This window comes from Carcharodon carcharias, chromosome 16 (genome assembly GCF_017639515.1).
Source record: "Carcharodon carcharias isolate sCarCar2 chromosome 16, sCarCar2.pri, whole genome shotgun sequence".
In the NCBI taxonomy this organism is placed as follows: Eukaryota; Metazoa; Chordata; class Chondrichthyes; order Lamniformes; family Lamnidae; genus Carcharodon; species Carcharodon carcharias.
Genome location: NC_054482.1, coordinates 89,190,832 through 89,308,682, shown reverse-complemented (window position 1 = coordinate 89,308,682; position 117,851 = coordinate 89,190,832). Strand labels below are relative to the sequence as shown.

Below are 117,851 nucleotides of genomic sequence, written 5' to 3'. Positions count from 1 at the left end.
TACCCTGCACCCCTCTCACGTACACACTGTTGAAGGCCAACCAAGGCATCAGCGGTGGAGTTGAGCACACGCAGCAATGCAGGAGCGATGCCTGGATCAAGGTCTCCATGCCGGCTGCCATCCTACCAGTGTTGCCCTCAGTGTGTTGGCATGCCATCACTATCACCTCAGCCTGAAGGCAAATGGAGTCCTCCATCATGCCTTGCAAACTGAGTAGTGCAATGGACATCCCTTCCTGATGTTCCCGATCTTGCCTTTTTAGCTCCAGCAACTGTGACATGACTGAGTCCAGAGGCTCATCATCTGACTCGGAATCAGCAAATTTCTGGCCTCCAGCAGTCCTCTGAGTGCCAGACACTGGGAAGTCCCTGTGGCCGCCTGCTGTGGATCAGAGAGTGCGATGTGCTCACCAGATTGTGATCCAGAGGCTACTGTAGAGCTAGCTCCCACCGAGGTGTGCGTCTCTGTGCCGGTGGAGGGCGTGAGTGAGTGCTATGATGGGACTTCAAGGGTGCCTCCAGAATCCTCTTCAGAATTTTCTTCGGGACTTGATTGGAGACCCTGGGTCATGGACTCTGTCGACTCTTTCCCAGATGTGCCTGTGGAAGCAATGAGAGGTAATTAGTGCATGGCAGTGGCCAGTGAAACAGGACACATCATTCACAGCATGGCTGTCTGATGGATCCTCACTTGGTAGAGCACTGCTGACCTCACCATCAGCACAGGACTGGTCCAGATCCTCGCCAGCCAGCTGAATGGCTCTGTTTTCAAAGTCTGTGAGGACCTTGATTTCAGGCATTCCTCCAGCAGTCTGCACCTCTCCCTGTTGCTGTGTGCCAGCTTGTCCTACATGCATAGAGATGGAGAGAGTGTGAAGAGGATCCCTGCCAGGCCAGATGATAAGTTTGCCTGGCATGTGTGGGTGGTGAGTGGTCCCATGGACAGGATGAGGACAATGGAGGTGTGAGATGTCCCTTGAACCGGCAATGAGTGAGGGCCCTGTGGATGTGTGATGGGTTTGCAAGTTGAGAGTGAAGAGAAGAGTGACTTATCCTGGCGGAACGGAGATCATTCATCCTCTAATGGCACTGGGTGGCTGTCCTCTTTTGAAGGCGGCACGGACCTCCGCTGGCACCAACTCCCAAGCCAGATTAGTGATGTTGCTGCCCATCCTTTGGCCAGAGAGGGGGTAGAGGACATCATGGTGAGTCTCCACTGTGTCCAAAAGGCACTCGAGAGATGTGCCATTGAACTTGGGGGCTGCAGTCTTCTTGCCTTTCAGGGCCATGTCTTCTTTGCAGCAGTTGTGGGCTGGAAGCACTGAGACGTGTGCCCGCAGACGGAATTTAAATATGGTGCCCAGTCTGCTGAAGTGGCAAGGTGATGGTGTGGTGGGCGAATGAGAGCCACCCGCCATGGAACCAGCTTGTTTCCCGAGAATGCATAATTAACCCGGTGGGTTCGGGATGATACGGTGTGAAAAGCCACCAAAGTGGCCGGCAGGCAAAGTGTCATTTTATCCGCTCGCTAGCACACTTAGTGCAAAAAGCTTCATCTGGTAGATTCCATTGTAATGAATGGACAAACTAACTGAGTTTTATTGCAATTTTCTAATATTAAAAGCAATAAAAAATTAATATATTTTATTTCAGAAATAAGTTAATTTATTTTCTCAAAGGTGATAAAAGCAAACTGATAGCACCACTGATTTTGATTACTGCAAGGCTGTTGAGAAGAAGAGTTTCCCACTTGGAAATAGGTAAATCATTAGGTGGCTTTTTGTCATTATTGGCAGGAATCAGCGACCGGATTGCCTTCTGGATATCTGAGGTAAAAATTGTATGATTTAAAGCTACAATTCAAAAGGAATCATAGATTAGGGGGTTTAAGTAGTAAAAATGGAAAATCCTAGAAATACAAGTCTGGCAGTATCTATGGAAAGAGAAACAGAATTAATGGGTTGAATTTTCCGGTCCTGCCAGCAGCGGGAATTGTGGCGGGTGAGCGGGGTTGGGGGGGGTTGGGTGGGAGTTGCAAAATTGGACGTGAGGCCAAAAGGCAAATATTCACTGGCAGGGAAATAAATTTCCTCTCTGGACTTGCACGGCAGCCTAATGGCAGGTCGACTTTCCTGCTGATCCATGTTGGGAACTACATTTGCAAGCATCAGCATGTCATGAATACTCACTAAAACCACAACTCATTGGAATTGCTTTCTCCCTCCCAGTTAAGTGGCACATCAGCAGCAGACCGCTCTGGTACACAACCATAAGTGGCGTGCACGTGCCCTCCTTCACTTTAGTCGTGACCTTGAGGTGTGTACAACATTTAAAACCCACCTGCAATGGCCCTGCTGCCATCTCTCACCGCTGCTTCGACTCCTGGCTATTGGCCAAGCTGCTCTCTCAGGCGAGAAACTGTTGAGATTTGCAGGTAGAGCTGCACTCTGGTGTCCTAAACTGTTGGGTTTGTATCGGCAGGCAGCGCTGCAGTGTCTCAGGTGAAAGTGTTGGGGTGTGCAGGCAGCACTGCACTCTACCAGGCTAGATCAGACTGAGGCAGGGAGAAGAAACAGACAAAGTCATGCCGGGTGGGGGAAGGTGGGTATGGGTTTGGAGGAGGGAGGGAGGAATGGCAGCCACAGGATTGATTGGGGGCAGCCGGGGTTTGGAGGAATAAGAGAGGGCTGATTCAAGGGGCACCAAAGTTCTTTGGAATTGAACACATGGAGATCAAAGCTCAGCTAAGAAGTGTTACGAAGAGTCAAATATAATTTTAAAAACAAAAAAACTGCGGATGCTGGAAATCCAAAACAAAAACAAAAACAGAATTACCTGGAAAAACTCAGCAGGTCTGGCAGCATCGGCGGAGAAGAAAAGAGTTGACCTTTCGAGTCCTCATGACCCCTCAATTCTGTCGAAGGGTCATGAGGACTCGAAACGTCAACTCAAATATAATTTTGCTGATTTGGGCACCCTAACTCATGGTGTACTTTCTTACAATAAGGGTTTGTGGCAACATGTGAGTAGCTCTGATGGACCATATAACCATCAAAAAGGAACTTGAAAAGGGAAGAAAGATCAAAAGATTGATGGAGCACAGTTGCCTGCTTGGAATGGGTATGAGCTCCTCAGCCTCTGGGTCTTCCTGGGGCCCCCCTGGAACATGTACCTCAGGCCAAGGCTCTTCTCTAAGTCCTGCCAGATGGCGATGGGCTCTTCTTCTGCAGGACTATGCTCCAGGGAGGCCAGCAGATAGCTTTTGGGATCTAATTGGCTGACAGGGCACAAGGCTTTCATTCATTAAGTTGGTGCAAGGCAGGGCTGTGCTCATATCGAAAGGGGTCAGCCTGACAGTGCTGGAATAAGGCTGATCACACATGGCTGCACTCACCTCTTTCCAAGCCTCTTGCTGAATTTCCTGTCATGCTAGTGGGGGGATGCTCAGACATCTGTGATTCTTCAGGATGTGCCTCATCTGCAAGGGCACAACTGGGAATGGTATGTGTGGCATGAGCGCAGTCCAAGGGCTTTACACTGGCTTCCTAGCTTGGTGATGGAGGATTTTTATTGCAGGGAAAGCTGCATTCACGTGTCTGATCTATTTGTCCGCAGGAGCAAGAGGGAGTGCAGAATGGAGGCTGCAGGCAACACTGCCTTCATGATGGCTTTCATGCAACTTAGGAGGAGAAAAATGGCCCATCGCTATCTGGCAGGGCTTAAAGAAAAGCCTTGGCCTGAGGTGCATGGTCTAGGGGTGCCCCAGGAAGACCCAGAGGCTGAGGATCTCATACCCAATCTAAGTGGGCAACTGACATGACCAAGGGTGTACGAAAGACACCTTTCATTTTTGGTGATGAGCGAAAGAGAGTGTCACAAACATCTTCATTTGTAAAAGGATGTGCTGGGTCACATCTGCCACATTCTTTGGAAGGATCTGACACCATGTGGATTGGGAGGCCGTCCCTTGCCAGTGGTTGTAAAGCTGACTGCTGCGCTGAACTTCTTTGCAAGTGGTTTGTTCCAGGGGTCTACTGGGGACCTATGCAGCATCTCTTAGTCCTCAAAGCATAACTGTATAAGGGAAGTTACAGATGCTTTTTACAGTAAGGCAAATCAGTACATTCAGTTCACACAGGATGAAGCCAGCCAGTCCGCTAAATTTCTGGGATTTGCAGCGATCTCTGGCTTCCCACACATGTAGGCTGCCATAGATTGTATGCATGTCACATTAAGAGCTCCTTAGCAGCAGCCACTGGTCTTCATCGACAGAAAAGGGTTCCACTCCCTCAACGTGCAGCTGGTCTGTGATCATCAGAAGGAGATAAGAAGATAATCCATGTTTGTACCAAGTTCCCTGGGAGTTGACATCCTGAGTCACTCCCAGGTGCCTCAGATCTTCAAGGGCCCATGGCACTTACAACGTGCTGCTGGGTGATAAAGGGTACCCACTGAAGACTTGGATTATGACAGCTCTGCGTCGTCCTTAGAGTTTCTTGGAGGAGAGATATAATGTGGCGCTTTCTGTGACAAGGTCCATCATAGAGCAGACCATTGGTATTTTGAAGATGCGCTCCTGATGTTTGGACTGTTCTGGTGGAGCTTTACAGTACTCTCCACAGAGGGTGTCTCACAACATTGTAATCTGCTGTGCATTGCACAACCTGGTGCTTCAAAGGGGAGATCGCTTGCCAGAGCGAGACATGGAGGAGGTGGAGATTTCCTTGGATGAGGAGGAGTTGGAAGGGCCAGAACTTGAAGGGGCCCAGGATGGAGATGTTCCATGTGAGGATGCCATCGCAGTGGCACAATGTGGAAGACGTGCCTGTGACACGCTGATTGCCACTAGGTTCCAGCAGGAGTAAGGTCCAAACAAGGTGACAAGTGCGCATTTCTGTCTCTTAGAGACAGAAAAGTGATCAGGAAGGCCTTCCCAATCATCAACATCTCCATCAAGCTCATCATTCAGCCTTGGACCAGTAATCCCCAAGGATAACGAGGGGATCAGCTTTGGAAAGATCAGCATCAAATGCTGCATGTGGCACCTGTGCGATGTGAAAGGCAGCACACCAGTGGGCAACCTGAGTTAACTGCACATTGTGCAATCATTGCCATCAACACATGATATTTTCAACAGCCGCTGAAATGTGGATTTGGTTGCAGTGGACATAATTAATCGAGGACATGTGCTTTCACACTCACAAGCATCACAGTTAGTGCTGATGCCACCATGTTAGATATCACCCTCAAGACACAGGAGCACACATAATTCAATCCTGTGTTGGTAGACTTACAAGAACATTTTTCTATCTAAATGCACTTTCTTGACATATCTCCCTTCGATGACTCAAAGGGTGAGTGATTAACATGACTTTGCTAAATACAACATGAATCTGAGGGACACGAGGGCAGGCCACTGAGGATTGGGAGTGTAGGTCACCCTTGAAATAATACAGCATAATGAATCATATGCAAGAGGCATTCACATCCTGAGTCACTGGGTCATGAAATAAAACTCTATTGACAAAGGTTCATTTAGATAAAGAGAATGAGCACCAGTGTGCAATCATAATTTTACGCACTCTATAACGATGTCTAGGTGCAATTCTGACATCCACAGCAGAGGTGGAGGCAGCCTGCTGACTGCTATGCGGTGTTGTCTGAGATTACATCAGCAGGCATCCTCTGGAGGCCCGGGGCTTTGAGGTCCACAGTCTGCTTTGAATGTCCTGCTGTGGGGCAGTTGTATCCTCTTGGCCTGAGCAGCTGGAGCTGATGGGGTCATGTGCAGAGCGGATTGGAAATGGCTGGACACCCTTGGAGTGTTCTGGGTGGAAGCCCCCAGGGTGTCTGCAGGTGCTCCACTTCCCTTTGGGTGCCTGAGGGCCTCTCCCTAACTGCCTGAGGAGAAGGGGCACCTGGAGGGAGGTCAAGGTGCCCCTTCCCCCTTTGACTGAGGCACTGATGTTTCCCACCTATGCCTAGAGCAACGGAGTGAAGATCCAAGTGCAAATACAAACATATGAAATAGGAGCAGAGTAGGCCATTCGGCCCCTCAAGCCTGCTCTGCTATTCAATAAGATCATGACTGATCAGTTTGTGTTTCAAGTTCTACATTCCCATCTACTCCTGATAACCTTTCATTCCCTTGCCTAACAAGAATCGATCTACCTCTACCTTAAAAATATTGTGACCTCGCTTCCACTGCCTTCTGAAGCATTGAGTTCCAAAGTCACACAATCCTCTGACAGCAAAAATTTCTCTGCATCTCTGTCTATAAGTGCGACGTCTAATTTTAAAACAATGCCTCCTAGTTCTGGACTCACCCACAAGAGGAAATATCCTTTCCATGTCCACCTTGTCAAGACCATTCAGGATCTTATATACTTCATACAAATCGCCTCTCACTCTTCTAAACTCCAGTGGAAACAAGCCCAGTCTGTCCAACCTTTCCTCATAAGACAACCCACTCATCCCAGGTGTTAATCTAATAAACCTCCTCTGAACCGCCTCCAATGCATGTACACACTTCCTAAATAAGGAAGCCAAAACTGTACACAGTATTCGAGGTGCAATCTCACCAACGCCCTGTATAACTGAAACATGACATCCTTACTTTTATAACAAAAACAGAATTACCTGGAAAAACTCAGCAGGTCTGGCAGCATCGGCGGAGAAGAACAGTTCTGTTGAAGGGTCATGAGGACTCGAAACATCAACTCTCCTTCTCCGCCGATGCTGCCAGACCTGCTGAGTTTTTCCAGGTAATTCTGTTTTTGTTTTGGATTTCCAGCATCCGCAGTTTTTTGTTTTTAATCCTTACTTTTATGTTGAATTCCTTTCGTAATAAAGGATAGCATTCTGTTAGTCTTCTTGATTACATGCTGTATCTGTATACTAACTATTTGTGACTCATGCATGTGAACACCTAGATCTCACTGCACCTTGGAATTCTGTAGTCATTCTCTGTTTAAGTAATACTCTATTTTTTATTCTTCCTGCCAAAATGAACCACTTCACATTTTCCCGCATTATACTCCATCTACCAGATTTCTGCCCACTCACTCAACCTATCTATATCCGTCTGCAAACTCCTTATGTCTTCTTCACAACATATTTCCCCACCTATCTTTGTGTCATCTGCAAATTTACCTACCACACCTTTGCTCCCCTCAACTTAGTCATTGATGAAAACTGTAAAAAGTTGTGGGCTCATCACAGACCCCTGCAGGACTCCATCCCGCCAATCAGACAAAGACCCATTTATGCATACTCTCTGTTTTCTGCCAGCCAGCCAATCTTCTATCCAGGCTAGCATATACCCCCTAAGCTTTTATTTTCCACAATAACCTTTGATGTGGCACCTTATCAAATGCCTTCTGGAAATCCAAGTACAGTATATCTACAGGCTTCCCTTTATCCACAGTGCACGTTACTCCTTCAAAGAACTCTAATAAATTGGTTAAACAAGATTTCCCTTTCACAAAACCATGCCGACTCTTCCCAATTACCTTGTGTTTAACTAAGTGCCCAGTTATAACCTCTTTAATGATCGACTCTAACACCTTCCCCATGATAGACTTAAAGCTAACTGACCTATATATAGTTTCCTGTCTTCTGCCTCCCTCCCTTCTTGAATAGAAGGGTTATATTTGCTATTCTCCAGTCTGATGGAACCTTTCCAGAGTCTAGGAAATTTTGGAAAATTAGCGTCAACATGTCTACTGACTCATTAGCCACCTCTTTTAAGACCCCAGGATGAAGTCCATCAGGACCTGGAGACTTGTCAACCCGCAGCTCCATCAGTTTGCTCAGTACCGCTTCCTTCGTGATTGTAATTTCGCTAAGTTCCTCTCTCCCCGCCACCTCCTGATATACAGCTATTACTGGAATAGTATTTGTATCCTCTGTAATGAAGACAGAAGCAAAATATTTGTTCATTTCTGGGATATTCTGAAATATCCCTTAAATGTCTGTCACTGCTTCTCCATTGATCTATCCCCTAGCCTAGTATCTCAGTTAACTTCAATCCGGCGGAAACTACTGGACTGTGGTCTCCAGGGCGGCAGCCACCCTTTCCATGGTGACCTCGAGGCACTCACATGCCAGGACCACGAGATCAGAAAGAACACGAATGGACTCCTCCATCCTTTGTTCTAGTATGGTGACTGCTTCTGACAACTCAGCTTCTGACAACTCCCTGCCTACCTTTGCACCTCCAGCATGCAATGGCCAATTGCAGAAGCTCATCATCAGACTCGATTTCAGCAGGGGCCTGATCTCTAGCATTCCTCCGAGTGCTAAAGACCTGGGCTGTCACTGCCTCTGACTGCTGGGGAGACGTGTCAGCAAGGTTTTCTCCAGATTGTGACCCCAAGCCTAATATAGATCTATGACCCACCGAGATGTGTGTCTCTGCTCTGGTGGAGTGTGCAGGTGAACGCAGTGACAGCTCGACATCTAGTGGATCCTCAGCATCATCACCCGAGGTGGACTGGGGGCTGGGGCTGGCTGAAGGATTATCCCAGCTTGCCCGTGCTGGTGCCTGGAAGTGAAGAAAGATAAAATTAATTACTGAGTCGCCATTCAACAGTACAGATAACCCACTGTGAAGGTCATGATGTTTTCAACTAATGAAGGCTTCATCTGTACTGGGTTGCTGGGGGAGACTGATCTTGCCTTCAGCACAGGAGTGATCTCCCTCCTCCCCTGCCCACTCAGCTGCCTCCTCCTTGAAGGCAGTCAGCTTCTGAACCTTGAGGATTCCTCCACTAGTCTGGGATCTCTCCGTCTTGTGGGCTAGCTTTGCCTGCATGAAGCCAGATGAAATGTGATGGGAACAGACGGAAGAGAAGTTGGGAAGCATGCATGGTTGCTGTGTGTGCTGTGCCCTCCCCAGTAAGGGCAGAAGATGTTGATTGTGCAGGATGATACTTGAGATGGTGCTGATGTTGAAGTGTGTGTGAGACATTCAGTGCAAATGTCCTTTCTGCTATTGGTATGTGAAATCCCTGTGGAATATAACCCTTAGATTGCCTGATGCCTTTTCGCAAGTCTAGAGTGAGTAGAAGGCAGACTTACCCTGGCAGAGCGGATGAGGTCATTCATCCTGTTTCTGCACTGCAGTGTGTTTCTTTTTTGTGTGCCACGGGCACATACCTCTATGGTAACCTCCTCCCATGCCGCCAAAGTCAGGTTGGTTGCCTCCCTGCTGCCATCTATCGGGAAGAGGACATGTCGGTGTTCTCAGATAGCCTGGAGGAGAATCACCAGGAAGTCGTGGCTTGCTTCTCTGGGAGGACATTTCTTTACCACCACACAGCGGTCCTGAAGAGAGCAAATGTGTTTTTGGGTGCTGCTTCAATATGACGCCAGAAACTTCGAACCCATGAGGTAATGATTAGCGGATGAATCAGTGCCCGTCCTGCCATATGATTCAGTGAGCAGCTCCCTGATACATATTTAATGAGCTTTCAAGTGGACAATTGGCAGGAGACCCAGCTCTACCAATCAGCGAGAAACATGCTGACTATCCCGCCCGTCGCTGCACTAAGTCTGCAAAAAGGAAAGTTCCGCCTAACGTTTCAGACTGAGACTAGCATCCACAGTATTTTGCTTATGGAGTTTAAGTGTTAGTTATTGGGGAAACAATATTGTAAACTTCATAAATCAGTCTGTGCCACTCACATTTAATAAAAAGTTGCATAATTAATGTCAGAAGATAATTTCCTGTACTGGCAATGTTAGCTAGTCCTCATTTCCAATTCTCTTTAGCTCTGAAGAAGTCATACGGACGCAAAATGTTAGCTCTGTTCCTCTCCACAGATGCTGTCAGAACTGTCGAGTTTTTCCAGCATCATCCGTTTTATTTTAGCTAGTCCTAGTGAGTTGCTTTGTCGCTGTTGAGACCTACAATGACTCAAAGTATGCAGCTACTTTAATTATGAATTACAGTTATTATTTTAAAGCTCCACATTAGCGGACAGTTCCATTTATTTGCTTAATTGAAAATTAGGTGAAGGCAATGCATTTCATATTTTCAGAAATTAGATTCTCAGATGAACCAACCTGAGTAAGTGGTTATAAATGAAGATGAAGATGCAGCCAATTGGAAAAGGAGTGAGGGCTAACCACATTGATCAGGGGACTTAGAGCTAAGGACTGTTACAGTCTCTAATTTCAGCGGCATGGGTTACAAATCTATTGGAATAAACAGAACCAGGGGATTATTAAGTTTTTCTTTACAATGAGACACAATGAGGTCCCCACTGTTGTCTGGTATAGCTGACCTTAACAATATGGCGTTGAAGAACGGTCCATTCTGCTTACTTACCTTCCCAACATGGCGGCGCTACGGTGGCCATCAGGCGCTGTTCAGTTAGTCCGGTTTGGAATTTCGGAAAGCGAATAACGACCCGGGGTGGGGGGGAAGATGGCGGAAGCTGTGAAAGCGGAGCTTAGTCCTTACGGCCGGAGTTTCAAGGTAAGGACAAAACGGAGTTACGAGTCTCCTGCCTGGCCTGTTAAATGGGAAAGCTGTAGGTTTGCTGTGTGTGTGTGTGTGAGGGCTGAGAGGCTGTGTTTGCGCGGGGAGCCGCGGCCACCGCTCGCCAACTTTCTCTCAGCGACGCACGAAGCCCAGACAAGACTTTAAATTATGTTATGGGAAACTTTTTTAAAAAAAAATATTTCTTTCCTAAGCCGTGTTGATCCGTGCGATTTAATTGTTGCTTCTCCTCTTCTTGCCTTGACCGGTTTTGGTCAATGTTGACAAGTTTTTCTATACGTGACTGCGAACGGGGAGAGCTTAGTGCCCCTGAAGGATAGAAGACTACAGCTCACATACAGCCAGGTAAACTGGGGGTGGGAGGGGCAACTCACCAGGGCCTCTGATTTGCAAATGCATTCTCCACCCCCCGGTGGAAGAGGTAAAGCCCCATTCTCAGCACTGACTGATGTCTTTAGAGCTGGAGCTGAGGTCGGCTCTACTCTATCCTTTCACATCTGTTTCCTACTCGTTAAAAGAAACGTACCCAATCTAGAAGAAAGTGATGCCCTCAGTGTAGGGAACCTTGTAAGGAAGCGGTTAAAATTTCAGATCAAACTGGGAAATCAATGGATTGTTGCAACTAATCCCTCCCGAGTGATGCAACTCACTGGGACAGTTTCAACACTCAATGAGGGCACTTGGTCACGGTGGAACTGGCATTTCCTCATCAAAGTTATGATCGGCAGTTTTCACTCGGAATGCAGCTTTTCAAATTTTATCCAAGGAGTGGCTTTGCAATAAAGCTGCCAGTGACTATAATCTAGTTTTCAAGGTACGCATTGTCATATTTTAATTGGTTTGTTTAAAACCTATTTCAATTCAGCACTGGATCTGCCGGTGAATAGCTCCAAGGCGTGTGAAACTTTGTGTCGCACCCACGGGGTAAGTGGTTTGTAAATGATGTTTCGAGGACGTAAGTTCTGTTCAGCAAAACAAATAATACGGTTTTTGAGGTCTGGAGCTTGAATTGAATTTACTTAATGTGAAATCAACTGTCAGGACACGGATCAAATATGTAATCGAACGAAAAGTAAATTTAGATTTAAAAGTAGCTTAATTCAAATTCCAATAAAATGCCTTGATCAATCTCTTAAGCGATGTAGTCGAGATGAAGAATTCGGGGATGGTCAAAACATCCAAGATTTATTTATACTACAACGCGACTGGGAGCTGCAGTTCAAGTTTCAGCCAGACAATATGCTTGTATTAATAAAAACAAAAAAACTGCGGATGCTGGAAATCCAAAACAAAAACAGAATTATCTGTCGAAGGGTCATGAGGACTCGAAACGTCAACTCTTTTCTTCTCCGCCGATGCTGCCAGACCTGCTGAGCTTTTCCAGGTAAATATGCTTGTATTACTTGGCTTCTGCTTGAACTCGTATCATCCTGCCCGTGAAAGCACGGACACACGATTATGCAGAGGTTTCTTTTAAAGGTTAACTATCTAAGTATTCAGTCAAAAACAAAACTTGCTGAAAAAACTCATTCTGATGAAGAGTCAAATGGACTGGAAACGTTAACTCTGTCTTCCTCTCCACAGATGCTGTCAGATCTGCTGAGTTTTTCCAGCAATCTTTGTTTTTGTTTCAGATTTCCTGCACCGCAGTATTTTGCTTTTATCTTAAATATTCATAAATATTAAATATTCACAAATATGTTGGTTTAAAATGTATCCAGGGTGTTCACTCGGCGCTTTTGTAAACTAAGTTTCACAACACACTATTTATGCTGCAGCGCCAAATCCAACGCTATGACACTTCCTGGGAGTCTGACGCCATTTAGTCCCAGCATCAGGCTGAGCCTTTACTCCTGATCAACATTAAGTTTAGCGTCCCTGCAAGGTACAAATCACTTCACATAGACACCAAGCTTATAATGTATAAAGGATGTATGTGGGTGGGGGTGAGCTTCATTGAGTAGAATGCCATTTTCTTGTTCCTCAGTTTCAAGGTATTGAGATTTTTGTGCCCTACACCTTGTACAATGCATGCAAATCTGCATTTTATTGCCCAGTTAGAAATTGAAAGGTGTCATGTGTCTTGTTTTCTTCATTGCTAATAAAATTCTAGGACATATGTCAAATATATGAAAAATGATGTGTATTTATATGGACATTGGAACTCTTGTGCTTTGGTTAAATGATTATTCCAGTGGGACTCTGTTTTCCCCCTTCTACATGCTCTCAATCAGCAGTGGGACTATGCCATGGGAATTTCCGCTTGGAAATCCAGCATGCAAGTTGGACTTTCTTTCAGGCTCTTAGAGTTTGCAACCCTGACTGCTGTTCGTATTTCTGAGTGATCTTTTAAATCAATAGTAGTACTGATGTTAACGCAGGTGACTCCAGGGAGTACTTGTGAAATGGCATATTTTCAGGGATGGGAAATTTTTCTGACCTCCACCTCCCCCTCTCTGTAATCTAGGGGTTCCCAAACACTTTGGAACTCAGTCTCATAAGCTGCCATTCACCTGCTGCTTGCACTAGTGAGACACAGTTGTGCCTATTAGCAGCAAACGCAGGAGCATTAGAACCTGTGAATGGAGGAGCATTGGGAGGTAAGTGGTGGTGCCTGAGCCTGAGCACCAGCATGTGTGGGAGCAGCAGCTGCTGCTGGCTGAAACATTGGCCAAGTGGGAGAGGTAGTTGGGAAGAAGAACTGTTGAGTGAGTGAGTGAGCAGGGTGATGGGGTTGGGAAGAGGGGCTGTCGAGTCAGTGAGTGAGCGGGGTGGTACAGGGCTGGGAAGAGGGGCTGTTGAGTGAGTGGGGGAAAGGGGTTCGTTAGAGGGGCCGCTGAGTGAGTGGGGCTCTATGGTGTTGGGAAGAGGACCTGTTGAGTGAGTGAGTGGGGGAAAGGAGTTGGGAAGAGGGGCTACTGAGTGAGCGACTGGGGAGGACAGGATTGGGAAGAAAGCTGCTGAGTGAGTGAGTGGGGGGCGGGATTGAGAAGAAGGGGTGCTGTGTGAGTAATACTGTAATGGAAGGGGGTTCACTGATATTGACTAGCAATTGTTTCACAACATACTGATAAATTTTGTAATTAGCTGCTTCATTGCATTGTCAAAAAATGTAGCTAGATTAATTAAATTATTTTCAAATGTACCAATGAAAGAGCAACAAATGTAGAAAAAAATTACATGCAATGTTTTTATCCAATTATCATACAACATGGTGTCAAACTGTTTACCTCTATTGTAACTTTTCCTGTTGTCACTTTTCCAAAACATGTCATTAGAGGGGTAGTTAAATAAACAGCCTGTAGGGGTACACAAAAAGCTGGTAAATCTGAACAAACATACATGACCAAAAAGGTTTGGGAACCACAGTTTTACATAAAATGTAATCGTGATGTGACTGTTTCTGTGTACTCTTCCATTCTTAAGCAAAGTGGTTTTGATGCCTTTCTCCTCCATTTCTGATTGGTGTTTGAGAGACCCTGAACAGACATCCTGTTAGATTTTATCTTGATGATCATGTAATCCTCATCATGGGAGCAAGACTGAATGATCCCAGCTACTATATTGTAATGATCTGAGGTCAGGACTTGGAGTTAAAACTTAGTTGACAAACAACAAGCAGAGATATGTAGGTTTGTTTTTGGGTGGAGGGTTTGGTTTCCCATGTGTAATAGCTCTACCATAGGTACTGGTGTTACAGGCAGTTTCTTATAGAATTATGTGTGACTTCCTCTGTCTTCAGACATTAGACAGTATAGTATGTAGGCATTAGTAGAATTTAACTGCTGATGTATTGCAACAGTCATGCTCTGATGGATCAAAACTACAATTTACTGTTCATCTAATTCTGAATATTAAACCATGTAGCAATACAGTTGTGTGGCTGTGTTAAGAGCATCAGGGTTTAAACATGTGCCCATAGGTTCAAATTACCCGCTTCTAGAATCAAGCCTGTCTGAAATGTGTTACATGTCTGAAAATTATACTAGATGATACATGTGCAGGAATGAGGGGGACATTTTCTCCCATCAATTTTCTTCCCTCTTGGCTCTTGGTGTTTGGTGCACTGCTCAGGTGACAACTATTTGTGAGCCTCGATGGTGAGTGCAGGTGGGCTATTTGATGTTGGAGAGCCATAGCTGAGCCTGATGCCAACCTCATCTGTCAGCAGGGGTTATTGGAGTCCAACCAAGAATGAGAATGAGAATCTTTGTTGAGTATATTTTTCCCCTGACTGACATCAGTTAACTCAACACAGAGCGAGGATCAATTATAGGGCACCACTCCCTGTATTCAGCCACTCCCCTGTATGGAGCTCTTGAGGGCAGCTGAGGGCATGTTTTGGTAATGGAAGGCTGGCATCAAGCTGAAGGAGAAGGCTTTCACATTGTGAATTTGTGAAGATGTAAGTTCACTGGTATTGTTGAGCCTCACAGTGGACAACAATCTGATTTAATTCTTTCATCTCCAGCCATTAACTTCTCTACCTGATCTTCTGATTCTGTCTAATCCTATGAATGAGTACAGTGTGTGAAAATGTGTCACAAAATGAATAAAGGGTGAGTTTCTCTTGTGAGTCAGTATTTTGTTCTCTCCTGCTTGCTTTTTAAAATTCGTTCATGGGATGCGGGCATGCGCGTTTAAAAAGATGTTACTGTTAAAGGATTATGAACGCTTCTCAATGTTATATGAGGCAAACTCCCTGCCTTATTTTTCATTTGGGTGTATTATTTTGTACTGCAAAGGGTGAAAAATAACAGTTTCACAAGAGTGCAACAAGTTGAACTTTTTGTATAGCCCAAAAAGCCAAAGTGGAGCGGATGGATGCTCAGGAGGGCAGAGTTGGAAGAACAGGTGTGTGCTGAGTAATAGGATTAAGGAAGCTGAATTTCTAAAGCCTTTTCAAGTTATGAAGCATGTTGTGACTGAAGTCGTTACAGCAATGTTCCAGCAAGAGAAAAAACCTTTTAAGAAGATAAAATATTTTGCCACATTTGTTATAATATAACAATCAGGATTGCGATAAATTTAAGACAGGAGCTTGATCATTAGGTTCAGGTAACAATTCTACAAACCTTGTAATGTTTATCTGATTGGATTTTTAATCAGTTAGATTAGTTTAATGATTTCTTTGCTCTCTATCTTTTATAAACCATCAAAACATCTGTTCAGGATAAAAATGTCACTATGTATCCATTATTATTCTCTACATAGCAGTTTGAAGCCCCTCAGTAGAATTAATGCTGATAATTCCCTAACAGATGCCACTACCCTATTACATAATTCAAACTTGGTTATTTGCTCTGTGTAGCTATTGGTGACTTGGGAAATATCAGTAGTTATAACACAAGATCACAGAGAGTATTGGGGATATATATTAATGTTCATTGTGTAGCTGATTTAATATGTTTAAAGCACTTTGGAGGAAGGGGTAAGGAAGGAAATTAAGAATATCCTTGTTGAAATGTTAACTATCATTGAAGGCCTGCGTCTGGGGAATATACAGAGAATCAGGGCTTCTTGCTTAGGCTGTGAATAATGGTCTGCTGCAACCATATATTCAGTAGGGTTGTTTCTTTTTTTGATTAGTTCCTCTAAAATGCACTAATTTTACTTTGTCACTCAGTTGGCAGATATGGTGAGGCAGAGCAAGATAACAGAACTGACAAACTTTCAATGCTCCCTTAAGGTAAGCATTACAAAGGCAAATATTAACTTTTTTTTAACAGAAACAGCAACTAGGGGTGTAATATTCAGAAGATTCATGCTACTGCCTCAGAATCATGGAGTTACTGAAATTGTTGTGTCTGATATTTTGTGTAATTTGGAAGAAGTTGATCCAACTGAGTGCTGTAGAGAGGAAGACGATTAGGTAAAAGCAAAAAACTGCGGATGCTGGAAATCCAAAACAAAAAAAAACCTGGAAAAACTCAGCAGGTCTGGCAGCATCTGCAGAGAGGAACACAGTTAACGTTTCGAGTCCGGATGACCCTTCAACAGAGCTAAGTAAAAATAGAAGAGAGGTGAAATATAAGCTGGTTTAAGGGAGGGGTGGGGGGGTGGTGTGGAAGTATAGCTGGATAGAGGGCCAGTGGTAGGTGGAGATAACCAAAAGATGTCACAGACAAAAGGACAAAGGGGTGTTAAAGATGGTGATATTATCTAAGGAATGTGCTAATTAAGGGTAGAAAGCAGGACAAGCAAGGTACAGACAGCCCTAGTGGGGGTGGGGTGGGGTGAAGGAATCGAAAAAGGTTAAAAGGTAGAGATAAAACAATGGATGGAAATACATTTAAAAATAATGGAAAATAGATGGGAAAAGAAAAATCTATATAAATTATTGGAAAAAAATGGGGGGATCGGAAAGGGGGTGGGGATGGAGGAGAGAGTTCATGATCTAAAATTGTTGAACTCAATATTCAGTCCGGAAGGCTGTTAAGTGCCTAGTCGGAAGATGAGGTGCTGTTCCTCCAGTTTGTGTTGAGCTTCTCTGGAACAATGCAGCAGGCAAAGGACGGACATGTGGGCATGAGAGCAGGGTGGAGTGTTGAAATGGCAAGCGACAGGGAGGTCTGGGTAATGCTTGCGGACAGACTGAAGGTGTTCTGCAAAGCGGTCACCCAGTCTGCATTTGGCCTCTCCAATGTAGAGGAAACCACATTGGGAGCAACGAATGCAGTAGACTAAATTGAGGGAATTGCATGTGAAATGCTGCTTCACTTGAAAGGAGTGTTTGGGCCCTTGGACGGTGAGGAGAGGGGAAGTAAAGGGGTAGGTATTGCACCTTCAGCGGTTGCATGGGAAGGTACCGTGGGAGGGGGTTGAGGTGTAGGGGGTGATGGAGGAATGGACCAGGGTGTCCCGGAGGGAACGATCTCTGTGGAATGCCGCCAGGGGGTGGGGGGGGTGGTGAAGGGAAAATATGTTTGGTGGTGGCATCATGCTGGAGTTGGCGGAAATGGTGGAGGATGATCCTTTGAATGCGGAGGCTGGTGGGGTGATAAGTGAGGACAAGGGGCACCCTATCATGTTTCTGGGAGGGAGAGGAAGGTGTGAGGGTGGATGCGCAGGAGATGGGCCGGACACGATTGAGGGCCCTGTCAACCACCGTTAAACCTCGGTTAAGGAAGAAGGAAGACATGTCAGAGGAACTGTTTTTGAATGTTCCATGGGGCAGGAACAGGCTGGCACGATCGGTCTGCCAGGACAGTCCTGTTTGTGGATTTTGGGTAGGAGGTAGAAGCGGGCCGTTGACAGGGCCCTCAACCGTGTTCGGCCCATCTCCCGCAGTTCTGCCCTCACACCTTCCTCTCCCTCCCAGAAACGTGATAGGGTCCCCCTTGCCCTCACTTATCACCCCACCAGCCTCCGCATTCAAAGGATCATTCTTCGCCATTTCCGCCAACTCCAGCATGATGTCACCACCAAACACATCTTCCCTTCACCCCCACTGGCGGCATTCCTCAGAGATCGTTCCCTCTGGGACACCCTGGTCCACTCCTCCATCACCCCCTACTCCTCAACCCCCTCCCATGACACCTTCCCATGCAACTGCAGAAGGTGCAACACCTTTACTCCCCCTCTCCTCACCGTCCAAGGACCCAAACACTCCTTTCAAGTGAAGCAGCATTTCACTTGCACGTCCCTCAATTTAGTCTACTGCATTCGTTGCTCCCAATGCGGTTTCCTCTACATTGGAGAGACCAAACGCAGACTGGGTGACCGCTTTGCAGAACACCTTCGGTCTGTCTGCAAGCATTACCCAGACCTCCCTGTCGCTTGCCATTTCAACACTCCACCCTGGTCTCATGCCCACATGCCCATCCTTGGCCTGCTGCATTGTTCTAGTGAAGCTGAACGCAAACTGGAGGAACAGCACCTCATCTTCCGACTAGGCACTTTACAACCTTCCGGACTGAATATTGAGTTCAACAATTTTAGATCATGAACTCTCTCCTCCATCCCCGCCCCCTTTCTGATCCCCCCCTTTTTTTTTTCCAATAATTTATATAGATTTTTCTTTTCCCACCTATTTCCATTATTTTTAAATGTATTTCCATCCATTGCTTTATCTCTACCTTTTAGCCTTTATTGATTCCTTCACCCCACGCCACCCCCACTAGGGCTGTCTGTACCTTGCTTGTCCTGCTTTCTACCCTTAATTAGCACATTCCTTAGATAATATCACCACCTTCAATACCTCTTTGTCCTTTTTTCTGTGACATCTTTTGGTTATCTCCACCTATCACTGGCCCTCTATCCAGCTCTACTTGTCCCACCCACCCCTTAAACCAGCTTATATTTCATCTCTCTTCTATTTTTACTTAGTTCTGTTAAAGGGTCATTCGGACTCGAAATGTGTACTGTGTTCCTCTCTGCAGATGCTGCCAGACCTGCTGAGTTTTTCCAGGTATTTTTGTTTTTGTGAATGTGATTAGGTACATGCCCTGAATGTAGGGGTATATTGTTAGGTGTGTGAAGTTTGTGATTTTATAGTATGTGGAATTGTTTTATTTTTGTTTATGCCTGAACTAAACAAATAAAAGGAACCAGAGAGAAACGTGGGGAAACAATTAGATTTAAATACTGTATAAATTTCAATAGTGTTTGACACGTACAATTCTGATTGTTTTTAAGTCAATTAGGCAACATTACCTAACATGAAAAGGCTTGCCCAGTGCTCATTTCACCATGGACAATTCCCACCACTATGTGAGCCTTTTGAAAGTTGCAAACTGCAAAACAGTCATGGTACTTAACAATAACTGCGAAAGTGATATAATAGTACAGGACTTTGTCTGTTCTTTGACTGGGAAAAGGCTTCGAATAAACATACTGGAGAAATTGTATGCCTGCTTTTTAAACCAGAATGAAAACTGCTGGAAAATTAATTTTTCAGGTAAGCATGCACTTTCAATGTAATAAGTGCAGGATGCTTCATCTTCAAATTCTGAGAAACAATTTCTTGTTTTTACTGCTATTGTAATCTTAATATACGAGTATAAAATGGAGAGTAAAATGATTCAGTATCTCAAAGGCAATCTAACTGAAGAATGTAGAGGTTTAGAAATCCTGGTGAATAGTGAAAGCACTAACTGCTGGATTTAATTCTTATAAATCTACTTTGTTTTAAAGGCAATGAGTTTTCCTTACCCCTATGGTTAATTTCCTTAATGTGGCTTACACTTTGAAAGGAATTCATTTTTTCCCTAGTCAGGGTCAGTGGTTGTAAGATGGAAAAGTTCAAGAGGAAGCTTTCTCCAGCTTGTTGAGAATCCTATCACAAAGATGGCACATGCCAAAACCTATATAACATTACTGAAAAAAAAAGAGACATGTCTAAGCTTTTCAGCTTGTACTCATTAGGTCACTTCATAACAATACCAATATAAGGAGAAAACAACAATTTATACTGTATGTGAAGAGAATGCTTATAGGTTGGCAAGTGGACTCTGATTGATAGAGGTATTGCCATGGGCAACGAACCAGTGATGGTGACTGACAATTAACTGTCAAGCATTGTTTGAAATTTAAACCAGGCAGCTTGATCCTGATTAGTCCAGGCATTGCCCTGAGGAATGAGTCAGTGAATGGCTGTCACTTATTTTGCTTAGCTGAAACAGGCGCAAGTTGTGTACATGTTCCTTCTGTCTGCAAAGAACAGGGCCCTGTGTACTAATGTAAGTAGCTTCCTGTACATGCAAATGCATCACATCGCGAGCCCGACTGACAATCTTAAATTGGTTATCAGCATAATTCTTAGCACACAGGATTATTTAGCAAATGTTGTCCAATCGAGGAATTACATCCAATGTTGGACACTGTTTTGAGTTTTGCAGGCACAGGCTGGTTGGACAAGGTCTATACCTTGCCAGTTGTGAGCAGTGGCAGGGACCTGCTGTTTGATACGATCTGCCAGACAGTGGGACATACAGCCTACATACCTAGCATCACACTGGCACTGAAATTCATACACCATATTGCTTATTTGTGTGATAGGCAGAATGTCTTTTTGGCTTGGTGGCAGCATCCTGTTAGTGGCAAATACCACTTGTGTTGCTACTGCATAGCAGCAACGTGAAACAGCTAACTTCACCTGTTGCTCAAATTTTTGAGATACCTTGCTCTTCCAGGGTAATCTGAGGTAGACTGGGCACTTTTCAGGGCTGTAGGGTGCCTTTGATGATCATTTTGTGCTGTATATCATGTAAACTCATGAACAGGTGACTTGCAAAACTCTTGACAAACCAGGGCCAAGCTGCCTGGTTTAAATTTCAAACAATGCTTGACAGTTAATTGTCAGGCACCATCACTGGTGCATTCTCCATGGCAATGCCTCCAACAATCAGAGTCCGCTTGCCAACCAATCAGCAGTCTCTTCACATACGGTATAAATTGTTGTTTTCCCCTTATATTGGTATTCTTGCAAAGTGTCCTGATGAGTGCAAGGTGAAAAGCTTCAACATGTCTCTTTATTTCTTGCATTTTGCAAGTTCTGTACTACCAAATGGCTATCGAAATAAGATATATCTTTGCCTGAAGGGAAATCAAGAAGTCTTTTCATCTATTTTTTTAAAAAAAGCACAGGACTGAAGGTCCACTGTGAAACTGTAACTTCCTGATGACTGTATAACTCTTGAGGCACTGAAGTGATTAAATTAGCATAGATTGTTTCATCATAACACAAACCAATGAACAAAAAAGGATGTAGTGAAAACAGTGGGGTTGACACAGCAATTAAAGCAGACTTAATAAATTGGGTTCCAATTCAAAGGAGGTAGTCAGTCCTATCTGCATGCACCAAGTCAATTTGACTGAGTTTAAGGATTTGCTGCTGGACAGTAGAGATACAGTGGCAGCCTTCCATCTTGTAAGATGATGGTTTGTCCTGTGGTGGTCAGCCCTTTTGTTGAGCATCACCTGTGTGGTTCAGGAGTCCCACTCTGACATAGCAGCCTCTGTTGCATTAATTTCCGAGGAAGACGCTGGGCTGAAAAGGTGTATGATTGTGTCGATCGTGTCAGCCTGTTCCTGCCCCACGGAACTAATTTCTTGCTATCTTGACTCCATTCTCTCTCCCCTTGTCCAGTCCCTTCCCACCTACATCCATGATTCTTCTGACACTGTACATCATATCAACAACTTCCAGTTCCCTAGCCCCAACCGCCTACTCTTCACCATGGACGTCCAGTCCCTCTACACCTCCATCCCCCACCAGGATGGTCTGATGGCTCTCCGCTTCTTCCTCGAGCAGAGACCCAAACAATCCCTATCCACCACTACTCTCCTCCGTCTGGCTGAACTTGTTCTCACACTGAACAATTTCTCCTTAAACTCCTCTCATTTCCTCCAAATAAAAGGTGTGGCAATGGGTACCCGCATGGGCCCCAGTTATGCCTGTCTCTTTATGGCTTTGTGGAACATTCCTTGTTGCAGTCCTACTCCGTCTCCCCCCCCCCCCCCCCCCCCCCCCCCACCAAACACACACACACACACACACACACACACAGCTCATTCTCTATTACATCGATGATTACTTCGGTGCTGCTTCATGCTCTTGTCTGGACCTGGAAAAATTTATTAATTTTGCTTCCAATTTCCACCCCTCCATCATTTTCACATGGTCCATCTCTGACACTACCCTTCCCTTCCTTGACCTCTCTGTCTCAATTTCTGGTGATAGACTGTCCACCAACATTCATTACAAACCTACCGACTCCCACAGCTACCTTGACTACAGCTCCTCACGCTCCGCTTCCTGTAAGGACTCTGTCTCATTCTCTCAATTCCTTTGCTTCTGTTGCATCTGTTCTGATGATGCCACTTTCAAAAACAGTTCCTCTGACATGTCTTCCTTCTTCCTTAACCGAGGTTTTCCCACCCACGGTGGTTGACAGGGCCACCGTTTCAACCGTGTCCGGCCCATCTCCCGCGCTTCCGCCCTCACACCTTCCTCTCCCTCCTAGAAACATGATAGGGTCCCCCTTGTCCTCACTTATCAACCCACCAGCCTCCGCATTCAAAGGATCATCCTCCGCCATTTCCGCCAACTCCAGCATGATGCCACCATCAAACACATCTTCCCTTCAGCGCCCCTGGCGGAATTCGGCAGGGACCCTTCCCTCCGGGACACCCTGGTCCATTCCTCCATCACCCCCTACACCTCAACCCCCTCCCATGGCACCTTCCCATGCAACCACAGAAGGTGCAACACCTACCCCTTTACTTCCCCTCTCCTCACCGTCCAAGGGCCCTAACACTCCTTTCAAGTGAAGCAGCATTTCACTTGCACTTCCCTCAATTTAGTCTATTGCATTCGTTGCTCCCAATGCGGTTTTCTCTACATTGGAGAGACCAAACGCAGACTGGGTGACCGCTTTGCGGAAGACCTTTGGTCTGTCTGCAAGCATGACCCAGATCTCCCTGTTGCTTGCCATTTCAACACTCCACCCTGCTCTCATGCCCACATGTCCGTCCTTGGCCTGCTGCATTGTCCCAGTGAAGCTCAACGCAAACTGGAGGAACAGCACCTCATCTTCCGACTAGGCACTTTACAGCCTTCCGGACTGAATATTGAGTTCAACAATTTGGGATCATGAACTCTCCCCTCCATCCCTACCTCCTTTCTGATCCCCCCCTTCTTTCCAATAATTTATATAGATTTTTCTTTTCGCACTATTTCCATTATTTTTAAATGTATTTCCATCCATTGTTTTACTCTACCTTTTAGCCTATTTCGATCCCTTCACCCCACCCCACCCCCACTAGGGCTATCTGTACCTTGCTTGTCCTGCTTTCTACCCTTAATTAGCACATTCCTTAGATAATATCACCACCTTCAACACCCCCTTTGTCCTTTTGTCTGTGACATCTTTTGGTTATCTCCACCTATCACTGGCCCTCTATCCAGGTCTCTCCCCCCACCCTTAAACCAGCTTATATTTCACCTCTTTTCTATTTTTACTTAGTTCTGTTGAAGAGTCATATGGACTCGAAACGTTAACTGTGTTCCTCTCTGCAGTTGCTGCCAGACCTGCTGAGTTTTTCCAGGTATTTTTATTTTTGTTTTGGATTTCCAGCATCCGCAGTTTTTTGCTTTTATCAAGGTGTATGATTTGCTGGACTCTGTTTTCTCCTGGCCCTCTTCTCGGCCACCTGAGCTTTTTGTTTCTGCTTGCCTCTTCCAAAGCCCTTCCAGGCTGCCTCCAGAGGCCACGCTGTTAGTGACTGTCTCCCAGTTGTCAGTTTCAGTGCCTGTCATCTTCATATCTTGTTTGGAAGTGTGCTTGTAGTGGAGGTATGGATGCCCAGGAGATGGTGACCCAGTGACCAATCATTGGTCTTTGGGTATATGGCTATCATCCATCCAATGCATGTGGCCATGTCGGCGCAGACACTGTTGGCTTAGAAATGAGTGTCGCTGATGGAATTAGCAAGCTCCAAGACCTCCGAGTTAGTGACCTGTCGTGCCAAGAGATGTTGAGGATAAGTCTGAGACAGCGAAGGTGGAAACTGTTCAGCTTTTTCTCCTGCCTGGCATATGCTGTGCAGGCCTCACCACTGTAGTGAAGTGCATTGAGGATGCAGGCTTGATAGATTTGCAGTTTGGTACTCTTGGGCAGGTAGCTGTTGCTCCACACTTTCTTATTCAGTTTGGACATAACAGCTGCAACGTTTACGATGCATGTATTGATTTCAGCGTCAAGTGACAGATCGCTGGTGATTGTGGATCCTATATATGTGAAGCTTTCAACAGCTTCCAGCATCTCATTGTCAGTGCCAAAAAATAGTGGTATGGCAACATCCTTGTCTTCCTGATGCTGATGGTGAAACTAAATTCTTTACAGGTGCGTGAAAGAAAAGAGGAAATCACACTGAGCAGCTTCGACAGGTAGCCAGCTTTCTCCATAGCATAAATAGAGGGTCTCTGCTCAATCAGTGAAATGTCTTGGTGGGATTGACGTTTGTTCATGGTATTTCTCCTGCAGCTGCCAGACCGAGATCATGTCAATTGTAGATCTTCCAGTTCTGAAACCACACTGGGATTCAGGGTGGATGCGTTCAGCCAGGAACTGCAATCTGACAAGGACAACATGGGCAAATACTTTTCCCATGATTCTCAGCAGGAAGATGCCTCGATAGTTTTGCAATTGTTGCCGTCGTCCTTGTCACCGGGTCACAGGGTCATAATCTTTGCATCATGCATACCCTGGGGCACCTCATCCTCCAGTAGAGACTGAGAGGTTTGTGCAGATGCTGCAGGAGTGCTGATTTCCCGTGTTTGATGTGCTCAGATGGTATAGCATCAGCGCCTGGAGCTTTGCCCTAGGCAAGCAGCTCAATAGCTTTGATAAGCTCCTCCACTGTGGGTTCAATATTCAGCTCTTCTGTTAAGGGCAGGCCTTCAATAGTGTTTAGAGCTTCCTTGGTGACAGTATTCTCCCTAGAATACAACTAGTACAAGTTCATTGCCCACCTCACCAACTGTTGACTGCAGTCGATGATGACCTACCCTGCCTTTGCTGTCAGTGGAGCCATTTTCTTGCTGATGAACCTGTTACCGTTTTGATCCCTTGACATAAAGGCTGCATTTGACCAAGTGGGGCATCAAGGAGCCCTAGCAAAATTTGAGACAATGGGAATCGGGAAAAACTCCGCTGGTTGGAGTCATACCTAGCACACACGAGTATGGTTGTGATTGTTGGAGGTCAATTATCTCAGTCCCAGGACATCACCGCAGGATTTCCTCAGGATAGTGTCCTAGGCCCAGCCATCTCCACCTGCTTCATCAATGACCTCCCTTCCATCATAAAGGTCAGAAGTGCGAATGCGCAAACATCAGCAAACAATGTTTAGCACCATTTGCGACTCCTCAGATACTGAAGCAGTTCATGTCCAAATGCAGCAAGACATGGACAGTATCCAGGCTTGGGCTGACATTCACGCCAGGCAATGACCATCTCCAACAAGAGAAAATCTAACCATCGCCCCTTGATGTTCAATGGCATTACCATTGCTGAATCTCCCACTATCAATATCCTGGGGGTTACCATTGACCAGAAACTGAACTGGGCTAGCCATATAAATACTGTGGCTACAAGAGCAGGTCAGAGACTAGGAATCCTGTGACGAGTAACTCACCACCTGACTCCCCAAAGCCTGTCCACCATCTACAAGGCACAAGTCAAGAGTGTGATGGAATACTGTCCACTTGCCTGGGTGACTGCGGCTCCAACAACACTCAAGAAGCTTGACGCTATCCAGGACAAAGCAACTCGCTTGATTGGCACCCCTTGCACAAACATTCACTCCCTCCACCACCGACGCACAGTAGCAGTGTGTACCATCTATAAGATGCACTGCAGAAACTTACCAAGGCTCCTTGGACAGCACTTTCCAAACCCATGACCGCAGCCACCTGGAAGGACAAGGGCAGCAGACACATAGGAACACCATTACCTGGAAGTTTCCCTCCAAGCCACTCACCATCCTAACTTGGAAATATATCGCTGTTCCTTCATTGTTGCTGAGTCAACATCCTGGATCTCCCTCCCTAACAGCACTGTGGGTGTACCTATACCACAGGGACTGCAGTGGATTAAGAAGATAGCTCACTACCACTTTCTTAAGGACATTTAGAGTTAGGAAATAAATCCTGGCCTAGCCAGCAGCATCCACATCCTGTAAATGAGTAAAATAAATAAATAATTTTCCCTGAGTTGGAGGACATCTGGACTGGAAACTCTGTCAAAGTTTTAACCAGTAGTCATTGGCACACTGCCTGCAGTCTTTTGGACTTTAGTTCAAGTATCTCTTAGTGCATTCAGACTCTTCTTGCTCAGGTCTCTCTTGTAACTAATGAAAGTGGACCGCTTTCCTAAAATGACCGGCTCTTTCACAGTGATGCTTGCTTAAACCAGTCAGCATTTTTCTGATCTTGCTTCCCATATGTTGAGATTATGACATTGTAGATGGTGTCTCAAAGTATTTTCCATTTTGCTTCTGCCAGAGAGTGCCTGTTCAGACAATTCAAAGAACTGTTGTTTTGTATCTGGGTAAGCAGTATTGCTGACATTGATACGAGGACAGCATTTCTGCTTTGAATGAAAAAGCTTCCAGGGCTGCATCCTCACCCTGGTGCACACTAGGGAGTCACCTGCATTACAGTCAGTGCTGTGGTAGTTGCATATGTTGAGAATGCTGTTCAGAAAGTCATGACTGGTGGTGATCAGATCAAGCTGGTGCCAGTGCCCTGATCCAGATGCCTCTAGGATGCCTTGTGGCTTGGCTTGTTCTGAAAGAAGGTGTTAGGTACGCAAAGCTTGTGGTAGCAGCAGAATTCAGGTAGTCGCTCTCTGTTCTCATTTATCTTTTCTAGGACATGATGTCTTGGGCAGGAGGTCTGTGTCCGCTCCTGCGTTGAAATCCCCCCGTAGGTAAAGATGTTCTGACTTGGGGATTCTGCTGATGGCAGTGTCAAGCCCCTCATAGAACTGGTCTTTCACCTGTGGAGTGGAGCAAAGTGTTGGAGCATAGCTACTCGGGACATTAATTGGCTCAGTTTAAGTTGAGGGGCAAATGGACACAAAATGTTCTGAACCATTTGTGGCGGGTCTATCATTGAGAGTAGCCAGTTCTCTGAACTTTTTCCCTGCCAGATGAACGTGCAATGTATTTCGTTCAGTGATCTGCTCTCGGCGATCCTGGTCCCTTGTACAGATGCTATGTTGATGTTTACCCTAACAAGTTCCATGACAATCACAGCTGTTTGTGCATGTGATTGACCAGCTGCAAGTTGTTTGTCAGTCTCGTGCACATGGTCCTGACGTTCCAGCTTGCCAATTGAATAGTTGACAATTTCTTTCTGTTCATTTGTTTTGTTTATTTACCTGGTGTGATGGATTCTGCCTACTGTTTGAGCAGAGACTCTAAACTCCAAGCACCCATTGAAGCACATGGACCATGGCGGGTCAGCATCTTATTCGTCGGAGGTTGCCTGGCTTGAGGTGGGTGGTGGCTGACCAGTGGGACACAATAGCCCCTTCCACCATTGGAGACAACCCCTAGCATCCATTCTCTATTTCATTTAAGTTGGGCTTATCGCTCGTAACTGTTGTCTCCCATGTTGTGTTAATGCTCTGCAGAAAACTGGAGTATCCTCTCCAGGGTGCAAATCTAGGCAAAATTTATGGAGACTCTAGACTGCCCAACTATCAGGGTTTCCCCTCTCAACCTCCTTGGTTGAGTCCAAAGGAATGTAAAGCATTATATTTGGTGCCAGCTTGGTTGCATGTGTTGCTAGAAAGATTTATTTAGGCATCAGTCCACCTTTGGGCTCCACTCCAGTTTTATTGTCAGGGTTTACTCCCTTAGCCTTCAGATCTTTCACGGTATCCACAAGATAGTGGAGCTGTTTGCCCATAGCTAGGAGTTTGGTCCATGAGTGCCACAGTGTGTCCATATGTCAGTGGGTACTGCATGTTGGGGGGGCCAAATCTCCTCTGAGTTCCTCTGAAGCTATAGCCCGGCGCTGCGAGAAACTTTGTTTCCATGTGTCGCCATGAGGAAGCACAACTGAGGACTTGCCAGTGGAAAGGCTGTGTACTGATGGGAAAGACCTTAATATTTGGCTTTCTTTATCCCATTGCTGCTAGCCAGTGGTGCAGGCTGAAACTGATAAACAAACTATCAAACAAAAGCAGAAAGCATGCTAACTCTATTCACCCACACACTAGACACGTCACATCGCCCTGTTGGGCACACAGTGGAGTATAGGAGCTGGGATGGCATCTGTGTAGAATGTTGGGTTTTTTGCATGATAATCGGAATCAATCCACACTGGAGTGAAAGTGTCTTCCCTAACCTAACATTGATTTCACTTGGGAGAGTTAGAGATGCAGTTTTTTCTTTGCAGAACGTATACTATATGTGTGGGTATTCTAGTTGGTGACAGATCTGGGACTAATTTTGAGTGGAAATACACTTTCCTGCCATTTGTAGGTAGCATCTATTTGTCTAGCGCTTTCCAGCATCTTAGTTTTTCTGTCCCTTCCTGGAATACTCATCTCCTATTTTGTCTGCACTGCATCTCCAAAGTTTGTTTTGCTCTCCACCTCTCTCCAGTTTAGATTCCTCCCAGTGAAGGCTTGTATTGCTTGACAAAACCCCATCATCCCATTGATGTGAAAGGAATTGCAATTGCTTGAAAGCCCTGTGTAACCCATCAATGTGCAAACAAAAAGTGAACTTCTTGAGTTTGAAAAGGAAACCTCAATAAATTAAGATAACCCTGAAAGAAGACTTTACGAATGGAACTAATGATTAAAAAAGATATATGCCGGACTTCACTCACTGTTTCCTGTGGTGCATCTTCAGTAATTACTCAGCCTTCTGTAAATGAATTGCATGGTTGCTTCACTTGGAGAAACAAGATTGTTTGCAGACCTTCAGAATGTATATTGTAAATGCTGCATTAACTGAGATAGAGGAGAAGAATTGGTTTGAAAGCAGAGGGTGGAGTTGTAGACGTTGGTTGGTGTCAGGTGATGTCAAATCATTGGACCCAGATATTTAATACTGTCAATACCAAATAGATCACGGTAAGATCCAGTTGCAGGAAATAAGGGAATGATGGAAGTACAAAAATAAATAAATCAGCCTGTACTGACATTCTAAAACTAAAATATAAAGGTGTCTCTTTCCCTTTGCCTCCTTCCCCACACTGCCAAATAGATGCTACATACAAGTAGCGGGAATGTGTATTTCAACTCGAAATTAGTCCCAGACCTGTCACCAAGGCACATTTTACTAAAATACTATTGAAGTCTACTAGAATATCAGCACATATGGTATATGTCCTGCAAAGAAAAGGTATTCTCTAATTCTCCCAGGTGAAATCAAAGTTAGGTTAGGGAAGGCACTTTCACTCCAGTTTGGATTGATTCCGACTATCATGCAAAAAAACCCAACATTCTACACAGACGCCATCCCAGCTCCCATACTCCACTGTGTGTCTAACAGCTCAATGTGATGTGTCTAGTGTGTGGGTGAATAGAGTTAGCATGCTTTCTGCTTTTGCATGCTAGTTCGTTTCTCAGTTCAGCCTACACCACTGGCTAGCAGCAGTGCGAAAAAGAGACCCTGGGTAAATGGGAGATTTAGTACACAGCCTAAGCAATCTTCAGCATTAATCTAATTGAGGCAGTGTTATTGGCTCAAATTATTATTGTGGCTTTTGGGATAAGGCTGGGGAAATTGGCATAGATTCCCATGACTGACTTTTCCAGAGACTGCGACTGAAAGCATGCTCTGTAAATGTTGGGCACGGACCAGATTGGCCTGGTTGTGATGTTTCCATGGTCAGTTAGCCTTCTATCATGTGCTATGCAAGGTCAAATGTATAGCTACAGTGCGTGTAGAACTATACTCCAAAAGGCTGAGGCATTTGGGAGAGAAGTAAAGGGCAAAAAGAAGGAATGGATACAGTTGACTTTGACAGGAAATGATTTGTTGTTTTAAAGTGACTAAAGTTACAGATATCCACTTTATAGAAAGGGGACTTTCTCAAGTTTTCATTCCTGTCCAGACCTATAGCATTCAATTCCATCGCAGGGTGATGAATGTTGTTTTGGAGATTGCATGTGGAAATAGGACTTCCCCATTTTTAACAGTTTAAACTGAATTTGTGTTGGTCTGTTTAGCTCAGTGAACCTCATCAGTGAACAGCAGAGCCATAAATATGAGAATTTTGTTCTCAATCTCTGTCTATTTGGAGATGGCTAGGACATTATTCAGAGCAGTGCAACCGGCATCAATGCATGTGAGATAGGGAAGGGAAAACTGGCCAGTGACCCTGCTCCTGATTGCTCCCTGGTGAATTTTGCTAGCAAGGGTGTGTGTAGACACAGGTGAGAGCAGGATTGGGGTCTGTTGCAATGTCCTCACAATCGAATGGCCTACTAACTCTGCTCGGCAGACATGCCTGAATATTGGCCACTTGGGCAAGTGACCTGTCACCAATTGTTGCAGATGGAACCATATCCAGAAAGGAATGATTGCCTGAGGGAAGGAGGATAAAAAATGAGCAGAGAAAAATAATTTCAGAAAGCTGCTATACAACAATTGATGAGCATCTTCAATTGTGAATGAAGTGATGAGCGCATGGAATAGAAGAGCTTTTCCAGTGATTTTGAAGGAATATATAAAACATATCCTGTATAACTCTGTGTAGCCATAAACAGTTGAGAGAGAGAGAAGCAGAAGATGGCCAACTCTAATATTAAACTCCTCTGGGAAATGGTTTTGTCTGCAGTTTCCCACTTGGTGGGTTTCTGATTTTTAGCTGTATTATTACAAAGATGGTGAATTGAGCATTTCCATACAAAGGATGAAAAGGAAAGAGTCAAACAGGTGAGCCAGCATGAATTTCATTTTATGGATGATTGATTAAATAGTATTGATGCAAAGGACTGAGGAATTAGCTATCTCATTGCTACCTGGATGGGCTATCAAGGAGCTTACATTGAGGGAAAGAAAGCAGTGTTTGAATGGAAAACCTTGTGCTAAAGTTATTTTTTCCCCTTAGATATTACTGGGCTTGGAAACCTCTTTGGTTCTGTAAGAAGGGACATTTGAGCTGAACTCCCATTTAAGCCAATGTGATTTGGACAGTGAATCAATTTAGGCAGTTCATTCACTTCCCCAATGTTACAGTTCACTGAACAGCATTATTGAAATTACTGACTGTGCTCTTTGGCAGAATGAGAACTATGGTGAACAGGGATTTTAGAATACAAGGCTAAAATGTTTAAAATGAGAGGGGCAGAGAATTCTCTCTCCCCACCTCCCCATAAAAAAAACTCCTCAGTCACAGCCTTTTGTTGCCTGAGATAATACTCTGGCATTACAGTTAAATACTTTTTTTGTACTAAATTAATTGATTGCTGCTTACAGTTGCAGAGCACTCGACTCTCCCCAGTCCCTGTAAGTGATTTGAACAGCAGCAGCTCTATTCACTCAGCGACCAACTATCCTGAAGAAATTACTCAGAAATCACAAACAAGACCAGGTATCAAATATATTTTCCTTTTAGACAACCATTTCAATACTTGAACAAAAACTGGATATCTGAAATAAAACTAGAAAATGCTGGAAACAGCAGACCAGGCAGCATTTGTGGAGAGAAAAAAACAAGAGTTAATGTTTCATCAGAAGTGTATTTCTATACTTAATATTCTCTACATGTCTGTGTTGGTTATTTCAATATCTTACTATTGATTCAAAATATTACCTTGAGCCAAAAGAAACTTGTAAAGGTGAAAAGCGTAACCACCTAGCGTTATTTGCTTTTTCAAATGCTTAACCAACCTGCTATGTGTTCCTATAAAGAATGTATTTGTAAGTATGTGTACCAGCATTTGCTACTTTTTTGATTTTTTATATATTCTTGATGTTCTTAAGTGTGCTTGGGGCTTTTCAACATTCTGTAATGGTAATGCATGCAGTACTTTAATTTTCACCATCTCACGCACATGCTTGTATAGTGGACCTGCCATCGCATGCACCTTACTGCCCAGTTACTATGCCATACATGCAGCTCTCTGCACATCACATTGCCATCACTATATCCCATGAAGCCCTCGTGACTACATGGGACCCTGCTATCTTTCTGACTGCATCTTAAACCGTGCACTCTTGCTGAGTATTGATGAAACTTGTCCATGTAAAGTGGCTTGGATTGAGATGCAGATTATGCATGGGGGGGATGGTGGTGCGGTCACACTATCCCATGGTTATCAGGTGGCCATTTATCATTTGTTCTGCAGTGCTAATTCCATCGACAAACATTCACTCCCTCCACCCCACTGAACAGCGGCAGCAGTGTTACCATCTACAAGATGCACTGCAGGAACTCACCAAGGCTCCTTAGACAGCACCTTCCAAACAGGCAACCTCTCCACCTGGATGGACAAGGGCAGCAGACACTGCCTGGAATACCACTGCCTGGAAGTTGCCCTCCAAGCCACTCTCAATCTTGACTTGGAAATATATCACTGTTGCTGGGTCAAAATCCTGGAACTCCCTCCCTAACAGCACTGTGGGTGTACCTACAGCATTTGGACTGTAGTAGTTCAAGCAGGCAGCTTACCACCACCTTCTCAAGGGCAGTTAGGGATGGAAATAAATGCTGGCCTAGCCAGCAATGCCCACATCCCATGGATGAATTTAAAAAAAAAACAAAATTTGACACCAGGTCACATAAGGAAGTATTAGGCCAAAATCTTGGTCCAAGAGGTAGGCTTTAAGGAGTGCCTTAAAGGCGGAGACAGGTGAGAAGTGGAAAGGTTTAAGAAGAGAATCCCAAAGGGGGAGATCATCCTGCTTTTCTTACGCCTCTTCTAGTTGATTCTATCTTTGCTCTTATTTCCTTCTGTCGCCGGAGAGTAGTGTGACTTTATCTGATTTGTGAGTTCTTGTTCAAGTTGCTAAAATATACAATGAGATGAAATCTTCTGATGAACACTCCACTTGCTGATATGGTGAGTTGAAAGGCTAAAAACACAATTACAAATGGCAAAAACTAGACTGGGCAGCCCTTGTTTTACTTAGCAGTTATAGGTTGTTATGGATAAGTGAGCTTATTATCTGCTAGCATTTAAATAAAAAGGATGAAAATAAGAACTTTTTGAAATTGTGTTGTATATGGGAGGGGCTATGATCTATTTTAGTGATCTGATTTTTATTGGCATTATGAACTTCTTGCTGGAAAATTGGAACTTCTGGCACAAAGCATTTCACGAGAGAAAGAGAAACAAGACAGTTGAAATTGTTTTAATTAAAACAAGGTGGAAAAATAATTCCTTTGGTTAACTACTATAAAAAAAACTCCATTTTCTTCAGAATCTAAGATGAAGGGCCAAGGTATGTTGTGCAGCATAGCACCAAGGTTGAAAAGAAGAAAATTTGGAGAGATGAGGATTTGAAGTCCAAAGGGGGAAACAAAGGATTTAAAGTAGGATATTGTACAATGAGTCTTCATTTCAACACAGGGAAAGTGAGATTAGGAGTAACAGGAGGAGAGAATTCAGTGTGAATGCTGAGTGACAAATGGTGGTCTGTAAGTTCCACCTCCACGGCTTGTAGGTCATAAAAATGCACATTAAAGTACGACACAGAATAAATGGGGTTCAACTGAATAGTCTGCAAAAATGGGCATGGAGAATCATGATGTCGGTTAACTTACACTTGTCCAGTGTAATGCAGACAGCAAGCCAACTTTGTGCAGCTATGCTAACTGTGCTGTTCGTGCATCAGCAGGGACCTCAAAGCCAGAACTTGCTAGCACCAGTTAAAGCTAGTCTGCATCTTTTAAAGAGGATAAAAGCAAAATACTTCGGATGCTGGAACTCTGAAACAAAAACAAAAATTGCTGGAAAAACTCAGCAGGTCTGACAGCATCTGTAGAGAGATGCAGTTCACAGATGCTGTCAGACCTGCTGTGTTTCTCTTAAAGAGGAGGTGCATTGTGGCTGGAGCAGGTGCTGGCAGTCATTTAGAAAGTAAACCTGACCTGGGAAACAGTGAATAATGGCACAACATAGGAGAGAGTGAGCTCCAATGTTTTCGAACACTGCACTGGAACCTTTATTGGAGGAGGTGGAAAGCGGAAGACAAGTCCTGTATCTGCAGTAGACCATCCAGACATGCTCAAAAGCCAGAGAGACCAGATGACCATGGGAATCAGTGCCAGTAGAAAAGTCCCGAAGAGCTGGTTGCAGTGCCACAAGAAGATGAGCTTCACCTCACCCTCACACTCTTAACACTTGCAAGTCTCACACCCACATCTCACAGCTTGTGCACACTGCCAGTTATTCAACCTTATGAGTCATATCAGCTCAACACATTGCATAACATTCACTGACACATTTCCATCTCTTGCAGAACAAAATGTGCATAACCAGAGGAGGGGCAGGCACACCTACATATCTTAACCATCATGGTGGAGATGGTGCTGGCCATTATTGGGTTGCCCTTTTATGTGGTTGGGGCTGAAACCATGAAAGGTGACGTTACCTGCATAGCAAATCCGCTGTCACGCACCCCACTTTTGCCTCATCCTACACTCAATTCTGATTTACAAGCTATAGACAGTGTAAGCATTGACCTGCTAATGCCCAGCTCCCAACCCGTCACTGCAGCATTAGCATACCCTTGTGACTTTCTCTTTTCAGATACTCGATATGCACCTGGCCAGGGAATGGAAGAACACCCCGAAGAGAGTGATGATGAAGATACAGCACCACCACTTGATTTCACACTGACCTCAGTGTGGGGGTGACAGAGGTGTAGTGGTAATGTCGCTGGACTCGTGACCTAGGCTAATGCTCTGGGGACATTTCAAACAGATCTAGCAACTCAAGACTGGTCAACCATAAAGCGCTGTGGGGCCATCAGCAGCAGCAGCAGAATTGTACTCAATCACAATCTGTAACCTCATGGCCTGGCATACCCCCCACTCTACCATCACCATCAAGCCAGAAGATCAACCCTGGTTCAATGAAAAGTGCAAGAAGGCATACCAGGAGCAGCGCCAGGCATAGCTAAAAATGAGGTATCAACTTGGTGAAGCTACAACACAGAATTACTTGCATGCCAAGCAACATAAACAGCAAGTGATAAACAGAGCTCAGCGATTTCACAACCAACGGATCAGATCTTAGTTCTTTTAAGTTCTGCAGTCCTGCCATAACCAGATGTGAATGGTGGTGGACAATCAAACAACTCACTGGAGGAGGAGGCTCCTCAAATATCCCCATCCTCAATAACGGAGGAGCCCAACACATCAGTACAAAAGCTAAGGCTGAAGCATTTGCTACGATCTTCAGCCAGAAGTGCTGAGTGGATGATCCATCTCGGCTTCCTCCGGAGGTCCCCAGCATCATAGATGCCAGTCTTCAGCCAATTCTATTCATTCCATGTGATATCAAGAAATAGTTGAAAGCACTAGATACTGCAAAGGCTATGGACCCTGATAACATTCCAGCAATAGTACTGAAGAATTGTGCTCCAGAATTTGCCATGCCCCTAGCCAAACTGTTCCAGTACAGCTACAACACTGGCATCTACCCAGCTATATGGAAAATTGTCCATGTATGTACTATACAGAAAAAGCGGGATAAATCCAGCCCGGCTTCTCAATCATCAGCAAGGTGATGGAAGGGGTCATCAACAGTGCTATCAAGCACCACTTGCTTAGCAATAACCTGTTCACTGACACTTAGTTTGGGTTCTGCCAGGGCCACTCAGTTCCTGACCTCAGTACAGCTTTGGTTCAAACATGGACAAAAGAGCTGAACTCCAGAGGTGAGATGAGGAGAGAGTGACTGTCCTTGACCCCAAGGCAGCATTTAATCAAGTGTGGCATCAAGGGACCCTAGCAAAACTGGAGTCAATGGGAATCACGGGAAAACTTTCCACTGTTTGAAGTCATACCTAGCACAGAGGAAGGTGGTTGTGGTTGTTAGAGATCAGTCATCTCAGCTCCAGGAAATCACTCCAGGAGTTCCTCAGGGTAGTGTCCTAGGCCCAGCTATCTTCAGTTGATTCATCAATGACTTTCCTTCCATAAGGTCAGAAGTGGGGATATTCGCTGATGATTGCACCATGTTCAGCAGCATTCGAGACCCCTCAGATATTGAAGTAGTCCATGTCCAAATGCAGCAAGACCTGGACAATATCCAGGCTTGGGCTGACAAGTAACATTCTTGCCAAACAACTGCTAGGCATTGACCATCTCCAAAAAAAGAGAATCTAACCATTGCCCCTTGACATTCAATGGCATCACCATCGCTGAATCCCCTACTATCAACATTCTGGGGGTTTTCATTGACTGAAAAACTAAACTGGACCAGCCATATAAATATGCAGCTACAAGAGCAGGTCAGGGGCTAGGAATTCTGTGGAGAGTAGCTCACTTCCTGACTCCCCAAAGCCTGTCCACCATCTACAAGGCACAAGTCAGGGGTGTGATGGAACATTCTCCACTTGCCTGAATGAGTGCAGCTCCTATGACACCCAAGAAGCTTGACCATCCAGGACAAAGCAGCACTTGATTGGCACCACATCCACAAAGGTTCACTGTGAGACACACTGGCAGCAGTGTGTATCATCTGCAAAATGCACTGCCGAAACTTACCAAGCCTCTTTAGACCGCACCTTCCAAATCCACGACCTCTACCAGCTAGAAGAACAAGGGCAGTAGAAACATGGGAGCACCACCACTGGAACTTGTCCTCCAAGGCACTCACCATTCTGACTTGGAAATATATCGGCGTTCCTTCACTGTCGCTGGGCCAAAATCCTGGAATTCCCTCCCTAACAGCAGCGTGGGTGTACCAATACCACGTGGACTGCAGCGGTGCAAGGACGCAGCTCACCACCACCTTCTGAAGGGCAATTAGGCAATAAATGCTGGCCTAGCCAGCGACGCCCACATCCCATAATTGTATTTAAAAATTGGGTTCAGATCCCACCAAGGCAGCTGGTAGAATTTGAATTCAGTTAATGAATCTAGGATATGAAACTAGTTTCAGTGATGGTGACTTTGAAACTACCTTCAATTGTCATAAAAACCCATGTTCCCTAATGTTCTTTAGGGAAGGAAATCTACCTGGCCTGGCCTACAAGTGACTCCAGACCCACAGCAATGTGGTTGACTTTTAACGATCCTCTGAAATGGCCAAAGAAGCCAGTAACTTCAAGGATAGTTTGGGGCGGGCAACAAACGCTAGCCTTAGCAGTGATTACCATGTCCCATTAAAGAATTTTTAAAAAGGCTGCCAGATACTGACACCGCATGTGTCTTAGAGAATAGATTATAGGAATTTAGGATTAAGGAACTTGAGCAGGTCATTTGGCCGTTCGAGCCTGTTCTGCCATTTGATAAGATCATGGCTGATGTCTCAATTCCACTTTCCTGTCTGCCCTCCATAACCCTTGACTCCCTTGTCTATCAAAAATCTCCCTAACTCTGCCTTGAATAAATTCAATGACCCAATCTCTGCTGCTCTCTGGGGAAGAGAATTCCACATACTAATGACCCTCTGAGAGAAAAATATTCTCCTCATCTCAGTCTGAAAACATATAAGGTCCTGAAGGACTTGATAGGGTGGATACCTGGAGGATGTTTCTTCTTGCGGGGAAGACTAAAACTAGAGGATATATCTTAAAAATAAAAGGTCTCCCTTTTAAGACAGAGCTGAGGAGAAACATTTTCTCCCAAAGCTGTATTGCTTCTAACACAATTATATCCTTTTTCAAATAAGGAGACCAAAACTGTACACAGTATTGCAGATGTGGTCTCTCCAATGCCCTGTACAGCTGAAATAAAACTTCCCTCTTTTATATTCCATTCCATTTGCAATAAACTCCAACATCCCATTTGCCTTCCTAATCACTTGCTGTACCTGCATACTAACCTTTTTGGGACTCATGTACTGGGACACCCAGATCCCTTTGTACCACCAAGTACTTCAACCTCTCTCCATTTATATAGTATACTTCTTTTCCATTCTTCCTGTTCACGTTTTCCCACGTTATACTCCATCTGCCAAATTTTTCCCACTCACTTAACCTGTCTATATCCCCTTGCAAACTCTCCCTCCCCTTGACAACTTACTTTCCTACTATCTTGATGTCATTGCAAATTTAGCTACTATACATTCAGTCCCTTCATCCAAATCATTGATGTAAATTGTAAATAGCTGAGGGCCCTGCACTGATCCATGTGGCACTTGGCTAGTTAGAGCTTGCCAACCTGAAAAAAGACCCATTTATCCCTATCAGATACCTTATCAGATGCCTTTTGGAAATTCAAGTATACCACATATACAGGTCCCCCTTTATCCACCCTATTCATTACTTCCTCAAAAAACTCTAATAAATTAGTTTCACAAAGCCATGTTGACTCTGCCTGATCACATGATTTTCTAAATATCCTGCTGTGACCTCCTTAATATTGGATTCTAACAGTTTCCCTATGACAGAAGTTGGGCCAACTGGCCTGGAGTTTCCTGCTGCCTGTCTCCCTCTTTTTTTCAATAAAGGTGTTATTAGCAATTTTCCAATCTACTGGGACACTTCCAGATTCTAAGGAATTTTGGAAGATTATAACCAATGCATCTACCATTTTTGCAGCCACTTCTTTTAAGACCCTAGGATGCAGGCCATCTGGTCCTGGGAACTTTTCAGCCTTTAGGTCTAATAGTTTTCCCAGCACCTTTTCTCTAGTGATGGTGATTGTTTTAAGTTCCTCCCTCCTGTTCATATTTAGATTTTCAAGCCTCTATGGGAAGTTTCAGAGTCTTCTACGTGAAGACAGACACAAAATACCTGTTCAACGCCTCCACCATTTCCTTGTATTCCATTATTAGTTCCCCAGGCTCACTCTGAAGAAGTCATATGGATTCGAAATGTTAACTCTGTTTCTCTGTCCACAGATGCTGCCAGACTTGCTGAGTTTTTCCAGCATTTTCTGTTTTTACCTCAGACTCACTGTCTAGAGGACCGACACTGGCTTTAATTACTATTTTCCTATTTACCTCCTATCTTGTGTAATAACCTTTGATGTGGCACCTTATCAGATGCCTTTTGGAAATTCAAGTACACCACATCTGCAACTTCCCCTTTATCCACCTTACTCGTTACTTCCTCAAAAAACTCTTGCTGCTTTTCTCTCACACTCAACTTTCTCACTCTTTACCATTTTTTAGACATTCTTTACTAGTTCGTAAAATCTGATCAATCTCCAGACCTACACTAATTTTTGCAGAATTTTACAGTTTCTTTCAATTTGATACAATCCTTAACTTTTTTGTTTAGCCAAGGATGATGCATCCTTCTCAAAGAGTTTTTGTTTTTTACTGTGATAAATCTTTGCTGAAAATTATTAAATATCACCTTAAAAGTCTGCCACTGAATCTCTACTGTCCTATCTATTAAACAAGTTTTCCAGTTCACTTTAGCCAGCTCTGCTTTCATACCCTTATAATTACCTTTATTCTGTTTTAAAGTGCTAGTCATAGAACCACACTTCACCTCTTAAACTGAACGTGAAATTCTATCATGTTATGATCATTGTCATCTAAAGCCTCCTTTGTACTGATTTATCCTCATTGCTCAATACCAGGCCTAGAATACCCTGTCCCCTGGTTGGCTCCAGAAAGTACTGCACTAAGAAATTGCCCTGCATACAGTCTGTGAACTCATTTTCTCCAGGTTCCTTTACCAATCTGATTCTTCCAATCTGCATGCAGATTTAAGTCACTCATGACTATCGCAGTACCTTTCTTACATGCCCCATTTATTTCTTCCTGTATACTCTGCCCGACAGTGTAACTACTGTTAGGGGGTCTATAAACTATTCCCACAAGTGACCTCTTATCTTTCCTATTTCTTATCTCCAAGCAAACTGATTCTACATCTTGCATTTTTAAGCTAACGTCATATCTCACTACTGGACTAATGACATTTTTAATTGACAGAGCTACCCTATCACTTTTTCCTAGCTTCCTGTCTTTTTGAAATGTAGAACTTAGTGTTAATTTTTGCCTGATATCCCTCAGCCTCTTTTGTTGGTGGCATTTATTACCTTCTTAGCAGTTTGTGGGGTGAGGCAGGTGTGGGGAGGGGGCTGGTAGTTGGAGGCAGTGAATGGTTGGAGGGGGTGATGAAAGAGCAAATTCATAGCACTTGATTAATCATTTGAACAATAAGTATGCTGCATGTACATTTATAAGTGTTTCTGTTTGTTTTGGATCTTCAGAAATTATGTCCAGTCAGCCAGTCAATATTATTGATAGTGGCAAGCGCAACAAGAAAAAGAGAAGAGCCAGGGTTACGGACAGCTTTACTGGGAAGTTTGAAGGTCAGTAACTTTATTTTGGTGACTTCTGATATTTGTTGGATAGAGTTGGTGTGGCATTCTAAAGTTTAACCTACAGCATTTCCTTTGAAGTATGTTACTAACCACTTCTCTGTGTGATATTAGGTCACTGAGAATCCCTGAATGATGTGTCATACTGTGTTGTAACTTGCCATTTGAAACAATCTATTTGCTGAGGGGCAGACTCAATTTTGTGTCACAGTACTGAAAAAAATCTAAGCTTATAATATTGGAAAAGCTGTCGTCCGGATGTAAGCAGAATCCATTGCTGTCAAGTTTTAACCTTATACTCTCCAAATGTTTAAACCATACTGAAAAAGAGACAAGTTGTTCAGACAGTAAAAGATCAATACTCAGAAAGTAATTTATTGTTACTCCATTTGTGAAGTAAGTTAAGTATGTGAGGTAAAATAAAAACTTCACTTAGCTAATGTTATATACAGTAAATACATATATAATACACAGTAAGATACTTAGTGTTGCCTTGGGCATAAAAAGATCATAGGCTCATCTGACCAACCCTTCTAAACCTCCAATTAGGATTCTGGAACTAACAGCCCTAAGCTGCAATTCATCCAGTACTTATCTTAAAATCTGTAAAGGTTTTCTCTACTACCATTTCTAATGATAGAATTATGGAATGGCTATCAGCATCTTTCTATAAAAAGTTGCCTAAATTTCTTATTTTCCTTTGACACTCTTAGCTGAAAAGTTTTATTCTTTCTTTGAATCTTATGCCTGACAGAAGAACTCCCGAGATCCAAGTTTTTCATGGCTTCCTTCATATTAAGTTTCTTCTTGTGCAGTTCTTTGAATGGACGTCACCCGTACTCCTCTCCAGAGAGTCAAGTATCAAGATGGACAATCCTTCCCTCATACTTCAGCCCTCAGCCTTGTCTCCAATAACTTTCCAATATGGATACCAAAACAGAGCATCATACTCCAGATTATGCCTCACCTAATATCACCTTCCCTGACTTGGCCACATTCCTAGCTATATACCCCAATAGTTCACTTTTTTTATTGCTTTTGAACACTGAAGTCAGTTTTAATAGCTTTTCCATCAACATCCCCCAAACTCTTTCTTGCTTTGTTACCTCAAAATTCTACAACATGCAGTCCCTGTTTTTCGTTTTGCTACTAAATCTCTCTGCACATGACTTAGTCTATCCAGGACTCCTTGGATAACATTCTCTCCACTGTGTTTAATTTGATGCCTTGAACAGCATTCTATTCTATAAATAATTTATAAAAATGATAAACAGCTGCCTCAGTGCTAAATCCTGTGGTACATCACAGAATCACAGTGCAGAAAAGGCCCTTCGGCCAATCGAGTCTGCACCGACACGAGAAACACCTGACTTACCTACTTAATTCCATTTACCAGCATTTGGCCCATAGCCTTGAATGTTATGACATGCCAAGTGCTCATCCAGGTACTTTTTAAAGGATGTGAGGCAACCCGCCTCCACCACCCTCCCAGGCAGCGCTTTCCAGACCGTCCCACCTTCTGGGTAAAAAAGGTTTTTCCTCACATCCCCCCCCTTAAACCTCCTGTCCCTCATCTTGAACTTATGTCCCCTCATGACTGACCCTTCAACTAAGGGGAACAGCTGCTCCCTATTCACCCTGTCCACGTCCTTCATAATCTTGTACACCTCGATCAGGTCGCCCCTCAGTCTTCTGGATGGTGTCAAGCTTGAGTGTTGTTGGAGCTGCACTCATCTGGGCAAGTGGGGAGTATTCCATCACACTCTTTACTTGTGCCTTATAGATGGTGGACAGACTTTGGGGAGTCAGGAGGTGAGTTATCAGCCACAGGAGTCCTAGCCTCTGACCTGATCTTGTAGCCACAGTATTTATATGGCTAGTCCAGTTCAGTTTCTCATCAATGGTCACCTCCAGAATGTTGATAGTGGGGGATTCAGTGAAGGTAATATTTTTGAATGTCATGGAGTGATGGTCAGATTCTTTCTTGTTGGAGTTGATCATTGCCTGGCACTAGTGTGGCACGAATGTTACTTGCCACTTGTCAGCCCCAACCTGGACATTGTCCAGGCCTTGCTGTATTTGGACATGGACTACTTCAGCATCTGAGGGGTCATGAATGGTGCTGAACATTGTGCAATCATCAGTGAACACATCTCCTCTTCTGACCTTATGATGGAAGGAAGGTCATTGATGAAGCAACTGAAGATGGTTGGACCAAGGATACTAACCTGAGGAACTCCTGCAGTGAAGTCCTAGAACTGAGATGATTGACCTTCAACAACCACAACCATCTTCCTTTGTGCAAGAAATGACTCCAACCACTGGAGAATTTTCCCCCGATTCGCATTGACTCCAGTTTTGCTAGGGCTCCTTGATGCTACACTCGGTCAGATGCTGCCTTGATGTCAAGGGCAGTCGCTGTCATCTTGTCTATCCCTTGTTGTCTTGTGATGTGCATCTGCCTCCTTCCTAATTGGTTCATGTTATAATCTTCCCTCCATAGCTGCATAGGCTATTTATCTTATCGTCCGAGATCCAATGGGCCAAGAATATGAACCTCTTCCTCTATGTCCAATGTGGAACCATTCATTGACCTGCTTCATACGACTTCCTACCTCATGAGCCCAGCAAGTGGCATACAGACTAAATAATAAATATGTGAATAATGTAATAGCGATCTATGAACAATTAGATAGTCTTTTATCTAGCTCAAATAGGCAAAGTAATAAAAAAACTAAAGTAATCTACAACTTTTTGGCTATTAAATGGAGTATTTTTCTTATCGTACCTCTCTCTTAGATTTTCAAATATGTTCTTGGCTAATGGCTGTATGTTTAACTGAATCTCTCAAAGATCTTCCTAGATTGTCTTATATCATGGTTTTGACTATTATGCCCCATTAATTAAAAAAATTGCTGTTACTTAATTACAAAGGAACCAATCCTAAAGTCTATGTATATTTGAAAATCATGTCAATATTCCTTCAAACCTGTTACCAGGGAGATCACAACAAAAAAAAATTGCACTGTTGTATCAGGTCATGTCATGGGCACCAATTTGGTTTCAGTGGTACTCAAACTACCTACAATGACCGAGCTTTAAAGAGGAAACTACGGCAATAAAACTAGACAAAACACGTTGGCTAGGATCTTCCACGGAGTGCTGCTCCACTTGAATTTTTTCATGCCTTGTTGCTGCTCCGCATTTCTTGCTGGGTCTTCTGAGCCCAGCTCCTCCAGAAATGCAGAGCACATTGTCCATTGGAGAGCTCCATTGCAGCACTTTGCTGTTGGGAGAAGGTGAGGCATGCCCCCTTTTTGCTGCACTGGCTGCTGTATGGTAAGTTTAAATGTCCAGTGTTAATGTTAGTGAATGGTTGAACATTTGTGAATGGGTGAGTGGATGAATGTGTGAATGGGCAGGTGGGTGAGGTTAAGAACATAAGAAATAGGAACAGGAATAAACTATTCGGCCCCTCAAGCCTGCTCCGCCATTCAATAAGATCATGGCTGATCATCTTGTATTTTGATTTCCACATTCCCATCTAATCCCAATAACCTTTGATTCCCTTGCCTAACAAGAATCTGTCTATAACAAAAACAAAAATACCTGGAAAAACTCAGCAGGTCTGACAGCATCTGCGGAGAGGAACACAGTTAACGTTTCGAGTCCGTATGACCCTTCAACAGAACTAAGGAAAGATAGAAAAGAGGTGAAATATAAGCTGGTTTAAGGGGGGGGTGGGACAGGTAGAGCTGGATAGAGGGCCAGTGATAGGTGGAAATAACCAAAAGATGTCATAGACAAAAGGACAAAAAGGTGTTGAAGCTGGTGATATTATCTAAGGAATGTGATAATAAAGGTACAGGTAGCCCTAGTGGGGGTGGGGTGGGGGGAAGGGATTGAAATAGGTTAAAAGGCAAAGATAAAACAATGGATGGAAATACATTTAAAAATAATGGAAATAGGTGCGAAAAGAAAAATCTATATAAATTATTGGAAAAAAGGGGGATCAGAAAGGGTGTGGGGATGGAGGAGAGAGTTCATGATCTCATATTGTTGAATTCGATATTCAGTCCGGAAGGCTGTAAAGTGCCTCGTCGGAAGATGAGGTGCTGCTCCTCCAGTTTGCGTTGAGCTTCACTGGAACAATGCAGCAGGCCAAGGACAGACATGTGGGCATGAGAGCAGGGTGGAGTGTTGAAATGGCAAGCAACAGGGAGGTTTGGGTCATGCTTGCGGACAGACCAAAGGTGTTCCGCAAAGCAGTCACTCAGTCTGCGTTTGGTCTCCAATGTAGAGGAAACCGCATTGGGAGCAGCGAATGCGGTAGACTAAATTGAGGGCAGTGCAAGTGAAATGCTGCTTCACTTGAAAGAAGTGTTTGGGCCCTTGGACGGTGAGGAGAGGGGAAGTAAAGGGACAGGTGTTGCACCTTCTGCAGTTGCATGGGAAGGCGCCGTGGGAGGGGGTTGAGGTGTAAGGGGTGATGGAGTAGTGGACCATGGTGTCCTGGAGGGAACGATCCCGGTGGAATGCCGCCGGGGGGGTGAAGGGAAGATGTGTTTGGTGGTGGCATCATGCTGGAGTTGGCGGAAATGGCAAAGGATGATCCTTTGAATGCAGAGGCTGGTGGGTTGATAAGTGAGGACAAGGGGGACCCTGTCATGTTTCTGGGAGGGAGATGAAGGTGTGAGGGCGGATGCGCGGGAGATGGGCCGGACACGGTTGAGGGCCCTGTCAACCACTGTGGGTGGAAAATCTTGGTTAAGGAAGAAGGTAGACATGTCAGAGAAACTACTTTTGAAAGTGGCTTCATCAGAACAGATGCGACGGAGGCGAAGGAACTGAGAGAATGGGATGGACTCCTTATAGAAAGCGAGGTGTGAGGAGCTGTAGTCAAGATAGCTGTGGGAGTCGGTAGGCTTGTAATGAATATTGGTGGACAGTCTATCACCCGAAATTGAGATGGAGAGGTCAAGGAAGAGAAGGGAAGTGTCAGAGATGGACCATGTGCAAATGATGGAGGGGTGGAAATTGGAAGCAATATTAATAAATTTTTCCAGGTCCAGAGGAGAGCATGAAGCAGCACTAAAACAATCATCGATGTACCGGAGAAAGAGTTGTGGGAGCGGGCCAGAGTAGGACTGGAACAAGGAATGTTCCACATACCCCATATAGAGACAGGCATAACTGGGGCCCATGTGGGTCCCATAGCCACACCTTTTATTCGGAGGAAGTGAGAGGAGTTTAAGGAGAAATTGTTCAGTGTGAGAACAAGTTGAGCCAGACGGAGGAGAATAGTGGTGGATGGGGATTGTTCGGGCCTCTGTTCGAGGAAGAAACGGAGAGCGATCAGACCATCCTGGTGGGGGATGGATTGGACATCCATGGTGAAGAGGAGGCGGTTGGGGCCAGGTAACTGGAAATTATTGGTATGATGTAGGGTGTCAGAGGAATCACGGATGTAGGTGGGAAGAAACTGGAGCAGGGGGAGAGAATGGAGTCAAGATAGCAAGAAATGAGTTCCGTGGGGCAGGAACAGGCTGACACCATCGGTCTGCCGGGACAGTCCTGTTTGTGGATTTTCGGTAGGAGGTAGAAATGAGCCATCTGAGGTTGGGAGACTGAGGTTGGAAGCCGTGGAAGGAAGATCTCCAGAGGAGATGAGGTCAGTAACAGTCCTGGACACAATGGCTTGATGTTCAGTGGTGGGGTCATGGTCCAGGGGGAGGTAGGAGGAAATGTCTGCGAGTTGACGCTCAGCCTCTGCGAAGTAGAGGTCAGTGCACCAGACAACAACAGCACCACCCTTGTCAGCAGGTTTGGTGACAATGTCAGGATTGGACCTGAGGTAATGGAGTGCAGCAAGTTCAGAGAGAGACAGGTTGGAGTGGGTGAGAGGAGCAGAGAAATTGAGACAACTGATGTCACGCCAACAGTTCTCAATGAAAAGATCTATCTATCTCTGCCTTAAGAATATTCAATGATCCCCACCTCCACCACCATCTGAGGCAGAATTCAGGTCACACAACCCTCTGAGAGAAAAAGATTCTCCTCATCTCTGTCCTAAAAGGGCAACCCCTAATTTTTTAAACAGTGCCCCCTAGTTCTGGACTCACGCACAAGAGGAAACGTCCTTTCGACGTCCACCTTGTCATGGCCGTTCAGGATCTTATATACTTCAATCAAATCACCCTTCAGTCTTCTGAGTGAAAGTTTCCAGTGGAAACACGCGCGCTCTGCCAAACCTTTCCTCATAAGACAACCCATTCGTTCCAAGTATCAATCTAGTAAACCTCCTTGGAACTGCCTCCAATGCATTTACATCCTTCCTTAAATGAGACCAAAACTGCACATGGGATTCAAGGTGTGGTCTCACCAATGCCCCATAAAACTGAAGCATAACATCCTTACTGTTATGTTCAATCCCTCCTGTAATAAAGAATAGTGTGTCATTAGCTGCCTTAATTACTTGCTTTACCTGCATACTAACTTTTTGTGACTCATGTACTAGAATACCTAGATCCCTCTGCACCTCAGAATTATGCAGCCATTCTCCATTTAAGTAATCTGCTTTTTTGTTCTTCCTGCCAAAGTGAACTAACTTCACATTTTCCGACATTAAACTCCATTTGCCAGATCTTTGCCCACTCACTCAACCTATCTATATCCATCTGCAACCGCCTCATGTCCTCTTCACAACATACTTTCCTACCTATCTTTGTGTCATCTGCACATTTAGCTACCATGTCTTCATTCCCCTCATCTAACTCATTGGTGTAAAAAGTTGAGGCCCCAGTACAGACTCCACTCGCCACATACTGCCAATCAGAAAAGACCCATTTGTGCATGCTCTCTGCTTTCTGACAACCAGCCAATCTTCTATCCATGATAACATGTTACCCACTACGCCATGCACTTTTATTTTTTGTAATAATCTTTTATGTGGCACTTTATCAAAAGTCTTAAAACTGCTCTGCTCCCTTTCAAACTGGATGTAAAACTCAATCATATTGTGGTCGCTGCTACCTAGGGCTGTCTTTACTCTGAAGCCATTAATTAATCCTGTCACGATACATAATACCAAGTCTAATATAACCTGCTCTCTGGTTGGTGTTGCTGTAAGGAACTATCTCGAAAGCATTTTAAGAACTCCTCATCCAGGCTACTAATGCCAATCTGATGTTTCCATTTTATGTATAGATTAAAATCACCCATGATTATTGCCATCCCTTTATCACAAGCACACAATACTTTTTTCTTGAATTCTTTGTCCTATACTGTGGCTACTGTTAGGGGGCCTGTAGACCACTCCTACTAATGATCTTTCCCCCTTATTATTCCTCATCTCCACCCAAACTGATTCTACATCCTGATGATCTGAAGCAAGGTCATCTCTAACTATTGCACCAATGCCCTCTTTGATTAACAGTGCTACCCCTCCATCTTTACCTAGCTTCCTATCCTCCTTGAATGTCATGTATCCTTCAATAAAAGAGCGTGAGGAGATCGGCGGAAACACAGGTGAAAAGAGAACAAGGAGAGTGGAGACACAGGATAAAAGAGCGTGGGGAGTGCAGAGGAGATACAGGATAGAAGAGCGCGAAGAGAGCAGTGGAGATACAGGATAGAAGAGCGCGAAGAGAGCAGTGGAGACACAGGATAAAAGAGCACGAGGAGAGCGGCGGAGACACAGGATAAAAGAGGGCGAGGAGAGCGGTGGAGACACAGGATAAAAGAGCGTGAGGAGAGTGGAGGATACACAGGATAAAAGAGCGTGAGGAGAGCAGAGGATACAGAGGATAAAAGAACACGAGGAGAGTGGTGGCGACACAGGATAAAAGAGCGTGAGGAGAGCAGAGGATACACGGCAAAAGTGCGCGAGGAGAGCGGCGGACACAGGATAAAAGAGCGCAAGGAGAGCAACAGACACACAGGATAAAAGAGCGTGAGGAGAGCGGTGGAGACACAGGATAAAAGAGTGTGAGGAGAGCAGAGACAGGATAAAAGAGCACAAAGAGTGGCAGAGACGCAGGATAAAAGAGCGTGAAGTCATACCTTGTAGTTAAGAAGCATATAATCTTAGTTGTCAGTGGTACTAGCATTCAATAAACACAGTAAATTGTAGCATACATAGGAAGAAAGTAATTAAAGTAAATTAAATAACAAATGTTAGAATGGAGGGACAGGTGTTATGTTACAGCTGTGAGATGTGGGAGCTTTTGGATGCCAAGGCAATACTTGACAAACATGTCTGCAGGAAGTGTAAGCAGTTTGAGGAATTCTGGATCAGGATTATTAATCTGGAGGCCAAAATGCAGACACCGCTCAACATAAGGGAGAGGGAGAAATACTGGATATTTTGTTCCAGAAGAAAGTCACACCTCTTAGAAGAGGGTCATCTGTTTTGGTCAGCAGTGAGGGACAGGAGGATGTGACTGTCAGTGAGGCAAATAATGGGGCCAAGCAGACAATAGTGGAGGAGCCTCAGACTTTGCAATTGTCAAACAGTTTTGAGGTGCTCACAGCCTGTGAGGATGAAAGTGAAGTCTGCAAGGTGGATGAGCTAGCTGGCCATGGCACTGTGGTACAGGAAGTCATTAAAGTGGGGGTAGCAAACAGGAATGTAATGGTAAAAACAAAAAACTGCGGATGCTGGAAATCCAAAACAGAAACAGAATTACCTGGAAAAACTCAGCAGGACTGGCAGCATCGACGGAGAAGAAAAGAGTTGATGTTTCTAGTTCTCATGACCCTTCGACAGAACTAGGTGAATCCAAGGAAGGGGTGAAATATAAGCTGGTTTAAGGTGTGTGTGTGTGTTGGGGGGTGGTGGTTGGGTGGGGGGAGAGAAGTGAAGGGGGGTGGTGTGGTTGTAGGGACAATGAAGCAGTGAAGGAATGTAGTGGTGGTAGGGGACAGTATAGTGAGGGGGATTGACACTGTTCTCTGCAGTAAAGAGTGAGAGTCCAGACGGCTGTGTTGCCTTTCCGGCGCCAGGGTTCGGGACAGCTGCTCAGGGCTGGAGAGGAACTTGCAGTGGGAGGGGGAGGATCTATTTGTCATGGTCCATATAGCTACCATTGACATTGGTAGAACTACGAAAGAGATTTTGGAAAGTCAGTATGAGGAGCTAGGTACCAAATTAAGAAGCAGAACCTCAACGGTAATAATCTCTGGATTATTACCTGAACCACGTGCATATTGGCATGGAGCAAATAAGATTAGAGAGATGAATGCATGGCTCAAAGACTGGTGTGGGAGAGATGGGTTCCGGTTTGTGGGGCACTGGCATCAATTCTGGGGAAAATGGGGGCTGTACCATTGGGACGGTTTACACCTGAACTGTGCTGGGACAAGTGTCCTCGCAAATTGCTAGGGAAGTAGAGAAGACTTTAAACTAAATGAGAGGGGTGAGGGATCAAGTTTGGGTACAGGTGGCAATTCAAGGTGTCGAGTCAAGACAGGAGAGCAAAATAGTAATATGAGAAATGAGAGTCAGAGAATGGCAGGAAGGGACAGAGAGAAAAAACCTAAGAATACATCAGCAGTCAAGACTAGATATTACAAAGATAAAAAGACAAAACTGAAGGCTCTCTATCTGAATGCACGTAGCATTCACAACAAAGTACATGAATTGATGGCCTACATTGAAGAAAATAAATATGATCTGATAGCAGGTGGGTGAGGTTGGCAGGTGTTCAGGGGTGAAGGGTCACAAGGGGTAGTCCGGTTGGAGACTAGCCAGGTCAGCTCAGTGGGGGGAGCAGGGTTAGTCACATTGGGTCAGTGGAGATGGTCAGGTGGTATTGGGGGGGGGGGGGGGGGGGGGGAACGGTGGTGTTGAGGGAGGAGTCAGTGTGATTGATTAGGAGAGGTGGGGGGAGGTCAGTTCAGTAGTTACCTAGGAGTTAGACTAGGATTTTTCTGTCTAACATTTCCTGAGCTGTTATTCATTTAAGTCCCACAGAGGATTGCAGAGGATCCCGGGGAGCAAGGGATTGTCCGTCAGAAGTTGAAACTTCCTGGGCAGTTCCCACAGAGGTTAGATCATCAGGACTTCTGCAGGGTCCCGAAGTGCATCTTGGGTGTACGTCTGGTCTTCCAAGATCCAGAGACTGGAAGATCTGAGCCATTATTCTGGTCAAAGCTACCCCAGTGGCTCTGCTCTTCAGTTTCTCTAAATTTACTTTTCTGGGACATCCATTCTACCCTACCTACATTTTTGGTTACCTTGTGAACCTGAACCTCCTAGTTTTTCCCTTTCCAACCATAGGATCATATTCACCCTTTCAGTTCCATTCTGAACTCTGGAACCTAGATACCATTCTGGCTTCTTGGTCATGCTTGCAACAGAATATTCTATCATTTCATCTTACTATAGAGTGCCCTAAGGCAAGAATGTTGTCGTTAGGCCTACCTGTTCTGATCCCCTTGAGAGCAACTACTTGTTGTCCTGAACCCCACTGACCTGTTTGTCGTTAACATTCCCACCAGTTCTATCCTTTTCTACCACCAGTCTGAAAATGTGTTCTACAACTTTCACAGCTCCCACTGTTTCAGCCCATTTTTGTATACATAAGCAAGAATTTGAGTCACAAGGTTTCCAGAATGTTGGATTGGCTTTATTATCATCTATGCTGATGTTTTTATCTATTTTTCTAAACATTCCCACTGATTTTATCATATTTTGTGAACAAAAAAGAACTAGAAAATCAGTAAGTCAACATCAAGCTGAACACGCAGATACAGATGAAAAACTACATGATTCTGGAGTTATTAGCCTTTCGCCTTAGCTGTTCCCTCACATTTTTCTTAGTATAGGGATGTGTGATTTGGATGGGAAGTGGGGATATCAAAATCCATGCTGATTCACAAAGCACAGAGCATGACAAAATATAAACTGAAATTACTTGATCAAACACCACTTACTATTTATTTATTCTCAATATTTGAGATGTTATCTTTGCCACTTATCTTTATTTAAGTCCTGTCAAATGTAACAATATAAAACTGCACTTTGAGCAATGATTTCTGATTGCAAAACATGGGGAGAAAAGTAAAATGGTGAACATTTGGGTGAGTATAAGGCTTCAGATAACTAATGAATCATTTTACAAGATCAGGAGATAAATGCTGGTGATGAGTAAGGCTGTTTGACCCATCTAGTGCATTTGCTTAAAAACAATTTAGCTTTCCATCCCCCATTTTAACAATAGCTGTGTGACAGGAATTTTTACTTGTACTACCCTAAAGGGAAATCTGTGTAAAGAACTGAACCTACACAGACTGTTTCTACTGTCAGTTTAACTTCAAGTACTGTTTCAAGTTTACCTTTCCTATCTTGTAAACTACTGAGTTTCAAGCCTGCAAAGCTCAGTTTTTTCAAGTTTTATTCGTAACTCTCTCCTCTGATACTAGGAATTGGCTGCTTAAATTTGTGCCAGCTTCTTGATTGCATTCCTTGAACTGAGTGACCAAAATTGGGTGCAATACTCAATAAATGCTGATCAGAGCACAGTAGATTTTTTAACATCACATTCGATGACTTGTACTCTACAGATTTACCTGTAAGATTCAGAATTGTGCATGCTTTGGTAATTGCTGTTCTGCTAGCATGAACACAGCTCTAATTGCCAAGGGAGTTAAATCATGGGTTTTCCTTTTTCTAGTTCTGACAAAGGTTTGACAGTGAAAACATTAACCTCTCCTTTTGGATGTTGATGGGCTTGTGGTGCTTTCCCAGGACATTCTATTTTTCAGGTGCTTGTTTTCCTGATCTGGCATTCTAAGCACGTGCCCCGTCTCTCCATCGGCTTCATTCTCCAGGGTGTTGCTCACTCTTGTTGTTTGCTGATTTCTTTTATTTTATTCTCAGCTTTGGGATAACACTTAATCTTCCTCATTGTGGGAATGAAAAGGAAATAAATCACATGAATATGAACTGGGTTGAGGACCAAAGAGGGTGCTCGTTCCCAAGTCATCAGCAAAATTTGTAGAAAATGACTTTCAATTTTCATAGGTGTATTTCCAGTGCATTGTAATGTTTGTTACTATAGTTATACATAAAAAAAAGGGATCAGAAAAGGCTGCTTGGCCTGTCAAATTTCTGAAAGTTTAGACAATGAACATGCAATTCCTGAATGTTTTGACAGTTATTCTAAGCTATTCTTTTCCTTTACAATTATTTCTGATTGGTTAAGTTCTGCCCTCATTTTGATCAGTTCACAATGATTTTCCATTGTAATGTCTTGTCAATTGCACTGGCAATATTGTGACCACACTGAAATAATTGTTTACTAAATCATTTATTGCATTGGCAGATTTGTACAAGCTGACTGATGAACAGCTAGGAGAAGGAGCCTACGCCAAGGTTCAAGGCTGTGTCAACTTGCACAGTGGAAAAGAATGTGCTGTAAAGGTAAGGAGCAATGGGGCATACGTTACAAGCAATGGAGGATGTGGCGCCTGAAGATTGTCAGAGTTCCATAGCCCTGTCCATGTTGAAGTTATACCTAGGTCTCAGTCTCAGTTGTTTGTAAATTATTTTTGTAATGGCAGAATTCATGATTTCTTGGAGATTATATACTGTTAACGTAGAGGCTATTGGTTTTGTCCTGGAGTTTTCTGACAATAGATTCTGGTCCAAACAGTTCATTGTAACAAAGACAATGTAATAATTGTGGGGGATTTGATCTTCATTTAAACTGGGACAATTAGATTGGCAAGAGTGGCCTAGAAAATAAGTTTATAGAATGTTTTTGTGACAGTTTCTTCGAACAATACATTGTGGAACCGACTAGGGATAAAGCTATCTTAAATCTAGTATTGTGTAATGAAGCAGGGTCAATTAGTTTTTGTCCGATCCACTGGGAAATAGTGACCATAAAACCATTGAATTCCATGTCAAGTTTGAAAGTGACATATTTATACAAACAAGAAGCTTAAACCTAAACAAAGCCAATTACATAGATATGAAGGGAGAACTGGCTAAGATGAATTGGGTAAATAGACTAAAAGGTATGGAGGTAACTGAACAGTGGAATACATTTAAAAAAAAAACAATTCAAAATCTTCAACAAAAATACACTTCATTGAAAAACAAAAACTCAAGGAGAAAGACCCATCCGTGGTTCACTCAAGAAGTTAAGGTTAGTATTAGATTAAAAGAAGAGGTTTACAATGTTTTAAAAAAAACAGTAGCAAGTCTGATGATTAGGAGTGTTTTAGAAACCAGCAGAGGGCCACCAAAAAGTTGATGAAAAGGGAAAAAATAGAATATGAGAGTAAACTAGCAGGAATATAAAAATAGATTGTTAGAGCTCTTATAAGTATATAAAGAGGAAGAGAGTAGCTAAAGCAAATGTTGGTCCCTTAGAAGCAGAGAGATGAAAAATTAACATGGGGAATGAGAAAATAGCAGAGGCATTGAAGGACTATTTTCTATCTGTCTTCACAATAGAAGACACAAATTTCATACCAGAAATGATGGTGACCTAGGGGCTAAAAAGTGTGAGGAAATTAATGTCAGCAGAGAAAAAGTATTGAAGGAACTTGAGGGACCAGAATCTGACAAATCCCTGGCATCTGATGGCCTACACCCTAGGGTTCTAAAATAGGTAGCTGAAGATATATTTGATGTGATTTTCCAAAATTCCTTAGATTCGGGAACAGTCCCATTAGATTGGAAGTTGGAAAATGTTGCACCAATTTTCAAGAATTTTCAGTTGTTGGGAAAATGCTGGAATCTATTATTAAGGAAGTCTTAACAGTGCGCTTAGAAAAGCATTGTATGATTAGAACAAGTTAACATTGTTTTACTTAGGGGAAATCCTGTTTGACAAATTTATTATAGTTTTTGAGGGTGTAACTGGTAGGGTAGATAGAGGGGAAACTAGTAGATGTATGCCTGGATTTCCAAAAGACATTTGATAAGATGCCGCACAGAAGGTTATAAGGCAAGATAAGGGCTTATAGAGTTGGGGAGTATTCTAGCATGGATTGAGGATTGCCCCACTAGGATAGAAAACAGAGTGGGCATACATGGGGCTTTTTTCAGTTGGCAGGTAGTGAATAGTGGAATGCTGCAAGGATCAGTGCTGGGTCCTCAGCTATATACCATCTCTATTAATGACTTAGATGAAGAGACAGAGAGTAATGTATCTAAGTTTGCTGATGATATCAAACTTGGTCGGAAGGTAACCTGTGGGGAGGACACAGAGAGGCTGCAAGGAGATATAGACAGGTCAAACGGGTGGGAGATGGGATGGCATATGGTGTATAATGTAGGGAAGTGTGAAGCTGTTCACTTTGGTCGTAAGAATAGAAAATCAGAATATTTTTTAAAAGGTGTGAAATTTGAAAGTGTTGATGTTCAAAGAGACTTGGATGTGCTTGTACAAGGAGCACAAAGTTAGCATGCAGGGTACAGCAAGTAATTAGGAAGGCAAAGAGCATGCTGGCCTTTATTGCAAGGAGATTGGAGTACAAGAATAATGAAATCTTGCTACGGTTGTACGGGGTTTTTGTGAGACCACATTTGGAATATTGTGTGTAGTTTTGGTCTACACATTTAAGAAAGGATATATTTGCATTGGAGGCGGTACAGTGAATATTCACTGGATTGGTCCTTGGGATGAGAGGTTTGTCCGCTGATGAAAGGCCAAGTAAATTTTAGCTTATATTTTCTGGAGTTTTGAAAAATGAAAGGCAATTTCTTTGAAACCTACAAAATTCTGAGGGGGTTTGATAGGGTAGACACAGAGATCTGTGTCTGCTGGTTGGGAGTCTAAAATACAGGGCACAGTCTCAGGATAAGGGGCCAATCATTTAGGACTGAGATGAAGAGAAATTAAAAACAAAAACAGAATTACCTGGAAAAACTCAGCAGGTCTGGCAGCATTGGCGGAGAAGAAAAGAGTTGACGTTTCGAGTCCTCATGACCCTTCAACAGAACCGTTCTGTTCTGTTGAAGGGTCACGAGGAATCGAAACGTCAACTCTTATCTTCTCCGCCAATGCTGCCAGACCTGCTGAGTTTTTCCAGGTAATTCTGTTTTTGTTTTGGATTTCCAGCATCCGCAGTTTTTTTGTTTTTATTTATGGAGAGAAATTACTTCACTCAAAGGGTTGTGAATCTTTGGAATCTTCTACCCCAAAGGGTTGTGGATGCTCCATACTTGAATACATTTAAGGCTGGGATATTCAGATTTTTGGTCCCGTAAGGAATTAAGGGATGTAGGGAACGGGCAGGAAAATGGAGTTGAAGCCCAAGATCAACCTTGATTATATTGAATGGTTGAGCAGACTCGACAGGCCATATGGTGTACTTCTGCTCCTGTTTCTTATGTTCTTGTGATGCTTGAGAAGATCATGGGAAAAAGTGGAAAACTTGTGCAGAGAGGCCAACTATAAGAACTAATTCAAAAGGACCTCGAAGCAAGGTCCACTTAATGAGTGGCATTTGAGAGGATAATAATGATCAGATAAAATGGATATACCTGTAACTGATAAGTTGGAGGAAGGGGAATGAATCAGATATAATGGGCAGTATCTTATGTTCTCCCATGTGGGGAGTTTGGTGGTGGGAGGGCATTTATTTGGGCGGGATGGTGGCAGGTGGTGATTCTGCCACCTTCCCGCCTCCACCCTGATTAAATCTGTGGCATGAAGCCTGTGAACAGTTTTCCTGCCCCGCTGCAAAATGAGGCCCTTGAGGGGCAATTAATGCCCCATTACAGGCCTCTTTCTGTCACCGCTTGTATTAACACAGCAGCAGGCGAGCCTGTCACTACACGGGGAGCATGACACACAAACCCGTGCAAAGTTGCTTGTGGTCTCCCAGGCGGGATCCCTAATTCAAACGCACTCAGTGCCTGAATGAGGGACCTGGCATCAGCAGCGGGGGGCTACTAGGAGTCTCTCCCCTGCTCTTGCTGTGATCCCCTCCCCCCTGCGACCGCTACCCACACCCTGCAAAACTCCCCTGGAGAACCTGGGCCTCCAGTGTTTCCCCAGTGGCTACTGATTGGATGGCAGCTCATGGTGGTGGGTCTCATCCCATGGAAGACATACCAATGGCCTGTTAATTGCCTGAATGTAATTTGGTGGGCCTTCCCCAAAGAGGCAGTTTGGTTCACTCGCTGGCTCTCCAGCCGGTGGCCAGACCCCCATCGCTTCCATAAAATTGCCCCCAATTAGTTACATTTTGTTTGTCTATTCACTTCTGTGAAAATTTTTTTTTTCTTTATTTCTCTTCTATGATCTGCCACACCATGTTTACTCTGGGGTAAGTGCTCCATGTAGCTGTTCTCAGAATCACATAAACCCATGAACTGGCACTTGAAAGCTATATAATGGTGGTCTGGCAACCATTTTGTTTGCATTCCTTTCATGTGACTGCCTCTCCATAGCATTGCAGATGATTAGAGGAAATCCAATTTTCTTCTGTATTCCTAACCCCGTGCCATTTGCCGCTGGCCTTTTTGCAGGTCTGGAATGCCTAGTGTGAAAAATGCACACGTACCCCTGCTGAAGTCAGGTCCCCCATTTTTAATGGGGACAAAAATCAGATTTCTTACCAAACACCAGTTTTGCCTGGTGGATTGGGATTTTGGAAGCATGGATTTAAGCCCAAAGCATGATAGACTTAATAGCTTGTGAAGTAAATTGAAAGCCTGCTGAAGAATCTGGAACATTCTGAAAAATAAGTGTAAAGTGTTTTGACACCTTCAGATGTCACTATTGGATGCTGTATTGTCATGTAGATATGTCTTTAATGTAATGATTCATCATAGGGATCTGCCCTATAAAGGTAATTTGACACTTACATTGACCAAACTTGTGTATTTGTTCATATGCATTACAGAAATTTTCTAATGGAGAAAGCACCATAATGCAGTGAAGAATGTGAGAAAATACCCTGTCAGCCTGTGCTGTCATATTTTCTACTGTGATTTAAATGCCTTTGGCTGATTTGAAAAAAAAACTGGTTTTGAAGCTTGAAAAGAATCTACACTTGAAAAAAATCTAACCATCTGCTCTGTTACATTGACAGGCACTCTGCTTTGAAATCGAAATTAGCACCTCTTTCCTTCCCAGAAAGCAGTCTATTGTTTGGACAGCAGTGGCCTTTCTGAATGCTTGGTTAAGTTTCAAGTGCTTAATGGATTTCACCGCAGTAGGTGTTCCATTCATCTGAGAATGAATGATAGTTTCAAGATGTTGTAATAACGGATTGTCCCTTGGATGTGGTTTCTGGTTTGTTGGCGCAAACTAAAAGGATTACAAATATTACAAATTTTTTTCACATGATAGATTTCATTTTTTTTCTCATGATCAAAGATATGGAGGCTCTGAAGAAGAGTCACATGGACTCGAAATGTTAACTCTGTCTTTCTCTCCACAGATGCTGTTAGACCTGCTGAGTTTTTCCTGCATTTTCTATTTTTGTTAGAGACTTTTTATTAGTTGATTAGAGGGTTATTTTTTCCCCCAAGGGATGTAAAACATTTTCCATTAATACTGCATGGAATCTGAGGACTCTGCATAGTGTATATTGGGTGAGTAGTTATGGAAGATGCATGGTGGTCATAGAGGTGGCATGAGTGGCTTGAGGGGCATCGAGGATACGTAGGAGCCGTAAAAGTGGCATGGATAATCTGAGGGGGCATGAAGGATACATGGGGGCATAGAGGTGGCACGGGCAATCTGAGAGGGCTTGGGCTGGCATGGGGATGGTGAGTGAGGTGATGGTTGAGGTTTAAGGGGCCTTTAAACACTGTTGGAAGCTGGAATACTGTGTTGGAGAATGAAGGTGGGCTTTCTAACTGACCACCTCCACAATCACACTACTCTTACACTTCAGCGTGGCTTGTAAACTGTACTCCAATCCTGACCCCAGTGTGAAATGATAAAATGGCATGCAACGTCACATATGGGTCAACTGTGCAGTTTGCAAGCCGTGAAAGTGCGCAGCTTGGATTTTCCCGAGCCTGGAGTAGGGTTCAGCCCTTAGTGTTTATAATACAAACTCAAACCTTCGATCATCTCACTTCTTTGCTCTTAGGTTAGACTTCCCATACCCTGAGGCAGATGTGGTGTTTTGTCATAGTTACAATCATGAAGGCTATAAGGACAATTATTATATAGTCTGGCAAAATTCTGAGAGTGTATGAATTTATCCCTGCACTGCCATCTAAGTGTCAAGTGTCAGGTGTGGCTCAATGGGTATCACTTTGTCCTCCTGAGTTGGAAGATTGTGGGTTCACGTCACACTCCAGAGACTTGAGCAGAAAAATTTAGGCTGATAGTGTAGTACTGAGGGAGTACTGTGTTGGACTGCTTTCTTGTTCTAATTCATCTCATTACTTTAAGCACCGGAGTACATATGCATTAGTTGTAGCAATGCAGAATCAGCTCTTTTTGTGACTTCATGATTCCGGTGTGAGTAAGTGGGTCTTTTTGAGCTGTTATTACACAATCCAATAAGTACAACATACAGGGTTCACTCAGATCTCTAATACTAATTCTACCTTTGATCTTTACTTTGCATGCATACTACCACCAAATCATACTACATCAAAGAGACGTTAAAGTGACATCAAAACAGTCAACAAAGTGAACTTAGCTCTCCATAACTGCTCAACATTTTATTACCATGACCCACTTAATCATTTTGTTGCTATAAGCCAAGTAACTGGATCAATACCTCCCAGACCAGCAAGGCATGGATAAGTGAGTTTCATACATTCCATCAGCTCCTCATCCTGGCCTTAAGCACATTTACACAATGCATCCCATGCTCAGGAGAAAGCTGTTTTTTCTTATTGCTCCTTAATCCTATAAACAGCTCAGGAAATCAAGTTACACAGGTAGTGTAACTCTCATTCCCACATGCTGCACTGTCAGAGGTGCAGTCTTTTGGATGAGATTTTAAATTAAGGCCTGACTACTCTCTGAGTCTGTGTCAAAGATCCCACAAACTATTTTGAAGAAGATCAGGGGAGTTATCCACGGTGTAATGGCCAGTATTTATCTCTCAACCAATTAAATTGCTGTTTGTGGGAGCTTGCTGTGTGGAAAGTAGCTGCCAGTGCAGCTGACTACGCTTCATCACGCAGTTAATTAACTGTAAAGTGCTTAGATAATGAAAGGTGCTTTACAAATAAAGTCTATCTGTCTTTCCATCTTTCTCTGACTGCATTGTGTGCACTGCTGCTTTATAGGGTGGAATTTTGGCAGGTTTCATGGCGGGCAGGAGCAGAGAATCCAGCGGCAGGCAAAAAGTCGGAAACCTGCCGGCATAAGAACAGCTTGCAATTCTCCCGATGGTGGGTTTATGGCGGGTCTCTTGTCCTGCCGACTAATGGCATGAATGCCATTTGCATTCATTAACATGCCATGAATGCTCACCAAACCAGCTGCTCGCCGGAATCTTGTTAGGTCTTCCAACCTTGCTTCACGTCAGCGGAAAATTACATCATCCTCAAACTCGTTTGAGAAGGGATGGCATGCACAAGTCAGACCTCAGTTCGCTGGTAACTTCGAGGTGAATGGAGCATACATAGCCTACCTGCCATAGTGCGACGCTGGTTTTGTAGCGATGAACGCCCCACTGCTCAGGCTGTAGTGTTGGTCTGCTCCTGCTCTTTGTCTACATTGTCTTGAAGAACACCACTGTGCTGTGGCACTCAGGCAGGCCTCCACTTTCAGAAATACGTCAACCGGAGGTGGGCTGTGAGGCGAGGGTGGGGTTTACAAACACGAGGAGGGCAATAGGGAGGGCAGGCCATGGAATGGCAGTTAAGGAGAACAGTGAACACGAGGGGATCAACAGGGAGGGAAGACTGCGAAATGGCAAGGAAGGGCAAACATGAGAGGGGCAATGGGGAGGGAAGACTGTGGAATGACAGTCGGGGGAGGGGCAAACCCAAGGTGGGGGCAACGGGGAGGGAAGGTCTGTGGAATTGCAGTCAGGGGGAAGCGTGAACAGGAGTTTGTTTAGAAAGGAAGGAGGAAGACCTCCTTGCGAGGAAAGCCACTGAAAGTGAATGGCTTCATTAGCACTGTTAAAGGGCTACTCAGAACTCAGTGGCTTCGCATCACAGTTGCTACATTTCAAGATTAACACATAGGAATGTTGAATTTGTGAATGCAGGCAATAGTGAAGGATGCACAGCTGTATCATATATCAATGAAGGCCTGTCACTTGTTCACCAGATTTGACACTCCTAACGGGCCAAAAGGCATCATGACCATGAGCAAGTGATTGGTCATTAATATACCACATCAGAGAATGGAGCACAGAGCCAGCTTGGGTCACTCATCTCAATTAAACTTTAGCATCTCATGCAGGGCTCAGGATGTTTTATATCTACGATGCCACCTTGGTTATCTCGGTCTGTGTGTTAATGTCTCAGTGGTGTCAGCCACCATGCAAGTAGGGCAGGAAAAACTATGGACCCTTACAATTTCCAACATGTCATCTTCTGATCTTCACTTTCTTGCCCCTTGAATCGTTAATGTCTTCAATGTTTCCTTTCAGAGAGAAGGTAAAAGCACATATGGATCCAGGGCTGAATGCTGCCTTTGTCAGGGTCCTAATGCATTGGAGGAGACAAAGGAGGGAGAGGCTACTCCATGTGCTGCTCCAGCAGGAAGGACATGGTCAAGCAGAGCCAGAGCATGAACAGGAGAGTCAGGAGGAGAGAATCAGACAATGGGGGTGACTCACCAGACCTAGGGTTTATCGTAGAAGAGCCTCCTATTTACAAATGAGTGCAAGGCAATGCTGTGCACGTCTGTGCTTGTCCTGTGATCTGGTACATCACATATGCCACATTCTTCGTGAAGACCTGATGCCACGTGGAGTTGGAGGATATCCCCTGCCAGTGGCTTTGAAGATAACTGCAGCACTCAATTTCTTGGCCTCTGGGGATATCATTCCAGGGATCAACAGGGGACCTGTGCGGCATCTCTCAGTCAGCAACACACTGATGCACAAAGGAGGTCACAGATGCCCTTTACAAGAAAGCCCATCATTATGTCAGGTTTGCTCTGCATGAAGATAGCCAGGCTGCAAGATTCACTGGCTTCGCCGCCATCTCAGGCTTCCCAAGGGTGTGGGGTGCAATAGACTACGGGCTCCATGGCAGCAGGCCCTAATGTTTATAAATCGCAAGGGCTATCATTCCATCAATGTACAACTGATGTGTGATCACTGGAAGAACATACTACATGTTTGTGCACGGCACCCTGGGAGTTGCCATTACTCCTACACACGGAGTCATTCCCAGGTGCCTGAGATTTTGGAAGGGCCATTACGTCTGCAGGAATAGCTACTTGGGGATAATGGGTACCCACTGAAATGTTGGCTGATGACCCCGGTGCGTCGCCATCAGAGTTTGTCTGAGGAGAGGTACAATGCTGCTCACAGCTCTGTGTGCTCCCTTATAGAGCAGACCATATGGCTTCTGATGATGCGGTTCAGGTGCTTGGACCACTCAGGTGGCTAACTACAATACACTCCTTACAAAGTTTCCCACATTATCACTGTGTTGCGCCCTTCACAATTTGGCAATGCAAAGAGGTAAACCCCTGCCAGAGGATGAACTGGAGGAGGATGAGATATCATCAGCGGATGAAGATCCAGAGGCCCAGGAACCTCAGGAGGCTGCTGAGGGACAGTATGAGTGCGATCATGCTGTGGAGGAAGGAAGATGTGGGAGACATGCTTATGAGATATTAATTGCTGACAGGTTCCAGGAAGAATAAAGTTAAGCAAGGAAATATGGGCACACCTCTCCCAGCCCTCAATGCCATTTTCTTTCATCTCAGGGGATGCCCACCCACTTGCAGTTCTGCATTCACACTTGTGCATTCTGGCCTCATGAACCGCCAGGCCATGATCTTTGCTTTGGTCGATGGAACCCTGTGAGTGAGCTTACTCTGGGAACTGAGAGTCCACTTAGGAGCAAGAGCGATGTGAGAGAAGACATGAAGCCTTTGCTGCCTTCTAATGATGCAAACACTGCTATGACTGAGATGTGCACATGCCTAGGGATCTCCTCCTCCTGAGCATGTCTTTCCTTCTGCCACCACCACTAAGGGGACACAAATGCCGCTTGAATATCAGTGCTGATGAGCTGCCCTCACTCAAATGGTGTTCCTTGAGGAAGAAAGGTTAGAAATATGTACATCAGACACTTCCAATAAAGATTTAAATGCATCTCCCCGACATCACACAAGGGTGCGGAGACTAGTTCAACTGAGGTTGACATCATTACAGGAATGTGAATCTCACAGTGGGCCACTATCTCTAAGTGGGAGGAATGCTAAACCTCGTACTAAGAGGATTTCAAAGTACAAAATCACAATGCCTTCACTTGCCAAGAACATTCACATAACCATCAAATGAACTCACATAAGTGCAATTTATTTACATGTCTAGCACACCCGTAACCCAAAAGTGACATCAATTTTCTTAACTGCCCTAACTCCACCACTACGCCTGGGTGCAGCCCTGACGTCCGCAGCAGAGGTGGAGGCAGCCTGCTGACTGCTACATCCCGATGTCTGTGATGAACTTGACGGATGTCCTCTGCTGGCCTGTGGCCTGGAGGGCCCCGGCCTGATAACGATCACATGCTCAGGAGAAGTGTCCTTGTCGGACTGAGAAGCTGGAGTGGATGAGGGTCACAGGCAGAGGGGGCTGTAAGCGACTGCACACCCTTGGAGTGTCCTGAGAGGAGGCCCCGACGGTGTCCAACTGATGCTCATCCTCCCTGCGGGTGCCCGAGGGCCCCACCCTGACTCCTGCAGGAGATGGTGCACCTGGAGGGAAGTCAAGGTGCCTCGCCTCCATGTTGCCTACATCTTGATGGTTCCTGCCAGGGTTTGTGGCCAGAGAATGCAGTGCCAAGTGCAAATCTGGCTTCTGAACTAAGGTCTCCATGGTGGTCGTCAGCCTTCCCATGGTGACCTCGAGGCGCTCGCACGTCAGAGCCATGACATCAGACTGAACGTGGACGGACTCCTCCATTGTTCACTCTAGTCTGTTGAGTGATGTTCTGACGTTGCATCACGAGCATTGAGTTGATGGCTGCTTCCAAAGGCTCATCATCTGACTTGGACTGAGCAGGTAGCTGGTCTCCAGCAGCCCTCTGAGTGTCAGAGACCTGGGGTATCCCTGCCTTTGACTGCTGTGGGGACGTGACAGTGAGATGTTCCCCAGCAAGTGAGCCAGAGCCCAATCCACAGCTGTGCCCCGCTGACATATGTCTCTAAGCTGTGGAGGGTGTGTGTGAGCGCCATGACGGTTCTGGAACTTCCTCCTGTAGTCTGTGGGCTCACACTGATGCTGGACTGGCTTGGGGGCCTCGATCTGCTGGTGCCCAGAAAATAGAGTTTCAGTTAATGAGCATGAGCTAGATAAGACTACACGTGACTCCCTTTGATTGACAGGATTTGATGAAGAGATGGAACTGTGATCTGTATTAGGTTGGTGGTAGAGGTTGATCTCCCCTTCCCAACAGGAACGATCCCTGTCCTCCTTAGCCAGCTTGGCTGCAGCCTCAAACTCACTGAGGGCAATGATGTCACACACACACACACACACACACACACACACACACACACACACACACACACACACACACACACACACACCCCCACCCACCCACCCACCCCGGTCTGCGCGCTCTCATGCCTGTTGTGCACCAGCTTGGCCTGTATGAAGAAGAAAGAAAGTCATGAGATGAGAAGGGATGGAGCAGAGGTTGGGTGAGATGCATGTCCCCTGTGTGTGGTGAGCCCTCCCCAGAAGTGCCAGAGGATGGAGTGTGAGCAACATGTTAGATGGGATGGTGGCAATGTGAAAGTCTTGGTGAGAGAATGAGTGTTGATATGTATCCTCTGCTATTGGTTGCATGAGATCTCTGAAGCGAGCAGCCATTTGAGTGCATGATGCCATGATGAGAATTTGATATTAGAACTATAGCACGGTATAAAATCAATAATCACTTAGACAAGTGCAGGCTAATAAAGGAAAGCCAGCATGGATTCATTAAGGGAAAATCATGTTTAACTAACTTGCTGGAGTTTTTTTGAGGAGGTAACAGAGAAGGTTGATAAAGGAAATGCTGTTGATATGGTGTATATGGATTTTCAAAAGGCATTTGATACAGTGCCACACAACAGACTTGTGAGCAAAATTCTAGGTCACGGAATAAAAGGGAAAGCAGGCACTTGGATCAGAAATTGGCTGAGTGACAGGAAACAGAGAGTAGTGTTAAATCGTTGTTTTTCAGTTTGGAGGAAGGCTTGTAGTGGAGTTCCTCGGGTCACTGTTGGGACTCTTGCTCTTCCCGATATATATTAATGACCCAGACTGTGGTGTGCAGGGCATGATTTCAAAATTTGTGGATGATATGAAGATTGGAAATGTTGTCAACTGTGATGGGAATAGCCTTGAACTTCAAAAGGATATAGACATGTTGGTGGATTGGGCAGACAAGTGGCACATGAAGTTCAATGCAGAGAACTGAGAGGTGATTTTGTTTTGGGAGGAAAGATCATAAGACATAGGAGCAGAAGTAGGCCATTCAGCCCATCAAGTCTGCTCTGCAATTCAATGAGATCATGGCTGCTGACAATTTTCAATTTCACGTTCCTGCCTTTTCCCCATAACCCTTGACTCCCTTACTGGTTTAAAGTATATCTATCTCAGCCTTGAACATACTTAACGACCTAGCTTCCACAGTCCTCTACAGTAAATAATTCCACAGATTTATTACCTTCTGAGAGAAGAAATTCCTCCTCATCTCTGACTTAAATGGGCGACCCCTTACCATGAGATTATGCCCTCTGGCCCTAGACTCTCCCACAAGGGGAAACAACCTCTCATCGTCTACCCTGTCAAGCCCCCTAAGAATCTTTTATGTTTCAATAAGGTCGCCTCTCATTCTTCTAAACTCCAACCTATTCAACCTTTCCTCCAAAAGAAAATCCTTCCATGCCTGGGATCAACCTAGTGAACATTCTCTGGACTGCCTCCAATGCCAGTGTATCTTTCTTAGATAAGGGGACCAAAACTGTTCACAGTAGTGCCTTGTATAGTTTTAGCAGGACTTCCCTATTTTATACCCCATTGCCTTTGAAATAAAGGCCATCATTCCATTTGCCTTCCCTATTACCTGCTGAACTTGTATGTTAGCTTTTTGTTATTCATGCACGAGGACCACCAAATCTTTCTGTGCTACAGCTTTCTGCAGTCTTTCTCCATTTAAATAAGTCACCTCCTCCATTCTTCCTGCCAAAGTGCATAACCTCACATTTTCCCACATTATATTCCATCTGCCAAGTTTTTGCCTGCCCACTTAACCTGTCTATATCCCACTGTAGACTCTTTGTGTCATTGTCACCATCTATTTTTGTGTCATCCGCAAACTTGGTGATAGTGCATTCACTTCCCTCATCCAAGTCATTAATATATAGTGTGAATAATTGTGGCCCCAGCACTGACCCCTGTGGCAGTCCACTAGTTACAGGTGGCCATCTTGAAAATGCCCCCTTTATCCCAACTCCCTGTCTTCTATTAGTTAGCCAATCCTCTATCCATGCTAATATACTACCTCCAACACCATGGGCTCTTATCTTATTACGTAATCTTATATGCAGTACCTTTTCAAATGCCTTTTGAAAATCCACATATATTACATCTACTGGTTCTCCTTTATTTATCCTGCTTGTTACCTCCTCAAAAAATTCCAATAAATTTGTCAGGCATGATTTCCCCTTCATGAAGCCATGCTGACTCTGCTTGATTATGTTATGCATTTCTAAATGCCCTACTATTACATCCTTTAATAAACTCTAACAATTTCCCAATGGTGGATGTTAAGCTAACTGGCCTATAGTTAACTCTTTTTTGACTCCTTCCCTTTTTGAATAAGGTTGTTACACTGGCAGTTTTCCTATCCTCTGGGACTTTTCCAGAACCTAAGGATTCTTGGAAGATTACTACCAGTGCATCCATTATCTCTGTAGCTATTTCCTTTAATATCTCAGGATGCAACTCATCAGGTCCAGGGGACTTATCACCTTTTAGCCCCATTAGTTTCCCTAGTACTTTTCTCGAGTGTTAGTTATTGTATTCATTTCCTCCTCCCCCCTCCCTTTTGCCCCGTGATTATTTAGTATTTTTGAAATGCTATTAGTGTCTTCTACAGTGAAGCCTGATGCAAAGTAATTTATTCAACTCCTCTGCCATTTCCTAGTTCCCCACTATTATTTTACATTCTGTAAGGGGCCTACATTCACTTTGGCGCCTCTCTTCGTTTTTATATATTTAAAGAAGCTCTTGCTGTCCATTTTTATATTACTTGCTAGTTACCCTCAAAGTTTATTTTTTCCCTCTTTTTTTTTGGTCGTCATCTGTTGGTTTTTAAAACTTTCCCAAGCCTCTGGCTTACCACTAATCTTTGCCACATTGTATGTTTTTTCTTTCAATTTGATACTATCCTCAACTTCCTTGGTTAACTGTGGTTTGTTTATCCTGTCCCTAGAATCCTTCTTCCTCACTGGGATATATCTTTGTTGTGAGCCATGAACTATTTTCTTAAACGTCTATATTTGTTTATCAACCATCTTTGCTGCTAAACTTCTATCCCAGTCAGCTCCAGCGAACTCTTCCCTCATTCCTTTGTAATTACCCTTATTTAAGTTTAGCATAGTTGTTTTCAAGTTTCTTACTCTCAAACTGAATGCTAAATTCTACCATGTTATGGTCGCTGTTTCCTAGGGGATCATTTATTAAATCTGCCTCATTACACATTACCAGATCCAAAATAGCCTGATCCCTGGTTGGATCCACAATATATTGTTCTGGGAAACTGTCCCAAATACACCCTATGAATTCTTGCTCATGGCTACCTCTGCCAATTTGATTTCCCCAATCTACATGAAGATTAAAGTGACCCATTATTAATGTACTGCCTTTTTTACATGCCCTCATTATCTCCTGATTTATTCTCTGTCCTACAGTATAGGTACTGTTAGGGGGCCTATAGACTATCCCCACTAGTGTCGTCTTCCGCTTCTTATTTCTTACCAATAGCCATATGGATTCTACATCTTCTGATCCAAGATCATTTCTTGCTATCGTACTTATTCCACCTTGTACTAACAAAGCTACCTCACCGCCCTTTCCTCCCTCCTTGTCCTTTCAAAAAGTTACATGCCCCTGAATGTTTAGTTCCCAGCTTTGATCTTCTTGTAACCATGTCTCCATAATAGCTATAAGATAATACCCACTAAGTTCTATTTGTGCTGTAAATTCATTTATCTTGTTCCAACTACTTTGTGCATTTAAGTAAAGAACCTTTAATTTTGTCTTTTTATCATTTTTCCCCCTTTGACCCTGTTTGCTGCTTTTTTTAATGTTTGTACTCTCTGTCCCTTCCTGTCACACTCTATGTATCATTACCTAAATAGCTGCCCTGCAATGCTGCCATATCCTTTTGCTATGTAAAACTATGTATCCACCCTCCAGACCACCACCCCCCACCACCACCACCACCGCCGCCCCCCCATCCCTCATTATTTGATTTGCCAGGATACTGATCCTAGTACGGTTCAAATGAAGCCTGTCCCACCGGAACAGCTCCCTTCTACCCCAGTACTGGCCCAGTGCCACATGAACTGAAATCCATTCCTCCCACACCAAGCTTTGAGCCACATATTTAACTCCTTGACTTTATTTACCCTATGCCAGTTTGCCCATGGCTCAGATAGTAATCCTGAGGTTATCACCTTGGAGGTTCTGCTTTTTAATTTAGCTCCTAATTGTTCAAATTCTTTCAGCTGAACCTCCTTTCTAGTCTTATCAATGTCATTGGTACCAATGTGTATGACAACAACTGGATCCCTCCCCTCCCACTCCAAGTTCCTCTCCAGCCCTGAGGAGATGTTCTTAACCCTTGCACGGAGCAGGCATCACAGCCTTTGGGACTCACGCGTATGGCTGCTGAGAACAGTGTCTATCCCCCTAATTATACTGTTCCCTACCACTACTATTTTCCCATTTCCTCCTCCCACTTGAATGCTTCCCTGTACCATGGTGCAGTGGTCAGTTCACTCATCCTCCTTGCAGTCCCCGCTCTTGTCCAAACAGCTTTCAAGAACCTCTTAACTGTTTGACAGTTACAGGGGCCGAGGCTCCTTGAATGCTGCCCCCTGGGTCCCTATACCTGCCTCACCTGCAGTCACACCCTGCTTCCCTGATCACAGAACAAATTTGAATTATGTAATATGAGGGGTGTGATCGCCTCCTGGAGCAAAGTGTCCAGATAACTTTCCCCTTCCTGATGTGGTACAATGTCTGCAGCTTGGACTCCTCCAGCTCCTCACCTCGGATCCAAAGTTCCTCGAGCTGCAAACACTTATTACAGATGTGTTCACTCTGGATCATTTTGGCGTCCAGCAGCTTCCACATGCTGCAGCAACAACACATCACCCATCCTGCGATCACTACTGTATTTCAATTAATTTATTAATTAATTACTCTAGTATCCCTGCTCTTTACTCTTTAAGAATTCCCCGCTTTTTTCATTTTACTGTTAATTAATTTTTTTTACGCAACTTAAACTATTTTTAAGAAAAAGAGAGACCTTAACACAAATTAAAGTCCTTACTTTTACTTTAAAGACTAGAAATACTCACCGTTCAGCTGCTTTCCCTGCACTCGCGTCATGTTTTAGCTCGTGATGTCACTCCGCTGCTGGTCTCACTGCAGGTAGGCCTCTTGATCCGTTCCTTTTATCCTCTGTTGCTCACCTCTCGCTCAAAATATACTATTTTGAACCCAACAACTGCACGCACTCAGTCCTGATATGGTCCTGAAAGATATGGAGAGACAGTATAAAATAAAGGGAGAGCCTCTAAAGGAGGTGCAGGAACAGAGGGAACTCAGTATATACATACATTGGTCACTGAAGATGGCAGGGCATGTTGAGCGGGCAGTTAATAAATCTATCATATCTTAGGCTTTATTCATAGCGGCATTGAGTGCAAGAGTAATGAGGTCATGTTGAACTTGTATAAGACACTAGTTAGGCCTCATCTGGAATACTGCGTCCAGTTCTGGGAGCCATACTTGAGGATGTGAAGGCATTGGAGAGAGTACAGAGGAGATTCACCAGAATGATTCCCAGGATGAAGAACTATAGCTATGAGGGTAGATTAGAGAGGTTGGTACTGTTTTCCTTGGAGAAAAGAAGGCTGAGAGGAGACTTGATAGATTCAAGATCCTGAGGGGTATGGACAGGGTAAGTAGTGAGAAGCTGTTCCTACTCAAGAGAGCATCAAAAACTAGAGGACAGAGATTCAAAATATTTGGCAAAAGGAGTGAATGTAATGTGAGGAAAAAATTTTTACGCAAAGGGTGGCTGGAGTCTGGAACAAACTTCCTGAAAGGTTGGTGGAGGCAGGTTTGATCGGGATATTCAAAAGGGAATTGAATTGCTACCTGAAAAGAGAGAATGTATGAGGTTACGGGGATAAGTCAGGGGAGTGGGACTAGGCTCTTTCAGAGAGCCAGTGCAGACTCGATGGGCCAAATGGCCTTCTTCTGCATTGAAGGATGTGGAGTTGAAGGATGACTTGCCCTTGCGGAGCAGATGAGATCATTCACCTTCACCCTGCATTGGATGGTATTTTGGGAGCAGCTTCCAGCCGTGCTGACCTGCTCCGCAGCGGCCTCACAGGCTGGAGAGGTGAGGCTGCTGCCCTTCCTGTAGCCATCCCTGGGATAGAGCACTTGCTTGGACATCTGTATCCCTCTGATCAAGATCCTGGTGGGTGAAGTGGGGTGTTTCCTTCTCCTTGAGGCTCTCAACCTCCTCTTTCAGGCTGAAAGACATCTCTGGTGTGCTGGAGAGAACGAGATTATGTGTTGGACTGGCCTTTAAATATGGCGCCCAGACCTTCAAACCCACCAACTGGCCCAGGTGGATGAATCAGCTCCCGACCCGCCAGGTGATTCGGACCGATATGTGCCTTTCCATCATTAATGACCCTCCATTTGCGGAATCAGGCGCAAGTTCCCACCATTTCACCCGGCAGGGTGGGCGCTGCTGAAACCGCCTGCCCACCACACTTAGTCTCATTAATGGAAAATTTTGCCCTGGTGTTTGATATTATTATAGTATAATAAAGGAGGTAGGTTATGTCAAACTGTGGAAAATTGTCTTGAGTTAAGTATACATTATTCCCCAGGTTCATCCTGAGACTTGTGTTCCTCTTCAGTTAAGCAGAGAAAATACAGGCCTACTTAAAATGCAAAACAGTATTATGTTTAGCTAGTGTGATTTTCTGAATAAAGACTGTGGTAAATAAGATACTGACCTGATACTGTCGATGCCTGGGCAATAACGTATTCACTAAGACTTTTAATTAACTCTCGATATGTGATTACTGTGACTCTTGGATCTTCCAAAATCAAGTGCAGAACAAGAACATTTTTGTTTTGTTTACTTTATCATGATCAGAACAGTAATTGAAAACACTTTGTGTTCCCCACTGCAGGTTATTCAGAAGAAAACAGATCTGAGCCGAAGTAGAGTATTCCGTGAAGTTGAGACTTTATATCAGTGTCAGGGAAACCAGTAAGTTTCAAATCCTGAAATATGGGAGCAAAGAGCAGCGATATATTATGGAACTGCTGCACTACTATACCTGACAAACATTACTACAATCTTAAGTAATATTAGCAATGCCATTTTATTATTGATATTTCTATCTTTCCTTTTCTGGTTCAGTCTTTTCTAGCTAACTTATTTTGTTGCTCTCCTATTCTCTGTCCCTCACCACCCTCTCTGTTTATTTATTTGCAAGGTAGGAAGAAACAGGCCTGATGGGACCAGGCCAGACCATTAACCAGGGTGAAGGCCAGAGCTGGTACATTAGTGGGAGGGTTTAAGCTGGAATCAAGATGACCGTTGCCCAGGGTCATTGCTGCAGTGGGATTGTGGCTGTAGGAAAAATTTATAAAGTTTCTTTGGGACAGGAAGAGAAGTTCAATTATGCATAACTGCGCTGAGAGGCGGAGATTACTGTGATTGGTTGCAGTTTGAGTTGATCAGAAGGAACCTAGATAAGCCCTTCCCCAGTACCAAATTCAGATTCAAATTCAGCTTCTGTAATTTTCTAACCCTCACCATTTTGCAGATTTGCATTTCAAAATGGCAGTTTAGGAGAAATCACAAAGATCTTAAACCCTGCAACTTCTGTGGTGCTATCCTCCATGTTTTCAGTAACACTATACTTCTTGCCTTGCTGCTGTGATGACATTTTTCAGTGTTTGATCATGTCACACACCATCCTATTCTTGCTGTCCTCTACATTTTAAAGGGTATATAATTAATTTTTTCATTTTACCTTACTCAATATGAAATGTTATTTACATTTGTCTTTAGTAAGGCATAGAGGGAGTATACCAAATTTCTGAAAGTCAGAATCTATAATATTCACAAGATTTTATCGAGCCAAACCAGACGCACATGAATATCGTATTAATTCCTACTAGAAATGTGTGGCCATGTTCACATGGGTTAGCAGCAGCAGCAACAGGACTTGAGCAGGTACCCACAATGCCATTGAGGGGAGGGGAAGACAGGAAAGATCTCACATGGTTTTATTTGTGAATGTGGGCTGGCCCTTCAAAATGACCAATGTTTTCATAAAACCGACAGTTTGCACATCTGATTGCAGCGTTTACTAATTTGTGAGCAGTAAATGGACATCAGTGTTGTTGGAATCTAATTGTGCTTCTAAGCTTTAATCCAAGTCCCAGAAAAATCAACTTTAGATAAACCTGTGTTGTAACTTTTGTAATAGAGGCATTTATGGTGAGTTTGAAATTGGTAAAGATTTGTAGCTAATGGAATAGACAAATGAATATAAGCTGCTATTTTGAGACTGTCAAAACTCTTATACAGATGACACAAAAATGAAACGTGTGGGGAAAAAGCCAGTTATATTTTCAAATATTATCATAGAAACTCACTGGAGAAATATGTACTGTGTAAAGAAAGGAAATCAATATATGATCAAATGTTTTCATTTGTTTCCTATTCAATTGGGACAGGAAGCCTTTTTTTTCCCTGGTTTTATTGTTTTTACTAAGGGCTCCTGGGATTTGAATTTATTTATCTCTTTCTGTAGGAACATTTTAGAACTGATTGAATTTTTTGAGGATGAAGCACAATTTTACCTTGTGTTTGAAAAAATGCGTGGAGGTAGGTCAAATCTATTACTTCTGCAACAAATAGTGTGCGGCAAAATGTTGCTTTTTGCTTGGCTACGAAGTGTTTGAGTTAATGCATTATTGCATAGTAGGGTAAGTTGAGGCTTTGTGGCCTTTATTTCTCTCCCTCCCCATACACCCAGTAGCTTCCATTTGTGAACTCCTTTGGAAGGAAAGTTAAACACAGGCCAGGGTCTTTAGGTTGGTGGGGGGCGTGGGCCCGTTCGCCAACACGTAAAATGACATGGGATGACGTCGGGTGGAACTTCCGACATCAGTCTGTGTCATTTCAATTTTCAGGTCGGCAGGGGCGCAGCCAAGTCAGCTGTGCGTCCTCCGATCTGTCAGTGGCCTATGAGGCCATTTCTAAAAGTAATTGACATCAACCTTAAGGTTGGCGGGCCGGCCAGGAGCCCTGGCAGTCTTCAAAAAAAGTATAAAACCTCATCCACGGCCGGGATGAGGTTCCATGAGGGTTTTTAAAAATTTAATACATGTTTGATTTAAAGTGATGGACATGTCCCAACTCATGTGACAGTGTCACATGAGGGGACATGTCAGGGAAATTTTGTTTGTGCACCTTTTACGATTTTTACATTTGGCACCGATCTCCCTGAGGCAGCACTTAGACTCAGGGAGATGAATATGCTCTTTCGCACGCATTCCCGGCTGAGGGAATCCCCCCGCCCCCGCCGCCTGCACAAGGAGAGCATAGCACTCTTAATTGGCCCACCCACGTAAAATGGCAACACTCTCCCAATCGGGGGCATTGATCGGAGGCGCGCCTGCCTGCGCCCACTCCTGCACCACCACCCTCCCCCCCGACCCCAAACGGGGGAAAAATTTTTCCCATAGATTTAGAGGTGGGGTGAGGAGAAAAGGAATGAGCAGATTATTCTCTCTTTATCCCATCTGCCTGTTCAGATGGATAATGAATGTCACAGTGCACTAATTAAAGCCAAACAGGAAGTTTTCTTGGTGTTCTGACCAATACTCTTCCATTGATCAACATTACAATGACCTCATCTTTCACCTTAGTGGGCTTCATAAACTTTATCTACATGCAGAATTTTCTGAATTGCAGGCATGGCACTTTGCAAAACTCTCCACATACAATGAACTACCTCAGAGTGCTAAATAAATGAAAATCTTAAATTCATCCATCCACCGTTCCTTCCATCCTCTACCTTCCCCTTGGTCAGACCACCCTTCCACCCTCCCATGCTTAATATTTGATACAAGAGCTTTGGAAACGTAGCAGCTGGTTTTGTTTTCATTACTGATTAATGCTTGGATGGGGAAGAGGAGGATATGAATAAATGGGGAGTAGGGCTGAAAAGAGATCATTTGACTCCTCAGACTCGTCCTTCCATAAGATGTATGGCCTCTGCTCCCTGTCCTTCACTGCCTCTTATGGTTGAATAATTCCAGAGATTTTGCGTCCGCGAGCTTATCTGAAACACCAAAAGCAGTATTTATCATTTTGTTAGGAGAATTAATGACTGAAATCAGATCCAAAGGTTTATTTTTGACCAGGCACCTTTTATCTCCATATCCTGCTGCATGCTTTAGTTGAAATATGATCTGAGTTAACTTTTTTTTTCTATTCCACTTAATCTTGTAGACAAGGCATGTTTACATATAGGTTATGTCACTAGTATTCTAGAGGTCAGGACTAATGATCTGAAGATGAGTGCCCAAATCTTACAATAGAAGGTGGGAAATTTAAATTTGGCTAATGGAATAAATCTGGAATAAAGAGCTGGCCTCAATAATAGTGCCCGTGGAGCTACCAGGTCTTTGTGAAAACCCATCTGGTTCACTAATGTCCTTTCGGAAAGGAAATCTGCTGGCTTTATCCAGCCTGGCCTATGTGACCTTAGATCCACAGCTAAGGTAGTTGACTTTTAACTACCCTCTGAAATGACCTCACTAGCCACTCAGTTGCTTCAAACCACAGGAAAAACAATATGAATAAAACTGGACGGACCAACCGGCATCACCCCAGGGATCATCCACATAAAGGCACAACCAGCCCAGTCAACCCTGCAGAGCTCTCCTCCCTAACATTGGGGACCTGTACCAAAATTGGGAGAGCTGCCCCACAGATAGTTAAGCAATAGCCTGACATAGTCATGCCCACAGAATCATTCCTTTCAGGTAATGTTCCAGACTCCTCCATCACTGTCCCTGGGTGTGTTATAGTCCAACAGAGTTGGCGGCACAATGGTATACATTTTGTGGGGTGAGCTAGGGGGGTGGCGGATGGAAAGATTGTCCCTGGGATTCTTTAACATTGATTCTGGACCCCATGAAGCCTTATGACATCAGGTCAAATTGGGGCAAGGAAACCTCTTGATGACCTATCGCCCTCCTTCAAACGATGAATCAGTATGCAACTTGTTGAGTACCACTTATTAGTACTGAGAGTGGCAAGGGTACAGCATGTACTCTGGCTGAGACACTTCAGTGTCTATCAATCAGTGGCTTGGTAGCATCACTACTGACCAGGTTGGGCAAGTCCTGAGGACATATATGCAAGACTGAGCCTATTGCAGGTGGTGAGAGAACCAACAAGAGAGAAAAACCTATTTGACCTCATCCACACCAGTCAACCTATTGCAGATGCTTCTGTCCATGACAGTATTGGTAGGAGAGACCCTCCATTATTACATGTAGCTCTCCTATTGTACTAAATGGAATAGATTCAGAACATATGTAGCAGCTCAAAACTAAGCATTCATGAGGCGCTGTGGGCCATGAGCAGTATCATATATCACGGCATTGTGTAACCTCAGGGCCTACCATGCTACTTCCTTTACCATTACCGAAAATCCAGGGGATCAACCCTGGCTTAATGAGAGTGCAGAAAAACATGCCTGGAACAGCCCCAGGCACATCTAAAAATGAGGTGCAACCAGGAGAAGCTACAATACAGAAGTACATGATGCAGCCTGCTATACACAGAGCTAAGAGACCCATAACCAGTGGATTGGATCAAAGCTCTGCTGTCCTACCACATCCAATTGTGAATAATGGTGGATAATTAAACAACTAATGGGAGGAGACACTATGACCATCCCCTTCCTAAATGATGCTGGGGCCCAGAATATAAGTACAAAAGAAAAGGCTGAAATGATTGCATCCACCTCAGCCAGAAATGCCAAGTGGATAATCCATCTCTGCCTGCTCCTGAGGTCCACATCAACACAGATGCCAGTCTTCAGCCAATTTGATTTGGCCTGATTCCATGTGATATCAGAAAACATCTGAATGTGATGGATACAGCAAAGGCAAAGGGCCGAAACAACACCTCGGCAGTGATACTGAAGATATGTGCTTCAGAACTAGCCAGACTCCTAGCCAAGCTATTCCAGTAGAATTACTACACTGGCATCCACCCAACAAAGTCGAAAATTGCCCATGTATATCCTGTTCACAAAAAAGCAGGTTAGAGAAGCTGGGGTTGTTCTCCTTGGAGCAAAGGAGATTGAGGAGAGATTTGATAGAGGTGTAAAAGATTATGACAGGTTTAGATAAGGTAGATGAAGAAACGTTGTTCTCATTTGCTGATGGTACAAGAATTAGGGGAAACATATTTAAATGTTTGAACAATTTCATTTCTGTAGAAAGGAGAAGACTGAGGGGTGACCTGATAGAAGTCATTAAGATTATGGAAGGGTTTGATGGGGTAGAAGTAGAGAAGATATTTCGATAGGTGGGCAAGACCGGAATTAGGGGCCATTAATTTAAGATAGTCACTCATAAATCCAGTAGAGAATTTAGGATAAACTACTTTACCCAGGGAATGGTTAGAATTTGGAACTCTATCAAAAGGTGCAGTTGAAGCATCCAGCATAGATGTGTTTAACGGAAACTAGATAAGCACACGAGGGAGAAAGGAATAGAAAGTTATGTTGATGGGGTGATTTGAAGAAGCTTATGTGAAGCAAAAGCACTGGCAAGGACCTGTTGCGCCAAATGGCCCATTTAAATACTTGGTAAAAAACCTCAACACGTTTGTTTTCATGGATGTGCAACACTGCTTTTGGGAATCTGTGTAATTTTGCTCTTGTAAGTTTCTGTCTCCCGCTTTGAGAGTTTCGGTAACTAAAGTGTAAGTAGTGATAATAACATTATGAATTATGAATATTTTTGCTTGATGTTGAATGTGCAGATAAGCTCCCTGTTCAAAAGTTAACCAAATGCAATACTTAATCACATAAAATCTAAACCATACATATGGGAAATAATGAGATCACCAGCTTATTTCTGTATAATTTCAGGCTTTAGATGATTAACTGCTCAGCTTTGCTATCATGGTTTATGACATCATTCAAGTCCTCAAGTAGAATAGTGCTTAATGGATAGTGCTTTGTTACACTGTGCATAACAGATTCATTGGTCCCTTATCTGAGCCGTAGGTTTTGTAATTATTATAATTTCTTACAGCCTCAAGTGATATCTTGCAGTGGCAGTTACAATCTGTCCCTGTGTACATCATGTAGCTATTGTGGTATTAGAATATATGATTGGAAAACATCATCTATATGCTAATGTCACAGACTAAATGAGGTTATCATTAGACATTGGACACACATTACCAGTTCAACAAGCAAAATGTAGTAAAAGATTTGATGCCATGCCCAATGATTGAGTCATTGTTGAAAAAGAACAATTGGGACAACCAGAAGCAGTTGATGGGTACCACCTCCAGAAATTGTTTACCTGAATCTTGTATTATTTGTGACTAATCCTGTTGTAAATTAATTACCTTAGTGGCTGGAAGAAGAGGCTGCATTTATCCTTTCTGCGTTAAAATACAAATTTTATTACTGTGCTGCATTTTCTCCTTGTTTTAATTGTTTAGGAACAATAGACCATTTCCATATTTGAGAACTATATCATATAATCCCAGTACCATTGTTTTGTTTCCCTTGTCAACAAATAATAAAGTTGTATACAATTTCTATTACCCAACACATTAGCAGCACAGTGAGGACTCATGTCACTTGTATTTCTTACGGTTAAAGATTAATCATACTGAAGAAGAAAATTATACTGGACATATAGTGTATATAGTGTAATCTGGTGAGGCAAAGTGTAGATTGATGTTTTAAATGACAATTCCACGCTAAACACTTTACGCAGTTAAATAAAGTTCCTGTCTAACAAAAGCAGCCAAATTCTGCTAAAATTCCTGGCTGCTTTGCCAAGGTTTTACTTTAATTGAGATTATTTCAGGATCAAGGTTTTTATAATTTTGAGATCACAGCAGGATGTGACTGGTGGTGTCTTGGTAGGATCTGTGTTGAGGCCTCAGCTATTTTCCATATTTGTTGACTTGGATGATGCATAGAAAGCCATAAATCCAAATTTGCCTGTGACACAAAGATAGCGCTCTAAGCAGCACAGATGGAAACTTAAAATTGTAAAGCGACATTGATGGATTAAGTGAAAAGGCAAAATTGTGGAAATTGGATTTCAGTGTAGGCAAATGTGAGGGAGTGAACAGGGCACATTCTAAATGGTGAAGAGCTAGAAACAGGTGCAAAGAGACTTGGGGGTCCAAGTACATAATCATTAAAATGTTATGAACTCAGAAAATAATCAAAAAGGCTAACAGATTACCAACCTTTAGATCTAGAGAACTTGAATACAAAGGAGTAGAAGTCATGCTTCAGCTATACAAAGCCCGTTAGACCACACCTGGAGTGCTGTGAGCAGCGCTGAGCACCATATTTTAGAATATATTGGACTTGAAGAGAGTTCAATGTAAATTTACCTGGACTCCAAGGGTTAAATTGTGAGGAGAGATTACACAAACTAGTGTTGTATTCACTGGAATTTAGAAAGTAAGAGGGTGATTTGATCAAAGCTTTCATGATATTAAGGAGAACAGATAGGGTTGATGGAGAGAAACTATTTCCACATGTTGGGGAGTCTAGGACCACAGGACATAGTCTTCAAAATTAGAGCTAGATATTTCAGGAGTGAAATTAGGAACCACTTCTACGCACAGAAGGTGGTAGAAGTCTGTAAATGGAAATTAATGTTTGATCAATCGTTAACTTTAAATTTGAGATTGATATATTCTTGTTAACCAAAGATATTAAGGATATGGTGCAAAGGTGGGTATGTGGAGTCAGGTCGAAGATCCGTTTTGATTTCGTTGAATAGCGGAATGTGCTAAAATCATAGAATGGTTACAGTACTGAAGGATGCTATTCAGCCCGCTGTGTCCATGCCGGCTTTCTGCAAGGACAACTCAGTTAATACTGTCTCCTGCCTTTTTCTGCATAGCCCTGCAATTTTTTTCTCTTCAGATAATTATCCAGTTCCCTTTTGAAAGCCATGATTGAATCTGCCACCATCACATGTTCAGACAATGCATTCCAAATCCTAACCACTCACTGCACAAAACTGTTTTTTCTCATGTCACCTTTGGTTCAATCATCTTAAATTGGTGTCCTCTGGTTCTTGAACCTTCTGCCAATGAGTACAGGGTTTCTTTATCTACTCTGGCCAGACCCTTCATGATTTTGAACACTTGTATCTCATCTCCTCTCAGCCTTCTCTAAGAAGAACAGTTCCAGCTGCTTCAATCTATCCCAGGAACCATTCTCGGAAACCTTCTAAACATCATCTCTAATGGCTTCAAGTACTTTCTAAGGTGTTGTGCCAGAATTGGGCACAATACTCCAAGTGAGGCCAAACCAATGCTTTATAAACGTTTGCCATAACTTCCTTGCTTTTGTACTCTATGCCTCTGTTTATAAAGCCTAAAATTGTGTAGGCCTATTAACCGTTTTCTCAACCTGCCACCTTCAATGATCTGTGCGCACAAACTCCCAGGTCTCTCTGCTGCCCCCTAATGGTATCCTTTATTTTATATTGCCTTTCCTCATTCTTCCTCCCATAATGTATCATTTCACATTTCTCTGCACTAAATATCATCTGCTACACGTCTGACTATTCCACAAGCCATTCTGTATCCTCTTTAAAACTGACTATCGTCTGTTCTATCCTCCTGTTCTATACACACTAGTGCACGGCACCAGGAGGAACATGGGAATTAGTACATTTGAGGTTCAGCATCTTAGTTATTTTGCTAGATCTTTAAAATCTGCTTGCAGGATTTCACCTCTCTTTCTACCTATGTCGTTGGTACCGATATGGACCACTACCACTGACTGTTCATCCTCCTGCTTCAGAGTGCTCTGCAGTTACTCAGTGACATCCTTGGTCTGGGCACCAAGGAAGCGACGTACCATCTTGTATTCGCATCTGGAGCAGCAGAAACACCTGTCTGTTCCCTAACTATGTAATCCTCTGTCACTATTGCTTTCCCAATCTTGCTGCAGCCCTCCTGTACAATTGAGCCTGAAATGGGGCCATGGACTTGGCTCAGCTGCACTCCCCAGAGGATCCAGGGAAGTTCAGAACTGAATACTGGTTGGACAGCAAGATACACTCAGGACACCTGCACTAATTGCCTGCTCTTCCTTGAGGTCACTCATTCGCTCTTTGCCTGCACATCCTAAAGCTGCGGGTTGACCACATCCAGGAATGTGCTATTCATGAAACTCTCAACCTCTTGGATAAACCACCAGCTTCCACTCGAGCTCCAAAATCCAGAGTTCAAGCTCCTCCTGACAACACTCCCTGCACATGTGGTTGTCCAAGCCACAAGGAAGCATCCTGGAATGCACACTTGGAACAGGATGTGCATTCCACAGGACTGAGATGCCCTGCCAAAATTCTATTAATTAAACTATTAACTGAATTAACAGAAATAAACGTAAGACTTGACACTGATATCACTTTATTTTATAGGGAATTAACTTAAATGTTTTACTTAACTCTTATTACCCATGTACCTCAAATTTTAATTTACTGAAAAATTCAGAACCCCTTAGTGTTCTTAGCCCTCCCTATTTAATTTTAACTTTATCCCTAGACTTGAGTAATTAGCTAAACACTAATTGTATGATAAATTAACAAATTGTCTTTAGGTTTATGCTCGTTAATTGATTCTGTCTTACTTTATAGTTAATTTATTTAATTAAATAGAAGAATTAAAAGCTTACACTAAAGTGTACATGTACCTCTTGACGCCTTGTCCTATGATGTCACTTTGTGATATAACCCCGCCTCTCACTATTGCCCCTCTCCCATTGTGATTTGCTGCTTTGCCACTGCCGGTGTTTCCTGTGTTGATTTCTGTCCGCCATGTTTTATGGTTCTGCTGCCAGTTAAATGGCCTTCTCCTGTTCTTATGCTCTTAAAAATAGAAACATCAGAAAATCTTTATTGTGAAGCTGTTCAACTCCCTGGTCAGCAACTGAATAAATACTGAAATATTTATTTGGGGCTGCAATGGAAGCTGCATCGATTTTTGTGCTACAAAGCTGGCTGCCATCTCCTTATACTGTGTTTGGGCCTGCTGCATGGCCCGGTTTGAGTATTGGTCACAAACTTTCCAGTGATTTAAAATTTAACATCCCTTTGAGAATTTTGACTCTAGTCTAACTTTTGAAAAAAAAAGTGATATAAAAACAGAAAGTGCTGGAAATACTCATCAGTCTGGCAGCATCTGTGGAGAAAGAAACAGTTAATGTTTTGAGTGGAATAAGACTCTTCTAATGAAAATATATTTATTTTCCAATTTACAAGCACTTGCAGCATTTTATGTGAGCATAGTTGAGATCAGTAGTTTGCCCTGAGGGGAATGCAGGCACAAACCATTTCTTTACTCTAATCCAACTGTTCTGATGTTTGGGTTAGAGCTGCACATGAAATTAAAAATCCTGGCTGTACCCTGTATTGCTCTTTGAAGAATCCCATTCATGTAATGCAAGCATTTAAAAACAAGTTCTGCTTTCTAGGTTCCATCTTGACCCACATCCAGAGAAGAAAGCACTTTAATGAGAGAGAAGCAAGTATTGTTGTGAAAGACATTGCATCTGCCTTGGATTTTCTGCACACCAAAGGTAAGGAGAGTCAATGTCCAAAGAAATATCTGATATCAGAGTGATTTTGGCAGTTGGAGCAGGGCAGTGGGAACAGGTGGAGTCTGTGCTTAGAGGTATCAATTGAAATGTGTAGTAGATGGTGGGAGACGGTGGAGAAGTGGTAACGTCACCGGACTAGTAATCCAGAGACCCAGGTTAATGCTCTGGGGACATGGGTTTAAATCTCCCCGTGGCAGCTAGTGGAATAAAATTCAGTCAGTAACAAATCTGGAATGGAAAGCTAGTCACACAGTGATGGTGACCCAGAAATCTGGCCTACATGTGACACCAGACCCACAGCAATGTGGTTTACTCTTAACTGCCCCCTGAAATGTCATAGCAAACCGCTCAGTTCAAGAGCAATTAGGGATGGGCAACAAATGTTGGCCTGACCAGTGATGCCCATATCCCATGAAGAAACAAAAAGAAAGACTTGGATCGGCAGGAACCGGTGTAGAAACTGCCAGGTAGCTATTATTGGTCAAAGTAAAATCCAAGAAAATAAAAATGATGCCATATGGCAAGGGAATCAAGATGAGAATAATCTGAGTGGATCAAACAAATCAGCATACGTTGTATTTGGCTCAGAGGTCACAAATCACATAGGAGACAAGAACTGGACTACTGTACAAGAAGAGAAGATAGAACCTGTATTTGGAAGGATAGAAATGTATCTTGTAGAAAGAATAGGTGTTAGCTGGAAACTGTGATCGACAGATAGAAACGCTGAGAAAGAAGGAAATAAAAATGTTGTAAGTCTTTAGATGCGGCCAAATGAAAGATATTTGGTCAGGTGGACTGTAAAGGGAGTGAGGGTTGTCTTTTTAAAAAAGGAAACTGAAGGAAGCCATAAAGCCAGGGAGAAAGCGAGACCAACATGTTGGGAGAAATGAAAGATTGAAGACCAAAAGGGGAATTGACTAAAGAATTTGAATAGGAATGCCTCTGTGACAGACAGTGTGAGTAATACATGCCGGGCAACATTCCAGCAGGATTGTGCACCTCACAATCTAAACTCTGATACGAGGACAACAAGTGAAGGCAGTTGGACAGGTTGAAAATGAGATGTTCTAACAGATAAACAGATCAGAATTTCATTTTAGGAAATGGATGGAGTTGAGGAATACAGTGAATTGTGGGTAGATAAGAGTTGATTTGTCAAAAAGTGACAAGGTTTTTGTCCTAACTGCCTGTTCCTAAGGACTTCTGTGTTTTAACATTTGTAAAATGAGTAAGTGCATGTGTCTAAAATGTATTTTTTGGTTTATGACAAAAATTCAATGAATTGTGATTGCTTTCTTAACTTGAGACTGTTTGCTTTCTTAAAACACCCACCAACTGTTCTTCTACATAATACATCAGAGTTGGGTTTGGCAGCATTGTTTATTTGAGTGGTGGGTGGCAGCCCTGCAATTCAACCAGCTTGATGGAGCCAAAATAATACTACTTCATTTACTGAGTGTTGCAGGTGAATAGTATAACTTTTATGTATTCTAGCCCTATCCTTAAAGGCCGGCCATTATTTATTCCCCTCATACTCAGCTCTGAGGTCTGATTTTAACTTTGGGCAGAAGTGCAGGGGCTGAGGCAGGTTGCTATCCATTCCCTTTCCTTGTCCGCACATACGGACACAAATGCATGCACAAAATCTTTCCGCAAGATGCATTTCTATCCTTCCAAATACAGCCTAGGATATTTTACTTCAAGGCTTCATTTCAGTGATGCAAGGATGACTTCTGCCCAGACGCCGCAGGAATGATGAGGCCGGTGGGTAGGAGCGAGTGGAAGCAGCCACTGTCGGTGACTCAAGGGAATGGTCTCTATCAGATTAACATAGTTTGCACAGAAGCTGCCAGAGGGGATGGTAGTTGGAAAAGGAACAGGGAAGTCTGAAAGTTCCCTTGTGGGACACGGAGGAGTGTTCCTATTCCCCCAACTCACAAGGAAACTTGTATTTCTTTTCATTAAAATATGTTCTACTTTGTCCTTTTTTGGCCATGATCTTAACGATCACCAGGTTTCACTGACAGTTCCATAACTAGGTGTTACTGTAGTGATGGACAGCTAAGATCACATTAGGGTCCCAGTGACAGCATGCGATCCCAAAATTTAAATATTGATAAGACACCCTACTTGTGGTGAGCAGCCCAAACACTGCCAGAAACCTGGCTGTTAAAATGATGACATTCGCAAACTGACCAGGAACAGTGTATTAAGCACCTGACCATATTGTAACAATCTGCCCGTCTTGTTCTTGCTGTTTGAGCAGGGTTAATATCTGCCACATGGTTCTTGACCGCATTCAGTGTGTTGTGAAATACCTCAAAAGTTTTGCTGTCTTTAACAAAATACGGAACACACAGGTAAGTCAGCGGTTCCCAAACCATGGGTCGCACCTGGATGAGCATACTGTTAAAGTGCTAATTTCACAGTTTGATTCATCTTTCCTCTAAATTTCTTTTAAAAATTTCTAGTTACTAACTCTCACCCTGCCTGAGTTCAAGTTTGCAGACTGGAACTCGGACACATTCATGACTCCTGCCGATCTGTCCCTGATGTCAAAGTGTGATCTCCCAGAGCTGCTGGAGGGGTTGCACCTAAACTTTCCCAAATTACTGTCCGTTCAGATGAGTTTGGCCCCCAGTTTCTCCCTCTCATGTCTTTCCTTTCTAACCCACCCTGATTTTTCAATTTGATAAATATTTTTTCCTACAAATCAGTTTTCTGGAAGTATCACGTTGACTGAAAGGATCTTATTGAGAAATGCTCCCATTATTTTGTTATCCATATCAAGGTGGTAATGCTATTCCATTGTTCATGCATCGTCCCTTTAAAGAATGCATGTAATGATATCTTGACTTATAAATATAGCAGTTGCCTCTCACAACTCCCCATTTCCACCCCCCCCCCCCCACCCAAAAATCCCTCCTGGCTGTCACTCAGGTCACGCCAATTTTTAATGTGTCAAAATGGAGTCCAAACTGGGAAGACTGGGGCTAAGTACCAAATATCCATGGGTTCAATTTAATTTTGCCTGGGGGAAGGAGGGAGAGAAATGAAAACATTGTTCCAATTTTCAAATAATTATGTCTTAAATATGGGTGAATATTGGGCAAATATCGTGGGCCAGCGGATGTGGGATGAAGACGAGTGGTCCTGGAATTTCCTGCTGCCACATGTCAAGACGGCTTCCTGACTTCAATCCGGCATGCTGCAATTTTGGAAATGCTCCCCAGGAGCATAATCTGTAAGCGTTGGGGTAGTAGAGGGTGAGTGATGTTACAGGGAGCATGGCTAGGGGATTCAGACAGGTATGACAGAGAAGCTGACTTTGCAAGGCTATACCTGGAAATGGGGATTAGATACTCCGTCCTTGCCATGAAATATAGCACTGCAGAATTAGCTTTCTAGAAATATCAGTGCTTCAGGTTGCCGAGCCTATCTAAGCAGCTGATTCTGACTTGTGTGCCCTCATTGAGAATCAGTGCAGGCCTCACAGCTCTTGTGGGCACACCTTACCAGCAGCCATTAAGTCATAGTGGTGTTGAACTTCTTTGCATCTGGCTTGATCCTCAAGGGTCGTCAGCAGTTGGCATTTCTCAAGTGGCTGCCCATTATTGCATAAGGTAGTTCATGGATGTGTTGTTCACCAGGATAGCAAATTACATTGAGTTCCACACTGATGAGGCCACACAGGCAGAGAGAAGTGTGATTTGCCTCCATTGCTGGATTCCCTCAAGTGCATGGGGCCTTCAATGTACTGACTGAGCAGCCAGGAAGGTTCCCCAAGATGAAGGAATTCCACTCCATTACTGGACAACTGGTCTGCAGCCACAGCAAGAGCTTCCTGCAGGTATGTGCATGGTATATTGGCAGTTGCAATGACTCCTTCATCCTAATCCAATTACAGGTATCAGAGCTTTTCATGGGCCATCAGAAACTTTGTGGATGGCTGTTTGGTGATGAGGGGTATCTATTGAGGAGATTGTTACTCACACCTGTGTACAACTCTGCAAAGGCAGCACAGAGATGCTACAACAGATGCAATCTCATCACAAGGATCACCATCTAGCAGGCCCATCAGGATGCTGAAGATGTGCTTCCAGTGTCCAGTGGTGCCCTCCAATGCACACCCTTGGGATGTCTTGACTTTGGTGATGTGCTGCACTTTCCATAATATGACTGACCAGAGAGGTGTGGACTTCGAAGAGGAAGAGTCACAGGAGGAGCACACTTCCTCCTCCGAGGAGAAGAATGTAGTGGAGGAGAGTGCCCATGTGTAGCAAGGTGCTCTACAAGTCTGGCTGTGGAGTCAAAGGCCTGATCGGGTTGATAGGGAAGCTTAAGCTGATCTCTGAGTGCCCTTAATTCTGGAAGTAATCTGGATCTTGAGATGCACCACCTTCTGGTTGAGAGATCACATCCAGGATGAAAACAATGCAGATTACTTGCCTAGCTGCAGACATTGAGTGAAAGAAAAGTGTCCAGTGGCCACACATCAGACCTGAACATACACGTTTGCAACCCTTCTCCACATTTTCCTTTTGTTGCCTTAATGTCATCAAAGATTTGAAATGCAAGTCTGGGGTCAATTAAAAACTTCCTCATTATACTGCGACCTTATCACATTACATCACCATAACAAATGTCACCTCACTGAACCTCTAAGTGCATCTACGGATGCAACGATGTTCTTCCTGTCTCGGGCTGAAGGAGAAACAGCCTTCTTGCTTCTGTCTGCATCCATCTGGGATGCCCATGGTGGTCACCCTTATCTTGGAGTCACCTATGGGAGCACTTTCACAGATTGCTCCACCAGCATCAGTACAGAAGCGGTCTCTGTCACAGGGCCTTGGAGAATAAATGATGCCTCATTCAGTGGAGTCAAGGTGGCAGATGATTATGACAGTGACCTGTGAGGGTGACCTCATCAACATCAACTCTGCTTCAGCCGTTTCATGAGGTGCTTGATCATCAGAGGGAACCACCAGCCGGGGTGCAACTGGCATCCACTCCATGCTTTTCTGCCCAGCTGATCATCAATGTCTGTCATCCATTCTCTGAAGGGTACTGCCCACAGCTGCCTCTGGCTCCCTCACTTCCCACTCACATGTGAAGTGCTGCTCATCATGTGCCACTCGTTCTAAACATGAATGAGGCCCCACCAAGGGGAAGGGTCTCTGTGGTTGATGGCGGGTGTGCTTGACTGATGTGCCGGTGTTGGCCCTGCTGATTCTTCCTCCACTGTGAACATCGATTATGTCACTTTGATATGAGATGGCTCTCCCTCCACAAGTGCCCTCATGGAAAACAGAAGAAACCAGCTAGGAAGCCTTGCTTCTGTCAGCAGCTGTTTCTGCAGAGATGAAGCAGGTTACTAGAACTTATGCTTTGGCATGGAGAAAACCAAAGAGAAGGGAGTTCCATATCCATCACCCAGAGCATTTCACCCTTGGATAGATTCCCATCTCACCATCATCCACTGTCAGATGCGTGGCCATCCTGGCCATGTCAAGGGCTGTCTCCTCTGTGAATGCTAAAAATGTGAAATGGGACAATCCACCACCTGAATGAGCCCTTTCTCTGGCTCTGTGCTTTTTTTCTCCTGGGAGGTCAAGAATGAGTGAGTTAAGACCATAGTGGCCTCCTTCACCACTTCCAGCTGAATAAACACATTACTGTCTTTAATGTTGATTCCACTGCAACTGCTAGGTGTTTGGGTTGTACTCATGGGCAAACTTTCAGGAATACTATGCTGCCTCAGGCCACGCTGCTCGTGGGTCTGCTTGTGACTATGGGTCTGTCATCTGGGTGTGTGGTTGCATTGAAGTCATTGATTTCCTTTTGGCACTGTTTTGGTTACTGATTTCATTAGCCACATCCAGCCTTGCCTCCTTGGTCTTGCTGGCTGGCTTTCTCCTGCTGCCATCCAGGAACAGGGCACTCATCTGTGATGCCAGCATCTCCAAGAGCACCACCGTTGCGGCATCTGCAAATTGTGGGGCTGGCCTTCTGTGAACACCTGACCTCCTGCTAACCCACTTCTCTCTGTGCCATCACAAGATGAATTTGCCACCATACTAATAGCTACCAGTTTCCCTTTAAATTGGATTTACAATCCTCTATTCCTTCATCTCAATCATTAACACATGATAAAAAGACAAAGCCCCAGAGGAGAGATAATCCATAACTTCTGAGCTCCGGGCGTCATGACTTGGGGGAATGCCCCAAAGATGTGCTGGGGAAGCCCCCAAGTAAGGATTGCATGATAGTTGCCCGGGAAGTTCAAAATTCTGCTGGGCAATTGCCCTGCAATGGAAACCATCTATAAATCATAAACTTCCTGACCCCGCTTGACCACCCAACCAGCATCCCCACACACACACACACCGCTCCCTCCTCCGACCACCCAATCCTAACCACTTGCCTTACAAACTTACCTTTTCCCTAGCTTCTCCAAGTTGCTGGACCCTTAAACTGACCTGCTTTATGGCAGCTAGTGCTGTAAAAAAGTGGGTGGTGGGATGGTGGTGTGTTGGCTTACTTTTCTCCGACTTTCCTGTCCTCGACACAAGGCCTCAGATACCCACTGCACTACGTTGTTCTTACCCGGCCTGAGTTGGAAGGTCGGGCGAGAAAAGAGCGGCTGGATTTCAAGGTAAAAAAAACTAGGAGCGGAGTGGCAATCCGACTCTGATTGCCACTCCACGGAAGTTATGGGCCAGAATCTTATCAGCAGCATTTTATGCAATAGTCCATGTCATTTTGTTGGTGATAATGGATGATTGACAGTTCTACTTTCAGGAGTTAATTGAACACATTGCAGAATATTTTCTGCTAATCTTCCAGTGCATATCCAGAATTGGGCTTAAATCTGACTCCAAGGAGAACCACTGCAAGAGTTTTCAGAGGTGGTCATCTTAAATAGCTTTAGTTAGATATTGCATAGATGTAATACCAGTGCAGTGCCAAAGCGGCCATACAAAATTCCCTGAAGAGGGGTCCCTTGGATTTGTTGAGCATTTTTTAAATTCAAGAATTTGGCCAGTACCATTTCTCCCATATTCTCATTCTAAGCATTTAAATTTTAATGGTTGGGAAAGCAGTTAGAAAATACTCGGCAAGTGACTTTGTTAAAAGCAAAAAACCTTTGAAGTTATGGAACCAACTGTTTCTTCCACCAAGTAGTTCCAAGCTTTATGGCAGGTTCAATCCTACTGCACCTAAACCTATTCACTGAAAAACTAGAAAATAAGCTGTGCTCTCGACTATTCTCATTGCGTAGAATGATATCTTAAGAATGTTGAGATTTCACTGGACAGGTCATTAAACGTACCTCTGTAACTACATGTGCACACTGCTCTGCCTTGGTTAGGCAAATTGGAGTTGCAGGCAGTGTAAGTTGGGTACGGTCTGGCTAAAGCTCATACTGCAGGTACCGGGGTTAAGACCAAGACACTCTATGCCTTCCTAAATTAATAGCTGCATTAGAAATGCAGCAGGGGGTATACCAGTACTGTATAACTAGGATATATATTTTAGAGAAAGCAAATAATGTTCCAGTTGATCGGCAAAGTCTGCTGTGTAATTAAGTAGGATTTCATTTTAAAAATTCCAGACTTGCTTATAGAGCCCTGGTGCATTAAAATCCACTTAGCACGCCTATCTGCTGATCAGCTGAATGAGTCTACTGTGTTTGCTACAGGTAGGTAGGAAAACATTGATACATCAACTGAGCAAGTCACGTTTGTGCATCATAGGATCACACAATGATACGATGCAGAAGGAGGCCATTCAGCCCATCCTTCTGTTGTCTCTTTGGTAGAACTATCCAATTAATTCCGCTCAGTGCTTTTTTCCCCTAGCCCTGTAATAATTTTCCCTTAAAAATATTTATCCAGTTCCTTTTTGAATGTTACTATGGAATCTGTTCCACCACCCTTTCAGACATTGGATTCCAGATCCAAACCACTTGTGTAAAAAAAAACAACTTTCCTCATGTCACCTTTGGCTCTTGGCCAATCATCTTAAATCTGTGTCCTCTGGTGACTGATCCTTCTGCTACTGGAAACAAAGCATTCATAATTTTGAACACCTCTACTCTCCCCTTTACCTACCCTTCACTAAGAACAACAATCCAGCTTTTCGGTCTCTCACGTAACTGAAGTCTCTCATCCTTGGTATCATTCTAGTAAATTTCTTCTGCACCCTCTCCAAGGCCTTGACATCCTAAAGTTTGGATGGTCAGAATTGCCTACAATACTTCAGGTGTGGCCTAACCAGTGTTTCATAGATGCTTAGAATAACTTTCTTGCTTTTGTATTCTGTGCCTCTATTTATAAAACTAAGGATACTACATGATTTTCTTAAACAGCTTTTCAACTTGTCCTGCCACTTTCAATGATTGGTATACATACATGCTCTGTTCCTGCACGCTATTAAAATTGTAGTATTTAGTTCATATTGCCTCGCATTTTTACTACCAAAACTTATCATTTCACATTTCTTTGCATTAAATTTTATCTGCCAATTGTCTGCCTATTTCAACAGTCTGTCAATGCACTCCTGAAGTGTATTATTATCTGCCACATTATTTATTGCATTTTCAAGTTTCGTATCATCTGCAAACTTTTAAATTATGCCCGCTATGCTAAAGCCCAAGTTCTACAAAACATCAAAAAGCGCAGTGGTCCTAAACAAAAACAGAATTACCTGGAAGAACTCAGCAGGTCTGGCAGCATCGGTGGAGAAGAACAGAGTTGACGTTTTGAGTCCTCATGACCCTTCAACAAAACTAGGTGAATCCAAGGAGAGGGGTGAAATATAAGCTGGTTTAAGATGGTTGGGGCGGGGGGGTTGGGGGGGGTGTTGGTGGTGGTGGTGGGGATGTTGGGTGGGGAGAGAGAAGTGGAGGGGGGTGGTGTGGTTGTAGGGACAAGCAAGCAGTGATAGGAGCAGATCATCAAAAGATGTCACAGACAAAAGAACACAGAGGTGTTGAAGTTGGTGATATTATCTAAACGAATGTGCTCATTAAGAATGGATGGTAGGGCACTCAAGGTATAGCTCTAGTGGGGGTGGGGGGAGCATAAAAGATTTAAAAATAATGGAAATAGGTGGGAAAAGAAAAATCCAAATAAATTATTGGAAAAAACAAAAGGAAGGGGGAAGAAACAGAAATGGGGTGGGGATGGAGGAGGAAGTTCAAGACCTAAAGTTGTTGAATTCAATATTCAGTCCGGAAGGCTGTAAAGTACCTAGTCGGAAGATGAGGTGCTGTTCCTCCAGTTTGCGTTGGGCTTCACTGGAACAATGCAGCAAGCCAAGGACAAACATGTGGGCAAGAGAGCAAGGTGGAGTGTTAAAATGGCAAGCGACAGGGAGGTTTGGGTCATTCTTGCGGACAGACCGCAGGTGTTCTGCAAAGCGGTCGCCCAGTTTACGTTTGGTCTCTCCAATGTAGAGGAGACCGCATTGGGAGCAACGAATACAGTAGACTAAGTTGGGGGAAATGCAAGTGAAATGCTGCTTTACTTGAAAGGAGTGTTTGGGTCCTTGGACGGTGAGGAGAGAGGAAGTGAAGGGGCAGTTGTTACATCTTTTGTGTGGGCATGGGGAGGTGCCATAGGTGGGGGTTGAGGAGTAGGGGGTGATGGAGGAGTGGACCAGGGTGTCCCGGAGGGAACGATCCCTACGGAATGCCGACAGGGGGGTGAAGGGAAGATGTGTTTGGTGGTGGCATCATGCTGGAGTTGGCGGAAATGGCGGAGGATGATCCTTTGAATGCGGAGGCTGGTGGGGTGATAAGTGAGGACAAGGGGGACCCTATCATGTTTCTGGGAGGGAGGAGAAGGCGTGAGGGCGGATGCGCGGGAGATGGGCCGGACACGGTTGAGGGCCCTGTCAACGAACGTGGGTGGTAAACCTCGTTTAAGGAAGAAGGAGGACATGTCAGAGGAACTGTTTTTGAAGGTAGCATCATCAGAACAGATGCGACGGAGGCAAAGGAACTGAGAGAATGGGGTGGAGTCCTTACAGGAAGCGGGGTGTGAGGAGATGTAGTCGAGGTAGCTGTGGGAATCGGTAGGCTTGTAATGGATATTGGTGGACAGTCTATCACCAAAGATTGAGACAGAGAGGTCAAGGAATGGAAGGGAAGTGTCAGAATTGGACCACGTGAAAATGATGGAGGGGTGGAGATTGGAAGCAAAATTAATAAATTTTTCCAAGTCCCGACGAGAGCGTGAAGCAGCACCAAAGTAATCATCGATGTACCGGAGAAAGAGTTGTGGAATGGGGCCGGAGTAGGACTGGAACAAGGAATGTTCCACATACCCCATAAAGAGACAGGCATAGCTGGGGCCCATGTGGGTACCCATAGCCACACCTTTTATTTGGAGGAAGTGAGAGGAGTTGAAGGAGAACAAGTTCAGCCAGACGGAGGAGAGTAGTGGTGGATGGGGATTGTTCGGGCCTCTGTTCGAGGAAGAAGCTAAGGGCCCTCAGACCATCCTGGTGGGGGATGGAGGTGTAGAGGGATTGGACGTCCATGGTGAAGAGGAAGCGGTTGGGGCCAGGGAATTATACTGACTCCTAGGGGAACATAATTCTGTATTCTTCCTTTCTGTGTGAAAAACAACTGTTCTTCACTTCTCTCTTTTTTGTCCTTTAGCTAATTTTGTATTCATGCTGCTACTGTCCCATTAAATTTGCTAAAAGCCTATTATGCCTTTTGAAAGCCTATATCAACTACACTACTCTCATCAGACCATTCTGTTATTTCATCAAAGAACTTGATCAAGTTAGTCAAATCCAAATTGCTTTTAACAAATCTATGCTGACTTTCATTTATTTGCTCATAGCTTTCAAAATTCCTGTTAATTTTACCCAAGTTTATTGTCTCTAAAAGATTCCCCACACTGGGATGACTGACTTATAATTCCAGGTTTATATCCCTCCCCCTTTTTTTTAATCATTCATGGAATGTGGGTGTTGCTGCCCATCGCTAATTGCCCTTGAGAAGGTGGTGGTGAGCTGCCGCCTTGAACTGCTGCAGTCCATGTGGTGTAGGTACACCCACAATGCTGTTAGGGAGGGAGTTCCAGGATTCACTGTCCCAGCGACAATGAAGGAATAGTGATATTTTTCCAAGTCAGGATGGTGAGTGGCTTGGAGGGGAGCTTCCAGGTGATGGTGTTCCATGTGTCTGCTGCCCTTGCCCTTCTAGATGGTAGCGGTTGTGGGTTTAGAAGGTGCTGTCCAAGGAACCTTGGTGAGTTCTTGCAGTGCATCTTGTAGATGGTACATACTGCTGCCACTGTACCAATCAAACAGGCTTATTCCTGGCCCATTTCCAGCTCCTTGAGTGTTGTTGGAGCTGCACTCTTCCAGGCAAGTGAGGAGTATTCCATCACACTCCTGACTTGTGCCTTGTAGACGGTGGACAGGCTTTGGAGAGTCAGGAGTTACTCGCTGCAGGATTCCTAGCCTCTAAATGGGGTGTAACACTTTTAATCTTACAGTCTAGGTATCAGCCCAAAATCCAAGAAAGTTTGGAAGATTGTGACCAGCACAGTTTCCACCCTTATTTCCCCCCCAGCAAGCTAGGATACATTCCATCAAATTGGGTGACTTTTCCACTTTGAGGGCTGCCAACCTTCCTCTTTTTTTTGTCCTATTCAATATCATTACTGCTTCCTGCTTTGCTACAACAATGACTGCATCTGGGTAGTGACTATAGCAGGGAGTTAGGAATGGTGCTCTATTTGAAATGAAAAAAAAAAAGCAAAATAGGGCCAATGCTGGAAATTTGAAATAAAAACAGAATTCTGGAAATATTCGGTGCGTCAGACAGGAGAACTTCAGTTGTGATGAAAGATCATTGACCTGAAGCATTAGCTCTGTCTCTCTATTCAAAGATGCTTTCTGACTTGCTGAGTATTTTCAGCATTGTCTGAGCTTAAAAGTGGAAAATATTTATTTATTCTTGGGGGGATATTAAAATTGCTAAATTGAAAATAGTAAAATACAATTACTGCTGAGTTTGGCTGCAACACAGCAAATTGGGTACATCAAATTTATATTATAAATAGATTTGGGAAATGGATTGCACGCAGTGCAAAATTTGGGGTGTTCTGACTGAGAGTTCTGGTGCCTGGTTTTCTCTATGTAATTGACTTGTTGTTCTTGTTAAGGTATAGCACACAGAGATCTGAAGCCAGAGAATATCCTTTGTGAATTTGCAGAACAGGTAAATGTCGCATCATTTTACCCTGTACGAGTTGAGTGCTTTTTAACAAAAGATTATGCATCTATGTCACTGAGAGGTTCTGGAAAGTCTAACTAACTGCTTCCATTCTCTAATGCTTTAATGGAGTGCTGCTACCTGCTCATTTTAATAACTGAAATGAGCTGCCGATATGGTGAGCTCTTTCAGTCATTTAATAGGTTATTGTGTCTTTTTTTTAACTTTCAGAATAGTTTCTTTTACAGACTTCAGATCATTTACTAACTTGACAGTAGTCAGAAGGAAAATGCTGAGTTGGGCAACAGTGAGGATCGGAAATATGAGATGTAGGAGACAAATTCAAAGGAATAGATTGCAAACTGGTGGCTTATGAGCCACTGCAGTGCCCAGTCATGATAGGTTAGATGCCGGCTTGCTAATTTGCTTTTCAATTTGTTTGACCCATGATTTCAAAATAAGCCAAAATGCTGATAAACCAGGAGTATTAGGTTAAACTAAATGTCAGCATGTTTCTTGCCTGTTTTACCATGTTGTGCTGTAAAACCGATGGTTAGATTCAGCCAGACTGGTTATCTGTACAGAACTGTGATATAATATCAAGATGGGATATATCACTGTACTCATTCCCTCACATCCATGTTATCATTTGGGTGAAATGTAGTGATGGAGCTTTGTATACTGAGCAATGCTCAATTGTCATTCTAAATAAAATGAGGTTGATTTTTTTCCCAACTTGCTAGTGTTTGCATCTTTGTTTAATTAAACTATGTTCAGAGATGTGTTTTAGTGATATGCCCAATGAAGTTGTCTCCTATTACACATTTCACTAGTTTGCTTTGAAGCCAGGTTTGTTCGCAGATGGATAGGAACATGCAGGTACATATAGTTCAGTCACCTGCTTATTATATTGTGGCTGTGGTATTTTAAGTATCCTTAAAGCCACCTTTTATTAGTATTTTATTTCTCCTACAGGATATCCTAGAACACTGCTTTTCTAGTTTCAGTGGGTAACTGCTGCCAATGTATTTGGTTTAACTTTCTCTAAGACCTTGTCCTACTTGCTGGAATAAATTGGTGACTTCCCTAATCCCAAAGGGTTACTCCTTTTGTTAAATTTCAATTAACCCCTGCACCTGAGCATCGAATGTGTAATTATAGTGCAAGAGTGAAAAGAGAACAGGTTGAATTAATCACGAGGTTTTCCATTTTAACCATAATTTCTTCCATCTTCTATGCAGGAGAAAGGTTTTTGAAGAATCTTACCTCCTTGACTCAGTACAGTAAGCTGTGATAGCAACATGTTAGAAATTGAAGCTTACACTTATTTAAAAATAGGGAGAAATCAATCAATTAGTAACCAAATAATTACTAAAATAAGTGTTGTTCTGGTGAATTAAGGACATAGTTAATCCTCTTTAAAGTGGTATTGCACTTGGTTACATATGCATTCAGTATCTTGTGTAGTAGGGTATTTACAGCTACACAATAGATGAACGCACTTCCACTTGCACCTTTGGCCAGTCATTTGCCAGTGCTGGTAAAATTTGTACTTTTGTTTCATGAAGTATGGGGTCGATGAGCTCAATTGGCTAGTGTGGTACAGGATGACACCAATGGCACAGGTTCAATCCACATACCGGCTGTGCTAGTTCAGGGAGGCCTTCCTTCTTGTCTTGCCCCATGCTTGGTGTGGAGTGGTGCCACTCAAGCTATATACCTTAGTACCTCATTGGCTAATTGTCTTAATTTCATCAATTGAACTACTTTATGGCATATTCTTTTTGAAGAGATTTTTCAAATTTGTCCAAGTTGGGAGGGGCTTCTTTGAGAGCCACCATATTATTTCTGCAGGTTGTAAAAGAGCAATTTGAAATGCCCGAGTTCCTTTCCAGTTGACTGCCTTTGAGTTGAGCTGGAATCTGCGTCCTTGCTTCTCTTGAATGCTGTTTTTGAGCTTGAAAATGTCAATTCCAACTCCTGCTGGGATTAATGCCATTTTCACAGTTTAATCCGAAATAGAAATCTGTGTCTTTCTCTCTCTCTCTCTTCCATCCTCACTCTCTCGTCAACCCCCCATTCTCTCTACAAACCCCACTCTCTCTCTTCTCCCCCGCTCTCTCTCTTCTCCCCCACTCTCTCTCTTCTCCCCCTGCTCTTTCTCTTCCCCCTGCTCTTTCTCTTCCCCCCGCTCTCTCTCTTCCCCCCGCTCTCTCTCTTCCCCCCGCTGTCTCTCTTCCCCCTCCGCTGTCTCTCTTCCCCCCCCGCTGTCTCTCTTCCCCCCCCGCTGTCTCTCTTCCCCCCCGCTGTCTCTCTTCCCCCCCCGCTGTCTCTCTTCCCCCCCCGCTGTCTCTCTTCCCCCCCCGCTGTCTCTCTTCCCCCCCCGCTGTCTCTCTTCCCCCCCCGCTGTCTCTCTTCCCCCCCCGCTGTCTCTCTTCCCCCCCCGCTGTCTCTCTTCCCCCCCCGCTGTCTCTCTTCCCCCCCCGCTGTCTCTCTTCCCCCCCCGCTGTCTCTCTTCCCCCCCCCGCTGTCTCTCTTCCCCCCCCGCTGTCTCTCTTCCCCCCCCGCTGTCTCTCTTCCCCCCCCGCTGTCTCTCTTCCCCCCCCCGCTGTCTCTCTTCCCCCCCCCGCTGTCTCTCTTCCCCCCCCCGCTGTCTCTCTTCCCCCCCCCGCTGTCTCTCTTCCCCCCCCGCTGTCTCTCTTCCCCCCCCCCCGCTTCTTCTCTTCCCCCCGGCTCTATCTCTTCCCCCCGGCTCTATCTCTTCCCCCCGGCTCTATCTCTTCCCCCCTGCTCTATCTCTTCCCCCCTGCTCTATCTCTTCCCCCCTGCTCTATCTCTTCCCCCCTGCTCTATCTCTTCCCCCCTGCTCTATCTCTTCCCCCCTGCTCTATCTCTTCCCCCCTGCTCTATCTCTTCCCCCCTGCTCTATCTCTTCCCCCCTGCTCTATCTCTTCCCCCCTGCTCTATCTCTTCCCCCCTGCTCTCTCTCTTCCCCCACGCTCTCTCTCTTCCCCCACGCTCTCTCTCTTCCGCCCCACCGTGCTGTCTCTCTTCCCCCCCGTGCTGTCTCTCTTCCCCCCCCCGTGCTGTCCCTCTTCCCCCCCCGTGCTGTCTCTCTTCCCCCCGTGCTGTCTCTCTTCCCCCCGTGCTGTCTCTCTTCCCCCCGTGCTGTCTCTCTTCCCCCCCGTGCTGTCTTTCTTCCCCCCCCGTGCTGTCTTTCTTCCCCCCCCGTGCTGTCTTTCTTCCCCCCCGTGCTGTCTCTCTTTCCCCCCCGTGCTGTCTCTCTTCCCCCCCCGTGCTGTCTCTCTTCCCCCCCCGTGCTGTCTCTCTTCCCCCCCCGTGCTGTCTCTCTTCCCCCCCCGTGCTGTCTCTCTTCCCCCCCCGTGCTGTCTCTCTTTCCCCCCCCGTGCTGTCTCTCTTTCCCCCCCCGTGCTGTCTCTCTTTCCCCCCCCGTGCTGTCTCTTTTCCCCCCCCCGTGCTGTCTCTCTTCCCCCCCCCGTGCTGTCTCTCTTCCCCCCCCGTGCTGTCTCTCTTCCCCCCCCGTGCTGTCTCTCTTCCCCCCCCGTGCTGTCTCTCTTCCCCCCCCCGTGCTGTCTCTCTTCCCCCCCCCGTGCTGTCTCTCTTTCCCCCCCGTGCTGTCTCTCTTCCCCCCCCGTGCTGTCTCTCTTCCCCCCCCGTGCTGTCTCTCTTCCCCCCCCGTGCTGTCTCTCTTCCCCCCCCGTGCTGTCTCTCTTCCCCCCCCGTGCTGTCTCTCTTCCCCCCCCCGTGCTGTCTCTCTTTCCCCCCCTGCTGTCTCTCTTCCCCCACCGCTGTCTCTCTTCCCCCCCCCCGCTGTCTCTCTTCCCCCCCCCGCTGTCTCTCTTCCCCCCCGTGCTGTCTCTCTTCCCCCTCCGTGCTGTCTCTCTTCCCCCTCCGTGCTGTCTCTCTTCCCTCCGTGCTGTCTCTCTTCCCTCCGTGCTTCCACTCTTCACCCCGTACTCCCACTCTTCCCCCGCTTCCACTCTTCCCCCCCACTGCTCCCACTCTTCCCCCCTCGCTCTCCTCTTCTCCCCCTCCACTTTGTCCCCCTCCCCCTCTCCCTGCCTCTCTTCCCCCCCCCCCCCACCTCGCTCTGTCTGAACCCCCCCTCCCTCCTCCCTCTCTGTCTGCCTGACCACCTCCTCCCTCTCCACACTCCCATTCCTAGATATCCCCGGTGAAGATTTGTGACTTTGACCTTGGTAGTGGAGTGAAGTTGAGCAGTGCATGTACTCCTATATCAACTCCTGAGCTGATGACTCCGGTAAGTAAATGTGATTGCAGCTTCTGTTTTTAATCTGCAGTACATTTCCTGAACAAAATTACTGCACTTATTTCTGGCATTCAGTGTAGTAAATTTCTTGAGTTTTCAAAGATAATAATGACATGTTTTCTATATCCCTATCTGGGAATTGCCTAATTGCTATATAAGTAGACCTTGCTTGAAATATTTTCTTGCAAAAATTCTTGGGCCCAGATTTTTGCCCCTGGTTCGGGGTGCTTAGTTGGGAGTATTCCTGGCTCTGTATGTTCGACCTTTAAAAATAACTGCCCACAGTTCTATTTTTGATGTGGGGGGGGTGGTGGGGGGGGTGCGGGTGAGTGGACTGAATTAGAAATTGGGCCTACCACCCCTCGAATGAGTGCAGAGGCTGCCAGGTGGCGAAGGCGGCTGGGCAGAAGGCCCAGAGTCTCTTCGTTGTGAAGAAAATCTGGGTTTTGATGTTTATCTCACCTTTAAACCTGGACAACTCTGTAAAATATGTATGTAATTATTTTTGATGGGTTGTTCAGTGCTCAAGAATAACGAGTCCATCGTTAGATAGAAAGTGTCACTGTATAGACTGTCAGAATGAGACATTGGCCCAGATTTTGTGGTGAAACTAATGGTGAGGCTGTTGGCACTCACTTTATCAAAGAATAACTCGGGCAGCATCTTCTGGCAAGCCCACCTGCACGGTTAAATGCAGAAATCAGGAAGTTGCCTTCTGAGTTGCCCTGCTGCTCCAGAATATTTGCTATTATGGCATCTCACCAAATGACTCAGCATTGAAACATGTGGAGCAGCATTAAATTACAGTACTTGCTAGAAAAAGTTAGAGCTTGTCCATTCAAGTGTGAGTAAATGTTAATTGAATGCTAAGTTTTAATTATTGCCAAACAACCACTCTGGCACTGATCATTAACTTTTACAAATGAGTATTCTCATTCCTTCAGATCTTAATTAATGTTGGAGATTTTTTCAAGAAACCACTTCTCTCTCTGTTTCTTATCTCTCTCTCTCTTAATTCCTCACTCTTTTTTTCACTTTCTGTACATGGTTTGACTTTGAATAAACTATTCAGATCTACAATTCCTGATTCACACTCTACATGTCTCAGGAAGGATTCTTCAACCTGGCTAAGGAGTCACTTCATGCTCGCCCTTTTCACACTGGTTTTAGATCCCCTGTGGAAGACACCACATTTATTTGGATTTCTAATAACCACAACTTCCACTGCAAAAATCCATATAAAATCTGTGGGCAAGTGTATGTGTAATGAACAACTAGCACCATCTTGGACATTGGCCAGGATTTTCCGGTCCAGCCCGCAGTGGAACCACCACAGGCGGGACCAGAAAATTTAGAGAGCAGCCAGAAGTCTGTCCTGGAACATCCCGCTTTTTTTCCAGCTATTTTAGTATCATGTTCTTTGCCAAGGGTTTGCAGTGGAAAAATTGCTACAAAAACTGAAGTGCAACAATGTTTGGTAGACCCTTGTAAAATTCATGCTGACAGGTCTGTGGTGGTCACTCATCCATGATTAATTCACACTTTCCATCTGTAGGCAAGGATTATGTTGTTGACAAATTAAATATGGTGTGTTTCGTTTTTATCACATGTTTTTAGTTACATAAATTTAGTTTACCAGATTTATTGTAAAATACTAAACTGTATAAAATTTAATCATCACAATCTATATGATGGGTGTATTGAAGGAAAGTTATTTATGGGGCAAGGCAGAGTTTCTACCTCCAGCTCCAAACTTCCAAAATACTAGACTAATGGCATGCTCAAACTCAGTCTTAAATTTGTGAGCTGGGTTCGAAATTAATGCTGACTATTTTGGGTTTTAATTTCTAATAATTGCATTGATATTCTCAGTGTGGTTCTGCGGAGTACATGGCTCCTGAAGTGGTAGAGACGTTCACAGAGGATGCATCATTTTATGATAAGCGTTGCGACTTGTGGAGCCTTGGGGTAATTCTTTACATCATGCTGAGTGGCAACCCGCCTTTTGTGGGGAATTGTGGAACAGACTGTGGCTGGGACAGAGGAGAGGCCTGTATGGCCTGTCGGGTAAGGCAGAATAACATATCTGCAGGTGATGATTTATCAAAGGGAAATGATGCTTTATTTGTGAAAAAAAAATTATTTGGTAAATTCTGTGTTTATTAAAGTGAAGGATGTCAGAGCTGCAGAAATATGAAGCTCTATTTGACATGGATATTCTCAGTCGGGTTTAATGGTACAGGTGTCACTGTATTCCACTAAATAACTTCTCAATCACTAATCAGATTAATGCCACATATTATTGCTATTTGTTCCTATTTGTTTCCTTGGAAACTTGTATTATTGCCAATGTCCAAAGCTGAGTTACATTCTGATTGGATATTTCAATCTCTTCAGTCTCCTCATTTTTAGCTACTTAAAGACCAATTCTGTGCTCTCTTGAGAATTTTTCACTCCTCCAATTTCATTGCTACCACCGTCAACGCTATTTTTCTCTCTAAATTCTTTGCACCTTGGCTAGTGCTGTAGTGTCCCCTTCCCCTCATGATATGAGTCACTCTTTGAACAATACCATTGCTGGGAAGTTCACAATAGGCTCCCTGACATACACTATCTTTCTCTCTATGTTCTTCAGTAGTTTTGATCCAGTGATCTTTCCACTGAGCTTGTGTAGAATTGCAAAATATTTCTTACTGTGTGCTCATGAATTTGCTTCTTTCATTTTCATTGATTTGGTCACCTATGGTTTTATGGTCACCTTTCTTCAACTTTTCAGTGCATGCTGTCTTTCCTGACGTGTTCTTTCCTGCATAGGTGGATATTTTTAAAGCACCTTGCCATTCAAACAAAGAATAAACAAAACAAAAAGACCCTAAAAAAATCCAAAGAGAAAATATATTTTAAAAGTCCAGTAAAGAAAAACACTGCAACAATAGTAGCGTTCTTGAAAAAGTAAAAAAAAATTACAAAGAAGCTGAGTTGAGCAGCCGTGAGAGACAAATGGTCCTGTTGGATGTCCAAGCCTCAAACTGCATAGCAGAAAGGACAGAGTTAATTTGCAAAAGCTTTTGTGTGGCTCTTATAAGAGTTTCAAAGACCTGTAAACAGATCATCTGTTTGCTATTGTTAAAGATTTTTAAAAAGGGATATTTGTGAAGAAATAATAAACCTTATCAAATTCATGGAGTTTAAAAAGTTCTTAGTGGGTTTCCATTTCTCAGGCTTCCCATTACTTAACTGGCAAATGTACTTTAATTTTGTAAATATGATTTGCAGTGTCCAGTGATAGTGTAATGTAGGATAAATAGTGCAGTAATATCAGTATGAACTGATGGAATAAGTAAATAAAACATTGTTCAGTGAGAGGGGAATGATATGACTGTAGGAAAATGTGATTGTTTTATCTGTCAGTGTGTGGGAATCTGGCTATAATGAAGGCTTATAAGATTAAAAGAGCTATTTTCCTGGGAATGCGGGCTTAAAAACTTACAAAAGGGTTAATTTTTCTAAAAGGTTAAAAAAGTTCCTCTCTCTAATGCTGAATAATCATGAGCCCCTGAGTGAAAAAGCTTACCTCATTTTAAAACCATAAGGGTAACTCCTGATTAGATAGTTTCACTCATAAAGATGGTTTTATTCTAATAGCCCTAAACCACAGTCAACACAATTTTTGACCAAAAACAGAAAATGCTGGAATAACTCAACAGTTCAAGCAGCATCTGTGGAGAGAGAAACAGAGAAACACATTCATAAGGACTTGAAACATTAACCCTGTTTCTCTCTCCACAGATGCTGCTAGACCTGCTGAGTTTTCCCAACATTTTCTGTTTTTGTTTCAGATTACCAGCATTTGCAATATTTTACTTTTAACAAGTTTTCACCAACCTGACCAAGTCCAAACTGAATTATAACCATCTCCCTAATCTTGAAACACAGTGAGATGAATCATGAAAATTGACCATCACAAGCACCTGCTACTTGCGGCTATACTAGCTTTCTTAGAAATCAAAGGGGGACAAATACTACTTGGAAATTGGAAGTTATACAATGACCCATAACTTTTGCTCCCTGGGGCTTTGTATCTGGGGATACCCAAAAGATGCGCTGGGGAACCCCGCCCCGGAGGTCTTCACGTAAGGATTTCACAGCATTTTCCCGGAGGTTCAAACTTTAGCTGGGCAATTGCCCTGCAATAGAATCATCTGATACTGAAATCTAAATTGCAAACTTCAGATGGTTCAGACTGCCTTATAGCAATAGTTACCCAGATAAAGTTAGAAGAATTAAAACTTCTTCCAACTAACTATAGTACTGTCCACTTCATGGCCTCCGTCCCCATCCCCCAATGCCCCCCTCCCCACTGACCGCCCGACCACTTCCCGCCCCTCCCCACCTTAACCACTTACCTTACAAACTTGCCTTCTCCCTGGTTTCACGAAGTGACTGAACCTACTTACCTGCTTAACGGCAGCTAGAGCTGTAAAGAAGGGTGCATAGCTTCCTTACCTTTGACTCAGCTACCCTCGACACAAGGCCTTGGAAACCCACTGCGCTGCACCTTACAAGCTCAGCCTGATTCGGAAGGTCGGACAAGAACAGAGCGGCTTCATTTCAGTGCAAGTAACTAGGAGTGGAGTGGCAATCCGACTCTGATTGCAATTCCATGCTCCATAGGAGTTGCAGTCCGACCTTATTTGGGAACTAAAGGGGGATGCACTTACTTAGAATTGGGCTATAACCACCATACATAAGAAATGAATCATGCAACCTTGAGAAACAGTATAAATACCGGAAGCACAAATTGAGTTTTTAGATTCACTTAAATCGCTTGAGCATCTCTCAAGGTAAAGGGTTTGGCTATTAGATGATCTTCCCCTTATGTTGGGTCAGAGCCATTTCACCAGCTCTATAGTCTTCTTCTAACTCTGCGATTTAAGGTAAATGTTATTTTAATAATTGGGTATACTACTTAAATATTTTACTGTAACAATATTTGCATTTAAAAATTGGATTCTCAACTAAAAATAAGGTTGTATTTTCTATATTTTTCTAGTACTATTAATGCTGCGATTGACTACCTCACCAACGTGCTTGGCTCTTTAATAAACTTCTATATAGTTCAGAATTAATATTACTTCATGTAGCCTTATGTATCTCTAACTCGTGAACGACCCTTGCAATATCCAGGATATTATAATCTGGCTGAAACTTGTTAAAAAGGAGAATGATAATATTCTCAGCTCGTTCTTTCCCTTTGGAGAGAGTTAGACCGGACCTTCAGATCCATTCGTTGTCTTTAGGATTTGGCTTCCTTAACCTTAAGTTGCGAGTGAACATCTGAGAAGTACGCCTGATCCAGGACGGTACCAAAAAGGGCCTAGGACTATAATCCACCACAAAAAAGCACTGCTAAAGTAAACCAAGCTTTTAGTTAAAAGCATTAGGCAGTTTTTATTGCTGCACCATTATGACTGGTAACATTTCTTATCCAATGAATATTAGATGTTTCACAACATTGTACTTGATCTAATGCTACCAAGCAAGTATTTTTTAATGTAAATTTTTCTCCTTTCTCTTGAATGTACTTTTCATATTTATTCAGTCATGGGATGTAGGTGTTGCTGGCTAGGCCAACATTTATTGCCCATCCTTAATTGCCGTTGAGAAGGTGGTGGTGAGCCATACACTTGAACTGCTGGTGTTTCTCATAACAGTTTTTAATGCAAGTGTGTGGTTACTAGGCCATTTCAGGAGGGAAGTTAAGAGTGAACTACATTGCCAAGAACCTGAAGTCATTTATAGGTTGGCTCGAGTAAGGGTAGCAGATTTCTTTCCCCAAAGGGCATTAGTGAACCAGTTGGGTTTTTAATGACAATCATGTAGCTCCATGGTCACCATTACTGATACTAGCTTTTTATTCAAGATTTTTTCCCCAGCTGTCATGGTTGGGATTTGAATTCCATGCTCCAGATTATTTGTGTCTAAATTACTAGTCCACTAATATAACCACCATGCAACCATACCTAGGTAGCTCTTTGGTTCTGTTAGTGCTACTTTTACCTTGTTCAACTGGTCATTTTTTACATATGTGCCTTAACAGGGAGGGTTTCCATCCTATTTTCAATACAGGGTCTCTGCCAAGCCATGTACCTCAGCTCTGATTAGAGAGTAATAATGGCAAGAATTGGACCTGATTTTTGTGACTCAGCTACTCAGTGTCTTCACTAATTGAGCCATTGGAAGAGCTTTGATTTTACTGATGGTATATTCTGTTAAAGGTACAACACCCAATTAGTATGTAATGAATGTTTCTTTGCCTACAGAACATACTGTTTGAGAGCATACAGAAAGGCAAATATGAGTTCCCTGAAAAGGACTGGGCTCACATCTCTGATGGGGCCAAAGATTTGATTTGCAAGTTGTTGGTGCGTGATGCAAAGGATAGGCTCAGTGCTGCACAAGTTCTTCAACATCCTTGGGTGCAGGGGGTAAGTGTGTATAGCTAAAGTAGGTTAGAATGGAATTATTTGAAATGCACTGCCACTTTATTTCTGGATTGTGACCAGAAAGATTAAAGTAGGTTAGAATGGAATTATTTGAAATGCACTGCCATTTTATTTCTGGATTGTGACCAGAAAGATAATGGGTTGAATTTTATCTGCCCCCTGCAGGCGTGTTTCCTGCAGCGGTTGTGGGGGTGATATAAAATGAAGTGAGTGCCCAACCCCCACCTTCCTGCCTACCTCCCCCCCCCCCCACCCCACCCCACCCCGCTCACCCATTAATACGGCGGGTGGGTGTTGAAATTGGCAGCCTGCCAGCCATACTTAAATGAACAATTAAGGGTCAGTTAGTCTTGTTAGCAAACCAGTTACCCTGATAATATGTCGTCCACCCCCTAAAATGTTTGGTGTGCGGAGGTGACGGGGCAGGCGTGGGAAGCCCGTGTTTTAAACTTTAATGTTTAAAGTATGGGAAGGAAGGGAGAGTGTCACTCTTCAAGGGCTACCCTTTGCTGATCACAGGCACCCCTCCTTAGGTTGAATCATGACCTTCCTACCTGCTCCCTCCCTTAAACCCACCCTCTTTCTCCACCCCGTCACCACTGCCTCTCTCCCAAACCTACCCAAACCCTTCCAGCCCAAGACCTAGACTTACCTGCTCCAGGTGTCCGTGGTCTTGGAGCCCTCTCTTCACCAACAATTCAGGCAATGGCCACTACGTCTTTCTGGCGCAGTCAGGACTGATGGAGCTTCTGGCCAATCTGATTGGCCGCAGTTCCAGAGGGCAGGATCTCTGCCCCAATGAGGGGCACAAGTCCCACTTGGCCCTCATTAATCAGCCCTGCAGGACTTCATGGCTGCGGGGCAGGTCGGCATGGAGCATGTCAGTCCCACACTGACTTGGTTTCAAGTTCCACACCCTCTACGGCCATATTACGTGCCTCCTCACCACCGTATTATTCAGCCCAATGTGGCAGACATTAATTGGTTGACTTGTGATTTCTGGTACAGCCACATTTAGAAGCAATTAAAAGACTAATAGTCAAAACTGAGCCTTCACATTTACATTTACAACATTTTCTACATTAGACTCTCTCACATGTGGATCATTGTGTGCTATAGCTTTAAATACAACCATCCATCTCACAAAGTAAATTCTTCTGTCTGAGTTATTCTGTAACTGGTTAAAATATTCAATTCAATTGCAACATTTCCACCCAAACTTTTCAGTTTGAACTTTCACGAGTTCATGTTTATTGAAGGATTGAAGTTTGCTGTTGCTATGATGAAATAGAGAGCAAGAAGCGCGCTCTACACTTATTGTTAAACAACTCCATTATTCAATGTTAAAGTGTACCAAGAATAATCCAAGGTACATTTAATCTGTATAAAAATTATTCTCCCATAAAATACCCCTGTAATTTTGCATTCATCCATTTCAAATGCTACTTTATCATTTTTAATTATTTTTTGAGGTGTAATAAATACATATGTGAAATTCAATAACACATGCCCCTCTGTGAACTATCCTTCATTAGCTTTAACAAAGGTAAGAACAGAGCCACCTAGGAAATTTTTTTTGCAACTAAAACAAATTATATATCCTAGTGATAATTCTCTCTTTCTTTACAGAATGCACCAGAAAGACGTCTGCCCACACCACAACTACTACAAAGGTAAGGAGCTCTCTAATCTTTCCTCTTAATCAGATACTAGCAATCGGCCTCATGGTTCTTTGTAGTATAGAAACATAGTAAATAGGAGCAGGAATAGGCCATTCGGCTCTTCATTACAATCATGGCTGATCATCCAACTCAGTAGCCTGCTACCGCTTTCTCCCTATACCCTTTGATCCCTTTTTCTCCAAGAGCTATATCTAACTCCTTGAAAACATACAATGTTTTGGCCTCAACTACTTTCTGTGGTAGCGAATTCCATAGGCTCACCACTCTCTGGGTGAAGAAATTTCTCCTCATCTCAGTCCTAAATGGTCTACCCTACATTCTCAGACTGTGACCCCTGGTTCTGGACTCCCCCACCATCGGGAACATCCTTCATGCATCTACCCTGTCTAGTTCTGTTAGAATTTTATAGGTTTCTGAGATCCCCCCTCGTTCTTCTGAACTCCAGTGAGTATAATCCTACCCGACTCAATCTCTCCTCGTATGTCAGTCCAGCCATCCCGGGAATCAGTCTGGTAAACCTTCACTGTACTCCCTCTATAGAAAGAACATCCTTCCTCAGATAAGACCAAAACTACTGCACACAGTATTCCAAGTGTGATCTCACCAACGCCCTGTATAATTGCAGCAAGACATCTCTGCTCCTGTACTCAAATCATCTTGCTATGAAGGCCAACATACCATTTGCCTTCTTTACCACCTGCTGCACCTGCATGCTTACCTTCAACAACTGGTGTACGAGGACACCCAGGTCTCATTGCACATTTCCCTCTCTCAATTTATAGCCATTCAGATAATCTGCCTTCCTGTTTTTGCTACTAAAGTGGATAACCTCTCATTTATCCACATTATATTGCATCTGCCATGCATTTGCCCACTCACTCAGCTTGTCCAAATCACCCTGAAGCATCTCTGCATCCTCCTCACAGCTCACCCCCCCACCTAGCTTTGTGTCATCTGCAAATTTGGAGATATTACATTTAGCTCCCTCATCTAAATCATTAATATATATTGTGAATAGTTGGGGTCCCAGCATCGATCCCTGCGGTACCCCACTAGTCACTGCCTGCCATTCAGAAAAAGACCCGTTTACTCTTTGTTTCCTGTCTGCCAACCAGTTTTCTATCCATCTCAATACACTACCCCCAATCCCATGTGCTTTAATTTTATACGCTAATCTCTTTTGTGGGACTTTGTCGAAAGCCTTCTGAAAGTCCAAATAAACCACAACCACTGGCTCCCCCTCATCATCTCTACTAGTTACATGCTCGAAAAATTCCAGTAGATTTGTCAAGCATGATTTCCCTCTCGTAAATCCATGCTGACTCTCTGATTCTGCCACTGTTTTCCAAGTGCTCCGCTATGAAATCTTTCATAATGGACTCTAGAATTTTCCCCACTACTGACATCAGGCTGACTGGTCTATAATTCCCTGTTTTCTCTCTGCCTCCCTTTTTAAACAGTGAGGTTACATTAGCTACCCCCCAATCTGTAGGAACTGTTCCAGAGTCTATAGAATCTCAGAAGATGACCACCTATGCATCCACTATTTCTGGGGCCACTTCTTTAAGTACTCTGGGATGTAGATTATCAGGCCCTGGGGATTTATCGGCCTTCAATCCCATCAATTTCTCTAACACCATTTCCCTACTAATGCTGATTTCTTTCAGTTCCTCTCTCTCGCTAAACCCTGTGTTCCCCAACATTTCTGGTATGTTATTTGTGTCCTCCTTTGTGAAGACAGAACTAAAGTAAGTATTTAGTTGGTCAGCCATTTCTTTGTTCTCCATTATAAATTCCCCTGTTTTCAGACTTTGAGGGACCTATATTTGTCTTCACCAATCTTTTTCTCTTCACATACCTATAGAAACTTTTACAGTCAGCTTTTATGTTCCCTGCAAGCTTACTCTCGTACTCTATTTTCCCTTCTTAATCAATTCCTTGGTCCTCTAAAGTGCTCCCAATGTTGTTTTTTCTGGCCAATTTGTATGCCTCTTTCTTGGCTCTCATACTGTCTCTAATTTCCCTTGTAAGCCATGGTTTGGCCACCTTTCCTATTTAACTTGTGTGCCAGACAGGAATAAACAATTGTTGCAGTTCACCCATGCTTTCTTTGAATGTTTGCCATTGCCTATCCACCGTCATCCCTTTAAGTAATGTTTCCCAATCCATCAGAGCCAACTCATGTCTTATACCATTGTAGTTTCCTTTATTAAGATTCAGGACCCTAGTCTCAGAATCAGCGACGTCACTCTCCATCTTGATGAAGAATTCTATCATATTATGGTCGCTCATCCCCAAGGGGCCTCGCACAACTGATTGCCAATTATTCCTTTCTCATTACACAATACCCAATCTAGGATGGCCTGTTCTCTGGTTGGTTCCTCAACGTATTGGTCCAGAAAACCATCCAGGAATTCATCCTCTGCAGTATTGTTACTAATTTGATTTGCCCAATCGATATGCAGATTAAAGTCTCCCATAATTACAGATGTTCCTTTATTGCATGAATCTCTAATTTCCTTTTTAATGCCACTCCCAACATCACCACTACAGTTTGGGGGTCTATATACAACCCCCACTAATGTTTTTTGCCCCTTAGTGTTTCTCTACCCATACAGATTCCACATCGTTGGAGCTAATATCTTTCTTCATTATTGCGTTAGTTTCCTCTTTAACCAGCAGTGCAACTCCACCACCTTTTCCTTTTTGCCTGTCCTTCCTAAATACTGAATACCCCTGGATGTTCAGTACCCATCCCTGGTCACCCTGCAGCCATATCTCCATAATCCTGACTATGTATAGCTGTTTACATCAATTTGCACGGTTAATTCATCCACTTAATTGCAAATGCTCCTCATGTTAAGGCACAAAGCCTTAAGGCTTGTCTTTTTAACATTACTTGTCCCGTTCCCACTATTTTTCACTGAGGCCCTGTTTGATTCTTGCCCTTGATTTCTCTGCCTATCACTTTTCTTATTCCCCTTTCTGTCTTTTGTTCTTGCCCTTGATTCCCCCTCCTCTGACTCCTTGCTTGGGTTCCCATCCCCCTGCCATTTTAGTTTAAACCCTCCCCAATCACTCTAGCAAATATTCCCCCTAGGACATCAGCCCAGGTCCTACTGCTTCCATTACTTGACTGTGTCTTAGGAACCAGAACTAGATGTGGTATTCATGGTGTAGTTTGACCAGAGTACTATACAGTTTCATTGCGACTTTCCCTGACATGTACTGTAGTGGGTGGTTATATGTTTGTACCTTCTATTGGCTTTGTTGCTTCATTTTCAACTTAATCTTGCACTATTTTAATGCCATTCATGTGTTGCCCATTTTTCCTTCTGATGTGCAGTCCTTTGCATTTGTTCACTCATATATTTTGTTCAACTGATTTTGCCATTTCTGACATTTTGTCATTTCATCCAATTTTACTGCTCCTTCTAGTTTGGCATAACCTGCCAATCTGACCAGTTTGCAGACTGTTTCTGAATCCCAGGTCACTTGCTTAGAAATGCTGTAGCTGCCGATGTCTGTTTTGTCAGCCTATGAGTATGGGCACCATGTTAGACTGTTTCTAATGTACAGGTACAGTGTTCAGTGATTTCCCTTTATGATGATCATCAATGCTGAAAAAGCTCCTTCCCAGTTTCTCTTAATTTCCTGGGAAAACAACCATGTGTTACTGGAGATTTATTTGTTTGGGAGCTCTTTTAGCCTGTCTAAGACTTCGTTCTATCTCATTTATATCAAACTCATTAATTCTGTTTGGTTTATCTCTGCTCAGAGAAAGCATTTTGTTCATTACTTCCTCCAAGTATTCACAAGGGAAGACATCATTCAGAATATTAATGAACTTGTGCACATCCTGTTTCAAGCCAGTTTGCATCTTTTATGGTTCTCACATCTTCTCAGGCTGCCCTTTTACAATTGAATATGTGCAAACACAGGCTTCTTGTAATTTTCTGGTTGACCTAGTGAATTTTTAATGGCAAATATCAAATCACACGATTAAATTAATACTAGGATTCAATAATAACAGGACAATATCTTAATTTATGTTACATTATGCAGTGATGTCTTTGCTTCACATGCATTTTAAGGTTATATTATGCAGTGTTTTTTTTTAACCAGCTTATAGACATATTTAAAATTTTGACGTGTTTCTTCTCTAGAAACAGCAGCACAAAGGACCTGACGGATTTTGCTGCAGAAGCCATTGCCTTCAACAGGCAGCTTTCGCAGCAGGATAAGGAGATGCAAGGGGAGCAGGAAGCCATCATCAAGACTGTGTGTTCCTTGCGACTTTCCCCTCCCTCCAATTCCAGGCTTGCTAAACGGAGGGCCAAGGCACAGGCTGAAAAAACTTCACAGCGACAATTATCCACTCCAGAGATGAGTGTCAGTGATGGGACTTCCTGAATACATGTCTAACAGATTTCATCCAATGCAGAGCTGCTCTCACATAACACACCTAATGGAGCAGAACTTCAATCTGTGAAAGTTTTATTTTAGATGAAACATGATCTTGCTGCTCAGCTTATGTCAGCCTGCAGTTAGCTCTAATATTTTTGTACAAGGAAAGGTTATGGGATAATATTTTTAAACATTGTTACAAACATATTTATTTTTTATCTTAACATCTGTCCATTGTTTAAAATATTTTGTATGTATGTTGAACTTGCTTGAAAGATATAAGTAAACATAAGTTGACTCAGGGATTCATCAGATAGGAGGTGGTTACTCTTCAGGTTAATTTGAAGCATTTACTTATAGATGAACACTTTATATCAATCAGGATTGAATATTTGCCCTGCCCATATGTATAAGACTACACTTATCTAAATTACACTTCATTTGCCAGTCATGACCCCAATCTCCCAACAAATCAAGGTCTGCCTGACATAGACAAACATTGTCCACTTTCCTAACACTCGCACAGATCTTGGCACAGTCTGCAAATTTGCAGGTTGTGCCCTCAACACCTACCTCCAGATCATTAATTAAAATTGTACACAAATATCCACTTTCTGATAGATTTAGCGGTGCGTTAATTTCAGCTGATGGAATCCCTATTGGACACATTGTGACACAGTATTAGTGTGGTTGGTCGACTGAGACTGAAGGCTTCAATCATCTTTATATTAAAATACAATCAGGGACAGTTTTCTAAGATGTACATTTATGTTGAAATTAATGTAAGGAACACATCTGGTAGTTGGATAGTTCTCAATCCCTGCACTTGTCTGTAGAGTTATTGCCTCCTTTAAACAGTAATGGACGTGTGGTGAATGCGCTCTTGACCACGGAGAAAATATGAAGATAGGGCTTTTTGATAAACCTTATGTTTTGCAAGACAGTGCATTAGGTATTCTTGTCACGTGAGAGCTTTAATGCTGCTCCTTTAGGAAGCTATGTTTGTATTATGAAAGGATGCGATTTTTCAAATGATACTTAATACTGTTTCCAGAATCCCCAGTACATTCAATAAATTATTCAATTTTTGGTGTGTTTCAATGATGTATATTATTGAATATCATAATATACATCATTATAAGATAAACCATGTGCATTCAGTGTGATTGATACCTCTTTGCCATTCTTGAAACTCTTCCATTGTACGTTGCTCAATAACGTGTGCCTTTTCTCATTTATGTTAAATTGCCCTCCATTGTACTACTGAGTAGATTTGGTAATATTTGCTATCATTAGGTTCTTCCGCCTCGAACTGTTCATATTTGCTGATGCTGGGACTTGCACCAAAAGCATTGGACTGTCTACAGGGTTCTGTCCAGAGTTAACACTACAATATAAAGACATGATTAGGTTTCTGTTACATCATTGGGATTGCATGGCAGAACACTGGAATCCTCGAGCATTGCTTCCCCCTCACCCCCTCAGAGAAAAATTCTTAATTTTTTAACTTAAAAACAGTAAAAACTGAGCAGGGTGAATAAAAGTCAAACTGTTCAAGCATTCATTAACATTTCTGCATAATGTTTCAACAATATGAAAATACTTTTTAAAAATCATATTTTGCTCAGATTAAAAATAAAGGCACCTACACTTTGAATAAAAAGTTAGCTCAATTTAACGTTACAGTACTATTTGTAACCCACATACTACTCCCTGCATAGCATTTTATAACCTGATCATTGGCAACCAATTATTAATAGTTTTTTAAATTCTTTCACAGGATGTCACTGGCTATGCCAGCATTTTTATTGCTCTTGAGAAGGTGGTCATGAGCTGCTTTCTTGAACCACTGCAGTCCATGTGGTGGAGGTACACCCACAGTGCTGTTAGGGAGGGAGTATATAAAGGGAAAGGAATTTCTATGTCTTCTGTGATTGAGGGTGATGATGAGAATGTAATAGGAGGATGGATAAGGGACAAAATTTCTGTTGGTAGCCCTTCCAATTTCTTGCTGTAATTTTGTTGGAAGTTAGTTTTAATTATTGATGGCCGTGGTCACTGCATCACCATTAAGAGGAACAAACATGACTCTGCAATGCTGTGATTGTGGATTTCCTTTCAAAACAAAAAGGATTGCCAAGAGTAACTTTTTTCCCATGCTAGACACAGATCTGACATCTTAGAATTTGATTGAGCCATGTTTGTGTGTGTAGTTCTGCATCCCTATCTTGGATTGCAATGCCAAAATGCTGCTGCTTGAACTGGACTCATCATTTTAGAAGTTAAGCCAGGTCAACAAAATGCAACTGTGAATTTCACTGATTATCATTATTGTGTTTGTTTCGTACAGAGGTTTGTGGATGGCAGGTCCAGTCAGAAGGTAAATTTTGTCAGGAAAACATTTTACATTTTCATTTTCATCATTTCATGAAGATGCCAGTAGGTCTCCTTAGTTGCATTTAGTCCTATGTAAAATGAAGAGACTCACCTAAAAGATGGCATTTTCGTGATTGAGTTACAGTGCAGAATAGAAACACAAGTTCACATAGACATATGAAGAGTTCCCAATCACGTTATGCTGTTGTAGGGTAGGCCCTGGGTCCTTGGTCATACAAAAAAAAAAGGATCGCTCCTTGCACTTGTTTTTTTTTCTCCATTCAGAGGATATGGACATCACTGGCAAGGTCAGCATTTATTGCCCATCCCTAATTGCCACTGAGATGCAACTGAATGGCTTGCTAAGCCATTTCAGACAGTAGTTAAGATTTAACCACAATGCTGAGAGTCTGAAGTCACATTTAGGCAAGGTGGGATAAGGATTGCGAATTTCCTTCCCTAAAGGATATTTTTGAACCAGATAGGGTTTTACATCAATCCAGTCGTTTCATTGTGGCCATTTTTGATGTCAGTTTTTTATTCCAGGTTAATAAACTAAATTTATATTTCCCAACTGCTTTGGTGTGATTTGATCCCATCTCTGTAGGTCATTAGCCCAGGTTGCTGGATTATTAATCCAGTAGTATAATTACTATGCTAACACCCTATGTCTTCCAGTGACTGGTTAGAGTTGCATTGAAAGAGCAAGGGGACAAGTTTCCCGCCTGTGCACTAAGTCAAAGCCTGGAGCCTGCCAAAGAAAAGTGGGGGAGTAGTAAAATAATGAGAGTGTAAAGAACAGGGCCAGTTAGGTACATCAGTCTCTCATTAGTTTACATGGTTTTGAAATGTTATTACATTATTCTGCCTAGGGGAGAATGGAAATAAATGTGATTAATAATTCAAGGTTCCTACTTTGATTGTAATCCACTTTTATTTTCCAATAAAGTGAAATTACTTGTTGAATAGTGCCCTTTAATAAAATACACTTGCACTTTAAGGAAAAGTTGTACTTGAATATCCAATAAAATGTAATTTTTTTTTCACAGTTTCTCATTACTCAAGAATTGGATAACCTGCAGTCTTGAATGGTGACTTAGGTTTGGTTAGTCTGGAGAAAGGAGTTGAAGGATGCATGTATGTTTACATAAATCTATATAACTGCTGCTCTGGTTAAATTATTTATGGTCAGCTAGGTGCTGACATCATGGGAGTCCTTCAAGTTTGAGTCTCCAAACTTAAAATATTGTGAAATCACACAAGTTGAGTCTTCATTTACTTAATCGTGTATACACTGTCTCCCCATAGGAACACATGCCCAGAGAAAATTGGGTATAGATTAGCAAGGATTGAGATTTAGGAAACCCTGTATGGTTAGGAATACAGCTGGGAGTTTAAAGAGCTAAATTCAACCAGGTTATGAGCACAAAGATTTGGTGAGCTTCCCACTCATTCTCTTATGGATCACTCTACAAGAATATTTGCAGGGTTATTTTGAATTGCTGGGAAGAATTCTAGGCCTAGTCTGCCCCTTAAGAATCCTTTACTAAACTGGTTTAGACGCTTAATCAACCGACAGCTGGAATATTCTGCATCTAACTGCTTTGGAATCTGATTACACAGGTTAGAGGATCAAGCCCATTCCAACATCCCATCACAAAGCATATTTGGGAGTCAGTTTAATCCCAGAAGCATCCTGCTTCCTCCTTCCCCTCAAAACAGTCATTAGACAACCGGTACCTGGGATGAATGGGCTGTCCTATGATGTGAGGCTGAGTGAATTGTGCCTATATTCTCTGGAGTTTAGAAGAATGAGAGGTGATCTCATTGAAACATTCAGGATTCTGAAGGGGCTTGACAAGGGTAGACACTGAGAGATTGTTTCTCCTGGCTGTGGAATCCAGAATGTGGGGAAACAGCCTCAGGAAAGGGGGTTGATCATTTAGGATTGAGATGAGGAGAAATTTCTTCACTCAAAGGGTCGTGAATCTTTGGAATTCTCTACCCCAGAAGGTTGTGGAAACTCCATTGTTGACCATGTTTACAGCTGGGATAGACAGATTTTTGAGGTCTCAGGGAATCAAGGGATATGGGGAGCAGGCAGGAGAGTGGAGTTGAAACTCAAGATCAGCTGTGATCGTATCAAATGGAGCAGGCTGTATAGTCTACTGCTGTTATATCTTGTGTTCAGGGCCCTCCTTGCTGATCAATGTAGGCCAGGGAACACCATCTTTCCCCACATACCCACTTCACAGTTTCATCCTTGATCATGCACATGGACTGAAGGCATTGCTTCCTTTGTCGGACTAGGACTTAAGAATCATGAAGAATAACTATTTGGTTATGGAATCATAAAAGGGCTCTGTAGCATTTATTTTACATCCTTTTCCCTTGTCCTCTTGTTCACTTACATTGGTGCATCTGCAATTCAATTAGCATATTAAAGAGAATGCCACTGATTTAGAAAGCACTGTGGGCTATTGGACTTTTTGCTGAAGATCTTGAAATATCTACACATGCATAGACAACAAGACAGCATAATTTTCAAATTAGAATGAGGCCATTTTAAGCACTTTTTCCACACAAAGGGTGGGGAAATCTTGAACTCACTTCCCAAAAGGCTGTGGAAACTAGGTCAATTTAAATTTTCAAGACAGAGATTGATAGATTTTGTTAGGTATGAGCATCAAGGGATATGGAACAAAGGCAGGTAGATGAAGTTGAAGAACAGATCTACCTGTATCTAACAATTGGCAAGATAGGCTTGAGAAGCTGAATGGACTACTTCTGTTGTATGTTTTCCTTATGCAATTTGAAAGTGAAGTCTGGTTCTCTGGGTCTAGGTATGCATCCTCCAAAGTTCCACCAGATGGAGATCTGTATTTTGATATGTGATGCCACATCATCAGAGTAACAGTGTTACATGGCTCATAAACTGGTGGAATAAATTAATTCTGTTCTATTCTATTTATAGTCCTAACCCATGTGCATAATCAAGGATGAAACTCTGAAGTGGGTTTGTGGGAAAAAAGGAAAATATGTTTGCAAAGATGGTGTTCTCCGGCCTACGTTGACCAGCAAAGAGAGCCTAGAACACGGGCAGAATTTTTCCCTCGTCGGGCGGGCGTGTGCCTGACCCGAATGTGAGTGAAATAGTGCGTGATGACGTCGGGCGAGCGTCCTAACATCATCGCGCACTCGTGCCATATTTCGGTCAGCCAGCACGCGTGGGTGGGATGAGAGTTCAACCAGTGATTTAAAAAGATAAAAACTTTTAAAACTCATTTTTAACATATCCCTTCTCATGTGAAACAGTCACATGACGGGACATTTTTTCCTTATTTTTCAATTCTTTATTTTTCATGTTAAAAATCTTCAGCTCCCTGAGGCAGCTCTGTTCCTTCAGGGAGCTTTTACTGAGCGCACCCACATGCATGCGCTGACTTCCGCATTCACCCTCCATCCCCCACCCAGACGGCGCTGAACATTTCAGCGCGCGATTCATGCTGCCTGCCATTGACTGGCCAGCCAGTGTGAAATCGCGGTGGGGGCCTGATTCGCGGCCGCTCCTGGACCCACCCACCACGTCCACCCAGCGAGGTAAAACTCCTGCAGCAGTATATATATGTATGTATATATATAGATATAGCAGCAGTAGACCATACACCCCATCGATCCTGCTCTGCCATCATGGCTGATCTGGGGCTTCAACTCCACTTACCTGTCTGTTCCCCTTTATTCCCTCAGAGACCAAAAATCTGTCAATCCCAGCCTTAAATATAGAGAACGATGGATGTTGCACAACCCTCTGGAATAGAGAATTGCAAATATTCACAACCCTCTGAATTATATTCTGAAGCATCATTATAAGGAAGTTGAAAGCCCACTAGAGATTATAATGTGGTCAGAAAAAGGTTGCATTCTATGAATAAATAGGCACCATTGTGAGTATGCAGACTATAAAAATGCACTGATGCATGCTGCTCTGGACAGTGCAATTGCAATTTTTTTCTCATTGTACTAATTCAAAATACTTCCTTGTGGCAGAGCTTGCCTGTAGGATGAAGGAAAGTTAAAGTTAAACTGTCCAGCATAATTCTTACCTTGAATAATATCCTCTCAATTTTCACAAGAAACTAGAGCGGAATTTTCCCATCCCTCCCACAGCGGGTTTCGTGGCGGATGGGAGCGGAGAATCCAATGGGAGCCAAAAAGTTGGAAGTCTGCTGGTGTAAAAACAGCTTGTGATTCTCTCGAAGGCGGATCATTGGTGGGTCAGTTATCCCAACGATTAGTGGCGTGAATGCCATTAGAATTCAAAAACATCTCATGAATGCTCATTAAAACAGCTGCTCGTGGAATTTCCTCATGCTGCATGCCAGTGGAAAATTCCATTGGCCTCAAACCCATTTGAAAATGAATGGTGTGCACAAGTTGGGGCTTACCATTAGGGTCTTGCTCAGCTTGGGAACATCTGATGAGAGGAAGGTGATGGAGGCCTACAGCCACCAGACCCTGGAGGAACACAAGCACTGCATGTTGGGTGGAGCCTCATTCACAAGGCTCCTCTGTGAAGCAGCTTTCGGAAG

General features: G+C 43.6%; 1 protein-coding gene across 6 annotated transcripts; it reads left to right on the top strand.

Annotated features, from left to right (window-relative positions):
• The first annotated feature begins 10,353 nt into the window (after positions 1 to 10,353).
• Positions 10,354 to 114,262, top strand: LOC121289298 (MAP kinase-interacting serine/threonine-protein kinase 1-like). 6 transcript variants are annotated; one of them, XM_041208602.1, is made up of 14 exons: positions 10,354 to 10,482; positions 16,133 to 16,195; positions 31,459 to 31,573; positions 40,328 to 40,429; positions 52,765 to 52,862; positions 71,023 to 71,102; positions 72,661 to 72,734; positions 81,631 to 81,735; positions 93,951 to 94,006; positions 98,187 to 98,282; positions 100,164 to 100,358; positions 104,615 to 104,779; positions 106,427 to 106,470; positions 110,646 to 114,262. In XM_041208602.1, exons 1-14 carry the CDS (start codon positions 10,432 to 10,434, stop codon positions 110,890 to 110,892), a joined length of 1,491 nt encoding a protein of 496 aa, XP_041064536.1. In that variant the 5' UTR covers positions 10,354 to 10,431; the 3' UTR covers positions 110,893 to 114,262. The 6 variants fall into 6 exon arrangements, with proteins under 6 accessions (XP_041064536.1, XP_041064540.1, XP_041064542.1 ...); XM_041208603.1 differs by lacking the exon at positions 10,354 to 10,482 and adding an exon at positions 10,965 to 11,320; XM_041208604.1 differs by lacking the exon at positions 10,354 to 10,482 and adding an exon at positions 14,999 to 15,065.
• Positions 114,263 to 117,851: the final 3,589 nt, after the last annotated feature.

What these genes read in the sequence shown, in the direction of transcription:
- LOC121289298 (XM_041208602.1), top strand. Translation starts at nt 10,432, where the DNA reads ATGGCGGAAGCTGTGAAAGCGGAGCTTAGTCCTTACGGCCGGAGTTTC. An exon ending in GAAATCACAAACAAGACCAG is followed by an intron (nt 31,574 to 40,327) that starts GTATCAAATATA and finishes TTGGATCTTCAG; the next exon opens with AAATTATGTCCAGTCAGCCA. An exon ending in CTCCTGAGCTGATGACTCCG is followed by an intron (nt 98,283 to 100,163) that starts GTAAGTAAATGT and finishes TGATATTCTCAG; the next exon opens with TGTGGTTCTGCGGAGTACAT.